Source organism: Heloderma suspectum, chromosome 6 (genome assembly GCF_057233095.1).
Source record: "Heloderma suspectum isolate Gila_16-S chromosome 6, 16-S_ref, whole genome shotgun sequence".
NCBI classification, from domain to species: Eukaryota; Metazoa; Chordata; class Lepidosauria; order Squamata; family Helodermatidae; genus Heloderma; species Heloderma suspectum.
The window spans coordinates 31,937,429-32,081,607 of record NC_139463.1 but is presented as its reverse complement, the minus strand read 5'-3'; the positions used below and the strand labels follow the sequence as shown (position 1 = coordinate 32,081,607).

The window sequence follows — 144,179 nt, the reverse complement described above, 5'->3', positions numbered from 1 at the left end:
GCAGTTTCGCCTTGTGGTGGTTCTGCTCAGTCTGGATGTCCCTTTCCAGAAGGTGATGCTGGGGATTTCTGGTGGACCCCATGGCATTTGTGTTTCAGAGTCCCACAAGATTCCATCTTATCCACCATGCTATTCAATATCTACATGAAATCACTGAATGAGATCATCCAAGAATTTGGAGTGTGTTGTCATCAGAATGCAGATGATACTCAACTTTATGGGCCTATTCACATGCGTGCAGGGGGAGGGTAGTTAGGGTAACTATGGAGGGAGGGGCTAGAGAAACAATGATGTGCATCACCGTCAGATGACTGGCAACCACACGACACTGCATGGTTCCGCTAACACTCCCCCCCTCATAGCTACCAACATCCTCTGCAGCATGAATGGGCTCCCGGAGGCCCTTCCAGCATCCCAAATGGCTGCATGACCATAGAGAAAGTCTGCAGCAGTGGTGGCCGCTCTAGCCAGCAGACTCTATGGTTGAGGCCTGGAAATCCTCCTGAGCCCATTTAAGCCACCTGGGAGCCCGCCAGATGACATGATTAGCCACCCTGGGGCCCTTAAACCTTTTGCAGCAGGTGGTTACCTGAGGTGGCTTAGTAACCACATGGAACATGGTTTTCTCTTCCCACATGACATGCTAAGCCACCGTGGTTAGCAAAAAGGAGCCTAACCACCATGGCTTAGTATGACATCTAAATTGGGGCTGTCTCTCATCGGTTGAGGCTGTGGATGTACTACTTTTTGCCTGCAGTAGTGAACTGGATGAGGAATAACAAACTGAAGCTCAGTCCAGAGGCACTGGTAGTAGGTGGTTCCTCTGTCTGGGTGAGTGGTGTTCAACCTGATCTGGAAAGAGAGAGAGACGCTGTAGTTTTGTTCAGGCTGCAGCCAAAAAGATAGGCCTCCCTCAGAGTGTTCAGGCTGCAGCCAAAAAGATAGGCCTCCCTCAGAGTGTTCAGGCTGCAGCCAAAAGATAGGCCTCCCTCAGAGTGTTTTTAAATGTTGCCATTGGTGGGAAAAGTACAAATGCATTGCAAGCAGATAAAGAGGATGTGCTGGGATGTTGTAAAGCTGGAATGTTGTAAGTAGATAAGAAAACTGTGCTGCAAGGTTTCGTTCCCTGTATGTACATGTTTAGCCCTCACCAGCATGTCAGTATCTGATTGGCTGACAGCTGTGGCACAGCAAGAAATTGCGAAGTATATAAGTTACTGCTTATCTGTACCAAGGTGTGGACCTCCTGTGTGTGTGCAATTCACCCATGCCAGCATGCTCTGCTCAAAATCTGCTTAATAAAGGCTTATAGTGTCAGAAGACCCCCAGCCTGCTGTGTTCCTTGGGAAGGTCTGAAAATGTTTTCCTCCTCAATTTGGCGTAGTCGGCAGGATGGCTGGGACCCCAGAGGCCTGACACGGGATGCTGTGGACGGGGCAGCGGAATTTCTGCAGCTGCATTCTGAAAAGTGAGAGATCCTTTTTCAAAGATCTCCCCTGAGCCATTCCTGAGCCCCGGCTTCAGACCACTGATAGTAAGAGTCATTTTGCCTCCTCTTAAAAATTAATCCTAGGAGGTGACACTGTTGCCTATTCTGCCTGTTCTATGAAACAACTGACTTGTCTGCCATGTGCTCTTCTGAGTCCAAACTTGCCCCGGCAGGTTCACTATTATCTAGAATGATAAATATTTATAGTTAGCCTAGAAAACTGTCTGCTAGTTTAAAGGTAAAGTGTTTAGTCTATCTCTGTCATGTCTGGAAGGGGTATACCTATGAAAAACCTGCTTTACAATGGCCTGATGAAGGCACTTTTGATCAAAGTAAATTGCAATATTTGCAAAGGATTTAGAGTCATCACACCTGATGCCTTCAATGTACATGTAGAAGAATGACGGACCTAAGACTTGCAAGTTTGAGACAAATGGAACTCGACCCTTCCCCATCCAAACAATTTCCCTTGGATGAGAGCTTTGATTTGGACAGAACTGTGCATTTAAAGGGAGCCTTGGAATCTTGGGGTTCCAAGGGGGCACAGGGTCAATGAGAATGCATTCATTTATTGGTATGTTGAGTCCCAGGGAGCGGAGTCTTAAGGACTCCGCAGAAAACCTGAAGACCAGGTCAAATTTTGAAACATCAGAGAAAAGCCACAGAAATTTAGAAAAAAATGGCAGTGATCACTTGTTAAAATCCTGATTGGGCTAGCATGAACCAACTCATGCGAGTTATTTTGCCCAAGTGTGCACTAGATTAAGGAACAAGCAAATTGGCCCAATCAAGAACCAGCTGATCTTAATACTTTAGACCAAGCGCACATCATACGCCTAAAAAAAAATCCTGAAATTTATCTGCAGAAAACTGATTAGGAAAAAAGAAATCATCAATTGTAAACAAAACAAAAGTGAGACTACAGCAGACGATATGGATCGTCTAAAGACATTTTTATTATTGGTATTTGTGTGATGATGTAGCTACTGAAGAACAATCTAGAGGGTTAATGTCTTCTCAAGCAGCAAGACTGAAACTTTTAGAATCTAAAAATTAAAGAACTAACTGTGTTTGGGGCTGCCACCACTCCTTTGCCTCCTTCTGTTCCTCCTCCTGCTGTTTCAGATCCTCCCGAAGGTACCTCAGTATGTTTTATGTACACACTATATTAGAAGCAAATTTGCAAGTTTCTGAAAAACTGAAATTTTTATACCCGAGACAACCCCAGTAAACAGTTTCCAGCTGAAGGAACCTTTGACATAGACAAAACTGTCCATCTCAGAGGAGCCTTAAGAAGCCATGGCAACAGAACATTTAACACCTAGTGGTCCGCAAGTTTAATTAGTAAAAGGAAGCCTCCCAAAGAAGAACATTCTAGCATTACTGCCACTTTTCTGCAGCCAAGTTGAGCATTAGAAAAATAAGCGTCCCCACTGGCCTGGCCAGCCGATGGAAACACTAAACATCTCAGAGCTGCTTCCCCCTCCTCTCCCTCCTTTTCAAAACTTCTAAGACAGCCAAGAGGTTTGTAACTTTTCTTTATATTGACCAGAGACCTTTTGTGTTAAATTAGTTGCACAACTTTGTTCCCTGAAGAGTATATTTAGATATTCCTGAGCCACTTTCCTGGTCTTCCGAAGCTGAATCTGCTTCCACTGCTCCAAAATATGCACTGTTCTGAAACAACTTGAGCTTCGTAATTATTCCGTTCACTCTCTTCTGTTATGAAAAAAAATAAAAATAGAATAATTCTTGTGCTCCTAGTGTGCTTACCTAAAAGCGTGGAAGAACTGACTAGTAATATATTACAGTACTTTCCTTGATTCTGCAGCCACTGCCCTCCATGTTCAAGCCTCTGAAAATATTGTTACATTCTCCTGTAACTGTTTGTGTACCTCACTCAGTGGCAGCTCTTCTACTTAAAGCAAAGACTCAGCACCTACCTCAATCACACCTCTTCAGGTATGAAATTTTGCTTCTCTCTAGCAGTCATATTACAGTGCAACGTTGATGCACTCTAAATCCTGCTTCTTTGCTGCCTGATCCTCCTCAAAGTACTCCTTATGATTGTTTACAAGTGTTTGAGCACCTAGCAAAGCCACGTCTAGACGTGTCAGATCAGCCACTGACTAATGTAGATTGTGTATATTTTGTAGATAGGTTTTGTCAAACAAATGCTGAAGAGATATGCTGTCTGTATTTCCCATACTGTAATAGAACAAAATGTTTTGCCTAACTGTACTTCTGCTCAAGTGGCAGAACCTTTTTGCCCTCGCTTTTTACCGTTCAGCAATAAACCAGTCTCCCACGGTAACTTTTGAAGATGTTGCACAACTCCAAAATCAGGCCCAAATGTTGAAAAAGAAAAGTGAAGACTGGCTTGTTGTTCTCAGTACACTGACCATTTGTAGTGCTCCTTGGATGGCCACCTGGTAGCACCCATGGTCCTTCTTCCCCATCTTGTAGTAGCAAATAAGAAGGGTAGAATCAACTGAGTCATTCCCCTAAAAGGGTGAAGGTGCTACAATGATTTAGATCAAGCAAATTGCATAAATGAAAATAATGTGTTTAATGTACTCAGTAACTTCGCTTTTGCTTTTACAGAAAATGTCTTTATATCTGTATTTGTGGCTATTGTTCTTGCCATGTGGGAGTGTGAGCTTTTTACTCCTCTTAGGGAGCAATGCTATCTAGATAGGCGGCCGCCTCTGAACTCGGAGGCAGCCGCCTATCCATAGCAGGGTAGGAGAAGCACAGAGGGGATCATTCCCTCTGTGCTTCTCCTGCCCTGCATTTGCGGCTAGACAGCCGATTGCGGTTCTATAGCTGCGGGAGGACAGAGCAGGGAAGGGGGCTGCTGTACAACACATAGGATGTGTCGTAAAGGCAGTTACGATCTCCCTGCACTGGAATGCCCACAGCCATGTCCCTTTCCAGCCACTCCACACTCCTCTTGCAAGCGCAGAGGATGGAGCTGTTCTGCCCTGCCTCCAAGGCAGCGCAGAATTGTGGGGAGGTTGGTTCTCTGGGAACCGACCTTGGAGTGCGGGGTCCAAGGTCAATTCCGGAAAACAGCATATCCTATGGCCATCTAGCCGCTGTCTAGCAGCCATAGGATTGCTCCCTTAGTCATCAAATGCCTGTCCTTTAGGTCAGCTAAAGAGATTGTCGTGTATGCTACCCGAAAGCTACAACAATACCAGCTTCTCCCATGTAAAAATCAAGATGCAATGACTGTGTGCGACTGGTAATAGAGAGTGAGTGTTAGCTGAAGATTGTCTGTATGGTCATGTATTAGCTAATGTGTTTGAACATGTATTGTAGCTTAAGCTCAGCCTTCTGTGTGTACCAGTAAATGTTATTTCACAAAGAAGAAAACGCATGCTAAACTGAATGGTTTGTTGAGGGATGCTGCATGTGCTAGAATGATGCTGTCGAGATAGGAATGAGATTTTTAAAGTAGTCTAAGCAAGTATAAACTTTTATTGAAAGTCACTGGTGAGATATATTTGTACAGTGAAGTAACAGTAGATTTGAAATCCTATGTGTTGTGCCTTATCCCATTGTTATATTGGTTGTTATTATTTTCTTGCCCTGTCTTTTTGTTTTGTATGTCGCCTAGCAAGGTTAATGATATATGATTTGTTTTAATTGTTTAATGAAAAACTGCATATAAAATCTGCAGATTTTTTTCAAAATCTTTGAAAAAAAAAATTCAAAGAGTGTATTAGATTTAGTTTCAGAAGAACGACAAGCAGTCAGGTGTGAATTTGCCCAGAATCATATGCAGTAATAATACAGTAATCAATAGCACAAGTATGCTGATATGCTAGAAAGTTGACAATTTTCATGATTTTAGAGTTTGTTCTCATAGCTGTTTTCACATAGAGTGAAAGCCATGTTTTTCCTGCTAACAGAAGGCAAAACAATGCACCGTAATCGCTCTTCACATTGCGTACCTTCTAACTGATAAAGAATGCTTCTTTCTGTACTGTGAGAACTTATTTGCTGCCAAAAGCGAAAGGCTTTGGTGAAGAGGGACCAGCAGTGTGTGTTCTTTCTGACAGTTTTCTAACTTAGTGAGACTTGCTCCGTAAAATCCTGAGTGAATTAGCCTGTTACCTGTTCTCCTCTGAGAGAAAGAAAGTGTGCCTCCTGCTCAGATAGCCAGCCCCGAAGTACGGCACCCTGTCACTCCCTGGAAACCGGAGTGACTGAACTGAAAATTAAGAGACCTGTAAGCTTTCTTTTAACATACAACTAGGTTTCATTCAGATAAAGAAATGTTGTTCTTTTAAATATATACAGAGTAGCCCAAAAGTAGGTATACAATATAGTTTATTTGCATTTTATTACATTGTTTATTACATTTACATTTGTTTAACACTGTTTAATCTCGTAAGTGCTCGAAATGTATTCCACCAACGTTGCAACATTCCTCGAACCTGTCCAGAACACTGTGACAAACAGTACGACACAAATTCTGGTCCGCATCAATGTCCATAAATGCTTCCGAGATGAACTCTTTTAATTCGTCCACTGTCCGGGGATTCCTCTCAAAAACCTTATTCTTTACTACGCCCCCCCCCCCCCGAGAAGTCCATTGGTGTTAAGTCGGGTGAACGTGGCGGCCATTCAATGCTGCCACGTCGTCCGATCCAATGCTGTGGGAAGGTGTTGTCAAGATAGTCCCTTACTGCAAAAGCATAATGAGGAGGTGCCCCATCTTGCTGGAAGAGCAGTTCGGTGAAGTTAGCCCTGGTTCTGAGTTGTGGCACTACCACATCGCGTAACATGTTTAGGTAATTGTTACTATTCACAGTTGTATCGAAGAAAACCGGTCCTACAACACCTTCACTGGACAGTGCACCCAACACTGTGATGCCTGGCTGGTTCAGCTGAGATGTGATAGTCAAATGAAGATTTTCATCGGCCCAATACACCCAGTTATGTCTCTTCACATGGCCTGACAACTTGAAAGAAGCCTCATCTGACCAGATGATCTTATCAAGAAGGTCTGGTGCGTTAGAGATTTGGTTATGCATCATCTCACAGAATTGCAACCAACGGTCTGGGTCATCCTCCAGAAGACCATGTAACAGTCTTGGATGGTACGGCTTCAATTTCAATTTATGCATTAAGCGTTGCAAGGATGTTCTAGGTATGGATAGCTGCTTAGACACACATTGTGTGGACTTTTTCGGACTGTTCACAAACGTCAGAGCAACTCTCATCTCATTTTCCTCTGTCATAGACATCCTAGGACATCCAGATTCCGGTGCATTAGCCACTGCACCTGTTGCTTCACATTTATCTCTAAGATGATAAATTGTCAGATGTGTTGGTGGAGGAGTGTCAGATGCTTCTTGCCATGCTGTGCGCACCTGCTCGGCATTTTCAGTCTTCCAGTACTGCTTTAGAATCCACTTTCTTTGTTCTTGACTCAAGTTCGCTGCCATCATTCACAATATCAGTAAAAAAACAAAACTAAAACACTAAACAACTGTATACCTACTTAAGGGCCTCACTCCCCTCACTCTCTACACTTAACTGATTTAACTGTCACTCCCTGTCACTCACTCTTCCCAACTGTCATTCTGACTCCACCCACACATCTTCTACTCACACATTCTCTCCCCCTCCTATCAACATTCTAAAGAACTGTATACCTACTTTTGGGCCACCTGGTATTAGTAGTTGTGTGTACAAAGCTCTGCAAATTCAACAGCATAAAAGGGAGTGGAGTCTTAAAGAACAAATTAGCCAAAATCTGTGCTAAAACTGGACTTAAATGGTCAGATGCTCTACCTCTGGCCCTGCTAAACATGTGTGCCACTTCACACCAACAGACTGGACTCAGTCCCCATGAGATCCTTATAAAAAGACCCATGAGACTCCCATCTTCAGCACCTATCAAAGAACATGTTAGTAACTTGCATTTAAGTGATGAGACTGTGTTGAACTATTCCCAAGCATTAATGAAGTGTGTGAAGACTTTACATTCACAGGTTTAAAAAGTGTTTCCAGATGTTCCTACGATACAGTGTCACAACCTGTGTCCTAGCGACTGAGTCTACATCAAAGTCCATCAGAACACCATCGTGAAGCTGCAAAGACAGCCTACTTAGATCCCTGCATCCCACTGCAAGAAAGTGTTGCCACCAGAAAACAATGCGTCCCAGAACCAGACAATGCTAGATGTGCCCTGACAAACTGTTTTAACTCCCTATGAGTGACTTGAAACTGCTCCTTTCCCTCATGTTTGCTGTACTCAAGTAGCTGAGGTCATTGTTCTCGTTTGTGCCTGCTACATAGCTGAACTCAAAACTGTCAATATCTATACTGACTCCTGTTATGCTTTTGACGTTGTTCGTAATTTTGTTTTACTATAGGAACAATGTGAGTTTTATGTTGTAGCTCTTCTGTATGCTTTTTTTGTTGCCTGCTTGCCTTGCTATTAAAAAAAATGCGAAGGTCATTCCAAAGCCTCCACCTTTGAAGCTAAAAGCAACTCACTTGCTGACCGCCAGGCTCCATGCTAAACTTGTTGCCCTATCTGTTCTACACCTGAAACATTTTTACATGCTTTAATTGCTGACCTGTCTTTTGATTTTTCTCAGTTAGCTGTTCTTCAAGATTTGGCTCCAAAACATGAAAAGAAGAAATAAATCTTTGCCAGTTGTATTTTGCACTTTGACTCCCTCTGGCATTCTTAAGATGGCCGCTTGGTAGCTCCCAGAGTGAATATAACAATTTAGAAACATTAGTATGCTCTAACATTTTTGGTCTCAGCAGCCCACGTTTGTACATGTTGCTCAGCCTGTCAAACATATAACACCAAAAAAGTTGTAAAGGTTGAACAAAGTTACATAGGCCTCTCAGAAAGACCCTTCCTGCATTTGTAAATTGACTTTGTTCAACCTTTACAACTTTTTTGGTGTTATATGTTTGACAGGTTGGCTATAAATACATGTTAGTAATTGTTTGTTTTCTGGTTAAATAGAAGTTCAAGAAATGTTGAAAGAATAGAGTGTTGAAAAATAAGAATTTCCAACTAAGTTCAGATACAAGTCTGAGATAAATCAAAATGCTTCCAGTAGCTTCAGTGGCCATGAGAGCCACCCCAAGAAGAGACCATAGACTAAGTCCTTATAAAATCTTTACAAGGAACCTAATAAGAACACTCATTGCACCACCCACTGTACTTGGTTTAAAATTAGCCCACAGTGAAATAGTCAAATATTGTTGGGTATTAATGTATGCTGTCAGTAATTTTCATTCACAGGTTAAGAACGCACACCTGTCTGAACCAGTGAGCAAACAACGTTACCTGTTTCAGGTCAGAGACTGAGTCTACATAAAGAAGCACCAAAGAAAATCCGCTTTAGAAGCATGGTGAGAAAGACCATACCATATGCTTGTGGTCTCCCACACTGCAGTCAACTAGCAAGAATTGACTCCTAGTTACACACTTCCCAATGTAAACACATCCCCCACCAAGGCCGGTGCCAGCTGATCCCAAGAGATGACCTCAAAAGACAGAGACGGCACTCTCAAATGGAGTGACGCAAGGCTGTCCATCCCAGAAGCAGATGAAATTGCTGACCCAACTGGAGATTTCGGAATCCAGATCTGCAGGGCAGGTACTGGCAACCCTACCCCTGAAGCAGACGAAAGCAAGACACAGATAGCTAATCCCAAGACCGTCAGATCTAGTAGAGACTCCAAAGACTTAAAAGATTTTATGCTTTTATGTGAACTAATAACACAGCTGAAGAAATTACACAGCTGAAGAAATTTGCAATCATGTGCTAATTGAACAAGCCAAAATAGGTCTAAACAATGTGTTCCCTCATCCTGCAATACCACAAGACCTTGTATGATATACCCCCAAAAAGAGGGAGACAGTTTTGCTTGTGTTTGTTCGTTTGTTTGTTTGTTTGTCATCATGTCCCAATATATGCTAAAAGAGGTTTGGACTTCACCTGTTTGGACTTCTCCTTGTTTGCACCCTAGCAGCTACTTTGTAATTCACTGTTACCATCGAAGGGCCATAATAATGCCCTGCCACTCCAAAGAGACCAGTAAGGCTCCACCCTGCTGGCAGAGGTAGCAAAGTCCAGCAGCAAGCCTAGCACCAGCTGGCAAAAGACAAAGAAAAGTCAAAGATGTGGACCAAGTGGACATGGTTGATTGTTATGGGTTGCATAACAACAAAATTTGTAAGCTACAAAATTGTAGCTTAAGCTCAACTTTGCATGTTTACCAGGCAGACAGATGCCTTTGAACAAGTGAATGCAAGTAAAACTGAATGTTTGTTTTAAAAAAAAAAAAGTGTATGTGCTAAAATGATTATGATGAAAACAAGATTTTTTAAATAATTAAAGGAAGTGTAAGCTTTTGTTGAAAGTCACCAGTGGGGAGCAAATAGACAAATGTATGTAGAATTACACATAGAAAGACCGAAAATGGAAAAGTGTGGAGAGCACCAGGTTGAAAAACGCTACAGTAGAGGCTTGTGGAGGAGTGTGAAAGTATATTAGCAGAAAAAGAATGTGACAGGTTAGCAAAAATTGAAATCAAGTGATTGTGATCCTTGTTTGGCAAGGATCAAAGGGGGGGATTGAGAAAGAGAAAAATGTAGTTTTGTTCAGGCTGCAGCCAAAAAGATAGGCCTCCCTCAGAGTGTTTTTAAATGTTGCCATTGGTGGGAAAAGAACAAATGCAATGTAAGCAGATAAAGAGGATGTGCTGGGATGTTGTAAAGCTGGAATGTTGTAAGTAGATAAGAAAACTGTGCTGCAAGGTTTTGTTCCCTGTATGTACATGTTTAGCCCCCACTAGTATGTCAGTATCTGATTGGTTGACAGTTGTGGCGCAGCAAGGGATTACAAAGTATTTAAGTTACTGCTTATCTGTACCAAGGTGTAGACCTCCTGTGTGTGCACAATTCACCCATGTTAGCGTGCTCTACTCAAAATCTGCTTAATAAAGGCTTATAGTGTCAGAAGACCCCCAGCCTGCTGTGTTCCTTGGGAAGGTTTGAAAACTTTTTCCTCCTCACAGAGCAGCTTTATCCCTTGAGGATATTCTTGGATCTCTAATAACTGTAGTGGATCCAAGTGACTTATTATGCTGTTCCTTTCTCATCTGCACTGGCTTCTGGTTTGTTTAAAGCAGGGCTGGGCAACCTGTGGCTCTCCAGATGTTTTGGCCTACAGCTCCCATCAGCATAGCCAATGGTGAAGGTTCATGGGAATTGTAGGCCAAAATATCTGGTGGGCCACGAGTTGCCCACTCCTGCCCTAAAATGATCAGTGGAAGCCCTTCTCTGAAGTCCAGAGAGTTGCCACAAGAGAGAGATCCTTTGTGGCTCCACATTCATGGAATGCTCCCCCAAGTGCGGCTCATCTGGGAACCATAAGAACATAAGAAGAGCCATGCTGGATCACACCAAGGGTCCATCTAGTCCAGCATTCTGTTCACACAGTGGCCAACCAGCTGTTGGATGGGAACCCACAAGCAGGGCATGAGCACAACAGCACCCTCTCACCCATGTTCCCCAGTGACCGGTGTGCATAGGTACTGGAGGTGAGGAGTACAAAGGGGAATCCCTTTCTTAACTCCTATTGGAGATAGCATGGGGATACCTCTCCTGCAGGGGGTGGGGCCTTGGGCAACAAGGTTGTTAACTGGGACCAGGTGTCATGAACATATTATGCTGTTCCTTTCTCACCTGCACTGGCTTCTGGTTTGTTTAAAGCAGGGCTGGGCAACCTGTGGCTCTCCAGATGTTTTGGCCTACAGCTCCCATCAGCATAGCCAATGGTGAGGGTTTATGGGAATTGTAGGCCAAAACATCTGGTGGGCCACGAGTTGCCCACTCTTGCCCTAAAATCATCAGTGGAAGCCCTTCTCTGAAGTCCAGACAGTTGCCACAAGAGAGAGATCCTTTGTGGCTCCTTATTCATGGAATGCTCCCCCAAGTGCAGCTCATCTGGGAACCATTAGAACATAAGGAGAGCCATGCAAGATCAGACCAAGGGTCCATCTAGTCCAGCATTCTGTTCACACAGTGGCCAACCAGCTGTCGGCTGGGAACTCACAAGCAGGGCATGGGCACAACAGCACCCTCCCACCCATGTTCCCCAGCGACTGGTGTACATAGATACTGGAGGTAGCACATAGCCATCAAGACTAGTAGCCATTGATAGCCTTCTCCTCCAGGAATTTGTCTAACCCCCTTTTAAAGCCATCCAAACTGGTGGCCATCGCTACATCCTGTGGTAGCAAATTCCATAGTTTAACTATGCGCTGTGTGAAGAAGTACTTCCTTTTATCTGTCCTGAATCTCTTACCAATCAGCTTCATAGGATGACCCCGGGTTGTAGTATTTTGAGAGAGGGAGAAAAATGTCTCCCTATCCACATTCTCCACACCGTGCATAATTTGTCCACCTCTATCATGTCTCCCCATACCCTCCTTCTTTCCACTCTAATGTCCTTTCAGTGTGAGGCCAAGAAATGTTCCCAGGCTTTTTTAACACCACAAGAGTATCATTTTATTATTAGTCTCTGTTGATGATGGTCATCGGTTGGTTTTCACCTTTAGTGCGTTGGTATAGCTCTTCCATGTGAAAAAGGGTGCAATCCTATGCATGTTTAGACAGAAAAAAGTCCTACAATTCCCAGCATGCCCCAGCCAGCATAGCTGGCTGAAGGTATGCTGGGAGTTGTTGGACTTTTTTCTGTCTAAACATGCATAGGAGTGTGTTTTAAATGATTTGTACTGGTGTTGACATTTGCTTTATCCTTTCATGCTGGATTTGGATGTTGTTATCAATTGTATTATTATTATTATTTGTTTTATTCTTGTTTTGGACTTGTACATCCCTTGGGAAATTATATTTTATAAAATGAATTAAAAAGTACAAAGGTCCCATACCCCAGGGCCCCCACAAATGACCATCTAGAGATCGGCAGGTGACGGGAGCAGGAAAAACAGGTCTGATATCAGCACTTGGAAGCACTGGCTCACCACAGCATCCTGTCTTTCTTCTTATTTTTAGAAACAATTTCTAGACATCGGGCAGCCAGCCAAGCATGTACATGATTACAGATGCTCATTTTATTGTTTTTACTCTAAAACATATGATCTTTTTCTACAGCAAAATAGTGCATATTGCCATGTAAACGTTTTTAGCACTGGGGCATCAGAAGCAAGCTCCATTTTGTTCCCATAGTAATTATATTGTTTTGATTTAAGTGAGTTTAAAATGCAAAACTGCACATATGTATTGTCCCTGCAGTGGGCACTGAACTCTTAGGTTAGGGGTGCCAAGATAGTGATAAATCAGACTCAAAGGTTTGCTTACCAGGAGTACTTTATTGGGTAACTTACAGCACACAGGCATACCCAATGGCTGGATCAGACAGCTTCTTGGAACCACGAGCCACTGGGTCCGATGGGTCTTATAGCAATGAGCCAGCACGACACTAGCAAGCACCCCTAGCGTTCATTCCCAGAAAGGGCTAGAAGTGTTTGGTTCTCAGGCACAGCCAGCTGTAAACAAACTTCGCTTCCCAGGCAGAGTGCTTGATCAGGCTTTCTACTCATTAGTAACGAATGCACTGAGAAGGCTGTTATCGGCCTTTTGACTCATCTGTACATGCTCAGAGGCTTACTAGCATGGGAACTGCACCAATAATGAACGTAAGCAAGCATCATGGATCTCTAGGCCCCTCGAACCCTATAAATGACTTGGCTATGCTCCTGGGTCCAATACAGCATGCACAGAGTTTTTCTTTTTAAAAAAAAAGTCAGGATCTGCAAGGTTTTGCTTCTGTTTTTGTCCTAACATATCAGAAATGTAGAAACAGTTGTAAAGCACGGAATGGTGGCGTGTGGGGAGAAGATAAATGTTAATGGTGTGCTTTACAACTACAGTAATACACATGAGCATCTAAAGGTCATGTGGCCATAGCTCAGTGGTAGGGCACATGTTTTGCATGCAGAACGTCCCCGGTTCAATCCTGGCATCTCCAGGTAGGGCTGGAAAAACTCCTGCCTGAAACCCCGGAGAGCCACTGCCAGTCAGTGTCGACAGTACTAGCCTAGATGGACGAATGGTCTGCCTCAATATAAGGCAGTTTCCTATGTCCTATTTATTAACATCAAAACCTACAAAAGCATGATGGGAGAGTTGTGTTCCTCAGCATCAGTAATATCACACCATGATGGATTAGGGACAAAATGTGGGTTCATTTTTTCCCTTTTTTCCTACCTTTTTCCCCACCACACCAGTAATTATCTATTTAAAGAACTAAAAGCAAACCTCAATCAACCGAAGCAATAGCATATGTGATTGGAGCATGATCCCATAAGGCACAGAAAGCCATTAAAATGTAATAATATGGTTATGGCTGATTGCTTGAGATTGCTTGCATAATTTTGTTTTAGGTATATGTTCTCTTGTGTGTGTTATCTATTCGTGTGTGTTTTACGTAAATGGCTTTTCATCTCTGTATACTGTATTTTTAATGTTTTTAATCTTTGTAAACCACCCAGAGAGCTTTGGCTATTGGGTGATATAGAAATGTAATAAATAAATAAATAAACAAACTGGATTTAAGGAAACCAGTATTTACAAGGCATATAATGTAAAAAAAAAAAAAAAAAGCAGGTGGGGGGGAGTTCAAAACAAGAGAATAATGCAAATTTCTTTCGCTATCTCGCCTGACATGTTGTCTGAGCAGGAGGAAAACATGGCTTTTACATGGTTGCAGAGAACAGCCCTTTGTTTAAACCTTCTCTAAAGATGAAATCAGGCCACTGTGTCTCTTCAGACACAGGACCAAGAAGTAGCAGGAAGCCAACCCATGATGGAACATGAGTCTACATATAGCAGTTATACTGTTATCATACCATTTTCGTAACTATTGGTGCCCATTGGTGTCGTGTGTACCAATAGTTATGAAAACGGTATGATAACGGTATAAATGCTATGTGTAGATTCAGCCTCTGTTGCAAAAGTTCTAAGAAAGCTTTTAGCAGACTGACAAGGGGCAGGGGGACAAACCCATTTTTTTATTTGGGCTAACCCCTGATTGTTAGCAAGGACCAGATTTATTATTTGCCAACCAGACAAGATCATTCAAAGGGGAAAATGAATTAAGCACTGTCCAATAAGCAGTGGTATAGAGGCAAATTTGGAAGTTCAGGCACGCATCATGACAGTCTACATAGCCATGCCCCCAAGGAGAGTCCAAAACTGCAGGCAGGAAGCTGTGTCGATCTGTATCTCTGTGCTTGTGCATGTGCGTACATGTGTGTGTGTGCGAATGTGTGTGTTGGTGCACTCATCCTTGGCTGTCATTTCACTTGTTGTTAGGCCTTGTGGCAGCATGTAGGATGTTTCACCCATGTTGGTCCCTACTCTCCAATATACATGGCTGACTGTAATGAAACAAAGAAATGTGGTTTTGCAGGCTGCATAGTTTTCTTTGCTCGAAGTACACAGAAAGTGGGTCTCAAAAGGTATTCACTCCCATTTTCCAGGAATTCCGAACATTCCTAATCTTGCAGACAAACATACAGTAAGAACACAAAGTCATTTCTGTTTGGACCTGCACCAAAAGGCTGTGGTTCTGCTTCACGTGGTCTCTCCCTCACCCACCCCCCTCACATAACCTGTAGCTGATCATATACACATAATGGGCAGTATCTAATGGTGTAATTCCTGAAACTTCTATAGCGCTAGCAGAGCTCTACTAAATTTTTCCGCAGCACAACCGGTGGCCCATTACACTTGCGCAACTGGTTGTGCAAGCAGTTGTGTAACCGATTGCACAGCAGGCTGTGAAAGTGGAATTTGCAGCCAGTCGCACAACCAGGTTGCACAACAGGTTGTGTAAGAGTTATGCGCAACCCGTCGCGCAACGGATTGCAGAACTGCGCTTACGCAAACATAACTTTAGTTGGATTCTCCTCTTGCGCCTAGTTCAGAACCTAGTTTCTGCTAGCACAACGTCGTTTTCACTAATGTAATGACACAAGGCATCTCTACACCAGCCTAAAATCCTGCATTTAAAATGGGGCTTTCTGCTTCCGTTTTAAATGCGGGATCATGACAACTCCCTTTTTCACCCGATTCCTTTCCCTCCTCCCCTTCCCCCCTCCTTCTCCCCGTATCTGAGCCTTCCATTATCTCTCATGGATCTCGCTCCTCTTCTTGCCGCTTTTACTCTTTTCACGGAGGAAACTGAAGCGGAACACAACGGGGTAATTTGATAGCTCATTATCTGCGATCTATTTAAAAACAGAACAAAGGGCATTTAGTGCAGGAGATGCCCTGGAGGGTCATGGCATCATGTAAAGAGCCTGCAAACTTCCATGACGGAGCAATCTCAATCACAGGAGAAAAGCTCCATGTGAAGAAGGCCACAGTTGGATACTGCCCGATGTATGCACTGCAAGCTGTAAAGAGAAACTGTCTCTAGGTCTTCAGCCTTGCCCAACCTTGGGCACTCCAGCTATGATGGACTACAACTCCCAATGTCCCCCATTTAGCATGGTTAGCTGGGGATGCTGGGAGTTGTAGTCCAACACATCTGGAAGGCGCCAGGTTGCGGGAAAACTGCACTAATACATTTTAGCAACCCAAAGAACTATGATTGTTGACAGCCGCTCATCTATTTCAACAGAGAGCTCAACTCTCTCCTACTAAAGTTGTTAGGATACCTTCAGTTTCACTGTGTCACTGCTTATTAGTTCAATCTGGCACTGAGACATGTATGTATTTTAATGACATATATGTATTCTCTCACATACTCACTAGGATAATTGCCTGAAAAACATTAATTACAACCTTGAAATAAGCATGCCTAATATTGGATTTGCATTTGGCATCCATTCATTGTTACTAAGGGAGCAATCCTACCGGGACAGGCAGCTGCCTCCGAAGTCAGAGGCGGCCGCCTATCCAATTCAAGACAGGAGAACTGTGGAGGGATATATTCTTTCCCCCTCTAAGTCCTTTTGAACTGTGCTACCTGCAGAATCTGGTAAAGAGCTTTGCATTTCTGTCTGTCTCAAGCAAAGATGCAACTCTTGCAAATGCTGGGGTGTTTTCCACAAGCAAGAGGGAAATGAAAGAAACCAGGAAACGATCCGTCATAGATTGGACTCAGTGCAAAAATATTGTTCTAAAAAACTAAGTTTCTGCTATGGAATAAAACCCTTCAGTCATCAATGAATCGTGAGCACTAGAAAAGGGAGAAAAATACCCACAGGTTCTGTCTTGTTGAGTTATGGCTGAAATCTTAGGCACACTTATAAGGAAGTAAATACCACCCAACACAAAAGGACAAGCTTCTGAGTAAACAAACATGGCATCAGGTTGCATAGCTGCAATCCTTTGCATATTAGGGGGCAAGTTGCACTGGCTTCAGTGAGACTTACTTCTGAGTAAACACGTATAAGACTGAGCTGTACAAAGGATGGGGGCTGCACAATAAACAGAAAAGAATGCAAAATGAAAGCTTTTACCTAGAAAGAATACACACACACACACACATACACACTCCCAGATCAGGTATGGCACAAATCTCCTTCTCTCTGTCTCTCTCTCTCTCTTGTAAAAAACTGGGGATTAGCACGTTGCTAGGACAACCAAACTAGACCTTTTGGGAAGCAACAGCCTTGCAATGATCCCCTCCTATCAGCTCTCAGCTGGCTGGAAAAGGCAGTTCTATCAGGTGCTGTTTCCTATTGAGAGCTTTCCTACATGAGGCATTTGTTGTGCACTGGTCATTCACGGTTGTTTATGGGTTCTTTAGACCACAACATGACCCTCCAGTTTCGCTTCTGTTTTTCAACAGCACTTTCAGCAAATTTTTTAGTTTTTATAGGGCTTTTCTATACAAAGCTGCTAATCCACTGTGTCTACATTTGTTGCAGAATTGAGAGTGGAGCACTACACAAACAGCATTTCCTTTCCTGCTTTTCCTCTACATAACCTCGAGGTGGCACTGTGGTATAGCAGAATAGTGCAAATACATCAGTGGAAAAAGTGTTTTCTTTTGTTTTCACAAATAATACTGCATTTTCCCTGCTCTGAGGCCAGCAGGCTAACTTATGGGGCACACAGCAAATGGGTCCCCAAAAACCTTGTGGGAAGAAGCATTTTGCAAGTAAAAAAACAATAAAAATGTGTGTTTCACACTGAAAAAAGTAGACAAGCACACTTCCACATCTCTGAAAAAGTATTATCTTACACACTAATCATATATAACTTTGCTTGAAAGTAAGCTCACTGTACCCAATGAGGCTTACTTTTAGGTAAACCTGCATAGGATTTCAACCTTACCGAGCAATTCTATGTATATCTACTCCTAGGTAAGCCCCACTGACTTCAATGAGACTCACTCCCAGGTGGGTGTGTACAGGATTGTATCCTCAGAATGTGAGTCTCAGGGCCAAACTTCAAATGACTAGGATTTCCCAAAGTGTGTAGATAGATATGCATGTGTGTTATAGAATTTAGTAGCCCTGCTTTGAAGGTTGCAAAAGAGTCATGGAATGAGGGCGGTGAGGAGTGGGGGAGAATTACTCCTTTCCTATAATACAATTTCCCTGACCAAACAAACACACATGCATACAGGCCTAGTTTGCACATACCGCTAACCCATGGTTTATTTAACCTATGGTTTGTTGTCTGACCCTGTGTTGTCTGGCAGACAATTGAACAAAGCATGGTTTGTTTTCTCAATCCTTGGGTTGTTTGTTTCCCTCCTCCTTTGTCTGCTCCCTTCCTGTATCCCAAATGCCCTTGTGGCGCTGTGTACTGGCTTGTAAAGTGGCTGGCATTTCTTTTCCATTCTTGCCTCCTGCCTCTCTAGCCTGGCAAAACAACCCATGAACAACCTGCAGTTCTGGGTTCACACATAACAACAATCCATGATTTATTAATCCCAGAATTCAAGATCCAACAACAAACCATGGGTTCCCTTTCTGGGTTGTTCATGGTAAACAAACGATGGTTTGTTAGCACATTTGCATTCACACATCACAATAACCCAGAATTCAGCACCCTATACCATGGGTTAGCATTATGTGTGAACCAGGTCACACTGTTCCTTCTACTTGTTTGGGGGGGGGGAGCAAACAGGTAACTACAGATCTCATTCCTTCTGGATGTTTGCTAAATCAACAACAAGGTAGAGGTTTAAGGAGCCCAAACTCAGACTGTCAGGAAACATGTGGCCAACATGATGAACATAATCATGGTAGGGTGCTGAGAACTAGAGCCAGTACAGCTTTGTGTATAGTTTATGTAGCACATCTTTCACAGTCTTGATTTCTATCTCATATGCTGTTTGGTTCCCACCACACTCAGTGTCATGTGCTACTATGCCATTCACAGAATCTCTCACAAAGAAATCCTTCAGAACAGACTGGCTGCACCAGTAGACCCTAGTTTTAACAGTCTTATGGGGCCCACTTTGATGTGACCATCTGTATTACTTCAGTTGGGATGCACACAACTAACATTTCTCAGCCCCACATGCACCAACTGCCACTTTACAACAGCTTCTACATTCCTGATACGTTAGAACAACAGCAAAACTGGTTGCCTGAAATAATAATAATAATAATAATAATAGCACTTTTGTATTTTACACTCACTTAAATCATAGCACCATTATGACTACAAGAATAAATGGAGTTTTGTTATGTAAGAAGTCTTGCTGGTAGTACCTTGGCCTGCAGACTGCCATCTCGCAGCAACCAGGAAGCGGGCCTTCTACATGGTAGCACCCAATTTATGGTATGATCTTCGTATTAGGGAAACACCAACTGTATCATCCTTTAGGCACCAATTGAAGACCCATTTCTTTACCCAGGGCATCTCTACATAACTGATATATTGCATACTCGTGACTGGCCACTCACAGACCTTTGCAGGTCCTTTGCATGATGTCATCAACCTCCAGGGCATGTCCCACGCTTTTCCCATTTATCCTGCTTTCAAAAAGATCACAGATAAGCTGGAATAAAAAATTCCTTGCGATATTGTTTCACTGAAAACATAGAAGGCCCTAAGGCTGCCAAGAAAGGGCGTTTTCAATTCCATGTCAAGTGTTCGTCGTCTGAAGGAGCCCATCCTAACTGAGCCACAGAAACAGGAGCAGAAAGCCCTGGTAAGGCTGCGAGACTTTTCCTAATGTGGAGAAGCCCTCAGGCCTTCTCTGAATAAATGTACTGCCCAGTTAGTTGGTAATTATGGTGTTGTTTTAATTTATTATAATTGATTTTAATGTTCTATTAATGTTTTAAATGAATGTTTTAGCAATTTTATATATTTACACTGTATTTGAATGTACAGTCAGGGCCAGAAATATTGGAACAAGGATAACTGTTTTGGCAGTTGGCCTCTGTACACCACCACACTGAAGTTGAAAGGAAACACACCCAGATGGGAGCGAAGTCAGGACTTCCAGCTGTAATTCAAGGGGTTTGACAAAAGTGGGGCACTAACCATTCAGGAAGGACAGCCAGTGGCATACACACACACCCATCGTTGGTGGCTCATAAGTAATGGAACGAATGGCTGACAAGCAGCTGCATGGCCAGTTGTAGCCTGTTCCCTGGGTACCCCATGACCAATCAAGCAGATAAAAGGCCTGGAAGTGGTTCTGAGTGTTACATTTGCATTTGGTAGCTGTTCACTGGAACTCTCAACGTGAGGTCCAAAGAGGTGTCCATGCGAGTGCAGGAGGCCATCATTAGGCTGAGGAAACAAAATAAACCCATCAGAGACATAGCAAAAACAGTGGGAGTGGCCAACACAACAGTTTGGAACATCCTAAAAAAGAAGGAATTAACTGGCAAGCTCAGCAACAGCAAAAGGCCTGGAAGACCACGGAAGACCACTAAAGTGGATGACCACAGAATTCTGCTCAGGGTGAAGAGGAACCCTTTCACAACATCTAGCCAGGTCAAGAACACTCTTGCGGAGGTAGGCGTGTCATTGTTAACATCTACAGTCAAGAGACGTTTATGAATGTAAATACAGGGCTTTACAACAAGGTGCAAACCACTGGTAACGCTCAAGAACAGAAAGGCCAGATTAGCCTTTGCCAGCAAACACCTAAAAAAGCCTGCCCAGTTCTGGAATAAGATTCTTCGGACTGATGAAACCAAGATGAACTTGTACCAGAATGATGGGAAGAGAAAAGTATGGAGAAGGAAAGGAACAGCTCATGATCCAAAGCATACCACATCATCTGTCAAACATGGTGGAGGCAGTGTTATGGTATGGACACGTATGGCTGCCAATGGAACCGGGTCACTGGTGTTAATTGATGACCTGAATGCTGACAAAAGCAGCAGGATGAATTCTGAAGTGTGTAGGGCTATACTTTCTCCTCAGATTCAGCCGAATGCTGCCAAACTGATAGGACGCCGCTTCATATTGCAGATGGATAATGACCCAAAACATACAGCAAAAGCTACCCAAGAGTTTCTCAAGGCAAAGAAGTGGGATGTTCTTCAATGGCCAAGTCAGTCACCTGATCTCCACCCAATAGAGCATGTTTTTCACTTACTGAAGACAAGACGGAAGGCAGAAAGACCCACAAAGAAGCAGCAGCTGAAGGCAGCTGCAGTAAAGGCCTGGCAAAGCATCTCGAGGGAGGAAACTCAGCATTTGGTCATGTCCATGGGTTCCAGACTTCAGGCAGTCATTGACTGCAAAGGATTTTCATCCAGGTGTTAGATAAAAAGTTCTTGCTTCTGGTTGAAAGAAAGGATGCCAGACAGGCAGCAGTGGATCCAACACTATTTTATTGAACGTTTTGCAAAACGGGTGCAGAGCAGTCAGCAGTCTGGACCCCGAGCTAAGCAAGCATAAGTCTTTTTATACCCCCTCCCCTTTACAATTTTTTGTTAGCCACATGTCAACTGACTGAGCCGTTAGCTGACTCCTTAGAGCACGACTGTGTCAACATGTTTATTTCTGATGATGCTTATGTGACTGTCTCACCAGACTTCCCCTTTTTAACAGATATACACTGCCACTGGACATGTGTCCGGTGGGCTCAATAATTATGACTAATAGCTCAAAGGTCTAGCAAAGAGCTGACAGCCAAAGAATAAGAGGACAGTCTTTTTCTAACACAGGTATTAACGGTGATCCTTAAGTTTGAAATGATGTTGGTTTGTTCCATTACTTATGAGCCACCAACGATGGGTGTGTGTGTATGCCACTGGCTGTACTTCCTGAATGGTTAGTGCCCCACTTTGTCGAACCCCTTGAATTACAGCTGGAAGTCCTGACTTCGCTCCCATCTGGGTGTGCTTCCTTTCAACTTCAATGTGGTGGTGTACAGAGGCCAACTGCCAAAACAGTTATCCTTGTTCCAATATTTCTGGCCCTGACTGTATATTATCATGTATCTTGTGAACTGCTTAGAGATAGTTTTAAATATGTTCAGTGGTATATAAATCTGTTAAATACATACATACATACATACATAATGTGCTGTGTGATCTTGAAGGGCAAACACAAGCCTGGACCACAAATTATGGACCACAGGCAATCAATTGGCAAAAGCCCATGAAAATGGATCATGCAGTTTGTAGAGCACATTCAGGTAAGGATTTAATGGCTCTGATGTGGGCTGTTTCGTGCATCCTATCCCCATGAGCCTCGTGACGTAGACACACAACCCATAATGTTCCCCATCTCTCAGCCCAGCAGCCACATTTGTGAAGGCCCTAAAATGGGACTGCAGCATCCCCTGTTGTGGAGAGATGTCTTCCCACCCCACGCCAAATTCTCATCATTTTTTTCCTAGTTGTGTTAGGCTAACATGATTCTGCTCCTTGAATTTTATCAAACAAGGAACACCCAAGAGGCTTTACACATTATGTAAGGTGACAGGGGACTTATGTTTCATCTTATGTGTTTGTTTTAAATCCTGTTTTTAACTCAAGGCAGCTAACAATACCTACTCCCAGGGATTTGAAAACATATGATAAGGTTTTTTAAAGGGTTGTGGGATTTTTATTGTTGATTGTTTAAAATTCTTTTTATATTTCTGTATGTTGCTGGATTTATGTTATGTTATTATGTTGTATTTTTATGGTTTTAATGTTTGTAAACCAGAAAAGAAGCTCTGGCTATTTGGGGCAATAGAGAAATGTAATGAATGAATGAATGAATATTTAAAGCCTGTTTAATTTTTATTAATGATTACCTATTGTATTATTGATCGTATTTTTTAAGATACACTGATTTAATTTATGTCTTAAAAATGTTACATGTATGTGTGTGTATATGTATGTATCTGTGTGTGTGTTTGTGTATATATATATATATATATATATATATATATATATAAAAGGTATTTTATGGTGGGCCGCGGTGGCTTAGTGGTTAAGACACTGAACTGCAGACTGGAAGGTCGGCAGGTCAGCAGTTCGAGACCCGAGTGCTGCGTGACGGAGTGAGCTCCCGTCTTCAGTCCCAGCTTCTGCCAACCTAGCCGTTTGAAAGCAAGAAATTGCCAGTAGATAAATAGGTACCGCCTCGGTGGGAAAGGTAATAGCATTCCGTGCACCTCGGTGTTCAGTCATGCTGGCCACATGACCACAGAAGTGTCTTCGGACAGTGCTGGCTCTTCGGCTTAGAAACGGGGATGAGCACCGCACCCTAGAGTCGGACACGAATGGTTGGGGACACCTTTTTAATGTATTTTATGTGTTAAGTTAATATGACCATAATGGTTAAAGAAAAATAATATGTATCTTTAAAGCCAGCCCAGCCTTAAAACAGTAGGGCCGGCCCTGATGCGCCTGCATTGGGTGGCCTATTAAGCAGCCCATTATGCTGACTGATGTGCCTGCATCAGGTCATGGAGCAGGAGGAGAGGAATTGCCCCAGAGGCTGCTGTCCCACTGTGAGATTTGCTGCAGCTAGAGAGTAGCTGGAGGGACTCCTTCGAGCAGTTACACACACACACACAAACACACACACCACTTCCCCAGTGAGAGTTCAGGCCCTGCAAGAGTTTGGCTGAGCTCTTTTGACAGTTCAGCCAGGCCCTGCCAAAGTTTGAATATACTCTCACGAAAACCCCGCATCCAGGAAGGAGTGCAGGTAGCAGGCAACGGCAGGAGCTGGCAGGCTGTGTTCTTGCCTCAAGTGGTGAGATACCTTGCGCCAGGGCTGATGAAAAGTGTTCTCCCTACTTCTTAGTGGAACTTTCACATTTCTCCTTCCCCATTGCAGTGAGATGCACATGCTTCCAGCATGCATAATCCGCTGCAGACTCAGGTGTGAAAATTTCACATTGGATTGTGTTGTGGACAACAGGAAGCATGAGACAGTTAGGTTTCCTGGCTCACCTCACATTACATAACACTGGAAGACAAATCTCAGAAAAGCAAGGTAAGAATTGGAAATCCTTTCTTTCTCTCAAAACCAGCCATTTAAATCATGCAAAATGGTATATTGAATTATAAAACATGCTCTTAAAGATGATCGGGTTCCACTAAAGGATCTATGCATGGGAATAGATTGTTGAAGGATACGTTTTCAAACATTTCCATTACGTTTTCATGCTTATGTTCTGTTAAAGTAGGCATGATGAGCTATGAATATGGGTATCGTTTTGATTCATGTTGGTTTGCTGCAATCCCTACAAAAGTGGCCTCTTTCCCTACAAACTATTTTGAAACAGCAGGCACTCCAAAAGATGTACGTGTGTGTGGCAGCCTGAGTTCATTCATACCTAGCACACATGACAGCTCTTAAAGACACTCCACCAAAGAGAGAAAGCTGCGGAAGCAAGAATGTATTCTTCACAAATCTGTTGCTTTACGTAGATCTCATTCCTTTTGGACATTTGCAGGATCAACAACAAAATGGAGGCTTACGAAGTACAGCCTCGGGGTATTAGGAAACGTGAACAACGTGATGAACAAAAGCATAGGGGGCTGGTGAGACATAGAGCATCAAGCACATTAAAATTAAAATGCATCTTAGACATGCACTGTTGGACAACTAGCCTCCACTGGCTACCGATACAGTGCCTGTGACCACCTCTCCTGGCCCATGCTTCATTCTGGGTTGGGTTGGGTTAGGCTCCACTGGGTTACTATCATGACGGCCAATGCTGCCTCCATCTGCATGGTTTAAGAAGCTACGAAACTACTCGATGCACATCTCACGGACCACTCATGTCACAACCCTGGTTTCCATCTCATCTGTCATTTGGTTCCTGCTGGGCTCGATGAACTCTCTCATTGTGATATTCCAACAGTCTCTCACAAAGACATCCTCTATGTCAGGGTGGAAACTGAGCCCAGAAAGCCTCAGAGCAGTTCGGATTCTGAGGAGGAACAGCTATCCGTGGGAGAGGGGCCAGCTCATCCCTCACAGGCTCAGCACCTGGCAGAGATTCCTCCTGCCAGCATTCCAGAGATAGATAGTGACCTGGGTAGTGAGGGAATGCGGGAGGGGGGCTTCTTAGACGCTCGACGCAGACACAAAGAGCGTCGAGTGATGGAGGGCGTGGAAAGGAGGTGTAGCGCCCATTTGGTGTGCAAGCAACAGCCACCTCCCATGGACCCAAGGGAAAGAGGGAGGATCTCTCCCTAGCCCATAAGTTCTGGGTCTTCAAGTGACTCTCTTTCAAACGGGGATCAACTGACTACTTGAAACTTAGGCTATCCTGCTGTTCCTTGCTTTAGTTGCTGGTGATTAGCATCTGAAAGAGTCATTAAGTTGTAAAAGGATTACAGCTTTGAAAAGAAATCCTTTCATCTGTGTCTTGAGTTGGCTATTGGAATCTACTGGGAGAAGCCGCCAGAGAGCTCCTGACATTCTAATGAAGAAATGGTATAGTCAGCTTTTGTACATGAAATGGGAGAGGGTGCCATCTTGTTCTTTTCTTCAGGTAGCAGAAGAACACTACCGGCCCTGTCCAACAGAGCAACCAAGGCCAATTTGGTTCCAAAACCAGGCCTGAACTCCGATTGGAACAGGTCTAAATAACTGGTTTCATCCAAGAATGCTTGCAGTTGCTCCACTGCAACCCTCTCAATCACCCTCCCTAAAAATGGGGTATTCATGACTGTGCAATACCTGTCACAGATCCTTGGGTTGAGGGTTGGCTTCTTCAGGAGCAGTTGCTCTATCACCTCCTTCAAGATGGCACCAGTCATTCAGGCAAAAATGCATGAACCACATCCTGGGCACACCCAATCATACCCCGCCAGCTAGCCTTAATTAGCCATGAAGGACAGGGATAGAGAGAGCACATGGATGGCCACATAATACTGCAAGCACTATGTCTATGTCACCAGGATGTATAAACTGAAATTCATCCCACAAGACATGGCTATGTGAGGAACCTCACTTGGATCTACCATAACATCTAGGCGGCTTTGGAACCAAATTACCTTCTTCTCAAAGAGCATGGAAAAAGCATCACAGCGGGCCTCCAAGGGCTCTGAAGGAGGTCCCTTGGGTGTCAGTAACCTCCAGACCATTCTAAAGAGCTCCAGTCATCAGCAAAATGCCCCACATTGTCATGGTCCTGCATTGTCTTATGAAGCATCTAGCCTTACTGCTAGAAGAGGGTGCCCTCTCAGTGTTTAATCCACCCATCCGGCTATTAATATAAGGAACAAACTGGCATTGAGCAACTCACAGAAGGGTTTCTTTAACAAAACAGTAGGGCTCAGGTGCTTTATAAGGCAATACAAGACCAGGACAACATGGGGCATCTTTGCTGGTCCAAGACACTCAACCTTCCCCATCTGGAGTTGGTCCTGAAAGACCAATGAAAAGTGTGGGTGCAAGGAGGGTAAGTTGTAAGCAAGCACAATTTCTAACATTGCACAACATCATCACTGATCATGGGTTACATGAGTTGAGGTTTCCAATTTCCTGGCTTCATGGTGCTTGAGCCAACATGAGTTAGCTTTAACTCTGGTCTTAAACCAGCAGGGATTTCTTTTAATCATTGACTACATATGAGTATGTGGTGACAGCCACGGTCTTAAATGGCTTTGAAGAGGTATTAGACAAATTCATGCAGAGGAGATCTGTCAGTGGTTTCCAGAGAGAGACAAGGAAAACAAATGCAGCTTGCTAGAGGATAGACTTCGGACCAAACGATGGAGGGAGCAATCCTATGGCTGCTAGTCAGCAGCTAGACGGCCACAGGATAGCTTGTTTTCTGGTAACGGACCTCAGAGCCCGCGCTCCGAGGTCAGTTCCTGGAGAACTGACCTTCCCCCGCTTCCGAAGGGCCCCAGTGTGAAACGTGCTCCCTATCTAGACCAAGGCCTGTGCTGGTTTCCTGATGAAAAACACACATATACGCAGGCTGGCTGCTGTTTGCCCCCGGGGGCAAATAAGAGCAAGTGCGGCCATTTGTCATCAAGAAAACAATGCAGGTGCCCAGTCAGGTGCTTTTTCTTCAAAACAGAAGTGGTCACCTTCAGCTCACATTTTTAAAAGTGTGAATAACATTATGTCTGCCTGCCACTGATTTTCTGGTGCCTTCCGTTCCATCATCCGCTCATTCACAGAATCAGATTTTTTCTAATTTCCCAAATCTGCACAAATTTGCATTTGCGCAAATTTGCAAATCCCCCCATGCACAAATCCCCCCCAACATGTAAATTACCCCAAAATGCACATTTTCATGCTTTTGCCTATGGGGGAAATGCACATTTTCAGCCAGTGGTGTGTTTTTTTTTTAATTTTATGTATTTTTATGACTAAATTTGTACAAATTTCTGGAAAGTTAAAAAAAAAAAAAATCCAGTCAGCATATCCGCAGAATCTCTGCAACTTGGAAAAAGCCAGTCTGCTGCAGAATCCACAGCTCAGTTTCATAGAAACCTGAAGTCACTTAGGGTGCAATCCTTTTGAGATAGATGGTCACCTCTGACTTCCTCTAATGTCAGAGGCAACTGCCTTTCCAAAGCAGGGCAGCTGAAGCACAGAGGAGAATACTCCCTCTGTGCACCGGCTGCCCTGCAGTTTTCCTTAGATGCCTGATTTCGGGCGTAGCGTGGCTTCGGGGAGGGGGCAGAAACAGGGCTGGAGACCGCACAGGAAGCTGTCCAAAACAGCTTCCGCAGTCTCCTCCCCTCCTCGCCTCTAGGAACTCCCCCTTTTCACCCTCTCTGTGCTCCGTGTTATGAGCACAGACAGGCACAGAGAGGCAGCAAACCGTGGTTCTCTCCGCCCCGGCTATGAGGGGGATGGGGAATGCGGTTTCCTGGCTCCAAGCTCGAAGCACTGTCTACAAGCTCGGAGCTGGGAAACTGAACAACCCTATCTCGCTCAGACGTGGTCGAGCAGACATAGGATTGCTCTCTTAATTCTGTTGTGGATTTCTCCAGCCTCCCTATGCCCCAGCCAGTCTAAATATGGATAGGATTGCAGCCTTGTGTAAAATACATCTGTACATCTAATATGTAGGCAGTGGGGGTTAATGCAGATTGTATCAGCTAGGTAGGGCCTAATAATTAACAGGATGAAAGCAGGCATGGGGGCCAGGAATGAAATCCTTTCCTTCCCTGCTGCGCTTTTGAGGAAAAGCCCTCCGCTCAAACTATCGTTTGCACTGGGAGGAAATCCCCCACTGGGAGGAAATTCCCCACTGAAGGACTGAATTTTCCTTCAAAGCAAATCCCAGCTTCAAAAAAGGGATTTTCCTCTGGATTGCAGGAGGATTCTATTTACTTAATATATATATATATATATATATATATATATATATATCCCTGTACGAGTTGCAAAGATGTGTGTAGTTTGGAACTAAATGGGTTAGCAAATAAAACTTCCCAACAGGCTATCTCCATACTCACTAGCCAGCCACCAGTTTCCAGCAAAGGCTTTTAAACTTCATAGACGTAATACGGGGGTCCCCAGTCATTTTAGCAGGCTGAGCCAAGGGAGAGGAGAGGGGGAAGCATGGCCATTTCACTAGGCCCGCTGAAATAATTATTTTTTCTCCTCTTCCCTCCCCATTCCTTTTTCTTTGTGTGCTGTGTCTTTTTAGACCGTAAACCTGCGGGCAGGGACTGCTTTATTTAACTGATTATATGTAAGCCACTCTGGGAGCCATTTTGGCTGAGGAGCAGCATAAAAATACTTCAGATAAATAAATATGTTTCTGTATGTTTCTGAGCCTAATTCAAGGTTCTGGTTTTAACCTATAAAGCCTTGCATGGCTTGGGGCCACAATACTTGACAGAGCACCTCTCCTGACATGAACCTACCTGTACGCTACGCTCAACATCTAAGGCCCTCCTCCGGCTGTCTACACCGAGGGAAGCTCGGAATACAGTGACAAGAGAGAGGGCCTTCAACGGTGGTGGTCCCCAAATTATGGAATGATCTCCACAACGAGGTCCACCTGGCACCAACATTGTTATTGTTTCAGTGCCAGGTTAAGACCTTTCTCTTCTCCCAGGCATTTGGCAGTATATGATAAGTTTTAATCGATCTTTGAATGTCTTATGGTTATGGTTGTTTGCTTTTGAGATTGCTTGTTCGAAGTTGTTTTAGATATATGTTCTTTTGTGTATCTTGTCTGTTCATGTATTTTTATGTAAATGGATTTTAATCTCTGTATATTGTATTTTTAAAGTTTTTAATATTTATTAACCGCCCAGAGAGCTTTGGCTATTGGGTGGTATAGAAATGTAATGAATGAATGAATGAATGAATGAATGACACTGTGCGGCTATTCTGTCTTTTCCTCCTTAACAATTTTGGTATTTTGTGGAAAGAAAATAGACGAAGGAAGTGATGGGAAAACGGGAGGGTTACATGCTGAAGAGGAAGTTACAAGATGAAAATTTTTGCAGCCCTTCCCACCACCACATCCACCACAAAATGTTGTGAATGAGGCAGGATGATTGCACGCTAAAAGCCCTGTCTAGTAGCACTCTGGGATTCAAGCAAAGGGGAATATATGGGCACTTATTCTGGCCTTTTAAATGCTTTTGTGAAGTCTGTGGTCTTGTAGTAGAATACTTCGTTTCTTAATATGTTTCAGCACCTATTTATAAATCAAGATTTTTTTTTTCCCCTGTGGTGCATGGGCATCCACAGGAATTTTCCCAGTGGGGAGCAAAGCTAAACAGTGGTATGTGAGTGTAATTCATAAGCATAGCATGTGCCACTACAGAACACCTGTACATTTTCCTTGTATGTGTGCTTTGCTGTTTAGATCACATTCCATGATATGTAGACGCCTACACAGAGAAGCAGAAAATCCTGGAATTTGACAGCACTAATGCAGAAAAATGTTTTATTCCACCTTCCCACAAGAGGCACTTTATTTAGAGTGAAGGATATATATATATATATAAAAATTAAGAGCAGGGGTGGGGTGAGGGGTGCAGATGCACAAACACAGTACAGCAGCCTTAAGAATGTGATGCTCAATATTTTCTGGCATCACTGCCCTTATCATACCACTGATACCTTCACATGACTTGCCATGAAAGGGAACGTCCTTCATCTTGGAAACATTGGTGAACACTCCAGAGTGTAGCACTGGACTGTGAATGGAATGCGTTTGGCAGGGGGAGGGGAGAGAAATGGGAACATCGGATCAGAGTTTAGACTTCTAGAGGAGCCTTGTCTGGGGCACAATCCTATTGGTTGCACCCTCACTGCTCAGAAACCTGTGAGAGGTTCTTATGCCCTGCCTGGCTGAAGCCAACAGGGCGGGAGGGGCAGAGGAGGGGATCTTCACCTCCACATCCTCTGTCTTTGGTGATTTTCACTAGACGGGTTTTTCAGCCTGTCTAGCAAGGGCATTTTGGAAGGGGAGGGAAGGAGGCTGGAGGAAGCTCAGGATATCTCATATCCTGGCCTATCCGATCTCCTCCCCTCCCTGCCCACCAGAATGCACCCTTTCTTCCTCCTCCGAGGTTGCTCTTTTGACCTTGGAGGGCAGCCTGAACCACCTTTTGACTGCCATTGACATCTCCAGCTATTCTCCTCATCCTCTTTCTCATCATTGCTACCACTTGCTTGGTTGCCCGGCAGAGAGTCAGTGAGCAAGTAGGCTATGGCAAGTAGGCCATGGCGAAAGAATCAACGTCGACTGTACAACAGGGGTGTGGAATCTCAGGCCCAGGGGCCAGATCCAGCCCTCCTTGGGTCCCAGTCCAGTTCTCTGGGGGTCCCCCAGAAGACCCCTCCCCTTAGCCCCACCCCCTTCCCCCCAACCAGCAATATCCTGTCTTTTGTGCAGTTTTTTCCCCATTCCAAAAGTTTCAGTGCCTCTCCTAAAGCTTAATTACCAGTGCTGTGCCAAAAATTTTGATTCTTCCATTTTGGGCATTTTGGGGGTGGGGAACAAAAACTCTGGCAAAAGAGGATGGGGAGGTGAGAATTCCAAATAGCTTTCTCCTTGGGGAGAAGGACAGGATTCCCGTTTACCTTGTTAAGTCTAGGTAATGGCTGGGGATCTTCTTCCTATTCTTTTTTTTAAAAAAACTTTAAAAAGTCTCTCCCCCCCCTCCCCCGCAGCTGCCCAGGACTCTTTATAGAGAGGCTTCTCCAGCCTGGCAACTCTTTCTGAACTTCCATGAGACTATGTGACCTGGTCCTCTCCTGTAAGCATTCAAGAAGTGCTCCTGGGCTGCAGAAGCTTCTTTGCAAAGCAAGAGCAAATTGGGTTTTTAGAGCTTTAGAAAAAGCTCTGTTCTTCCTTGCAGCAACACAGAGGAAGCAAGATAAGTGTTTTTCTAAAGCTCCAAAAGCTCCATTTGTTCTTGTTTGCAGCAGCCTGGGACTCTGCAAAGAGGCTTCTGAAGCCCAGGAGTTCTTTCTGAATGTCTATAAGAGGAGGCGAGGTTACGTGGTCTCATGGGATTTCAAAAAGTGCTGCCGGGCTGGAGAAGCCTGTCTGTAAAGGGTCTCGTGCTGTGGGTGTTTTTCAAGTAAAATAAGTTTAAAAACAAAAAGAAGATCCTTCAGCCACCTCCCAAATTTAAAAAGGTGTGTGGAAACCACATCCCCCTCCCCAAGGAGAAAGTTATTCGAAATGAAATAACTTTCCTTGTGAAAGAGACAGAAAAAACAATGCCTCTTTTGCAGGGAGAGAGAAAATCCCTGAAAATAGGGGCACTATCAATTACCAACAAAGAGAACTTTATGCTAAAAAATTCTGGTACTGTTAGTATCTTTGGCCCCACCCCTTTTGCCTTTGGCCCCACCCACCGCTGGAATGTGGCCCCCAAGAGCTTTCTCCAAAACAGAATTCAGCCTAGGGCTGAAAGAGGTTCCCCACCCCTGCTGTAAAAGAAGTAAATGTTGCTTGGCAGAAGCCTGTATGTTCATTAATACTTAGCAGATGTAACAGTTCTTAAAAGATACTCCACCAAAGGGATACAGAAGCAAGAACATATGCTCAAAAGAAAAGAAAAAAGCCTATTGCTTTATATAGATCTCATTTCTTCTGGACATTCACTAGATCAGCCCCCCCCCCCAAGCTGGTGCCCTGCAGATGGGTTGTGCTTCAACTCCCATCAGCCCTAGCCAGCATAGCCAATAATCAGGAATGCAGAGAGTTGTAGTCCAAAATATCTGGAGGGGACCAGCTTGGAGAAGGCTGCCCTAGATCAATAATGAAGTGAAGGATTAAGTATTGCGACCTCAGGGTTTTTATAAGCAAAAATTGGAACAATGTGATGATCACACACATGGAAGGGTTGATAAGATGTATAGCACCATCTGACTTTGAGCACATTTCATATAATTCTTTATCGATGCTGCTTTCCACTTCATCTATGATTTCAGTCTCTCCACTTCCACTTCCTCCTTCTCCTGGGTGAGAGTACAGATTGTACCTCGCTGTGCAAATTTCATGTACCACTTGTGTCACGAACCTGGTTTCCATCTCATCTGCACTTTCGTTCCTGCTGGGCTTGATGTACCCCTGCACTGTGGAATTCACACAGTCTCTCACAAAGACATCCTTCGGAACAGGATCGCTGAAACTCGGCTCATAAACATGGTTGCTAAAACGTCTGCAGTTTTCATGCCACCACCATACTTTATCGCACTTGCCAAAATAAATATGAGAATGCACATTAGGCATGAATGCACATTAGGCTGAAGTAGTCGTCATGATCATTCTCCACTGCATCACCTGCAGTAGCTGCTTCTGCCACTTCCATCATGTTGACATTGGGCGACCTGGACCTCCTTGGCTCATTGTCATAATCATCCAAGCTGTCTCCTTCTCTATCATTAGGGGATTGTTGGTAACTAGGATGCTGTGGGGGGTAGCCAAGGTTGGATTGGAGATAGCTAGAGCTTTGTGGATAGCCAGGTTGATCTTGGCTCCCTGTATTCCAGCCGCCACCACTGGGTTTGGGCTCCTTTTCAAAAAGGGAAATGCCAGACTAGGGATGTACGAATCCCTTACCTGACTCCGCGCAGGGGCATCCGCGGTGGGGGGGAGGTGCTCCGTCCCTTGCCCCGGAATGCTCGACGGGGGGGGAGGTGCTCCATCCCTCCCCCCGGAATACTGCCCGGCCGGCTCCACTCCGCGGCCAAGCCGCAGAGATGCCGGCTGGCTCCGGCTGCCCACAGCCGGATATCCAGCCACTGGGCAGCCCTGCAGGGACGCAAATGGCAGCTGTCATAGCCGCCATTTGTGTCCCTCTATTGAGCCATGATAGGCTACGTAAATATTTACGTTTACGGTAGCTGCTGCCTTTTGTGTACGCTGGGGTTTTTCCCCCCCTGCCATGATAGGCTACGTAAATACTTACGTAGCCTATCACGGCAGGGGGGAAAAAACCCAGCATATGCAAATGGCGGTAGCTGCCGCCATTTGCATATGCTGGGGTTCCCCCCCCCACACTGTGATAGGCTACATAAATACGTAGCCTATCACAGCCTCCGCAGGGACACAGATGGCGTCCCTGTGTTAGCCGTGATAGGCTACGTAAGTATTTACGTAGTCTATCACAGCTAGGAAGAGGAGGAAGCAAATGGTGGCCAGGACGGCCGCCATTCGCAAAGCAGCGCGACGGGAGCAGGTAAATGCTCCGTTTCGCGCACCTTTCATGGGGTGGGGGCGGCGGGGACTTCGTCCCACGCGCCTTTCATGGGTTGGGGGGGTGGGGGCTTCATTCTGCGACAGATTTCGGGGGGCCGAATGCACTGGCATTCGGCCTCACCAAGATCCGTTGCGGAATTCTCTGACATCCCTATGTCAGACTGGAGTAGGATAAATAGGACTGCTGCCCAGAAGGTCACCAAATACTTTCCCATGATGGTTATTCTGCTAAGCAAAATGGTATGGAAACCTGTTAAATAAAGAATAGTCTGAAGTTTATAGCACACAGAAAAAAGGTTCTTCTACACCAAGGATGGGGAATTGCTATCTGGAGTTTATCATACACAGGAGAAAGGTTCTTCTACACCAGGGATGGGGAATTGCTATCTGGAGTTTATCGCACACAGCAGAAAGTTTCTTCTACACCAGGGATGGGGAATTGCTCTCTGGAGTTTATACCACACAGGAGAAAGGTTCTTCTACACCAAGGATGGGCCAAACACCCATTGGGCCACCAGCCTTTCTTCTAAGGCCACCTTCCTCTGCTCAGCTGACCCAGTCCTCAGCTCCACACACACCCTCTTATTGTACCCAGCCACATGAGGGGTGGGGGCAATTCTTGTCAGGATTGCAGCACATGGGGAGAGGAGTGTTACTGACTATCTCCATCACAGTAGCTTTTGTGTAGCTTGTATATGTGTTGGGATCACACTAGCAGGTTGCCTGATGTTCCTTTTGTTCTGGGAAAGGCTGCATGGACAAGACATTGGTGGCAGCTAGGAGGAAGAGGATCCTCATGTTAGTATGCCAAGCTACCTGACTTGATGTGATTGAAGTTCATTCACACAGTGTGTCCTTTTGTTGTTGTTCAGTTGTTCAGTCGTGTCCGACTCTTCGTGACCCCATGGACCATAGCACGCCAGGCCTTCCTGTCCTGCGCTCTCTCCCGGAGTGTGCTCAAGTTCATATTCATTGCATCGGTGATGCTATCTAGCCATCTCATCCTCTGCCGTCCCCTTCTCCTTTTGCCTTCAGTCTTTCCCAGCATCAGGGTCTTTTCCAGAGAGTTTTCTCTTCACATTAGGTGGCCAAAATATTTGAGCTTCAGCTTCAGTATCTGTCCTTCCAATGAGCACTCAGGGTTGATTTCCTTTAGGATGGACCGATTTGACCTCCTTGCAGTCCAGGGGACTCGTAAGAGTTTTCTCCAGCACCACAGTTCGAAAGCATCAATTCTTCAGTGCTCAGCCTTCCTTATAGTCCAGCTCTCACAGCCATACATTACTACTGGGAAAACCATAGCTTTGATTATGCGGACCTTTGTCGGCAAGGTGATGTCTCTGCTTCTTACTATGCTGTCTAGGTTTGCCATAGCTTTCCTCCCAAGGAGCAAGCGTCTTTTAATTTCATGGCTACAAAGGATTGCCCTTGTGCAGTATGCAAAGGTTAGGAATTCAGGATACATGCAAATGCTTTCCTAACTACTGAGTGGCCACCTTAGTTAGGCAGCCTGCGTACCTCCTAATTAGAAGGTACCTCTGAATTGACCAGTCTATAGCCTTGGTGGGAAACATGGTCCAGTCCTTTAGTGTCCTCACCTCAAAAGAGATCAGCGAATTAAAGTACCACCTGGGCACACCTTGTGGCACTGTCTCTCAGAAGCATGGCATTTTTCATGCTTAGTCAGTCCCCAGAGTCAAGCCATGGATTCCTTTGTTGAAATACATCAACATTGTTAGGAAAAGAGCAGCTATGTTGAGGTCTCGTCACAAGAGGACTAGCCCCTTGGCCTAGACAAAGGCTAGCAAGAGCTGATGGCACTTGGCAAACAAATCCATTTTTTAAATTACATCAATAAAGCATTTGATATTTGAACCCTGGAAACATGTGAACACTCACACGTCAGGCTCAAGGAAATAGCCTCCTTTGCTCTCCCAGTTTGGAGTCTAGAACTGCCCTTGAGTTTAGGCACCCAGCCCTTCTTTTGATCATGGGACTCGGGGTGGACAGTCTCCCCATCACACTGCTCCAAGATCAGCCTGGGGTTCACTTGGCTCTTAGACCGTTCCTCATGGTCCTTCTTAGCAGTCTCCCTCTCCTAGTTTGGTGCCTAAGGGGGTGTCTCCACGAGCGATTTACTTGGAGTTTGCTACATTTGGAGGTTGTTCAGGGCACACGACATTATGGCCATCCCACAGCCATCCCAAGATTTTAGCCAGAAAAGCCATTTTTTCCAGATTACTTTAAGTCCGATTGTTTTCCTTAAGTCGAGTTCCCCGCGCTTTTGTTGTTGCGTGCCCCAACCCTCTGCATTTACTTTGGGTATGCTAGCCCTGCCCAGGGGTGTGTCTTTCACCGTGACACCGATCAAGGGGTGTTTCCCAGCACAAACCTATGTGTGTCTACTCAGAAGTAAGTGCCACTGTGGTCAATGAGGCTTATTCCCTAAATAAAGCCATGGTAAATCGTTCAAGCATTTAAAGTGTTAAAGGCTGACTGGAGTAACTCCTGTAAAGGCTTCTCAGTGAAATCTCTATGTCGATGCTGCGTTTCTTGATGTTTTGTTTATTGTTATTAGGAAGTTGTTGTTAATACGCAGCCTCGATCCTTCCCAGCATAGATCCTTTGACAACATGGGAGCTTCGGGGGAAGGAGAAAGGGGGGGGTAGAAAATGTTGGGAAGCAATAATGCAGTAGTAGCAGAGGGAAGCCTGGGTGGCAGGGGAGGGGGGGAAACAAGCCTCTCTCATTGGTTGAGCAGCCTCTGCCAGTCTGTGACATTCAGTTCCACTCCCCGCACCCCACCCAGAAGTATGTTCCTGTCAAACAAATTATAAAGGTTCAGTGCACTTGGCTTTTCTTGGTTTGTGTATCCCTGCCAGACCAAAGCCAATTCCGTGAAAAATCCAGGTAATCCTCCATTCACTTCTCCTTCCATTGTCGTGGAGATCCCCCCTAAGACACATTTCCGAAGCCAGAGTCCTTCTCTCTTTTTTTTTTGCTTGAAGCAATTCGATGCCTTGTATTCCCAGATTGATCCATTCCCTTGTATACCGACAGAGCTTCACACCCTAGGAAGCGCGGATTGTTGCATTTTGCCCACAGCCATTCAGCATGGCTGCCCGCCCATACTGGGAGCCAGTGGAGGCTGGTGGCTCCAATTTGGGTGGGGCTGTGAATCCATTCTGGGCTTTAGTCCGAACTCTAAAGGAGTGTTCCAAGGTGCTTAAGCCTATCCCCATAATCAGTTCAGCACTTTGGATAGCTCCTTTAGAGTTCAGGCCGGTTCTGACTAAAACCCAGAATGGATTCACAGACCCACCAAAATCGGAGCCGCCCACCTCCGCTGCTGGGAGCCTGCTTGCTTGTCATGGGGGGCGGGGGTGATGGGACCTCCGCTTGATGTGTAAAGCCACTTTTGTAGGGCTGTGGATCTGGATGGCCTGCCATCATGCACCTGTGGGGCAGCTGAGGCTGTGGGCTTTGGGTTCATTGGGGCTTTGAGTGGACAAAGCAGGAGCACTGTGCTGAGGGTCTCAAGCCAAGCACAATGGTGCACATACACACACACACACACTTAGCTAGCCTCCCTTCCTTGCCTCCTTCCCCAAGTTCCCTTGACTCTCTCATGTTTGTTATTTTCGTCAGATTAGTCAGGGTCCATGGAGAGACCTCACTCTTGGCCTCCCCATTCCATAGCAGAGAGCTTTGGCTATTGGGTGGTATAGAAATGAAATGAAATGAAATGAAATAAGAACGAAAGAAAGAAAGAAAGAAAGAAAGAAAGAAAGAAAGCAAGCAAGCAAGCAGGACACGGAATAATGGGCTCAAGTTACAGGAAGCCAGGTTCCGGCTGAACATCAGGAAAAACGACCTGACTGTTAGAGCAATACAACCATGGAACCAATTCCCTAGGGAGGCGGTGGGGTCTCCCAGACTGGAGGCATTCAAGATGAGGCTGGACAGCCATCTGTCGGGGATGCTCTGACTTGGATTCCTGCATTGAGCAGGGGGTTGGACTCGATGGTCTTGTAGGCCTATTCTATGATTCTGTGATTCTATGATTCTAAGTCTATTTTTGAAACTAAATTGTGTTTGTTCTAGGAGTATCCAAATAACAAGTTAGCTAGCCATTCGGTCCCTCCATCATCACTTTTGGCTTAAGAGTCCAACCAGCGTTGGATATATAAGCCTAGGGGCAGGCAACCTTTTGGGGCCATGGGCACATTTGGCAATTTGATAAACTTTCCTGGGTGCCAGCACAAAATGGTTGCCATGGGAGACTTGGCAAAGGCCAAGTAACCTGCCCCAAAGACTGAGTACAAGACAGAGGCAGAGTCTGAGCCCCAACATACTGAACAACTCCTTTGAATTCACAGTTTTCAGCACTAACAGAAACATATTTCACAGCAAGCCCAGCAGCCAGTAAGAAAATGTATATTTTTTATTAAAGAAGTGGGAGGGGAAGGGCACCTTGGTGGGGCCCAGAAAGGTGTCCAGGGATGCATTGGTGCCCCCGAGCACCATGTCACCTACCTTTGTATAAGCTTTTTGGTGGTTTCTAGATAAGATGGTGCACAGGGACAAGGTGGAGTCAGATGACATCAGGGGGCAGGAGCTTCATGGGACAGGGTGGAGCTTTGGGAGGGAGGGGGCACCCTGAGGGAGGGGGCACCCCTGACACCTTTGTTATGGGATCTGGGTTAGTATTAGACAGATTTACCCACAGAGACCTAGATGACCAGGAAATGCTTTATTTTGCCTCTTTATTTCGTGGAGTTTGGTAAGGACTCACAGACCCAGCTGGGTTCCCTTCCAATTAATTTCAGTGAACAGAACTGTTGTGCAAGGCACTGTTCCAAGTAACAACTGAAGAATTAACTCAAAGTATATATCAGAAGCCTGGGTAATTTATAAAAGCAGTATGAAGAAAGACGCATTTTCCAAGCTCCATTTCTTCCCATGTTGCTCAAACAACTGACTGCTCTTGCATACCGCTTTTTAGAACAGCAATGAAAACACCACTCATCTCTCCAGATCCAGATATTAGGTTTGATTAATCACAACAGATTAGAGAGATCTGGAGTTTTGTTTGGCCCCTTTGGCCTCTTGTTAGAGAGTTTAGGGCCAGAGGAATGCCTGTCATCAGTGCCAGCTCCAGGTTTCGAAAGGCCTTGGACCACACACTTTCAATGGGCTCCCTCCCTCAGGGAGTCTACCTTCGCACTGCCATTATCACCAGCTACTATTACTCCTCGGTCCTCTTTTTCATCACTTGATTCCACTGGCTTGCATGGCAGGCAGCAGAGAGCCACTGAGCAAGCAGGCCATGGCATCGACTGCTCCTCCTTCTCACCATCACCATTGTCTGGGCCAGAGCAAGAGGCAGGTGAGCAAGCAAGTTACACTCGGGAAGAGAAGGAGCAACCCCAGGGGCTCTTGTCAGTGGGCTCCTGCTTGGGTGTGGACCGTCTACATTTGATGCCAGCCCTGTCTGCCATGAGATCAAAATACTTCCTTCCCTGCATTGCCCAAAGATGCTCCAGAAAAAAGGAAATATTTTTGTTCCCCCATTTGGTACTAACCAGAACCACCTCCTCCAATATATCTCAATAAAGCCATCAAGTAAGAACATAACAGGAGCCCTGCTGGATCAGACCAAAGGTCAATCTAGTCTAGCCTTCTATTCACACCATGGCAGACTAGTTGTCAATGGGAAACCCACAAGCAGAACATGAGTGCAACAACACCCTCCTGCCCATGTTCCCCAGCAACTGGTGTACATAGGCTTACTGCCTCTGAAACTGGAGGTAGCATAGTGGGTTACTGCTTCTGATACTGGACACATGGTGGCCATGTGTTCTACTTTACAGAGGACAGTCATCTAGTTGAAGGGTTGTTAAGCGGCAGTCTTCCATTAGAAGGCATCCTCTATTTGAAGGGTGATCTGATGCAAGTCCAGTTTAAAGACAAAGAACTATAAGAAGAGAAAGCCGAAGCCTTGAAATTTCCCATCGACAGGAAGCTCTGGCATGGGCTGGTCCATGAAGTCACGAAGAGTCAGAAGCGACTGACCGAATAAACAACAACAAACCCCCACCACAGACTCGATCAAAATCATCCCCCGTGACTCTGTACTAAATATAATTTAAATAGTTATGGAATCACTGCAGCTCTATATCTGTATACATTAACCATTCCGAAGTATAGAAGAACATTTACTCTTGCCCATGGGGGACAAAGGGTTAAATCCACCATCTCACACACACACACACACATCACAGCCACAGTGAGGCTTGCCACCCATCCACCCCCACATGCCAGCTTTTTTATGAAAAGAAACATCTTGCACAATAGAGCTAAGCGTGTGACAAGCGTCGTGTCCAATTTGGCTCCAAAAGGCCCAAACGTCAGGGCCAGCCCTACCATAAGGCAGAGTGAGGCAACCACCTCAGGCAGCAGAGATTGTGGGGACAGCAGCGACAGCAGCTCCCAAGCTGTTCCTCCCCCACCCCACCCCGCACCCCACCCCACCCCGCACCCCCAGCCATTCCCCTCTGTTGGGGATCCCCTAAACTAGCCCTCAGATGCAGTGGAGGTAACTGTTCCATTGCTGGTCCTGAAGTAAAATTAAACTGCCAATCCAGTTAGCTCCTGTATGTGAGGTAGGGGGTGCATCTTGTCTTTTGCCTCAAGCAGCAAAATGTCCTGGGCCAGCCGTGCCAAACATGGAAATCAGCGGAGGCTGGTGGCTCTGATGTCAGTGGGGCAGTGAATCCTTTCAATCAGAACCAGTCAGAACTCTAAAGGAGCCATCTAAGGTGATTAACTGCCCCACTGACATCGGAGCCACCAGCCTCCACTGACTGCAACCTTATTAATTAATTAATTAATTAATTATTTGATTTATTAGCCGCCCTTTTCTGCCCCCTTTCCCTGCTCTCTAATGGTTAGCATATCATTCTGAGTGATCCAGAATCCTACCGGGGGCCCACAGACTTAACAAAAAAACATTTCAGCAGCCCCAGTCAATGGTCACACACTGCCCTTTGCTTCAGTCCTTGCTTTAAAACTAATGGCAAAAGATGTACCTCATTCAACATCTTTGAAACGTTGAAAGCAGAGCATCTGCCCGGAGCCTGTGGTCAGTCGGTGAGGCTTCTTGCGGTGTTCTGTTGTTGTTGTTTTTTTCATTTTTCCACAGTGTGGAAATGGCTCCTGGGAATGTTTTTCATCGACCTAACACATTTAGAATGGTGGCCGCAGAGCTCAGAGATGTCTGCGAGAGAAATGATTGGCCATGCTCTGCACTGAATGAGCCCCACCTACCACTATATATTTTGAGAGGCACAGATTTCGGAGCATAGAGAAACCTGCCCTTCGAAAGAAGTGAAGAGATACCTACCGGAAACCATCTACAGAGGGGTAAGTTACGCCTGAGTTTATTAAATCTTTGTAGTACTCATAGCCACTCCACTATATTACAAATCATGGATTTAACGTTGCCTTGAACGAACACATTATTTGGAAGAAAGCCCCATTGTAATGGACAGTCGTGTGTGCTGAAAATTTCTCCCACATTTTTTTCAACCATTCTCATTCAATTTGGTAGAAAAGAAATTGCTTTTGAAAAGAAATTCAAAAGAGAAAAAATTTTGGAGAAATTCTTATGGGTTGGGTTTGGGGTTCTTGTGCTTACTTTACTTGTGAGGAGGCTGCGGAGTGTGCATGAGTGTCCTGTCTTTCACTCTACTTTCATCTCTCTGGCAGCCTGGCACCTCTCAGTTAAAGACATCATGAGGAAGACATCATGAGGCAATTTCTCCCATGGGGCTTTTTCAGTTCAGGAAGTCCAGGTGGCCTGGGAGGCTGCAGAGCAATGGAAAGACATGTAATAGAGAGAGAAAACACACACAGCACCCTCGGCCACCTCACAGCGATTAGGTAAACTCAAAAATACCACTCAAAGAAATTCAAAATTCTGCCTCAGAAAAGTGGAAGCCTCAACATAGTTGATGCTGTTGCCGCTTGTAGAAAGCAGTGCAATAAACCAAAAACCCTTAGGAAAAAAGAAAGGAGCTGTGCTACAGCCCCTGCCAATAGTGAGCCCTATCTGTGAGAATTTCTTCTCCCCTAGGAGAAATTCAGTGAAATTGTCCCCCCAATTTCTCTGCCCACAAATAGGCTGGAGAATTTTGAGAGGCCATGAGTGCTTAGCTCTATTCCTTTCACGGCATATGCTTAGGTTCAGGGTGCCAGTTGTAAAGTCAGTGAATGACCCCGCAGGATCCGAATGACTGTGGAGGCAGTCAGATTTTTGAGAGCCCTTGGGCAAGACACCCTCAATGGGCCCCCTCCCTCGGTGAGTCTATCTTCTCGCCACTATTGCTACCCACTGCTATTGCTCCTCATCCTCGTGCTTACCATGCCTAGCCTACCCTTGCTGCCGGGTCTGCAGGGGGCAAATGGAACTGCCTTGGCTGTCGTTGCTGGGTAATCATATTTCATTCTGGAATGCAACAGATGGTAAACCGCCTGATGTTTCTTCTGTGTGGTCTCTACATCTTTTAAAAACCTTCACCCTGCAAGGTTTTTAAATGGCTGTAACTGGACATTTTAAAAAAATCATAAATATGATTTTAAGATTTTATTTTTAGAGAGATTTTATAAATCTCTCTAAATGTATCTTAAAATACCATTGCATCTTATGAGAGGGGAAAAGAGAAGGGAAACTCCAAATGTGAAAAACAAGACTTGCAGCTCAATCCTAGTGTTTGCTCAGAAGTAAGTTCCACTGCCTTCAATGGGGCTTACTCCCTAGTAAGTGTATTTAGGATTGCAGGCATAGCCCGGTGAAGAGCCACCTAAATCTTCTGTTCAGAAATGCTACATTTCCACAGGCAGGGATATTTCAGCATCGGAGGGAGGCACTAAAAAAACAGTAACAAGCAATTCCCTGTATGCATTCTGAGATATACACTTATGGTCTCTCCAGTTACCCAAGCAGCAAGGTGTTCCAGGTTCAGCACTATTGCCTTTAGGTGACAATTCTATGGTCTGTGGGAGAGAGTCCCATGGCAATATGGATCTTTCCCCTCCAAGGTTGGAGAGGGAAAATATGATCTTGGATTCCCTCCTCCCAGCCTCTTTGGAAAGTTCTACAGCACTCAGCTCCTTAATACTGGGGAGCATGCTCCCAGTACACCCCCTGAACAACCACCACAACCGGGGGGGGGGATGTTACACCAGCCCAAAACAGTTTGTTTTTTAATGGACAGATTTGTTCATACTTTCATCTTTGGCGGGAATGTCCTACGGTGCATGAGTGTTCAAACATGGTTGCTGATTAGTAAAGGGATTTCTTCACATTAGAGCACTGGTAGCTCCTAAAGCAATGCTTCTTCATCTTCTTGAACCTGATAATACTAGACTCCCTCATAAAGACCTTCTAAAGAGACTTATACAGCTGCACACTTGTGTACAGCATGTAACTGGAAGTCTCCAAAGCAACCAACTAAAGGGCAGTGAATTGATAGAATTTGGGAGACTATGACTATGTATAAACTTATTCAGCAAGTGCAGCACATAAGAAATCCTAACTTTAATAAAGATATTGTGGCATCATGGTTCCCATTTATTTCATATGTTGAAGATCTTCAAACTTTTGATCAAATTCCAACCAAGTAAAATTGCCTATATTTTTTCTAACTAATACACATAAACACAAAAAACAATGGCACACACTTGCACACTTTCCATGTATATGCTGTATAAATTGTATTTTTATTCTTTCATTAGGTATTGAGCCCCTACTGAGACTGTTTTACTGTAGATGTTCCATAAGCATATTCGTAACAGTGGCAGAATTATACTTAGTGGATTCATTTGTTTCTTTAGTGATCTTGATTTTAGTGATCTAGGTTTCTTCTTCTTCTTCTTCTTCTTGCCTTTATTTGTTAACTTTATTTCAAAATAAAATACAATTTCATGATTTAAAAAAATGGACAGAAGGGAGGAGAATGCCGCTCCTCCCTCAATTCCACCCTGCTAGCACTAGCCCAGTTGGGCTTTAGGTATGCCAGATACTCCGACCTCAAAGTATTCCGACTTGGGAGATAAGATTGCCCTGTTAGTTTCCTTTGGAGGAAAGAGCACTTGAGACTTTATGATACTTGAGTTATTTGCAAATATACATGCAGTAATAATTACAAGCAAAGAGGCACTCCTGCAAGGCAGCACATCCATTGCCCCACATCAGACCTCCGTTAATGGACTACTTCACTTTCATTAGGAGAACATTAAAAGAACTGTTCAATGATGGAACAGAGTAGCTCAGAAGATTGTGGGCTCACCTTCGCTGGAGGTAGTTAAGCAAAGGTTGGGCAGCTATCTGACAGGGATGCTCTGGTTCCATCCTGCATTGTAGATCCTGCATTGAGCAGAGGGTTGGACTAGCTAACCTTCGGGGTTCCTTCCAACCAGTGGAGGCTCGTGGCTCCAATATCAGTGGGGTGGTGAATCTGCTCTCAGTTTCAGTCAGAACCAGTCAGAACTCTAAAGGATCTATCCAAGGTGCAAAGCCAGGTGAGAACCAGTTAGAGTTCTGACTGGTTCTGACTGAAACCCAGAGTGGATTCACCACCCCCTGACATTGCAGCCGTCAGCCTCTACTGCTTTCAACACAATAATCTGATGATTCTATGATTCACAGCTCTCTTGCTCTCTCTGCATGTCTTTAAAAATGTGCACTCGCTCTTGTGCTCTCTTATGGTCAGCCGGCCAAGTATAACAATATAGTTGTATGGAGGACTATGCAAATATACATTACCTGCCTAAATATTTGCGTCTGTTCTAAGGAGAAGGATTGGTATGATCAAACCTCACCTGTCTCCTGATTACTTCTTATCCCTTCCTACGGAGGTTTGCTCTACAGTGTGAGGAACACTGAAGTACATAGCACATAGCTGAATTATGAGATTCTGTACAGCTACAATAAGGTGTAGTGATGGCCATCAACTTGGACAGCTTTAAAACAGGATCCAGCAAATTCATGGGGGATAAAGCTATCCATGGCTGCTAGTCATGATGACCACAGATTACCTTCTGTATTGGAGGCAGTATTTGTATACCAGTTGCTGGGGAATATGAGTGGGAGGGTGCTATCGTGCTCATGTTCTGCTTGTGGGCTTCCCATTGCGGCAGCTGGTTGGCCACTGTGGGAATGGAATGGAGGACTAGATAAGCTTTTGCTCTGATCTAGCATGACTTTTCTTACGTTCTTATGATTTAAACCAAAGATAGCAGAACATTCAAAACACATTTGAAAGGACAGTACTGGGCTGCTGATAGAAGGTTAAAACTAACGAGGGCTTTGCTAGTGTAAGTATGTCTGTGGTTTGGAAGCTGGATTTAATAGAGTTTTTTCTCTCCTCCCACCCTCCCAATGCTCCTTAATTCTGTAATTAATAAAACATTCACCAAATGTTTCCTCAGGATGAGGCTATAATGATCTGTTGGAGCAGTCTGGTTGCGGTGAAGCCACTGCCAGCCTGTTCTCTGTAGGGATGGGCGAACTCACCACGGCCCAGATCGCACACCACTCAGCAGACGCCCAGTGACTGGCCACCCCTCTTTGCTGTGCCGGTCCATGAGTGCCCAGCAAGCAGCAAGCAGCCATCCGCATCCTCACTGAGCTGCCATTTTGTGGGGAAATGGAGGCTCGTCCTTGTTTGTAAATGTCCATTTACGCAAATGGCGGCTGTAAAGTGGCCATTTACACAAGATTACAAGCATAAATGGGCTATTTATGGATGCCATCTGCACAAATGGATATTGAAGAACAAGGACGAGCTGCCATTTCTCTGCAAAATGGCTGCTCGATGAGGAAGTGGGCAGCCATGTGCTTGCCTGGCTCAGTGCGGCCCAAGCCGGGCAAGCAGAGGGATTCGCGGACCGGCATCTGGGGGGCCAAGCCGGAAATTTCTTCCTGGGCGTTCAGCCCCAGCTGGACACCCACAGCATCCCTAGTTCTCTGCAACATGCAGTTGTGAAAGGGGACACCCCTTCCAGATAAAGGAAAGGGGCAGATGTGTGCAGTGCCAGCTCCAGGGTTTGGAGGGCTGTTGGACAAGACACCCTCAATGGCCCCCCTCCCTCAGTGAGTCTACCTTCTCACCAACATCACCACCAGCTGCTATTGCTCCTCATCCTCTTTCTCATCACGGCTTCCATTTGCTTGTTTGATGGGCAGACAGCCAGTGAGCAAGGAGGCCATGGTATCTACTGCTCCTTCTCCTTACCACCACTGCTGTTTGGGCCAGAGTGAGAGGCAAGCAAACAAGCAAGTTACAAAGAAGAGAAGGAGCAACTTTAGGGGGCTCTTGTCGGTGGGCACCTGCTGGGGTTTGGGCCCTCAGCAGGTGCCCCACCATTCCCACCCTTGATGCCGCCCCTGGAAGCAGTGAATATATCTGCCTTGGCTTTCATTATGGGGTAGTCCTATTTCATCCATTCAGAACATCCCAGACAAATTTCCCTTAGCCATTGGCTCCCATGAAGAGACATTTTCTCTGCCCATCCTGAACTATTAGCTGGTAATAGCCAATAGCAGCTTTCCTCTTGGGGCAGACAGCCGTTTCCTGAGGCACTTGCCAAAGCATTCATGCCCAAGCAGGGGCCCACTGACAAAAGCTCCTTGGAGTTGCTCATCCTCTAAACCATTGCAGCCTGCTTGTTCACCTGCTTTGCGCTGCGGCTCAGTCAACGGTGGTGGTGAGAAGGAGCAGCCCTAGATGCCACAGCCTGCTTGCTCCCTGGCTCTCTTCCTATTAAGGAAGCAAGTGGTAGCAATAATGAGAGAGAAGATGAGGAGCAATACAGCAGCTGGTGCCAGTGGTAATGAGAAGGTAGATTCACTGAGGAAGGGGGACCGTTGAGGGTGTCTTGTCCAAGGGCTCTCAAAAACCTGGAGGTGGCTCTGCTTTGGAGGAATCAATGCGGTCAGAACATAGCCTCAGTCTGGAGCAGACTTCCCCAACCTGTTGCCCTCCAGATGTGTTGGGATGCAACTCCCAGCATGCTCCAACATCTGGAGGGCACCTGGTTGGGGAAGGCTGTTCTGGAGTCTTGAGAGAGGTAAAACTAAGCTTTGGAAAGTCTCTGCTAATTCAGAGAGAATTAGAGCCAAATGAGATGAGACATTGTGTGAACATGTATGGGGTTTTATTTGTTTGTTATGGAAATAGCATTCTGAGAGCATTTCTACACCAGGCTAAATTCCTGCAATGTTACCGGGGCTTTCTGCTTCCGTTTTAAATGCAGGATCACAACAGGCCCCCTTTACATGCATTTCCTCCCCCTCCACTTATCTGCGTGTTCTATATATTTCATTATACAGCCACTAGATGGCGCTGTGGTCTAGCTCCTCTTATTGCGCCACTTCCTCTTTTCATGAGGAAACTCAACGTGCTGTGATTCGATAGCTCATTATTTCTGATCTTTGAAAAAATGGGATAAAAGTCATTTAGCATGGGAGACTCCCTGGAGGTTGATGACATCATGTAAAGGACCCACAAACTTCCGTGAGTAACCAATCCCAATCACAGGATAAAAGCCCCATGCGGAGAAGCCCTTCAATGCCATGGCCAGATCTTCACCTCGTTTCATAGCAATATGATCCCATCATGGTGACGCTATATCCCTCTTGTGTATTTATACCTTGTAGTACACACAATATCTGTTGCAATATTTTGGATAATGTGGAATAAAAAGCAGGAAATAGCACTAGAAAAGCAGTATATGGAATGTGTAATATGCCCCAACAGTTATCAGTGCACTTCAATACCGATAAAAAGCACTAGTGTAGATCTAGCCCTGGAGACTGTAGGAGTGGGGAGGGAAGTTTACCTCTTTCTCTCCCTACCTTGGCCCTGACAAAAATCATCTCCTTGGTGTTCTCTGCATTTCAAGGGAAGCTCCCATTGGCCCACAGCTTCAAAGAGGTGATGTCTGTCAGGACCATGGCAGGAGGAGTAAGAGTGACACTCTCCTTCCCCACCTCCCATGGTCTCAAAGCTCTCCCGACTTCCCCAGGGCCACTATTTACATACTGTAACAAGGTGCAAAAGGGGGAGAGCACCCAAAATAGACCCTCCCAATGAAGCGAAATGTCTCAGGATGCCAGAACAAAGATTGTATTTGTAAAAAGCCCAACACATTTCCGCTATTTTTATTTTAGGCCCTTCTTCAAGAGGTTATAAAAACATCTGCAGAAATGTCTGCAGTCACCAGTCAATTGTAGTAGGAGACATCTATCATAGGAATTTCTGCAGACATTTTTAGAAAGCCCCGAAGAAGGCCTTCCAATAAAAATAGGCTGAAAGGTGTTGGGCTTTTTACAAATAAAATCTTTGTTCTGGCATCCTGGGACATTTCTCTCCATTTTGGGGTCTATTTACAAAACATGAAGTGTTGTGTTACCTAGGGAGGTGGTGGGCTCTCCCACACGGGAGGCATTCAAAAGGAAGCTGGACAGCCATCTGTCAGGGATGCTCTGACTTGGATTCCTGCACTGAGCAGGGGTTGGATTCGATGGTCTTATAGGCCCCTTCCAACCCGACTATTCTATGATTCTATGTGGCTTGTATCTACTTTGGATCTTAGAAAGCTTCTGCTGTCTGTTGGAGGATCAAATCTGAACTGAACATACCCGTTTTTCTCCTTTCAAAGACTTTCAAAGACTTCACCATGCAGAGAAACCTGCTGGCAGGCATCCTCTTTGTGGCCATGTGTGGCAACATTTGTCTCTGTTGGAGGCCAAGTGGGAGTAAGCGAAATAGGAAAAGCTCCACCAGTAGCAGCACCAAACAGCCAACCCCAACGCCAGCATCAACTATCCAAGGAAATCTATGTCATGGCGGCCAGATGATCGACAACATGGAAATAGAGTTGAATGACAGCAAGTTTTACAGGGCCAACTGGAAGGCTTTTCCAGATGGACTTTATTACCCCAACTGCTCCACACCTCGACAGCCTAACACGACCAAAGAAGCCCTCATTGGTGAATGTGTTCGTTTCACGATGACTTCAAGCAAGCTGAACCTACCTAAAAGGAAGGATTCAAGTGACCCAAAGGATAGAGTGATGTGGGTTGTGATTAACCATTTGTGTGCAAATGAATCATGTGGTCAGCCATGCCCACGACCCTCAGACACCGGAGGATGCCATTACATTGATGGATTATTGATTATTGGCCTAATTGGCTGTTCTGTTCTTTCAGGCCAAATAAAGTTATGGGGCTAAGTTCCTGATATGAAAACCTAGGGTAGTGTCCAAAGTTAGTCCTACTTAGAGTAGACCCATTGAAATGAATGGGACTTAAGATAGGCATGACTGACCTAAGTCCCATTCATTTCAATGGGTCTACTCTAAGTAGGACTAACATCGGATACAACCCCTCATAAGGAATAAGCAGGTAGCAACGGCTACTAATAGCCCTGTCCTCCCATGCTTGAATTTCTACTTGTCAAGCAAACTAATTAATCAGCAGTAGATAAGCATGCCCTATCTTTTCCCAGCCATCAGCTTTGCTGTTTACGCTCTGCACATTTGAGAGAAGCACGCAAATTGCTAAAACAACACAATGTTGAACCTGTGGTTTATTTGGCATCAGAAAGGTCAAGGTTCTCTGTAGTTGTCCCTTTGACCCATAGAATGAGTGATGTAGCAGGGCTGTAGTAGAACGAGAGCTCACTGGATCAAAGCGCTGGAACTTTTTTATTAGCAGGGATGATGATGTCATCCCTGGTCTCTCTGAGCTTAGCTGAAATCCTCACCATAGTTAAGGAAGAACAGATTTTCCCAGCAACAATATATTATAATGAGCTGTGTGTGTGTGTGTGTGTGTGTGTGTGTATACATACATACAGAGACATGATACACATATATAGATCAACACAGCTACCTGCACTTTTGGACTGTCTTGGGGGCATGGCAATAGGGATGGTCATAGTGTGGGCCTGCACTTCAGAATTGACACCACTCCATGTAAGGCCAAATTCGATGTAACGTTTGCCACTTAACAGCTGGCTTTTGAAATTTCCCTGCAATGGGTGAATACAACTTTTTAAAAGTTCTGCACAGGTGATAGATTTTCAGGGGCTTGCTTGGAGAAGCTACTGTAGACCCATTTTCCCTGCAGTGTAAACATTGATTTTGCCATGGACTCTTGGCAATAACAGAAAGGAGGTATCAACGGTGTGCAATGCGGTATGTGTGTGTGTTTGTTTCAGGGTCTCATGCAATGATCCTTGGTGTGAACAAAGAATACCCTCCCAGGTACACCAATGTCCCTATTTCCCCTCTGTGAAATGTCAAAATGCATGGAAACATTCCATGTCTAATCTGCTTAGGCATCATATTTCCATATCTAAGCATTCACATTTCCTAGAAGAATAAAAGATGAATTCTACACCTTTTTTTCATGATTTCTTACATTCTTCTTCATCATCATCCTGCCCTTCCTTGAAGGAGCTGAGGGCAGTATGCTTGATCCCACCCATTTTCTCCTCACAACAGCCCTGTGAAGCAGGTTAGGCTGAGAGATGATGACTAGTCCAAGTTCAGCCGGTGAGCTTTGGGGATGAGTGGGGGATATAACTCTGGCTCTCCCTAGTCCTACCCAGGGGTAGACAACCCAGTGCCCTACAAATATTTTGGACTACAACTCCCATAATTGCTATCCACTGGCCACACTGGCTGGTGTTGATGGGATTTGTAGTTCAAAACATCTGGAGGGCACCGGGTTGCCTACCCCTATCTATCCACTACACCATTCTGGCTCTTCTGTGGCATCAGGAACTATTAATAGATCTCAAGGTGATTTGCAGTAGATCATGGGGGGGAGGAGTCAGGAGGGAGGTACTAAATTAAGCTACTGAAACAAAGCCATGGTGGGGAAAACCAGGAATGGATTTTTATGTGAAAGGATTGTGAGCTCAGACCTGATACTAAAAACAATTTCCTCGCCTAGGGATATGCTCAGAGGCACCCTCTTCCTTAATTCGAAATGTCTGCTCCCACTCCATGCACCTGCCTTTGGTCAGTCCTGGGGGTTCTAGCAAAAAGAAGTTGAGCCCACAGGCCTATAGTCTTCCCATGGTTGCTATAGGACTTTGTGGGGAAAGTGGACTGAAGCACTGCAGGCTCCAGGTTTTTGAGGGCCCTTGGTCAAGGTAGCCTCAATGAGCCCCTCCCTCGGTGAGTCTTCCTTCTCACTGCCATTGTCACCAGCTGATCTTGCTCCTTCTCCTTTTTCTCATTGCTGCTACCATCCACAGGCAGAGAACCAGTGACCATGTAGGCAGCGGCATCTCCTGCTCCTCCTTCTCACCACCACCATTGTCTAGGCCAGAGTGAGAAGCAGGTGAAGAAGGAGGCTGCAGTGGAGGAGGAGCAACTCCAGGGGGCTCTTGTCACTGGGCCCCTGCTGGGGTGTGGGCCCCTGGCAAGCACCCAGCCATGCCTACCCTTGATGCCAGTCCTGGGCTGAAGGGTCTCCTGAGGGCTGCTAGCTTCTGATGATCTAAGAAGATAATGTGCTTGGGAGAAGAAGAAAAAGGCGCTGTAGCCACAGCTCTTCCTCCTCCCAGCTCTGTCTCCCCCCTCCCCTCCAACTCAGGCCTCAAGAGTACCCTTGTAAAGTAGAGAAGAGATCAGATCAAACATCAAATGTAATTGTGTTTGCTAAGCAGAAGTGCAATAGAAATGCACCTGGGAATACATAGTGTAGGCTGGCCAGGCAATTTGCCTAGCAACCATATTTTTTTCCATCGCATGAGATATGAGAGATACACTAGGCTGCCCCAAGACATTTAGCTGTCTGAGGCAAAGGCAAAAGTGCCCCCCCCAGCCACATACAGAGGCCAACTAGACGGGTGGTAAAATCTTTTTTTTTCACCCCACTGACGACAGGGTGGTGGCCTCTGTCATACCCAAGAGCTGTAGGGTGTTGCAGGGTGGGAGGGGCAGCACACACCACTCTCTTCTCCTATGCCTCACCAGCACTCCCTGCCCTTCAGCATCCACAGCCTGAGGGATTATCTGCCTAACGATAGGGCCGGCTCTGAAGGCAAGTCAACTGGGATGGGTGGCTAGTGCTTCACCAAATGCCCTTATGCTGCTCCAGGATTTGGGGGAGAGCGTGAGGGATGCTCAGGTCTTGCAGGCAGGCAGCTCATGGAAACCAAACCCTGTGAGGAGAGACTGAAAGAACTGGGCATGTTTAGCCTTGAGAAGGGAAGACTGAGGGGAGACATGATAGTGTTCTTCAAGTACTTGAAAGGTTGTCACAGAGAGGAAGGCCAGGATCTCTTCTCGATCATCCCAGAGTGCAGGACACGGAAGAATGGGCTCAAATTACAGGAAGCCAGATTCCAGCTGAACATCAGGAAAAACTTCCTGACTGTTAGAGCAATACGGCAATGGCACCCATTACCTAGGGAGGTGGTAGGCTGTCCCACACTGGAGGAATTCAAGATGAGGCTGGACAGCCATCTGTAGGGGATGCTCTGACTTGGATTCCTGCATTGAGCAAAGGGTTGGACTCGATGGTCTTATAGGCCCCTTCCAACCCTACTATTCTATGATTCTATGATTTCCTTGAAGCGACAGCTTACGGACTTGGGAAGCTATCCTTTTTGCTTCTTGGCTCAGCCGCACCCACCCTTCCATTCTCTCTAGGGTGGTCGGTTATGAATCGCCAAAAAAGAGGAAATGCACCACCACAAAAGGGGAGAGTGATTTGCATACAATTTGCACGTACTCATTTATATGTATAGATGCACATTTAGAAATTATTATTATTATTATTATTATTATTATTATTGAAATGAGTACATCTCTCTATAGTGCAGAAGACTGTGACCCAGTGATCTTTGTGCCTGCTGTCCAGTTGTCTAATTGCTGACTTGAAACAGTTCTGATGGTTCTTTATCTTTAAACCAGATTTAGACAGGCCAGTCCTTCCTTACGATAGAGGATGCCTTGAAATAGAGGATGGTCCTCCGGCAGCCCTTCAAACAGAGAACTGTCCATCAGAACATCAGAAGAGCCCTGCTGGATCAGACCAAGGGTCCATCTAGTCCAGCATTCTATTCACACAGAGGCCCATGGGAAACCCACAACCAGGACACGACTGCAACAGCATGTTTCCCAACAACTGGTGTATATACTGCTCCTGATACTGGAGGTGGCACATAGCCATCAGGACTAGTAGCCATTGATAGCCCAAAATTACCCAAGGTGTAATTTTGTACACCTCGATCATGTCTCCCCTTAGCCTCCTTTTTTCCAGGAATTTGTCTAACCCCCTTTAAAGCCATCCAAATCTGGCCATCACTACATCCTGTGGTAGCAAATGCCATAGCTTAAATATGTGCTGTGTGAAGAAGTGCTTCCTTTTGTCTATCCTGATTTTTCCACCAATCAGCCTCATGGGATGACCCCCCGTTCTAGTATTTTGAGAAAGAGAGAAAAATGTCTCCCTATCCATGTTCTCTGTACCATGTATAATTTTGTACACCTCGATCATGTCTCCCCTTAGCCTCCTTTTTTCCAAGCTAGACTTCCTTTTGCCCCTCCCTGGCTACTTTTTCTTTGAATTCTTTGAGACTGGGAATGTATTAATACACACAACAGAAACCTCATTATCTAAGGCCCATTTCTTCCAATCTGGTTACACATTTTCAAAGTGGCTTCTGTGTATAGCCACAGGGCTGATTCAGACAACACAGACACGTAACGGATTTGGCCACTGGGGTAGTGCCTCTGGCATGCACAAACTGTGGTTGCCACAAACCATGGTCTGCTTCCAAATCAGAACTGGAAATCTAATTCAAACCGTGGTTTCACACCCTGAGACTGGATCCGGATTTAGGTATGTGCAACTAGGCTGGGGGAAGCTGTGGTGCAGACGGGGGGGCGGCGGGGGGATGCCCCAAAATTGAGCAGAGGCACCTTTTGTGAGCCGAGCCTTCCATCAACAGAAGGCAGATCCTGGATCCAACTCCTGGTTTAGACAGGGTAGTTATGTGTCAGACTTTACACAGGACATTCCTCTATTTGAAGGGCTGCCCACTCCAAGTCCAATATAAAGATCAAGGAACATCAGAAGGAAGAGCTGGGCCTTGAAGCTGCCCATCAGCAGCACCTGGGCAGCAGACTGAGCAAGGCACACACGTCACTTGGTCACAGTCTTCCACACTCTGGTGAAATGGACTGTATTTCTATTTTAATCATAATCATAATGATGATGATGTTTAAATTTGCATTTATACCTATAAACTAGTATATGCAAAAGTTGTTGAAGTTGCTTTCCTCTTTTGTCCTCTTTTTTTGACAATTTGCAATTGGCCAGCCTAGGTTTAGAAACAAACCAAACGATAGCTTGTAGTAACCACAGTTTGACCAGTTTGGACATAGCAACAAATGATGGTTATTGCAAACCAGGAAGTGGTGAGAGGGGGAACTGGAGCACAAGAGGGCAGGAGGGAGCAAGGCAAACCATGATTCAGCCGTGAAAGAGAATAACGCAATTTAAATCTCCGCCAAAGACCCACACCCCTGTGCAAAAGGACAAATTGTTTCCAGATGTTTGTCTAATCACAGTTGCCTGGAACCTCGTAATATCAGTAATGGAAAGGCCCTTTCTCCATTTTCCATCCGCTACAGAATAGTCACATGACCCCAGAATGTACCAGCAGGAATTAATCTTCCACTTCTGATTAGTGTCTTCACCGCCCAGAACTTTCCTTCCCATTAACCTGAGCCACTTCTCTTCAGTCATCAGCAGAACAACATCCATTAACTATACCACAAACAAACAGGGGAAGAAAAAGAAAAGCTTTTTCTGGCACAGGGCCCAATGCACATGTGGCTGGCTCCTATTCATTCCATTTGGGATTGCTCAGAGATATCTGCCAGTGGACTGTGGTGTATTTGTTTGTTTCTTTGTTTAAATAATAGCCCAGTCCCAAAGATTTGAGGTGGGGAGGAATCAACCCTCAGTTTTTGTCAGGGTGGAAACTGAGCCCATAGAGCCCCAGAGCAGTTCTGATTCTGAGGAAGAATAGCATTCCCTGGGAGAGGAGCTCACCCATCTCTCGCAAGCACAGCAGCTGGCAGAGACTCCTCCTGCCAATATTCCTGGGAGAGAGAGTGACCCTGGCAGTGAGAGAGCGCTGGAGGGGGGCTTGCTGGATGCTCAGCGCAGACTCAGGGAGCGACGACAGATGGAGGGTGCCGAAAGGAGGCGCTCCGCTCATTTGGCGCTCAAACAACTGTCACATCCCAAGGACCCAAGGGAAAGAGGGAGGATCTCTCCATAGCCCATTAGTTCAGTGTCTTCCCATGGTTCCCCTTCAAATGGGGACCAACTGCCTTACCTGGAGCTTAGGCTACTCTGCTATCTATCCCCAGTGCAGTTCCTTGCTTAGTCGCTAGTGATTAGTATCTGAAAGAGTCATAAAGTAATAAAGGAATAAAGCCTTGGAAAGAATCCTTGTTGTCTATGTCCTGAGTTGGTTATTGGAGGGGACTGCAAGAGGCAGCTAGGGCGCTCCTGACAGTTTTAGACTTCAACTCTCAGAGTTAGACTTCAACTCTCAGCATTGGCCATGCTGCTAGGGTCTTCTGGGAGTGGAAGTTCCAAATATCTGCACTATGGTTTAACTATGGGCTGTTAACCACGAACAACCCAAAGTTCAAAACCCAACAACAAATCATGAGTTCTCTTCCTGGGTTGTTCATGGTTAACAACCCATAGTTAAACCATAGTGCAAGGTTCACATGTTAGAACAACCCATGATTTAACAACAACCCATACTCAACTCATACTCAGCCCATACTCTTACATGTGAACCAGATCAATATCTCTGTAAGAGATCTCTACAGATGAAAACAAAAACAACCCCCTCCCCTCCTCCCCAAAAGGGCTGTTCCTTTCCAAACACATCAATAATTTTTAGAAAAGTGTTTCCAATAGCAAAGCTGCTTCACAGCCAACTCCTTCATTAGAATATTACCTCTCTGATGTGTGTCCAAACTAAATGTGATGGGGCAGCCATCCATTTGTCACTTATTGTGGGGGGTCACTTATGCAGTGCCAAAAAGAGGAAATTCATCAATAAAAAGAAGACACAGATGTGCATGACATTGGCATATGCTCATTTATATGAATCCACGGCCATTTAGAAATAATTACTAGACTTTAAATAGAAACAAAGTACATCTCACCATAACAGGAAACCTGTGTGGCCATCTGCTGAATCTGCTGCCCAGGTGCTAACTGTTCATGGGTAACTTCTGGGCCCCTGCTCCCTTTTCTTATGGTTCTTTCTCTTTAAACTGGACTTGGGATGGACAGCCCTGCAAATAGAGCACATGTTCAAACAGAGGACTGTCCTCTCTAAAGCAGGATACATGGCTACCCTGGGCGGGGGTCTAATCTTCCCATGAAAAAGAATACCTGGGGGAGGCAGCAACACATATGTTGCCTCACTGCATTCTGCTGCTGATACTGGAAGTGAGCCAGGGTGGGGGGAAATTGCTTAATGGTGTGTGTGTGTGTGTGTGTGTGTGTGTGTGGCTTGCTTGCTTGATTTGTACCCTACCTTTCTACCAAGAACAATGGCACTCCAGGTGGCTTACATTCATAAATAAAACTTGATTAAAACAATAATAAAACAGATGCCTTAAAACACAATCAAAAACGTAATGGGAAAGGTTTCACTGCTGTCCGCCATGAACTCCTTTCCATACAAAGAACAGCCCTGTCAGCCCTTCCATATATGTGAATGGGGCATACTCATGGATAAAGGGCATTTCTACATGACGCTTTTATCCTGCACCTTTCTGGGGACTTCTGCTTCTGGATTCTTTGCAGGATTAAAGTCGACTCCTTTACACATGCTTTTTTTCCATGGATTTTTTTCTGTGACTTTCTATATGTTTTATTATACAGCCATTAGATGGCCATGTGGTATAGTGGAAATGCCCAATTACATGGAAAGTTTAATGGTGCCTGTCAGGATATACTAGACTTTCCCCATGAAGAAAACAACTACAATAATGGTTGCAAAGCACGGGAGAGGCCCTGGAAGATGAGGACATTGTATAAAGGACCTGCAAACTACCGTGAGTGAACGATCATGAGTTCATAATAAAAGCCTCGTGTAGGAATGCCCAGAGTTATGTGGCTACCCATCACATCTCATTTGGCCCTACATGAGGACATATGGATACATTTAATCACTGTGGTGCTGTCCTATTCCTGTTGTTCCATTTTTGGGAAACCTGACTTGTCAAAGACCCGATCCATAGTGGTGATCATAGCAAGGGCCTGATGCTAGGCTCTTGCTATGACAGAGGCGAAACAGGATATCAACAGGAGCTGCAACCTGAAACAATACACCTAAAAGCACACTGACCCACTACTACTTTCTCTGTGTGGGTCTCAAAGGCCAGGGGAAAGTGGGACTGCGTGGAAGCTAAGTGGTAAGCAAGCCAATCTGCAAGGCTGAAAAACAGCCTTCTCCAACTGGTGCCCTCCAGAAATCTTGGGCTGACTACAACTCCCAGAATCCCCAGCCAACATGAGATCCTTAACTGAGTTTCCAAATGACTGTAGGAATTCATTGGCCTAGGTTGTGATTCAGTACACTGCTCTGTGAGCCAGACAAATAATGCCATACAAATATATGTCCTTCCAAATAGCACTGGGATTGTGATACTGCACCCTCTCCTGGAGGGCTAAGAATAGAGTTACACGAACACACAGTGGTGTAGTGATCAGTTTCGAAGGGCAGGCGCTTATTGTGACAGTCCCCCATAGCCACGACTCTAAGCAGAGTCCATCTTCAAGCAGCTGGGTTGATCCATTTCAGCAAGCCAATTCTAGCAGCTTTCATCTCCAACAGGAGCAGCAGTGTAGTGGCAAATTCAGAAGTGCAGGGACCATTTGTAACAGCCACGCCACTTCTAAGATTATACAACCTTGTAAGATATACAGCCTTCGACTGGGATCCAAAAACAGTGCAGCTGAGAGTATGGCGGGGGTATTTCAATTGGATGTCTGAGAAAAAAAAGCAGGGGTGTTAATCTTTTTCACTCACTCACTCACTCACACACAAACATTTTAGGTTTTCAAAACATGATACTCTATGGAAGCTTCACCCTCTCACTCAGCCCTCATGGACAGATCCCTTCTCATTTAAACAGCCCCCTTGCACACTCCCTTAGTGCCCCAACATTACCCATTAGCCTTCCCTAAGCTCCTTCATTATATCTCCCCCCTCCCCCTCCAACAGAAATGTCCACACACCCAGCTGGATTGAACCACACACACACAGTGGTGTAGCAGTAAATTTGGAAATGCAGGAGCTTATTGTGACACTCTCCAAGGGCAGTCCAAAAATTTCAGGCAGCTGCATCGATCCACATCAACAAACCAGTTCTAGGAGTTTTCATCTCCACCAGCAGCATGGCTTTGGTAAAGCGAAGAGGTCTTCATTGCCCATTCCAGACCAAGTAATCCCAAAGACTTTGCATTCCAACATGGAACATATATTGTTGCTTGGAAAATTCATTCCCACACAGTGAGGATTGCAGCTAAGCTCAGAGGGAAAGGGGAATTCTGAGGGGCATGGCAGATGACACCAGAGTCCCTGCTCATGAAAAAGTGCCCTGCAAGCCCTGCCTCCATTACACCACTGAACAGGAGTGGATCTTTTGTAAAGCTAATGGGGCTTAATTGCCCATTCAAGACCAAGATACCCCAAAATAATTTGCATTACAACCGAGAACACCATATTGTTGTTGGGAAAGTTCATTTCCCTCAGCTACTGCGAGTTTGGAGAGGGGGGTGGCAGATGACAACAGAGCCCCTGCTAATGAAGAAGTGCCAGGGCTGCGTCCCTGCAAGCCCTGCCTCCACTACACCACTGAACAGGAGCAGTGTTGATTTATACACTCAAAATATCCCAGGTCTACATGCTGTCTTTCACAGCTCCCTAATCATTCACACCTGTTGTGATGGTCTCCTGATATGTAGGTATTATTTCATCTTACCAAAAGATAAGCTAAATTAGCAGGTGGACTGCAGCCAAAGAGACCCTCCCTGTCTTCCCAGGCCATACCATCCTAACTTCTTTGAAGAACAAGGAGTCAGGCCAAGAAGCTAGAAGGCCCTTAAAGAGGCCTAAGAGACCTGGTTTTTAAGGTCTCACAGGAATTTCAGGCATAAAAGAAGCTGTTGTAGCATGTCACACTATCTCCTCGATATACAAAGGTCTTCTGGGGAATTTCTTCTACAGACCATTTGGTTCTTGTTTGCCTTTTCTGAGTCCTTATTCCCCACACCCCAGTCTTTATCCCATCATCTGCCTGTGGCCCTTTGGAGCTCACTCTATATGCACCAAAGCAGACCCTCCAGTGATGGTCAGTCTTTGAGTTTGGCCAAGGCCTGGCAACATGGCATGCAGAGGGCTGCTGGAGAAAGTGAGGCCTCAGTTAAAGCCAGTGCCAGCTCCAGGTTTTGGAGGGCCCATGGACAAGATGCCCTCAGTGGAGCTCCCCTCAGTGAGCCTGCCTTCTCAGCACCATTGTCGTCAGCTGCTATTGCTCCTCATCCTCTTTCTCATCACGGCCACCACTTGCTTGCTTGACAGGCAGAAAGTCACTGAGCAAGTAGGCAGGGGTATCTGCTCCTCCTCCTCACCACAACCACCCCTGGCCAGGCCAGAGTGAGAGGCCAGTGAACAAGCAGGTTGCAATGACAAAGAGGAAGAACAACCCCAGGGGACTCTTGTCAGTGGACCCCTCCTGGGTTTTGGGCCCTTGGCAAGGGCCCAACCATGCCGACCTTTGATGCTGGCCCTGGTTAAAGCCCTTGAGATGCCTTTTTCTTCTGAATGGCCATATAAATGCATTGAAATAGGTCAGGGTGCTGCGCAATTGCCTATGGCAAATACGAGGAGCCCCGCCATCATAGAATCATATAATAGTAGGGTTGGAAGGGGCCTAAAAGACCATCGAGACCAACCCCTGGGTCACAGATGCACATAGAAAGATCCCACAGGAGCCTGGGATGCTACAAACACCACACACACACACACACCGCTGAATCCTTCCATCCTTCTGTCACAGTTTTCCAGACATAGCAGATCGCTCTCTGAGGTTAAGAGAATGGTGCCTCGCATCAAACTATTAACTGATCGCTCTCTGAGGTTAAGAGAATGGTGCCTCGCATCAAACTATTAACTGAGTTTGTGGCCATTTTGATAATGGCATGAGAGAGAGATTCAGCAGATTTTGGGGGCTGTTGAGCATAGTCTGATGACAACACAGAAAAGTGTCTGATAGAGGTTCCCGTTGATAGCGATAATCAGCACAAAACGAGCTGATCATTGCATTAATCTTTGGTCATGTGATCATTGCATGTGTTGGCTTACCAGTCAAGTCATGTATCTCAGAGATAAGTGAGCACCACATGAACATAGAATGGAAATGGAGATAAGCTGGCCAGAGGCTGTTTTGCCACCAGCTCCGGTAACTTCTGTTAAAAAAAAAAAAAAAAGCCTTTGGTATGGCTTGTTTGGGTGTCAAGTGAATGCAACAGGCTTGTGTGTTTTCAATGGCATTCTGCAGATTGATTTAACGTGTATTTGCTTGATAGGTGTGGCTGAAGCTGTGCGTTTATCTGTGCATAGTTGATTGCATATGTGTTTGTGCTGACTAGATGAGTTTCTATTGTATGTTTGTTTGCATGTTTGCTGTATGCTTGCAAATCGCCATTTGCATGCATTAAAGCAGAGGGGTTGAATCTCCACACTACAGGGTGTGGTGTGGAGATTGTGGATAGGGAGACATTTTTCTCCCTCTCTCAAAATACTAGAACCCAAAGGGTTGTCCCATGAAACTGATTGGTGGAGATTCAGGACCGATAAAAGGAAGTATTTCTTCACACAGCAGGTAGTTCAACTGTGGAATTCGCTACCACAGGATGTAGTGACAGCCAGGAATTTGGGTGGCTTTAAAAGGAGTTAGACAAATTCCTGGAGGAGAAGGCTATCAATGGCTACTAGGCCTAATGGCTATGTGTTACCTCCAGTACCAGAGGCAGTGAGCCTATGTACACACCAGTTGCTGGGAAGCATGGGTGGGAGGGTGCTGTTGTGCTTGTGTCCTGCTTGTGGGTTCCTGGTCAACAGCTGGTTGGCCACTGTGTGAATGGAATACTGGACTAGATGGACCCTAGGTCTGATCCAGCATGGCTCTTATGTTCTCTTTCAGCCCAAGGGCCAAATTCAGTTTCGGAGACTCACTTGAGGCCACATTCCAGTGATGGTTGAAGCCAAAGGCAAAGGAGGTGTGGCCAAAGGCAAAAGGGGTGGGCCCAAAAGTTCAGTGTATTGTAGCTTATAGCTCTTCCTGGAAATACATTTCTGTTTGTCCTTTCAAAGATGGCCCCTAAAAACTGCTGCATACGTATGGAACCAAGCACCCTTGGGCTAACGAAGGAGTACAGAGCCCCAGAGCCTCAGGCTCATGAACCAATTCCAGCCCACCTGGAGTTCCAATGCAGTCCTCTGGGGTTTCCCAGATGGCCACGCTCCCTTCCACTGGCCACACCCTTTTCCCTTCAAGCACCAATCATTTGGTGGTTTCTCAGCTTTTGTGTGCCCCCCCCCCATTCTAAAAGCTTGCAATGTCTTTCCTCTGGTGTAGGTACTGGGCTGTGAGAGCTTTCAGCTAAAAATATGCTGGTGTTTTTGATATTTTGGCCACGCTCCTTTGTCTTTGGCCCCAGCCTGTTTTGCCTGCAGCCTCACCCACCACTGGAATGTGCAATATGCCCCCCTCCCCTCAAGAGCTTACCCAAAATTGAATTTGGCCCTTGGGCTGAAAGAGGTTCACCCCCCCGCCACCCCAGTTTAATGCATTCAAATTGCCATTCGCAAACATACAGCCCAGTCCTATGTATAAATAAATCCAACTGAGGGCTTCTTCACACAAAGCTTTTATCCTACTGTTGAGATTGGTCATTCACAGACATTTGCAGGCCCTTTAGATGACGTCGTGAACCTCCAGGGCGTCTCCTGCACCTTTATTCCATTGTTAAAAAGATCAGTGATAATGAGCTATCAAATTACCCCACTTGTGTTCCCCTTGAGTTCCCTCTGTCTAAAAGGAAAAGCTGCAAGAAGAGGAGCTAGACCAATGAAACATATGACTCAGAGAAGGGGGAGACGGAGGGGGAAAGGGGAGACAGAGGGGGAAAGGGGAGACGGAGGGGGAAAGGGGAGGGGGAGATGGAAGCATGTGCAAAGAGAGTCCGTTGTGATCCTGCATTTAAAATGGAAGCAGAAAGCCCCTTTTTAAATGCGTAATTTTAGGCTGCTGTAGAGATGCTCCAAATTCAAACATGCATCAGATTTCAGCCTCCGAGAGTTTATCCGGTCCTTCGAAAGCAATTGATGGCCGTTCTCTGTCATTGGTTTCAGCATGCCCTAGTGAGAGAGGGTTTAGAGAGGCATGGTAAAAATGTGAATGGTTCGGAAAGCAAAGAATCAAGGAATGGGAATTGGGAAAGAAGTCACTAGAGCAGCCTTCCCCAAGCTGGTGTCCTCCAGGTGTTTTAGATGGCAACTCCCATCAGCCCCAGACAGCATGGCCAGGGACAATGGGAGTTGTAGTCCAAAAAATTCTGGAGAGCAGCAGGATGGGGAAGGCCGCAGTAGAGATTATATGCAAAATAAACCAAGAGGAGAGCAGAGGAAAATAGAGGTAGGAGCAGAGGATGCTAGGAAACCAAGAAAGGACTGTATGCCTCCTTGCCCCAACTGATTATGATCTCCATGAAGCTATTACTGAAAGCAGTGTTTACTCAAAGCTCACAGCTTATACGAAACACTAGCAAGTCTTTCCACGCTGCTGTCTTGTATCCAGAGACTCCAGGTATGCTATATTCTCTTTTTAATAGACTTCTCCCCACCCCCCACCCCCGTGTACTATACTTACTAGCATGCACCAAACTTGAACCTGGAACTGGAACATATTCTTATGTGTGCTCCCACTCACTCCAGAGTGGGGAGGAATTTCAGAAACAGCTGTACTGGATTGAGACTCCTTTGAGGAATGACAGAGCCCCAGAGACATACAGAGTCCTTATATTTGCTTTCTTTACAAATATAACACCATACAGTGTGTCTTGCTCGAAAATCTTCACATAAGGGTGCTAACTTTTGAATCCATCCTTCAGTTGTGCCTTCAATCTGCAGGAGTTAGCAGGTTATCATGTTTAGCTCTCGGTGGTCGGCGCTGAAAACCTTCCCTAGTGAATTCTTTAGAAAAGCACTCACTCTTTTCCCAAGTATTTGGCAGCACAATGAGTTTTAATCAGTCCTGGATGTGTCTCTAGTTATGACTGATTATTCAAAGTTGTTTTTAGCTATATGAAGTTCATGTATATTGTCTGTGTGCTTTTATGTAAATGGCTTTTAAACTCTGTATATTGTATTTGAATGTTTTAACTTCTGTAAACTACCCAGAGAGCTTTGGCTATGGGGCAGTATAGAAATGTTAATATTAATAATAATAATTATTATTTTCTTTTTAATTGAATTGAAAACTTTCTTGATTTCCATGCAGGATAAAAAGGAGAAGGAAAAAACCTGTAATGGATTGATATCAGACAAATGGATTCAAGGGACAAGACAGCCAGTGTGGTGTAATGGTGGACTGGGAGTTGGGAGATCTGGGCTCTAGTCCCCACATGGCCATGAAACACCCTGGGTGACTTTGGGCCAGTCACTAATTCTCAGCCTAACCTACCCCACAGGGTTGTTGTGAGGATAAAATGGGGAGGAGGACCATGGCTGAGTCTACACATAGCATTTATACCGTTATCATACCGTTTTCATAACTATTGGTACACATGACACCAATGGGCACCAGTAGTTATGAAAACGGTATGATAATAGTATAACTGCTATGTGTAGATTCAGCCCATGTTAGCTGCTTTGGGTTCTTTGCAAGAGGAAAAAGTAGGATATAGGAGAGAGAGAGAGAGAGAGAGAGAGAGAGAGCAGGACAGATGCAACATCTTTAGGAAGGGAAGCCAACAGGAAAGTCACAACCGAGTTCACTTCAAAACAAATTACAGGTATGATGCGTTAAGTACAGCTGACCGAAAAGAAGACATGTGGCTTGGCAAACAGACTAATGGAAGGGACTTTGTTTGCATGCAATATAAACGGGAACCATCTTTCTAGAAATCAGTCAGAGCTAGACAGCCCATTAGTGACATGCAGCTGCTGAGGAACTTTGTCCATAAGTGTCACTTCCAATTTTTTGATGCCACTAGATGATCATTAACAATTCCATATCCTTCGAGCTGCTAATCAACAGAAATTTGCCAGACCCTTATATATAGAACCATAGGGTTGGATCCAGACTTAGCCATGCTTAGAGTAGACTGGTTGAAATCAATAGGACAACTTAGGGCACAATCCTATGCATGTTTAGACAGAGAAAAGGCCTACAACTCCCAGCATTCCCCAGCCAGCCATGGCTGGGGAATGCTGGGAATTGTAGGCCTTTTCTCTGTCTAAACATGCATAGGATTGTGCCCTTAGTCATGCCTGACTTAAGAAGCACTGCAAGGCTGAGTCTAGCGGGATTTTAATTTCCTACAATGCTCTTGAATAAAGCTATGTCAGGGGGCATTATGGGAAATCAATATGGCAGCTAGGTCCACCTGCACAGTGAAGCTCAGAGTGCTAGGCCTGGTTTTGTTTTCTTTGTTAAATGGGGGTCTACCCGAAGTACCAACAGTGGGCCCACTCCAAAGATGCCAGGTGCAGATGCCAGCACTGATAATGGCTGCCACCGCACAAAAGCATCTTTGGCGGCCTCCATTTGGGGGCCTGTAATAGAGCTCTTCTACATGAGGCTGTCTACTTTTGGTTTCATTTAGGGATGTACAAATCCCTTACCTCGTTCAGGTGGCAGCGTCCGCTGGAGGGGGGGAGGCGCTCCGTCCCTCCCCCCAGAATCCTCCCCAGCCGGCTCCACTCCACGGCGACTTCACAGAGCCGCCGGCTGGGGCTGCCCACAGCTGGACTCCCGTCCGCTGCTGGGCTGCGCCGGCCACAAATGGCGGCCACCATAGTGGCCACCATTTGAGTCCTTGCAGAGGCTGTGATAGGCTACATATATATTTACGTAGCCTATCACGGCAAAAGGCAGGAATGCAAATGGCAGCTGCCATTTGTGTCCCTGCCTTTTGCCGTGATAGGCTACGTAGATACTTACGTAGCCTATCACGGCTTGGCAGGGACGCAAATGGCGGCTGGCGTAGCGGCCGCCATTTGCAGCCGCAGCCCAGCAATGGCCAGAAGATGACCTGGAGCTGCCGCCGGAGCCGCCCCACCACCGCCAGAGCTGCCACCGCAGCTGCCACCACCACCAGGTAGGCTCCGACCCGGGGAGATTCTGCGGGGTGACAGGGGGTATTGCCCTGTTCCGCCACGGACTCCGGGGGGCCAGATTCTAAAGAATCCAGCCTCACTGGAGTCCGTGGCAGAATTCTCCAACATCCCTAGTTTCATTGCAGAATTGAGATCTGAGCTCTACACAAAGAACTTTTCCTTTCTTGCTTTTCCAAAACATAACCTCTAGGTCGCGGTAGAAATACCACAATGACACAAATAATGTTCTTTCGCTTTCAGAAATAATGCTCCATTTTCCCCATTCTTAACACAAAACAAAACAGGAATGTGCCCTTAAAAAACAGAAGTGAAACTGGACAGTCACATCATCATCTAATGAACCTGTAAACAACCGTGAGTAAGGAATGACGAATACAAAATAAATCCCTGGTGTAGAAAACCTCACCGTTGAGTAGACACCACCAGCATGAGGCTAAGAATGAAGCAAATGGCTCCTTCTACTGGCCAAGTCATATCCCTGCCTAATTAGAAACAAGACCATCAGTTTTGCGGGATGATGATGGTGACGCTGTAACAATTTCTTCTACAGGGCTGTTTTTGGAATGATTCTCATCAGGGAATACGCGTGGAAAAACATTCTTTAGAGGAGAGAAAATCTGGCATTGCCTACACAAAGAAATGATTGCACGGATTAGTGCAGTGTACTGTACTGTGTAGTGTACGTGCACAGGAACTGTTCAGCCTCTTGAGGAAGAATATAAAAAGAGCACTGCTGGATCAGACCATCTAATAAAGCAACCTGGTTCCTACAGTAGCCAACTTGATGCTTCTGGGAAGACCACAAGAAGGGCATGGAGGAAATTGCCCTCTCTAACTGTGTAAAGCAACTGATACTAAGAGGCATGCTGCCTCTGAAACTTGGAGATATCGCCATCATGATTAGTGCTTCTGCCAAGTGAAGTGAAACACGGAGACTGGCCTTCTTGGTGGTGGCCCCCCAGTTGTGGAACACCATCCCCAAAGAACAGGGGTGGGGAACCTCAATCTCGGGGGCCAAAGCTGGCCCTCCTGGAGTCCCAATCCAGCCCTCCGGGGTTCTCCAGAAGGCCCTACCACCCCCTTTTCCCCCATCCCCTTTCATTTGGTGGTTTCCTGGGTTTTGAGCAGTTTTTTCCCCATTCTAAAATGTTGAAATGCCTCTCCTAAGGCCTAGTTACTGGCAGTAGGAGTTTTAAGTTACATTACACTGGTATTTTTGTCTGTGCCCTTTTTTCCTTTGGCCCTGCCCACCACTGGAGTGCGGCTCCTGAGAGGTTCTCCAAAATTGAATTCAGCCCCCCCTCACCCCCGCCTTAGAGAGGTCCAAATCCTAACTGGTATCACAGGGGTTGTTGTAATCATTAAACCTATGGAGACCAGGTAGAAAGATTCTTTGATGAAAGAAAGACCCAAGTGATAGCACAGATGCTAAAAAAGTGTTAAACCTGCAAATCAGAAAAAAAGATTCATTTGATTCCATTATTGCTTTGCAACAAAATAAAGAATCCACCAAGCTTACACAGCAAATTGAATTATATCCATACACAATGTTTAAAATGTCATTACCGGAAAAAAGTACACAAGCCTTCCCAGACTTACTCTTAATTGTGAGCAGAGATGGGAAGCAGCAAATGTCCTAAAGGCAAAAAGCAAAGTTATCTCAGTTCAAACAGAGCTTTTAAGGAAGTTGCCTCTAGAGCTCAGACTGCCTGAAGGTGCACGGCTTATTCTGTTAGGGCTGGATCCAGGATCTGCCTTCCACAAGAGGAAGGGGCCTTCTGCTAGAGAAAGGGATCCACTATGGGAAGGTCCCGCCACCTGATTTGTGGGGGTCACTCTCCCTCCCACCACAGCTCACCCCATTCAACAGGGTCTCCTGGCTCTCTGTGTAGCATTTTCAGGTGGCTGGAGAGGCGGTACAGGAAGGAGGGAGTGGAGAAGTTCACTTCACATAGCACAGTTGATCCAGCTTAAATCTGGATCCAACCCAAGGTCTTTAATTTATCTTAGGGCATGTCTGCATGGAACTTTAGTAAGGGCATCTTGGGTTTTGCATCCACTGAACCCCAGAGTCCCCATTTCCTAGGTATTTCAGCCCAACTGGCCTAAGACCAGAGCACCAAAAGGACCACTTGCTCCCATATTTATTTATTTTATTGTTAAAGCATTTTTACTCTGCTCTTCATCTGGAAAAGCTTCCCAGACATATGAGAGTATATGTGTGTGTGTGTGTGTGTGTGTGTGTGTGTGAGAGAGAGAGAGAGAATTCCTACCCTCAGCTTACAATTGAAAAGACATGACGCAAAAGGAAAAGGGATTGGGAGGGATGAGGAAAAAAGTAAACTCAAGCACTAGTTCTTATTTTAGCTACATATGTGGTTTTGCTCCCAACAAGCGTAATACCATCTCATCAGTGGGTGTAATGTAGCCAAATGTTGACCTTACAGGGTTGAGCCTTGGCCACCTGGGACCTTACTGGAATCTGCTGACATCTCCTCAGTCCTGTGTCTTGCCAGGAGAAGTTCATAGAGGCCCAGATGACACCAGCCCACCCCCCAACACACACTACAGGCACATCATCTTTTGCTCTTCCTCACAGGGCAGTTGGTTCAGAGGACCTCTGTGAGGGGACGGGCTCAGCCCAGCTGGTGATAAAGCTGCAGAGAGTCGGGTCAGTGAAGATGGCACTTTGCTACACAAACCTGTCCATTCATTAAAATCCTCTGCTGAGGTTACCACAGGTGTGGCCTTTTCTGTGGTGGCACCTCAACTGTGGAAAACTGTCTCCAAGCATATTCACAGCAGCCTCTATTTCTTAGGTACCAGCTGGGCCCAGGGCATAGTCTGAAGGCACATGAGGCAGCCACCTTGCTGAAGCTAAACAGATTTGGGTCTGGTCAGTGCTTGGAAAGGAGACTAACTGGGAACCACCTGTAGCCACCTTGAGTTCCATGATGGAAGAAAGGTGGGATATAAGTGTAAGAAATAAATAGAACAGTAGTCTGTTCCCCCAAGATAATGATAATAATAATAATAATAGGAAACTGTGCTACATTGAGTCAGACCCTTGGTCCACCTAGCCCAATATTTGCAACACTGACTGGCGGTAGCTCTCCAGAGTTTTAGGCACAATTCCTTCAGGGCCCTACCCTGCATGTAGAAGTGCGGACCTCCTGCATGTAAAGCATTGCTCTTCCACTGAGCTTCAGCCCCTCCAATACATAATAATAATAATAATAATAATAATAATAATAAACCTACTGTTCCTCCCCTCTCACTTGAGTAGCACCGTACTCTACCACTGAATTATAACCCCTCCAATACATCATCATCATCATCATCACCACCACCACCACCACCACAACCTACTGTTCCTCCCCTCTCACTTGAGTAGCACTGCTGCTGTTGTTGTTGTTGTTCAGTCGTTAAGTCGTGTCCAACTCTTCGTGACCCCATAGACCATAGCACGCCACACCTGTCCTGCGCTCTCTCCCGGAGCGTGCTCAGGTTCATATTCATTGCATTGGTGATGCTATCTAGCCATCTCATTCTCTGCCGTCCCCTTCTCCTTTTGCCTTCAGTCTTTCCCAGCATCACAGTCTTTTCCAGGGAGTTTTCTCTTCGCATTAGGTGGCCAAAATATTGGAGCTTCAGCTTCATTATCTGTCCTTCCAATGAGCACTCAGGGTTGATTTCCTTTAGGATTGACTGAGTTGACCTCCTTGCAGTCCAGGGGACTCGTAAGAGTCTTCTCCAGCACCACAGTTCGAAGGCATCAATTCTTTGGTGCTCAGCCTTCCTTAAAGTCCAGCTCTCATAGCCATACATTACTACTGGGAAAACCATAGCTTTGACTAAACGGACCTTTGTCGGCAAGGTGATGTCTCTGCTTCTTACTATGCTGTCTGAGTTTGCCATAGCTTTCCTCCCAAGGAGCAAGCGTCTTTTAATTTCATGGCTACAGCCACCGTCTGCAGTGATCTTGGAGCCCAAGAAAATAAAATCTGTCACTGCTTCCATTTCTTCCCCTTCAATATGCCAAGAAGTGATGGGGCAAGTTGCCATGATCTTAGTTTTTTTAATGTTGAGTTTCAAACCAGCTTTTGCACTCTCCTCTATCACCCTCAACAAGAGGCTATTTAGAGTAGCTTCACTTTCTGCCATTAGGGTGGTATTGTCTGCATATCTGAGGTTGTTGATAATTCTCCTGGCAATCTTAATTCCGACCTGTGATTCATCCAACCCGGCATTTCTCATGATGTACTCTGCATATAAGTTAAATAAGCAGGGCGACAATATGCAGCCTTGTCGTACTCCTTTCCCAATTTGGAACCAATCGGTTGTTCCATGTCTGGTTCTTACTGTTGCTTCTTGTCCCTCATACAGGTTTCTCAGGAGACAAGTAAGGTGGTCTGGTACTCCTATCTCTTTAAGAATTTGCCAGAGTTTGTTGTGATCCACACAATCAAAGGCTTTAGCGTAGTCAATGAAGCAGAAATAGACGTTTTTCTGGAATTCTCTTGCTTTCTCCATGATCCAGAGAATGTTGGCGATTTGATCTCTAGTTCCTCTGCCTCTTCAAAACCCAGCTTGTACTTCCGGTAGTTCTCGGTTCACATGCTGCTGAAGCCTAGCTTGTAGGATTTTGAGCATCACCTTGCTGGCATGTGAAATGAGCGCAATTGTACGGTAGTTTGAACACTCTCTGGCGTTGCCCTTTGGAATTGGAATGTAAAGTGACCTTTTCCAGTCTTGTGGCCGCTGTGGAGTGTTCCAAATTTGTTGGCATATTGAGTGCAGCACTTTAACAGCATCATCTTTTAGGATTTTAAATAGCTCAGCTGGAATACTGTCATCTCCACTAGCTTTGTTGTTAGTAATGCTTCCTAAGGCCCACTTGACTTCATTCTCTAGGATTCTCCGGCTCAACTTCAGTGACCGCACTATCATGGCTATCGGGGACATTAAGATCTTTCCTGTATAGTTCTTCTGTGTATTCTTTCCACCTCTTCTTAATCTCATCTGCTTCTGTTAGGTCCCTGCCTTCTTTGTCCTTTATCATGCCCGTCTTTGCACAAAACGTTCCCTTGAGATCTCCGATTTTTGTGAAAAGATCTCGTCTTTCTTATTCTATTGTTTTCCTCGATTTCTTTGCATTGTTCATTTAAGAAGGCCTTCTTGTCTCTCCTTGCTATTCTCTGGAACTCTGCATTCAGTTGGATATACCTTCCCCTTCCTCCCTTGCTTTTCGCTTCCCTTCTTTCCTCAGCTACTTGTAAAGCCTCATCAGACAGCCAGTTTGCTTTTTTTGCATTTCTTTATCTTTGGGATGGATTGAGTTGCTGCCTCCTGAACAATGTTACGGACCTCCGTCCATAGTTCCTCAGGCACTCTGTCTATCAGGTCTAATCCCTTAAATCTATTCCTCACCTCCACTGTATATTCAGTAGGGATATGATTTAGGTCATACCTGAATGGTTTAGTGGTTTTCCCTACGTTCTTCAATTTAAGCCGAAATTTTGCAAGAAGCAGCTCATGATCTGAACCACAGTCAGCTCCAGGTCTTGTTTTGACTGACTGTATAGAGCTTCTCCATCTTTGGCTGCAAAGTACATAATCACTTTGATTTCGATATCGACCATCTGGTGATGTCCATGTGTAGAGTCGCCTCTTGTGCTGTTGGAAAAGAGTGTTTGCTGTGATCAGCGTGTTCTCTTGGCAAAACTCTATTAGCCTTTGTCCTGCTTCATTTTGTACACCAAAGCCATGCTTGCCTGTTATCCCGGTTATTTCTTGACTTCCTGCTTTGGCATTCCAATCCCCTACGGTGAAAAGGACATCTTTTTTTGGTGTTAGTTCTAGAAGGTGTTGTAGGTCTTCATAGAACCGATCAACCTCAGCTTCTTCGGCATCAGTGGTTGGGGCAAAGACTTGAATTACTGTGATGTTGAATGGTTTGCCTTGGAGTCGTACTGAGATCATTCTATTGTTTTTGAGATTGTACCCCAGTACTGCTTTTCCCACCCTTTTGTTGACTATGAGTGCTACTCCTTTTCTTCTAAGGGATTCTTGCCCACAGTAGTAGATATGATGGTCACCTGAATTAAATTCGCCCATGCCTGTCCATTTTAGTTCGCTGATTCCCAAGATGTCGATGTTCAGTCTTGCCATCTCATGTTTGACCACCTCCAGCTTACCTTGATTCATTGATCTGACATTCCAGGTTCCTAAACAATATTGTTCTTTACAGCACTGGACTTTCTTTTCACCACCAGACACATCCACAGCTGAGTGTCCTTCCGGCTTTGGCCCAGCCGCTTCACTCTTTCTGGCGCTACTTGGAAATTCCCTCTGCTCTTCCCCAGTAGTATATTGGACACCTTCCGACCTGAGGGGCTCATCTTCCGGCGTCATCTCTTTTAGCCTTGTGATACGTTCCATGGGGTTTTCTTGGCAAGAATACTGGAGTGGGTTGCCATTTCCTTCTCCAGTGGACCACATTTTGCCAGAACTCTCCACCATGACCTGTCCGTCTTGGGTGGCCCTGCACGGCATAGCTTATGGCTTCACTGAGTTACGCAAGCCCCTTCGCCACAACAAGGCAGTGGTCCATGCAGGGGGAGTAGCACTGTACTCTGCCACTGAACTATAACCCCACCAATACATCATCATCATCATCACTAGAACAACCTACTGTTCCTCCCCTCCCATCTGAGTCGCACTGCAGTCTACCACTGAACTATAGCCCCTTCAATATTCATCATCATCATCTTAAAGAAATCTACTGCCCCCGCCCCCGTGACAATCTCGCGGGCAGCTCTGTCCCCGCCCACCCCTCTCCCCGCTGGAGGAAGCGAGATCCGCCCCCGCCCCCTCCAAGTGGGCGGAGCCAAGGGCGGCAGGAGCGCGTGGCGGCCGCTGCTGCTGCTCCTCCTGCGGCGGCACGAGCGGAGGATGCGGCGGGTCCTGCGGGCGGGGCTCGCGCTGCTGCTGGAAGTGGGGGTGCGCGCGCTGCTGCTGGGGCTCTTCTTGTGAGTGTAAAGCGGCGTGGGCGTCTGCGGGGGGGGGGGGCGTCGTCGTCATCATCCCTGCACGGGATCGTAATGCGTATAATACTCGGGCCCTGCATCCTTCCTCGGGTTCGGTTCTAATATGCGAATTAGCTGAAGAAGGGGAGCCCCCCTTTTTTGTGCGCGCGTGTGTGTGTGTGGGGGGGGTGCCCAGGCTGTACCGTAATGCATGTAGCGATCGGCTCTCCTTTCAAGGCCGGGCGCTACCGGGGCTCTGCATAGAAGATACGTGGCCTTCCGGCAAGTTGGGTGATGTCCTCAGCCATGCACAGGATAGGTGCCGGCCTCTGCTGTATTGCACGTAATAGACGGGCCCGAAGGCGCATCTCGCGCATTGACGGCTGCCTGTGCCGTATTGCGTGTAATATAGGGGCCGTGTTGTAAGAAATCTGTGGGGCGAAGGAGTGGAGGCTGGTGGCTCTGATGTCCGTGGGGCTGTGCATCCACTCTGGGTTTCGAGTCAGTCAGAACCAGTCAGAACGCTAACGGAGTTATCCAAGGTTCTGAACTTATTTTAGGGGTTGGGTTCAGCACCTTGGATAGCTCCTTGAGAGTTCTGGCTGAAACCCAGGCTGGATTCACAACCCCGCAGGCATCGCAGCCACCATCCTCCATTGGGTCAAGGACCTTCAAAGGTGGCTTCCTACATATACAGCCGCCTGGGCTGTAGTGCATGTAACAGATGGGCTGGGGGAACCATCTATTTTGACATATGTTAGAATCGATGCCTGCCTCCCCTATGCAGGTAATATGTGGACCCGTCCATATTGTATCTCATATATGGTCTAAAGGGGTCTAGGGATGGCCTCACACATTTCTGTGTAGCAGGGGGCCACTGTCAAGGGCTAATTCAGATATTTCAGCACCCACAGGAAAACCAGCTGGGGGGACAATGACATTTTTGCATGATATAGGCTTTACATGATCCGTTGGGCTGCCTTCTCACAGGTCTGCCTGCCAGTAAGGTCCGTCAGACTGGAGGGCACAGGAGACAGGGCCTTTTCAGTGGTTGCCCCATCACTCTAACTCCTCCCACAAAAAAAAAATTGCTGAGCCACCCCCATCCCATCGTTGTGTGTTTTACATGGGGTTTAAAGACCTGGTTGTTCACATCTGCATTTCTCTGATTAATCTAAAGTAGGTCCAGGCTTTTAAATTATTTTATTCTAATTGTTGCTGCTTTTTCATTATTGTATATTTGGGTTTTGATATCATTCCTATTTTTTGCTCTTGTTGTTTATTGTGTATTTTTATCTCTCTGGTTTGTTTTATGATGATTTATTTTAGTGTGTAAACACCTTAGAAGGTCCGTATGTCCCTTAAAATGAATATGAACTTGAGCACGCTCCGGGAGAGAGCGGAGGACAGGAAGGCCTGGCGTGCTATGGTCCATGGGGTCACGAAGAGTCGGACACGACTTAATGACTGAACAACAACAACAACAATAGCCCTTAAAGGCAGCATATTCATACTTAAAGAAATAATATACAAACATGTACTCTGTGGCTTCAGGCCTATTGTGTGGCAGGTATCCACACCAATATTGTATCTTCCTGGTGGTAGCTGATGCTGATGAGGTGGAGGTCCTTACAGGGCTGGCCCAAAACGTTTTGCTGTCTAAGGCATCCCTCATACAGAAACCCACAGGAATTACAGCTGAATCTTACTTCAGTGCTGTCAGCAAGAGTGCCGGCATCCTCTACCAAACCTGAGGCGTGCAGGACAGTCCATTTTGGGGGTGCGAGACAGGCCATGTGGCAAACACAGCTCTATCCGTCAAGACAGGAGAATGACCATGGTGAGGGGAGGGGTTTCAGGAGGAATGGCTGGTGGGGGGAGGGGGACAGCTGCCACTGCTATCCTCCAGCCTGAGGCAGTTGCTTCACTCTGCCCAATGGTGGGGCTGGCCCTGAGTCCTTAGTAAGACTGTCCTGAAGCACTTGCTGAGCTGCTTTTCTATACTCCGCTATAGCTCAAGGCCAGCTCCAAGTTTGAGCCCCCCCCCCCCGCAAGGTGACCTCTGTGAGGCATGACAGTGTTATGTTCTTCATCGGAAGAACATAAGAAGAGCTGTGCTAGATCAGACGAAGGGCCCATCTGGTCCAGCATTCTGTTCACACAGTGGCCAACCAGCTGCCCATGGGAAACCCACAAGCAGGACATGAGTGAAACAGCACCCTCCCACCCATGTTCCCCAGGAACTGGTGTACACAGGCAGACAGCCTTCCAATTTGGAGGTAGCAGATAGTCATCAGGACTAGTAGCATTGATAGCCTTCTCCTCCAGTAGTTCAATAAACAAGGGTCTGTCTCCTCTGAGAGAGACCATATTTTATGTAATATACAAGCCAAAGGGCATCTAAGATGCCCCCATACGTAGAAGAGATGTACTCCTGGGCTATTATTGCATGTTATGGGCCATATTGTATGTAATGCATTTAGGATACCCTAACACACATTAAGATTGTATTCCCCAACTTGGCACCCTCCTGATTTGTTGGACTACAACTCCCATCACCCCCAGCCAGCATGGCTATTTGCTGTGCTAGCCAGGGATGATGGGATTGCCAGGATGGTGACAGCTGACCTTATATGTATGAAAGACACCTCCCTGACGAACTGGTGTGTGTGCTGTGTGGGCCTAACTGTTAAACAGGCATTGTTGTCTTGGGTAAATTATTTCTGGCTTTAAGTCCTGGCCACTGTTGCCATACAATATATTTCTGATGTGCGTGGAAACTATTGAGCCTGTTAGGTTCCTGGATCCATCTGTATGACACGAACAATTCTAGGGCAGAGGTAGGCAACATTGTGCCCATGGGCACCAGTGCACCCCTGGGCAACTTTCTTAGTGCCCAGCAAGGTGCCCTCCCCTCCCACTTTTAAAAAACAATGTTCTTACTGGCAGCTGGGATCGTTGTTAAAAGGGTTTATGTTGATGCTGAAAACTGTGGGTTTAAAGGAGTTGTTTAATACGTTGAGGTCCCATGCCCAACCACTGGCTTGTACTCAAGTCTATTGGGCAGGTTCCTTGTCCTTTGCCATACCTCCCATGTCAGCCATTTTGTGATGGTCTCCATGACAGTTCTCAGATGTGCTCACGGCTCAAAACGTTTGCTTGCCACTTATCCAGGGCTATATCTTGCATACCTCTTTCCACATGGTGTCACTAGTAGAGCAGGTGTAATGCAGGAGTTGGTTGAGCTCCTTGACGCACCCATCAGAAGAGCATATGGGGTCAGCTGCCATCATTTACAGATGGGTCTTTGTGACCGATACGTCAGGGAGTGTCCCGTACCTGGGCCTTCCACAATGCAGTGTCTTTTTTGGCCCTCACACTGCTGGAAGCACCTGATTGGTGGAGCGTCCTCAGCCCCACAGATTACCATTGCCCATGCTGCCTGGGAGTGATGGGAATTGCAGTCCCAACACAACTGGAGGGCACCAGGTTGGGGAAGGCTGGACCAGACACTCCCATGTTTTGTCGATGCTGACGCTGCTTGTTTGGGTAGTTATCTCAGTGGCAGCTTTGCCAATTGAACAAGCGGAGTCCAGAGTCCAGGGCTTGAACGTGCAGAGATACGATTCCAGTAGCCTTGGTATAAAGAATTACAACATGCTCCCACAGCACGGGGCTTGCTTTGGGGAAATTCCCCCCCTCTACCAGCCTCATCTTCGTTCTCCAGCTAGGCTAGTGAGAATAAGAACCACAGTCCTGCTAATCTCATAAATGCCCCATTATCGTCTTAGGGTGAAATCCTGTCAGGATGGCCATCAGCCTCTGAACTTGGAGGCTGACAGGCATCCTATGCAGAGGTGATTTTTCCTTTCACACTCCTCCAGCTCTGCATTTTTGCTAGATAGGCTTTTCACCCATCTAGCTGGGGCTCTGCAGAGTGGGAGGGAAGGAGACTGGGCAAGCTAGAGGATTCTTCATAAACTGGCCTCCACATTCCCCTCCCCTCCCCACCCACAGAACCACCACCCCTCCCTTCCTTTCCGAGGCCGCCCTGCAACCTCGGAGAGGCAGTTGCCGTGGTTCTCTCCATACCAGCTGTGAGGAGGAGGGGGAAAGGAGCTCGGACTCCTGGGTCTGAGGTTGGCGCGCTGTCTCTGACCTTGGATCCAGGAATCCAAACTCTTCTATCCCCCCACCCCCTAATGCTGTCTAGGGCCCATAGGATTGCTCTCCCTGTTGTTTTAGTTATGCTTTGGGTGTGCAAACAGCTTTAGAGGTTTTATCTGATTCATGCCCATATAGCTGCTGTGATAGAGAGAGAAGTGACCATGTTATTTATTTATTTTTTTCCTTAAAAGAATTCGAAAGCTGCCCTTCAACCTTGCAGATACTGAGGTGGCGTACAAATATGTTTAAAATAGCAGACAATGCAACAATAAACACTAAAATCACATTATCCTGACAAAGACAGAGAAGGCAGCAAATACAGTATAGAACAAACAAAATCAACCAATTAAAATGCCTGGATAAGCCAAAAGGTTTTGAAACAACAGCATTGCTGTTGCCAGTTCTATCTCGAGGTACTTGGCAAAGAGCCTCCCTTGATGATTCAAATCACAAGCAGGATGGTATAAGGCAAGGGTAGGCAACTTCGAGAGGTCCAGAGGCCATTTTCATCCCCTGGACCACCACCACTACCACCATCACCCCTTATGTGGGCCACAGTCTGCCAAGCAATCTGAAAATGAATGTTTAAAAAATGTTTAGGAAAAAAGCGGAGCTTGTAGCACTACGAAGCATATACAGTCAGGGCCAGAAATATTGGAACAAGGATAATTGTTTTGGCAGTGGCCTCTGTACACCACCACATTGAAGTTGAAAGGAAACACACCCAGATGGGAGCCAAGTCAGGACTTTCAGCTGTAATTCAAGGGGTTTGACAAAAGTGGGGCACTAACCATTCAGGAAGTATAGCCAGTGGCATACACACACACCCATTGTTGGTGGCTCATAAGTAATGGAACGAATGGCTGACAAGCAGCTGCATGGCCCAGTGTGGCCTATTTACTGGGTACCCCATGACCAGTCAAGCAGATAAATGGCCTGGAGGTGGTTCTGAGTGTTACATTTGCATTTGGTAGCTGTTCACTGGAACTTCCAACGTGAGGTCCAAAGAGGTGTCCATGCAAGTGCAGGAGGCCATCATTAGGCTGAGGAAACAAAATAAACCCATCAGAGAAATAGCAAAAACAGTGGGAGTGGCCAACACAACAGTTTGGAACATCCTGAAAAAGAAGGAATTAACTGGCAAGCTCAGCAACAGCAAAAGGCCTGGAAGACCACAGAAGACAACTAAAGTGGATGACCGCAGAATTCTGCTCATGGTGAAGAGGATCCCTTTCACAACATCTAGCCAGGTCAAGAACGCTCTTGAGGAGGTAGGCATGTCATTGTCAACATCTACAGTCAAGAGACGGCTTTATGAAGGTAAATACAGAGGCTTCACAACAAGGTGCAAACCACTGGTAACGCTCAAGAACAGACAGGCCAGATTAGCCTTTGCCAGCAAACACCTAAAAAAGCCTGCCCAGTTCTGGAATAAGATTCTTTGGACTGATGAAACCAAGATGAACTTGTACCAGAATGATGGGAAGAGAAAAGTATGGCGAAGGAAAGGAACAGTTCATGATCCAAAGCATACCACATCATCTGTCATGGCGGAGGCAGTGTTATGGTATGGACACGTATGGCTGCCAATGGAACTGGGTCACTGGTGTTTATTGATGACCTGACTGCTGATAAAAGCAGCAGGATGAACTCTGAAGTGTGTAGGGCTATACTTTCTGCTCAGATTCAGCCGAATGCTGCCAAACTGATAGGACGCCGCTTCCTATTGCAGATGGAGAATGACCCAAAACATACAGCAAAAGCTACCCAAGAGTTTCTCAAGGCAAAGAAGTGGGATGTTCTTCAATGGCCGAGTCAGTCACCTGATCTCCACCCAATAGAGCATGCTTTTCACTTAGTAAAGACAAGACAGAAGGCAGAAAGACCCACAAAGAAGCAGCAGCTGAAGGCAGCTGCAGTAAAGGCCTGGCAAAGCATCTCGAGGGAAGAAACTCAGCATTTGGTCATGTCCGTGGGTTCCAGACTTCAGGCAGTCATTGACTGCAAAGGATTTTCATCCAGGTATTAAAGGTGATCCTTAAATCTGAAATGATGTTGGTTTGTTCCATTACTTATGAGCCACCAACGACAGGTGTGTGTGTATGCCACTGGCTGTACCTCCTGAATGGTTAGTGCCCCACTTTTGTCACACCCCTTGAATTACAACTGGAAGTCCTGACTTCGCTCCCATCTGGGTGTGTTTCCTTTCAATTTCAATGTGGTGGTGTACAGAGGCCAACTGCCAAAACAGTTATCCTTGTTCCAATATTTCTGGCCCTGACTGTAAATGTCACATTCAAGCTGCAATCCTATGCACATTTAGACAGAAAAAAAGTCCTACAATTCCCAGCATTCCCTAGCTAGTATGGCTGGCTGGGGCATGCTGGGAATTCTAGGAATTTTCTCTGTCTAAACATGCATAGGATTGCACTCTTAGCTTGTTTGCCAGCTAACTTTGACCTTTTTGGTGCCATCAGCAGTTTTACGGCTTGAGGCTGGGCTTTCATTGATGGAATGTACTGCTTGGTGTTGGGCATTTAGATACTGGCTAAGACTTGCTTATGCAAGTTTTGAATCAGGACATGACCTTTCTGGCACTCAGTAGTGCTACAGAATACTTTAAAAATATGTATTTATTTGTGGGGCACATGCAGCCAGTAGGCAGTATGTTGCCTTCCCCTTATATAAGGAGAGGTTCTTCCAAGCCCATGTTATGGCAGATGGGGACCACAGAAGATTCAAAGATCATCCATCATGATGGGCCAAAGAACATATTTTATCCCTTGCCTAATCCTCCTCCAACCCCTGTTCTGATGGTATTTTATTTATATAAATACAATTTCAAAACGATGTGTGGGTGTCTGTGTGACGGTCCTTTAGCATTAGTTCTGTCACAGCGATAATGATAGTAATTCATCTGCTGCTTTTCCACATAGATGTATCCAAAGCAGATCATAGCATGAGAAAATACATGTTGAAGCATCATTGCACTACAAAGTCTCTAGTTCCCAGTTCCTTTCAAAACATAACACAGCAATCCAAATGAACAGTTCATTTCACAATAGTATAACATTTTAAATTCATTATCAAAAAGGCAGTTTCAATCGTTAAAGCACAGTTTCAACTGGATTTTCTCTGTTTTATTTATTTATTTATTCATTCATTCATTTAATTTCATTTCTATACTGCCCAATAGCCGAAGCTCTCTGGGCGATTCACAAAAATTAAAACCAAACGGCACACAATAAAACAATATAAAATATATAGAACATTAAAATCACAATATAACAATACAACCACAATAAAACCTAGCAGCAGTGCAGGAATTTAAAATACAGATTTAAAACAGCAAAGCTAAAAGTCTAGAAAGCTAAAATGCTAAAACACCTGGGAAAATAAAAATGTCTTAACCTGGCGCCGAAAGGAATACAATGTAGGTGCCAGGCGAACCTCACTAGGGAGCTGATTCCACAGCCGGGGGTGCCACAGCAGAAAAAGCCCTCCTCCTAGTAGCCACCCGCCTCACTTCCTTTGGCAGGGGCTCATGGAGAAGGGCCGCTGAGGATGATCTTAAGGTCCAGGCAGGCACATATGGGAGGAGGCGATCCTTCAGGTAACCTGGCCCCAAGCCGTTAAAAGCTTTGAATGTTAATACCAGCACTTTGAATCGGGCCCGGAAATGGACTGGCAGCCAGTGCAGCTGAAAAAGTACTGGCGTAATATGAGCTCGCTGGCTAGTCCTGTTAACAATCTTGCTGCCCTATTTTGGACCAGCTGAAGTTTCCGAACCGTTTTCAAAGGCAGCCCCACGTATAATGCATTGCAGTAATCCAGAAGAGAAATTACCAGAGCATGGATAACTGTAGCTAGGCTATCTTTGTCCAGATAAGGGTGTAGTTGGTATACCAACCTAAGCTGATAAAAAGTGCTCCGTGCCACTGAGTTCACCTGTGCCTCAAGTGACAGTTCTGGGTCCAAGAGCACCCCCAAACTATGAACCTGATCCTTTAGGGGAGTGCAACCCCCTCCAGAACAGGTTGAATATCACCTAGCCGGGCAGACGAACCACCCACTAACAGTACCTCCGTCTTGTCTGGATTGAGTTTCAGTTTATTGGCCCTCATCCAGTCCATTACCATGCCCAGGCACTGATTCAGAACAGCCACTGTCTCACCTGGGTTTGATGAGAAAGAGAGGTAGAGCTGGGTGTCATCCTCATATTGATGGCACCTCAGCCCACACCTCCGGATAACCTCCCCCAGCAGTTTCACGTAGATGTTTAACAGCATGGGGGATAAAATAGAGCCCCGTGGAACCCCATGGCACAATTGCCATGGCACAGAGCAATAATCCCCCAGCACCACCTTCTGGAGTTGGCCATCCAAGTAGGAGCGGAACCGCTGCAGTGCAGTGCCTCCAACTCCCAACCCAGACAACCTATCCAGAAGGATACCATGGTCGATGGTATCGACTGTTGTTAAAATACAAAAGCTATAGTTGTGATAAAACCTTCCAGTGTAGTTGGGTGTTAATAAATAATATAATAAGCAGCCAGTTCCTCACAAATGCCAGGTGCAGGAAATAGCAGCTTACAGCTGTAGAGTGCTAGATGCAGAGGTATAAAAACAAACAAATCCTTAAGTATGGTCCAGGGAGCATGTGCATAGATTCTGGGACTAAAACATACATGAGTAGTTTTTGTTTATTCAGTGAATATCCATGATACTTGCCTAATCACATCTCATGTACCAGTCACAGTACAGGACTTGGGGGCGGGGAAGAGAATCACATTTTCACAGGTACAAAATATTTGCTTAGAAAACGTTAAAGTTTCTCAACAAAAGCACAGCCTCAAAGGAAACTTGAATGGGCTGTGTGTGTGTGTGCACGTGCAAATGCAATACACACATACACAAATCTGATGAGACAGACAGGCCCAGGGTAGCTCATGGGTTTTTGTATAATCAGAGACGTGAAACCAGGTCAAAATTCAACCCTTTTCAGGAGTAGAAAACATGGTTTCTCCAGATGTTGTTTGTGAAGGTTTGAGGCCTACAAAGGCAAGGAAAAGAAAAAGGCCTGGAGTTGTTGGTTGGGAGGGGGTATCCCTAAGAGGAGAAGTTTTATTTCCCCAGTTAAGTTTCAGTTTCACTTCCCCAGTTAAGTTTCATTTCCTCAGGTTTGAAACAGTACTTTCAGATTTGAGGGAGGAGGGTATATAAAGAGAGCGAGAGAGCAGTAAGAGCAGAGTCGGGAAGACCGGAGCCTGAAGAGGGAGCAGGAAGATGCAACTTGGAGAAGTCTAAGTACAGCTAGGGTTAAGGAAATTGTGTTCTGCAACTTTTACTTTCTCCTAAGGCCTTCTGTATCACTCAGCTGTATTGTGTTTAAACAACCTTTAATTGTGATTTGCTTGCTTTAATTTACCAGTAAACTGTTGTGGTTAAACCCAGTGTCTAGAATGTCAATCACCACATGTCTACAGGCTAAACCCCACATTACTGGGAAGGGGAAGTTTAAAAGAAGGAAGGTGGGATTCTTACGGAGGCAAGAGATCCTTAAGGAGTTGTTCAGGGGGTCCAAGTCAATGGTGGAACCCTGACAGACCCCAACTCCCATTAGCCCCAGCCAGAATGGCTAATGGCCAGGGATGATGGAAGTTGGAGTCCAACAACCTCTGGAGGGCATCAGGTTGCCCTCTGAAAGATACCAGCTCTCCCAACTGTAGAACCCCCTGCTCTGTATAAGCTCATTTGTGGCTCTCTTCTTACCTTTAGGAGGCAGGGCATACCTGGATGGTCTAAATGTGCAGGTCACAACCAGTGGGAAGCCAGCCACAGATGATGCACAGATGATGCTCATCTTTATCAGCCATTATGTAGATGTGGGGGGGGGGGAATGTCCATATATACAGGGGACATTATATACTGGATTGGTGAATCCAATGCCCTATGGGTGGACTCAAACAGTCCCTGAACCAGCTTTCCAGCAAGGGAGATGGCACAGCTCATGAGCAGAGCACATGATTTGTATGCAGAAGGTCCCAGGTTTGATCACCAGTGTCTCCAGGTAGGGCTGGAAAAACTGTCTGAAACCCTGAAGAGGCACTGCCAGTCTGTGTTGACGATACTGGACTAGGTGGACCAATGTCTGTCTAAGTATAAGGCCGCTTCCTACTTTCCATATGGTTGGAGCTAATGTAACAACACAACCTTGGTGTGTTAATGCTATAGTTATTTTAAATGGGTATTTCACTTATTTTATAAAAATGATTTTAACTGATAAGAACACAAGTAGAGCCCTGCTGGATCAGACCAAGGGTCCATCTAGTCCAGCATTCTGTTCACACAGGGGCCAACCAGATGCCCATGGGAAACCCACAAGCAGGACACAAGTGCAACAGCACCCTCCCACCCATGTTCTCTAGCAACTGGTGTACGTAGGCATACTGCCTCTGATACTGGAGGTAGCACCTAGCCATCAGGACTAGTAGCCATTGATAGCCTTCTCCTCCATGAATTTGTCTATTCCCGCGCCCCCTTTTAAAGCCATCCAAACTGGTGGCCATTACTACATCCTGCGATAGCAAATTCCATAGTTTAACTATGCACTGTGATATTGTAAAATGACATTGCAAACCGTTTTGAAAACATTTGCTGAAAAGCAGTCTGCAAATCTTGCAAGTCAAATGTACCTGTGAGCATACTGGGGGGAAGCCCCATCACCTAGTCACTAGACTGTGCTTTCTGTAGGTTCACTGAGCTTCTGCCTCCGTTCCAGCGAGTCATACAGCCTGAAGAAATGTGGCTTTATAAAAACCCCTACATAGAGTCTGACCATGTACCGGCCAAGCCCATGTTTGTAAGTATCCATTTGTTCCAGCCATCCATCTCAAGCATTTTAGGCTGTGTTTGTGTGCACATTTTTTCCAAGCAGATGTTGGTTCAAACCTGCTGCCAGTGTATGATATTAAGTTGTTATGGTCATATACATCTACTCCGGAGCCATTTTCCCTGCAGGTTTTCCCAATACAGATCTTTCCTGCCCAACCACCCACCCTGCTTCCCCACGCAAGCTACAATTTGTCCCACAGATATTATTTAAAAGACAGCTCTCATTGGAGAAATGGCATAGGAGATAACCGTTAACACCCCCTTCTCCAGTGCTGTGGTCCCAATCTGAATCATGGCTGCGTTTTACCCTTTAAGAAAAACGCAGAAGATCCAGTGACAAATCTGTTGCCATTTTGTCTAGTCTGGTGCTTTGCTAACAGCGTGGAGTGTTGCTTTCCCGAGGCGTCGAGGAACAAGGCAGCTGTAGCAAAGGTTTTTGAAAAAAGCCTACACTCTTTTAAGTCTGCCTCCCTTGGAAAATAATAAATGTAGAAACACATTGGGAATGTTCTTTTTAAATACGTTTTTTTAAATACGTTTCCCCATCCATGTAGCTGCGTTTAGGCATTGTTCATGACTTGCCGCTGAGTCTGATTCTGTCCCTGCCGTCTTGTTCCAGGTCATTTCCTTTTTGTCTCCCCTGGTCTTGATTCTCCTCGCCAAATTCTTCGTGAACGCCGACCAAGAAGATACACGAGAAGCATGCTTAGGTGAGCTCAGCATGACAGTAGAGACTCAACGCTGAAGCAGTAGCATTGAGCTGCAGCAGTTGCCAGGCTGGTGGCTCAGTTAGGAATGGATGGATGGATGGATCTTGGGGACCCTGAGCTTGAGAAGCGCTGCTCTAACCATTACACCACGCAAGCACTCAGAAACAGCACTCTGTCATGAAACCTTGTCAAGGCGCTTGTAACCGAAAATGCTGGAATTTGCTGATTGTGCCATTTATATTTGTAAATCTAAATTTTACAGTTTGTTAAATTGGCATTGCGCCTTTCCCCTAAATGGTGCGAGAAAATTGCGATAAAAGGCAAAGTAAAAAACAAGAACATGGCCGGTAAAACACACCAGTTAGATCAGTTACATACCCAGGCGGCTTTTCAGATCCTCAGAGGAGGCCTCGCTCGTCATTGTGAAACTAATGGAATGTCGCCATTATTTCTTTATTTCTTTATTACATTTATTAATAAATTTATTTTATTTATTTATTTATTTATATTTATTTTTTATTTTTTTATTTTTATTTTTTTTTATTATTTTTTTATTTTTTTCCTCTTTTGAGGAACCCAAGGTGGCGTACATAACCCTCCTACTCTCCATTTTAGCCTCACAACAAGAACCCTGTGAGGTAGGTTGGGCTGAGAGTCTGTGACTGGCCCAAAGTCACCCAGTGAGCAATATCCCGACGGCGGACCTTCTCAGTAGTGGCACCCTCCCTTTGGAAAAGCCTCCCTGTGCAGCTTGGGAGGCAGAAAATGTGGCATCTTTTAAACGCCTTCTGAAAACACATTTGTTCACCCAGACTTTCTCTGGGCTGTGATTAAATTAATCATGCCCCTCCATCTTACTGCTCCTGTATTGCTTTTATTGCAGTTGTTTTAATGTTGTGTTTTTAATATTGTATTCTAAATGTGATTTTAATATTTATATGTGAACTGCTTAGGTATCTTATTATATTTAGCGGTATGTAAGCATTACTAATCATCATTATCAAAAGCTAGATAAACCGATTACAACATATTTACAAGTCAGCTTATGGGCCAAAGGGCTGTCTAAATGAAAATGTCTTTGCCTGCAGACAGAAGGTTATCAGAGATTAGGCTTGCTGGGCCTCGCTTGGCAAGGAGTTCCCAAGTCTGGGAGCACCTGCTTGCTTTCACCTTGTAGTGTTTGGGCCCATAAGAGCAAAAACATTGGGATAGCTCACAAGCAATAGCCCTTTATTTTTAACTTTTGGAAAGTTACATTTTATGTTATTAATATGGAACACAATTCAGTCACTTCAAACATATTATCAGGCTCCCTTGCATTCATGTTCTGGTTGTTCTGCAGTGATTTCCTTCCATCTTAGGTAGGCCCCCTCACCACAAAGATATCTGTCTGCCTTGGGGCCTGACCAGGGTTGAATCAGTAATGATGCTGAAGATGATGTTGCTCTGTGTTCTTTTCTCCAGCTGCGAGCCTGGCTCTTACCCTAAATGGTGTCTTCACCAATGCTGTCAAGCTGGTTGTAGGCAGGTGAGACCCTCTCTTTGTGTCTATTTTAGTATTTCTGCAGAGAGCTTACATTTACATTTGGACTGCCTGTTGCAGAGGCCTGGTCTACCCATGCTGCAAAATGAGGTGCTAGAGTGGAGTGAATCACTTCAGACTGCAATGGATGTATGTGTGTGTGCTATTTTGTGTGCTCCCGCCATGTGGAAAGTTCACCTAACAGCAGAAAATTAGTGCATCAAGGAGGAGGGTTCTAGCCCAGCTTGTGCTAGTTTTCTACTTTCAGGGACATTTTTTCCCCACAGGGGAGCATTCAAAAATGTGACACACACACACCCGACATTTCCAGTGTGAAACAATACGTCTATTCGACCAACACCTTACCACCTCATTCTGTTGCATGAATAAACCAGGCCTAAAGCAATGTATTTTGTGGTAAACATGACTGATGATGCCATTAGTTGATGCCATCGACTTTCCACTGGCATCCTGTGCCATTCCGAGCAAACCACTGTGACCTTCTTGCTCCTTCCATTCTCTTCTGTTAGTCCCTTCTGGGTGCTCAGTAACCTGGAGATTTGTTTTACCTTCTCCAAGCAGCCCTCAATCAACCAAAGACAGGTGCTTGCAAGATTCCCCCAGGATGAGCTGTGGAAGGGCCAGCGCTTCTTAACCCTGCAGGGAGACAATGGATGTGAAGTGTGTGGACGTAGGCTTACAGTCAGAGATTCTGACCTCCCCCTGGTCCCCTTCAGTCCCTTCCTTTCCACAGCCTCTCTCGCATGGTGGCGCCTCATCCTTGCCTCTCATCCTCGCTCTAGGCCTCGCCCCGATTTCTTCTACCGCTGCTTTCCAGATGGACGGGAAACCCTTCAGCTGCTCTGCACAGGCGATGCGCAAGTTGTGACCGAAGGGCGCAAGAGCTTCCCTAGTGGACATTCCTCATGTGCGTACACAAATTCATCTTCGTGGCTTGCAGCCAGGGATGGGAAGCATTCGACGGAGAGGTGGGATAGATTGGGCAGGGGGCTTGTGGATAGATCCGGGGCGCGTTCAGTAGCCCCTCTCGGATCTCCTCAGGGTGTATCTGCAAAGGACACTGAGTGAACGAGCCAGAGAGAATCTGAACCCTTATTCAGCTCATCCTCCAGAACCAGGGCCATAAAATCATTAGGATGGAACATCCTAAGAGGCAGGGCCAACCATCCACCAACCATCCAGGGCCAACCATCCATCTGCAGGGCTAACTATCCACCTGGAACATCCTAAGAGGCAGGGCCAACCATCCACCAACCAACCAGGGCCAACCATCCATCTGCAGGGCCAACCATCCACCTGGAACATCCTAAGAGGAAGAGCCAACCATCCACCTTCCCTCCACAGATCAGTCTGTGCAGAGAGCAGGTGCACTGCAGAAAGGAGGAGCTGCAGGTGTCTTGGGCAAAAGAACCCTGCCACACACTGCAGCAAGGACCCAAAGGGCAACTTTAGTTCGGTTTTTAATTACATGTAAAAACCTAACTAATTCAATGTCAACCTTACATTGAATTAGATTAAATTTTACATTATTTATCCTGAATTTATAGTTTTTGAAATAAAGTTAACAAAATAAAGGCAACAAAAAGAACATCCATAATCATAGATCAAAATCCCTAAAGAAACAAAGGAATTCGCTAATTTAAATCTTAGTCTGTAACTGATATGCTTATGGAACATCTGCAGTAAAACAGCCTGAGTAGGAGCTCAGTACCTAATGAAAGTAAAAATACAAGTTATACAACATATAAAAGAAGTGTGTGCGAGTGAATGTCATTTGGTGTGCATGTGTGTATGAATCAGAAAAAAATATAGGCAACTGTACTTGGTTGGAATTTTATCAAAAGTTTGAAGAGGGTCAACATAGGAAATAATGTATGTATTACATTTAAAAACCTCCATCTTCCTTGATGGAGCTCAAGGCAGCCTACTTGGCTTTCCTAAGTGTTTCTCCTGAGCTACCTTAAGGAGGAGGCACAATGGCTGGGTTCACACAACACGACAAACCAGAATAAGGGTTGTCTATGGGTTGCCACTGAATCATGGGTTGTTGCGTTGTTTGAACCCAGCCGTGCTAACAAACCATGGTTTGTTAACCACAAATAACCCACAATTTGTTGTCGGGTTGTGAACTGTGGGTTTGTGGTTAACAAACCATAGCTTGTTAATACAGCTGGGTTTACACAACACAACCCACAATCAACCTGTACTCTGGCTTGTCATGTTGTGTGAACCCAGCCTATAGCTCAGTAGCCGAGCGCATGCTTTTCACTCAGAAGGTCCCAGGCTCAATCCAAAGCATCTCCAGTTTAAAAGGATCAGGTTGCAGGTGATGGAAAAGACTCTTTGCTAGAGACCATTGCCAGTCATAGTAGGCCAAGTGTGGATAACTTGTGACCCTTCAGATAGTTTGGTGTATAATTCCCATGATCCCTCACCATTGGCTATGCTGTCTAAGGCTGATGCAGGCCAAGACATCTGGAGGACCGCAAGTTGCCCAACCCCCGTAGTAGGCAATACTGGACGAGAGGGACAAAGTCTGACTTGGTATAAAGCAGCTTTTGTGTGATACTTTTTCTGGAGAGCTTTTCCTATGTTTTTGGTTTAGCTCTGCAGAATTGAGCTAGGAGTGCAAGAAACCCCTGTGCAGAGGAATCCTAAAGGATGTGTAAAAGGAGGGAACATACAGTTAGTTCAGCCTTCCCCAAACTAGTGCCCTCCATATGCTTTGGACCACAACATCCATCATTTCTGACCTTTGACCATACTGGCTGGGGCTGATGGGAGTTGAAGTCCAAAACATCTGGAGAGCACCAGGCTGGGGAAGGATGGCTTAGCTTTACAAATGAGGCTCTTCTAAGGCCCGGCTTGGGAAGGGCCATAGCTCAGTGGTAGAGCACCTGCAGACAGTCCCAGGTTCCATCCCTGGATCCTCCAAGTAGCACTGGAAAAACTCCTGCCTGAAACTGGAGAGTTCTTGCCAGTCAGTGTCGAAAATACTGGGCTACATGGCCTGTGGTCTGACTCCGTATAAGGCAGCTTCCTTTGTTCCTGGTTCAAATGTTACCAGATGCAGCATGATTACAGCTTCTTGTAATAGGTCATGCCTCTCCAGTAATACTTAAATAACCAAAGTGTGTAGTATATTAACATGCAAGCATCACATCTCCCTACAGCAGGACAGAGGAACCTGAGGACCTCCAGATGCTGATGAACTACTATTCCCGTCATCCCTCACCATTGGCCAGGCTGACTGGGGCTGATGGGGACTGGAGTCCAACAACATCTGGAAGACCACAGGTTCCCCAGCCTGCTTTCTAGAGTCTGGTGGCACTGCTGTGGAAACTTCCCATGTGATTTGCCGGTTCCCTGTGAGTCTCTTGTGGAACTGTGCCTGGAGCAAGGTAGGTTCCAGCTATGTTGTTGTTCAGTCGTTCAGTCGTGTCCGACTCTTCGTGACCCCATGGACCATAGCACGCCAGGCCTTCCTGTCCTGCGCTCTCTCCCGGAGCGTGCTCAAGTTCATATTCATTGCATCCGTGATGCTATCTAGCCATCTCATCCTCTGCCGTCCCCTTCTCCTTTTGCCTTCAGTCTTTCCCAGCATCAGGGTCTTTTCCAGGGAGTTTTCTCTTCGCATTAGGTGGCCAAAATACTGGAGCTTCAGCTTCAGTATCTGTCCTTCCAATGAGCACTCAGGGTTGATTTCCTTTAGGATGGACTGATTTGACCTCCTTGCAGTCCAGGGGACTCGTAGGAGTCTTCTCCAGCACCACAGTTCGAAAGCATCAATTCTTCGGCGCTCAGCCTTCCTTATAGTCCAGCTCTCACATCCATACATTACTACTGGGAAAACCATAGCTTTGATTAGACGGACCTTTGTCGGCAAGGTGATGTCTCTGCTTCTTACTATGCTGTCTAGGTTGGCCATAGCTTTCCTCCCAAGGAGCAAGCGTCTTTTAATTTCATGGCTACAGTCACCGTCTGCGGTGATCTTGGAGCCCAAGAAAGTAAAATCTGTCACTGCTGCCATTTCTTCCCCTTCCATATGCCAGGAAGTGATAGGGCCAGATGCCATGATCTTCGTTTTTTTAATGTTGAGTTTCAAACCAGCTTTTGCACTCTCCTCTTTCACCCTCAACAAGAGGCTCTTGAGATCCTCTTCGCTTTCTGCCATTAGGGTGGTATCGTCTGCATATCGGAGGTTGTTGATAATTCTCCCAGCAATCTTAATTCCGACCTCTGATTCATCCAACTCGGCATTTCTCATGATGTACTCTGCATATAAGTTAAATAAGCAGGGTGACAGTATGCAGCCTTGTCGTACTCCTTTCCCAATTTGGAACCAATCGGTTGTTCCATGTCTGGTTCTTACTGTTGCTTCTTGACCCTCGTACAGGTTTCTCAGGAGACAGGTAAGGTGGTCTGGTACTCCCATCACTTTAAGAATTTGCCACAGTTTGTTGTGATCCACACAATCAAAGGCTTTAGCATAGTCAATGAAGCAGAAATAGACGTTTTTCTGGAATTCTCTTGCTTTCTCCATGATGCAGCGAATGTTGGCGATTTGATCTCTAGTTCCTCTGCCTCTTCTAAACCCAGCTTGTACTTCCGGTAGTTCTCGGTTTGCATACTGCTGAAGCCTAGCTTGTAGGATTTTGAGCATCACCTTGCTGGCATGTGAAATGAGCGCAATGGTGCGGTAGTTTGAACACTCTTTGGCGTTGCCCTTCTTTGGAATTGGAATGTAAACTGACCTTTTCCAGTCTTGTGGCCACTGTTGAGTGTTCCAGATTTGTTGGCATATTGAATGCAGCACTTTAACAGCATCATCTTTTAGGATTTTAAATAGCTCGGCTGGAATACTGTCATCTCCGCTAGCTTTATTGTTACTAATGCTTCCTAAGGCCCACTTGACTTCACTCTCTAGGATGTCTGGCTCAAGTTCAGTGACCGCACTATCATGGCTATCAGGGACATTCAGATCTTTCCTGTATAGTTCTTCTGTGTATTCTTGCCACCTCTTCTTAATCTCATCTGCTTCTGTTAGGTCCCTGCCTTCTTTGTCCTTTATCATGCCCATCTTTGCACAAAACGTTCCCTTGAGATCTCCGATTTTCTTGAAGAGATCTCTAGTCTTTCCCATTCTGTTGTTTTCCTCGATTTCTTTGCATTGTTCACTTAAGAAGGCCTTCTTGTCTCTCCTTGCTATTCTCTGGAACTCTGCATTCAGTTGGGTATATCTTCCCCTTTCTCCCTTGCTTTTCGCTTCCCTTCTTTCCTCAGCTACTTGTAAAGCCTCATCAGACAGCCACTTTGCTTTCTTGCATTTCTTTTTCTTTGGGATGGATTTCGTTGCTGCCTCCTGAACAATGTTATGGACCTCCGTCCATAGTTCCTCAGGCACTCTGTCTATCAGGTCTAATCCCTGAAATCTATTCCTCACCTCCACTGTATATTCAGTAGGGATATGATTTAGGTCATACCTGAACGGTTTAGTGGTTTTCCCGACGTTCTTCAATTTAAGCCGAAATTTTGCAAGAAGCAGCTCATGATTTGAGCCACAGTCAGCTCCAGGTCTTGTTTTGACTGACTGTATGGAGCTTCTCCATCTTTGGCTGCAAAGGACATAATCAATCTGATTTCGATATTGACCATCTGGTGATGTCCATGTGTAGAGTCGCCTCTTGTGCTGTTGGAAAAGAGTGTTTGCTATGATCAGCGTGTTCTCTTGGCAAAACTCTATTAACTTTTGTCCTGCTTCATTTTGTACACCAAGGCCATGCCTGCCTGTTATCCCGGTGATTTCTTGACTTCCTACTTTAGCATTCCAATCCCCTATGATGAAGAGGACGTCTTTTTTTGGTGTTAGTTCTAGAAGGTGTTGTAGGTCTTCATAGAACTGATCAACCTCAGCTTCTTCGGCCTCAGTGGTTGGGGCATAGACTTGAATTACTGTGATGTTGAATGGTTTGCCTTGGATTCGTACTGAGATCATTCTATCATTTTTAAGATTGTACCCCAGTACTGCTTTTCCCACCCTTTTGTTGACTATGAGTGCTACTCCATTTCTTCTAAGGGATTCTTGCCCACAATAGTAGATATGATGGTCACCTGAATTAAATTCGCCCATGCCTGTCCATTTTAGTTCGCCGATTCCCAAGATGTCGATGTTCAGTCTTGCCATCTCATGTTTGACCACCTCCAGCTTACCTTGATTCATTGATCTGACATTCCAGGTTCCTAAACAATATTGTTCTTTACAGCATCGGACTTTCTTTTCACCACCAGACACATCCACAGCTGAGTGTCCTTTCGGGTTTGGCCCAGCCGCTTCACTCTTTCTGGCGCTACTTGGAAATACCCTCTGCTCTTCCCCAGTAGCATATTGGACACCTTCTGACCTGAGGGGCTCATCTTCCGGCGTCATATCTTTTAGCCTTGTGATACGTTCCATGGGGTTTTCTTGGCAAGAATACTGGAGTGGGTTGCCATTTCCTTCTCCAGTGGACCATATTTTGTCAGAACTCTCTGCCATGACCTGTCCGTCTTGGGTGGCCCTGCACGGCATAGCTTATGGCTTCACTGAGTTACGCAAGCCCCTTCGCCACAACAAGGCAGTGATCCATGAAGGGGAGGTTCCAGCTATGGGGAAGCACTAATCACAGCACTGCCTTTAAAACACACCCTTCCTGTTTTTCGGTGGTGTTGAAACACACGAGGGTGCAGATTGCACACCGCTGAAGTTAGTATGCACAGAACAAAGCTTTTTGCTCACCTACAGTCCATTCAAGCAACGATTCAAAACTAAGGCCACAATCCTATACCTACTTACCTGGGAGTAAGCACCATCGAACTCAGTGGGACTTGCACTATAATGTGCAATACTGTTAATACATATATTAAAGACTTGGGATTTCAGCCTCTCACGTAGAACTGTGGTGTACTTTATCAATTGTTCATTATGCTGTGTCTTACTCCTCTTTGGTCCCAAACTTGCTTTATTTAAATATGACAGTGACAGCATAATCCTATACATATCTATGCAGAAGGATGTCCCACTGAGTTCAGTGGGCTGTACTCCCAGGTAATAAAGAGGTATGGGATTCCAGCCTGGTTTTATTATTTTTGTTGTAGATTTGTTTCCTGCACATATTCGTATAGATTTTAGATTTTTGTTGTTGTTGCTGCTAACATCCATATTTATGCTCTATTACATTTCTGTTTTTCCTTTAAAAAATACTTAGGTGAAACAACGTTCTTTATAAATAATGGATATAAAACCTTTCTATTTCAGCTGGATTTTTGTTGATTGTATGGCAAGCCCTTTTAGCTTTTCATTTCTGCATGCTTCAATTGTCCATGGCTGCGTTTTCTCTGTAATGTGTGTGGGGTTTTGTGTTTTGAAATCTTGTTAATCAACTTTAAGCCTTTGAGAAAAACAGTCAAAAATGTTTCAAATGAATGACTGAATCAGCTTTCTGAGGAAACTTATGCTGCAATCTTATATACACTTATCTGGGAGTAAGTTCCATTGAATTCAGTGGGGCTTACTTCAGAGCAGATGTGTATAGGGTTGCATTGTTAGGATATTGTTTGTTTCTTGCATTTGTATCCCGTCCTTCCCTCCAAGGAGTCCAAGGCAGTGTTCATGATCTTCTTCCTCCTCTCCCTTTTATCCTCACAACAACCCTGTGAGGTAGGTTAGGCTGAGAGTCAGTGATTGGCCCAAAGTCACCCAGGGAGCTTCATGGCTGGGTGGGACTTGAACCTGGGTCACCTGAGTCCCTGTCCAGTACGCTAACCACTACACCACACTTGCTCTCATTTCCCATATTCCAGGCTCAGGCTTTTCTATAGCCTGCCTAGAGGTAAGGGCTACTTGTTCCTCAAGCTTACAAGGGCCTGTTGCTACGGACAGCGGTGGCGGCTTGCATCATTGGGTCTCACGATGATCCCTTCTGTCTTTCAGTTGCCTTTGCTGGCCTTGCCTTTGGCTCCTTTTACATAGCAGGAAAGCTCCACTGCTTTGCACCTGGCGGGCGTGGGCAGTCCTGGCGTCTCTGTGCCTTCTTAGCACCGCTCTTCGTTGCAATGCTCATCGCTTTGTCCCGCACCTGTGATTACAAGCATCATTGGCAAGGTGAGTGAAGCCTTGATGGGGAGGTGGGGCAGGTGCCACAAAAAAAATGCGCGTCGGGGAGGACTGGGCAACTTGTGGCCCTCCAGATGTTTTGGCCTACAGCTTCCAGCATACCTCATCATTGGCTATGCTGGCTAGGCTGATGGGACTTGTGGCCCTCCAGATGTTATGGCCTACAAGTTGCCCACTCTCTAGTAAGACAAGCCCATTTTTAAGCCAGGGTTGGTCAAATGTAGTGCTGTGCTGAAAATTTTGATTCTTCCATTTTTGACATTTCGTGGTGGGGTAGGGGCAAAATGAAAACTCTGGCAAAAGAAGCTGGAAGAGGTGAGAATTTTCTCCTTGGTGAGGGGGACATGGTTTCCGTATACATTTTTAAATGTAGGCAATTCTTGAGGGGCCTTCTTTCTCTTTTTTAATTTTTAATTTTTTAAAAAACATCCCCTGCACTTGCAGGAGCCCAGGAGTCTTCTCCAGCCTGGCAGTTCTTTCTGAGCTCCCAGGAGGCCATGTGACCTCACCATGTGACCTAGACATTCAGGAAGAACTCCTGGCTGGAGAAGAGTCCTGGCCGCCTGCAAAGTGCAGGGGTGTTTTATAAAAACTAAAAAATAGAAAGAAGACCCCTCCAGAATTGCCTACACTTAAAAAGGTATGTGAAACCCCAAACGAGACAATTCTCCAAAATTCTCCCCCTCCCTGCAAAAAAAGCAGAAAAAACAATGCCTCTTTTGCAGGGAGAGAAAAAAGTTCCCGAAAATAGGGGGCAGGATTTGGCATAGCACTAGTCAGTGTATAAGGCTGGGGGGCAGTGGAGGCTGGTGGCTCCGATTTCAGTGGGGATGTGACTCCATTCTCGGTTTCAGTCAGAACCAGCCAGACTCTAAAAGAGCTGTCCAACTCTAAAGGAGCTATCCAAGGTCCTGATCCCCACCCCAAGAGTAGGTTCAACACCTTGGACAGCTCCTTTAGAGTTCCAGTTGGTTCTGTCTGAAACCGAGAATGGATTCACAGCCCCACCGAAATCGGAGCCACCAACTTCCACAGCTTGGGGGTGGGTGGGGTGTACCCTCCCTGGCCAAGCTTCTTGGGGGCCAAACCATCCCTGGCTGCGATGTCATTGCCGGTTTCAAAGAACGGGGGAGTGTTTCTCAAGCAAATGGCCTTGGGTACGTGGGAGAACAATCCATTAAGGACAGAGGAGGACCTTAAAGCTTTCCTGCCCTCATTGGAGCTGGTCGGCAACTGATCTTGGCTTAGACTTCTGCCCTCTGTTGTGCATGCTTAGAGCACTCCTTGCAGATATGGTTACAGTGGCCAATAGAATCAGATGCTGTTTGTAGGGTGCTAATTGGCCAGCCTTGCTCTACCCCACAACATTGGGAGCTACCAGCTCAGGCAGTTTGTCCAGCTAGCCCAGTATTGTCTGCTCTGATTGGCAGGAGCTCTCCGGGGTCTAGGGCAGAGGCCTTTCATGGTGCCTGATACTTGATCCTTTTAACTGAAGACACCAGAGATTGAACCTGGGACCATCTGCAAGTGAAACATCCCTCCCTGCAATAGCAAACTAGAGTAGCGAGCACTGACAGAAAGATAGGGTCACTGAGAAACTAGAGGGAGGTGTCAGCATGCTTGAAGGAACCCTGAGGTTTGCAGAAGTGCAAATTATGTTTAAAAATAATAACCCCCAAATAGACCCCAATGAGGACTAAGCATGCTCAGTAGCCACAGAATACGGAGGGTCAGTTGGAAAAGAAAAATGAAGGGATGGATGGATGGAACGAAATACAGGGTGTTTCAAAATGATGGACCCATTTCAAAGCAGTCTATTTCACAATGGCAACATGTTACAATTACACCAAAAGTTATAAACGGTTTAATGAGTTATCGAGTTTTACTAACCATTTTATAAATGCTCTATGTGCCCTCCACCTGCTGTATGGACAATATCAAGACGATAGTTGAATTCGCCCCAAACGTCTCTCAAAGTGTCTTCTTCCACTGAAGTCACCGCTGCCGTGATTCTGTTTTTGAGGTCATCCAGATTAGTCACTAATAGTGGCACAAAAACACGTTCTTTGACGTATCCCCACAAGAAAAAGTCGCAGGGTGTAATGTCTGGAAATCTTGGGGGCCGTTGAAACGCACGCTGCACCACGATTGCGGATTCAGTTTTGCTGAACTGCAGAACGCAAAACGCCTTGTGTTGCGGGGTCGCCATATTGTGAATGACTGACTCTATGCCCCACCCTTCAAGTGGTAAGAGTTTCATTCATGGGCGGTTTGTGGTTGCAGACATACAGCGATTTCAAATCGGGTCCATCTTTTTGAAACACCCTGTATCTCAGAGGAGGGAATGTCTGGCTGGGACCCCAGACACGAGCACTGCTGTTAAGAGGGAAGAGACACTGTAACATGTTGTTGTGCAAGTAATGGAAGAAGGTGCCATAGATCAGTGGCATGATCTATCACTGAGCTATGGACTCTGCTTCCATTACTTACAGCTGGGAGTAATGCCCTGGTAGGAGTTTAGCTGTTTGGGGGCAGGGGTGGCAAGCTGGATCGTATTTCCAGTGTAATACAGGGACAGAGGGCCAGTAACTAGGAGTAGAAGTAACTCTTAAGAGAAACCTGGAGAGCTGCTCTCAGTCAAAGTAGACAACACCAGCTTACAAGAAAAGGTAGTTTGCCCTGGTATACTGCAGCTATGTTTGGGAAGATGTTCTCTTCCTTTAAAAAAGAAAGTTGGATTTTCTCCCAGAAGATGTACATTTCAAACTGGAAGTGTACAATTAGATACACAGGAATTTTTTTTTTTTAGAATGGCACCTTGGTGCACTGATTCAGTGCCACTGCAAGCCCACTGTGGTTAAAATGATCTTTGCACCCACTCATCTTGGATACTTGGATTCCTGCACTGAGCAGGGGGTTGGACTCGATGGTCTTATAGGCCCCTTCCAACCCTACTATTCTGTGATTCTACAATCTTCTGTTTCCCTCCAAGATGTGCTGGTTGGTTCAGGAATGGGCTTTGCATTTGCGTACCTGTGCTACAGACAGCATTACCCGCCTCTGACCGACCCCGAGTGCCATCAGCCGCTGCAGCGCAAGTCAAGATTCTCTGCCCCGGAGAAGCAAAAGTTGACACTCTCTGGCTTCAGCCTAGATGTATAAAGACCTAGAGGATCCTCCCCTCACCCCCCTGCATGCCCTGGGACATGGAAGAGAAGAGAGGGTGCAGCTGTCCATGTTGTCCTGTGCCTGGAAGGAAAAGGGGCACCCTCATTTAAAGTAGCAGCAGCCTGGTTGAGGCTCTAGGCAGCTGCCTCATCCCTCTTCCTCACGAGTCTTTGGGCAGGGAAGGGAGCACTGCATTTTGCTTGCGCGACACACAACAGGTTTGTCCGCCCTCCAGGCAACAGGATCTTAGAATTTGGGCCGATCCTCCATAGCCAGCCTGTTTACAGTCTGACACACGCCGACGTCAAAAAAAAGAGTTTCTCAGAGAATCACAAAGGACCCATTACGGCAAGCTAGCTCAGTCACTTTGCTGCCAAGGCAAGGCCACCGAACCTGCAGCTCACTTCCCCACAGTTCAACATAAAGCAGCCCCAGCTAGTGCACTACAAGCAAGCGCCCTACACAAAAAGGCGTCTGCAGAGCAACAGCTCCAGAAAACCGAGTTGCACAATAAAGGGGGTTGCCCTGCATTTTAACAACTTATAGTCAACATATGCCTCTAGAGTGTAGGGCAGGGGACCTGCTCTGTTTTCTGCAAATATAACTACCTCCTGTCTCATTCCCCCCCCCATCACCTGCTTCCCCCCCCCCACACACACACACAACTATTTTTTTTTTTAGATGTCTCAGTGCAGGAGTCCTGTAGCATCTTAAAGCTTATTGTGGAAGAAGCCTTTGTGGCCAGATCTTACTTAACCAGAAGTATGCAGTGTTACCCTCACAGTCTGTGTGTTTTTCTCATTCAGATAGATATGAGCGCCTGCAAATTTAAGCAGGGCTACTCAGAAGTCTGTCCCACTGCATTGAAGTAAGTGGGTTTAGGATTGCAGCCAGAGAAATTATAAACAGGGCAGGGGAATGTTTTAGACAATGGTCATAATCTCTGACCTTGCCAGCTGGGGCTTATGGGAGTTGTAGTCCAAACATCTGGAGGGCATCATGTTCCTACCTGTGCCATAGGGTAACGCTTCATGCATCTGGTGAAGACTGCTCTGTGAACGCTTCTGCCGTTAGCAAATCCATTTGCATTTTCATTGCCACAAGGCAGCAGACTTAACACAACTTACCCTTGTGGCATTCACAAGTCTGTGATCCCTTTTGGCTGCCTCCAAAGGCAGATTCTGTGTTGTGCGGACAAGGCTCTTCCTTGGATGAAATTAGCACTGTGCATATCCCATAGGAACATTGCACATGGATGTAGGCAGCCACCATGAGAACCGTAGGCTCCAATCTGAAGGTGGCAATTGAATCCTTAGGGCAATGAAGAAAAGCTTACGGGCATCATGTTGCACTCTCAGAAAACCAGAATGTTGACAGACAGTGGGCAACAGGGCTTCAGTCTACTCCTTGCTTTAGGCCATGGCTATCTGTCACCCTGCACTTACCTCCTTAGTTTTGCGCACTTTCCTTTCTTTTTCTTGATCCTTGCCCTGGAAAATCTAAACTCTGAAAACCTGAGTCTTGGCAGCATATGCTATATAGAATCTGGGTGATTTCGTTTGAATATCAAATGTGTACCTTTTTGGTGCAGAGCCAATCTTGCTCTTATTATGCTGATGCAGAAAATATGACTATCAAGAATCAAGTCCAGTCTTGTGATATGCTGTACTTTATGGCAACAAAGCCATGTTTATATCAATTAATATCTTATCTTCCTGGTCCTCAGGAGATTGCAAGGAATGGAATTCAAGGATCCATTATAGCAGGCTTTGCAAGTAAGTGCACACAAGTTGCTAGCCCTCCTACCCCCCCCAAATGAAATTCACTAGCCGTCCCAGCAACACATGCCTGTTTGCCATTTGTAGCATAAAAGGGTGGGGGAGGAAGGCCAGTTTCTATAAATATTCCTTACCTGTTGGTCAGTTTTTAAAAGAACTCTGTGCCTCATTTTAAACTCAAGTTTTGCCTCCCAGTCCCCATCAATCCACTAGCAGGTCTCTCGTCACGTGAGCACAAAGAAATGTCATACAGCTGCATGTGTACATTCACGGGCAATGGACTGGGGCGTGAACCCAACAGTAGCATTGGAAAAAGGGCTAGAACAGGGTATCTCGAGAATACTTGCTAAAGTCAGCCAGCCTGCCAGGGAAGGAAGCAAGCAAGCAAAAATGGGCAGATGATGTGGGCAGGAGCTCACAAGTGTTCCCTGCCTTGCTGCAGCTTCCAGTTAGCAAAGCCTTTTGGGTGGCTGCCATGCTAAAGCCTCTGCTGCTGGGTGGAATGAACCTCTGTCTCTGTCTCCTACAAGATCTCCCCGCTCCCAGGAACTTGTGCATCCTCCCTGGGCAGGTGGGCTGCTGCCCCCCACCCCATTTTGAAAACCATTGGCATAGAGGTCATTGTTATTATTCCCAGTAGGTAACCAGCTGCTTAAAAACCTATTTTGCATGTGCATGTACGGTCTTACTGGAACTCTCTCTGGTCCAGGGAGTTCAGAAGAGGTTGTACATAAAGCTGTTTCTGACCCCTGCTCTCTAGGTCCAAGAGCTTGCTCTGCTCTCCACAGGCTTTAAAGAGATCATCTCAGTCTGGCTCAGCCTTCATCCAAGCACTTGGCATATCATATTGAGAGATGACAGCTTCTTTAATTGGTTTGTGCCTGCGCTAGGATTCAGTTTTCGTTAACAATTGGGGAGTTTGCGCTCTTGGACAGTGTGTTGTTCCATAATTCTGACAGTTGAGAGTGGCAACTTGACCTCAGCCAAGTTCAACCGGGCTATTCTGTTTGAGATCTTAAACCTGGAGAGGCTTTTAAGCTAAGCAACTTCCTTTCAAGGAACTTCAGAGGGCAGATCAGGGCTGCATGGCAGGGATGCTGGCAGCATGACCAGCCCATTCCTCAGGGTAGCTTTTTAGTAGAGAACTCTTTATGTTAATCCTACCTTAGAAGGGGTGTAGGGAGATGGCTAGCAGAAGGCTTCCCTCTCCCCCTATAGAAGGCAATCCAGAAGTAGGATTTGCCTTGCTGCTCTTTCTTCATCATACCAAAGGCCAGCCTACAAATCTGTAATTCTCATTATCCTCAAAACAAGATGAGTCTTCACATGCAGCTGAATAGGAATAGCAAAAGGCCATTAATTGGCATTCACCTATGACAGGGTGGGCAGCTTTGGGTCCCAGGGGCCACATTCAGCCCCCCAGGCCCTCCTGCTGCTGCTGCACTGCTGGTGCCAAATTCAGCAGTGGCAGCAAAAAAAAAAAAAACGGTTTGCTGCTGAATTTCAGTGGCATGCTGCTATGGGGCGGGGTGTGTGTAAAAGGGTCAGATTAACTTGTTTTTATGCTAAATGTGGCCTTTTTTATCCTTCTGTAAAAGTTTGCTGCCGGGTTTTTTGCCACCACAAGTTTTAGTGGCACAGCAGGGGCCGCATGCAGTTCGCATGTTGCCCACCCAACCATCAGCTTCCCCAAGCATTTTATTCCAGTCTCGTACTGCCGCTGACTCAGACGTAGCAAGCATGTCCCCCTCTGACCTAGGTAAAAGCCAGTGTTTGGAGGAGTAAAGAACTTGAGAATGCTGTAGGTGCACACTTGACGTGGGGCACAGCTACAAGCGATGTTAAGCATGCTTTTTTGTCAGGGTCGGCAACGGTTGCAGTTTGAAGAGATGGTTGAAGTGATCGTGCCCAGAAATGTGGCATTATTCAGTTCAGTGGATCTGGTTGCTGTATGTTTTTCTGCCCCTGTGGATGAATACAGTTATAGGTGCTTTTGACATAAGGAAACATAACCTGCCAACTCTGTTCTGCGGTTTGAGAAAACAGTAGAGGGTGATACTTCTGGGCAAAATGGCTAACATGCATAATGAAGGTTAGTACATTAGCGTTCAGCTAGCGCTTTGGTACCGAAATACTGCATCCTGGGCCAATGAAGGAAAGAAAGGTAAAGCAGGAAGGGGAGGGGGGCATGGAGAAAGACGTAGATAGTTAAAAAAAAAGGAAAAAAGGAAAAAAAAGAGTAGGTCCCATACAGCAACTGAAAATGCTGAAGACAGAAAAGAAAAAAGAAAATGTGTCGCTCTCATGAAAGGAGCCATGGTATTTCAGAGAGGATACATTATATTAAAATAATGTAAGAAAGCATTGCTAGATCAGCCTTCTGCATCTGAACAGTCAGCTATGAAATATACTGGGTGTCCTTGGGCCAGTCAGTATAAGCCTAGCGTACATCACAGGGTTGCTGGGAGAATAAAATGGGGAGGGACCGTGCATATTACCCTGAGCTCCTTGGAGGAAGGGTAGAATAAAATGTATGTAAAATCTTATCTTTCACATGCCTGGCAATCAAAGGTACACTGCCATTTGGCCATAGAGATTCCACTCTGCTATTACAGTCACATAACCATCATTCCTGGTATTGGAAAACTTTACACCAGCTCATGTTTACCTGCTTTTAGGACTGGGCTACTCTAAACCCTTGTGTCTGGAAGGATCATTGCTGTGATAAGAATTACAATATCATTCTCACTGTCAATATTTTGTACATTTTTAGAGGCCAAATCACTAGAAGATGTTTTCACTGTCTTATGGTTTTGTTTTTAAAGTGTCCAATAAAAATGCCAGTACTTTAAAGAACAAGAGCTGTGTCACTTCTGTGGTCCTCACATTAATCCTAAATGTGGAAAGTCACATTGGGTAGTGCTGATCCTCATAGGCCTTATGAAGGGTCAATGACTTCAAATGCCAGCCTGACCTACCTTTCCCCCTCTCCTACTGCACTCTAAAATGGAAGTAATTGTGATCCACCTTCAGCATTACAGCTGAATGACGTGACTGTTAAGGTGCTATAAACTCATAAGTCATAAGAGTGGAGTTCACGGGAGAAATCTACATTTTTTAAGTCAATGGGTGTTGCAAGCTTTCCCTTGCAGGTAAAAGGAGCAGTTTGGCCTCTCGCATAAGGCAGGGAGACAACTTTACTAACCAAGGAGGGATAATCTTTATAAGGTTGCAGTCCTGCACACGGTTATATCAGAGTAAGCCCCCTGAACACTTTACGACTTACTTCTGAGTAAACCTGCATCAGAGTGCATTGTACAAGTGTTTATAGCTTGCAACTAACCCAATGTTAGCTGATGTCTGTTTCTCATAAAGCACTTGCCCATTGACTTAAAACTCGCCCTTTACACATCTCTGGAAGAACAGATGTGTTTCCTTGCCTGAAAGAAAACATTATGTTCAATATGCATACATTTCATTACAAGTGTGCCTCTTTTTGGCCCACAAGGTCACAGGATGCAGGTGTTCTTGTCATAGGAAATTGCAATCCTAATGTTCTAGGAAATGGCATAGGTTCCAGCATGAGAGTTCTTGTTTTGACTTTTTATACCACAGTGCAGTTATACTGTTTAAGAAAGCTTAAGTAGCCATGTAGCACAGCACAAGCCAGAACTTTTACTACATCTGTGAGTATCATGCTACCATTTGTGGAATACAGACAGTGGGTTGAATCCAGACATAGCCATGCTTATAGACCCACTGAAATCAATAGGACTTCATTCATTGCTAATTTACCCCATTGATTTCAATGGGTATACTCTTAAGTATGACAAAGGCTGGATCCAACCCACAGTATTGCAGCATGTTTATGCGACATGGGGATTATATGCACACTTTATATGGCAATTGGGGTTGCAAAGTGTGGATAGATGATGCACATCCTTAAACACCCATGTGCATGCAGCCTGGTCCATATTATATGGCTGTTGAAGGACTGCTTCTGTCATTCACACTTCAGTGTTTTCTATAACACACCACATGGCATACACACAAACTGCATGAAGTCTGGAGCCACGCTCAGGAAACAGTGTTGTGTGGAATACCCACTGGTTTAGGTAGAATAAGAAGAAAAACACAGAAAGGACAGTAAATGTAGAGTAGTACCTGCTTCTCATGGGAATTCCCACCCCACCCCCCCATAAGCATGCTGTGTTTTGTGCACTGGGAAAAAGAAAGGAGATGTGGCTATTGTAACTCAAGAACTGCTGGAAGTACTTGTGATTTCTGCTAAGATGTGCAGAAATTCAAGCACCTTGACAGAAGCCAGATACTTGGCTCCACAGTAAGATATAATCGCTAGAGATTACTCTCAGGTTACATAAGGAACAGATATTTCCTGCTTTTTCTCAACCTTGCTCTCTGTATTGGCAGAAAAGAAACATTCCATGCACTACTTGCAGGCTTCAAGATTCTCCTTGCAAAGGCCAACGATTACACGAAAGCCAAATATTTACTGAAAAAAGTTAAATAACTTTTTTTAAATAGACATATTATACAAAGTGCATAAACTTCAACTTCTGTTTCAGACTTGGCTGACCAAAGCTGGCTGCTGTTACAGAGGTTCTAATGCCGAATTTGGTCATGCCAAGTGTTGCTGCTCAGTCACAGCTATAGCATTAGTGGATGAGGCAATGAACAACGCAATAACAAATAGTGCAAACATATGGGGAGAATAATCAAATTGAACACTGGCAGAGAGTTTTGAAACATAGTTCTGAGAATATAGCACGATCACATCCCAATCATGAACATGCTGCTGTAGTAGAAGGGATTCCCTGAAAATAGGAGCAAACCCATGGAGTCCAAGCAAAACTTCATAGTACCCAATGGTCACACTGAGACACGGGCAAAGTGGATCACCACTACACTGTGACACAGTCATGCAGTCACATGACTGTATATCCAGTTTGCAGGGCCTAACATTCATCATGAAACTCCAGGCCTGTTTCATCAGCTTTGCTGTATCACAACAGAGTGGGGCGTGCTGAAGCAAATCACTACTGCTCTGCCGTGCATCCCATTGCACTGCAGATCCAGTTAGTCAGGCATCCACAATTCCACTTATCTGATCACCATGGGTGAGTTCCCCTTACTCTCTGGTGAGGACTCCTAGCAGTCTCAGACAGGCTCTCACTTGCACTGCAGTTTGTGGAACAAAGAGCAGGCATTTTTCCACTCTTTCTTTATCCAAGCCTCAGAGCAAATGGGGCAAGAATCCCTCCATACTTACTAGAGGTCTTGAGGAACTGGTGCTGCTACCCAGTGATTTAACACACAATCTATTGCACAGGTATTAGGGTAACAGGCCTATTTTTACCTTGCCAGCAGGCACAGGCCTTACAAGGTGGGTCTCATTGCTCTTAGCTGCTTGCTGGGATCTCATCACACACTGCCAAATATGCTACACCAAGCTGGTGCTGATATGCTATGCTAGCTCCACTCTTCCCCTTGATCCAGGCCTATTTTTTCCCAATGAGATCAGAATTAGCCCTAAGTGAGTGGATGTCAGTCACGGAGACTTCACATGGTGAGATGCCAACAAGAACCAAAGGATCTGAAAAGCACCACTTTCTCCTTTCAAAGCACTTGGAGCAGGGTATCCTATTCTTACTGAACCGAAGTGGAAGAAAGCAACTGAGCTAAGACAGAAGCCTTCCAACAGCTCAGTCTCTCTCCCTTGTTGCACAATTGCCTGCACATTGGACTACAATTGGAATAATTCTCAACACAGTAGGGACAACCAAGACATTCAATGGAGCCCAAGCCTCTCCAGTATGCTAAAGCTGTTTGGATAACAACTAAACTAAGAGGGTAAATAATACCATAATTAAAGGAATCACTTCTACACCCAGGAGTGTAAACAGAAACAAATGTACAGTGCCTGTCAGTTTCTTGCTGGGTGAGTAGCTATGTACAGCTATGTACTTTCCCTGCTGCGCAAACTTATTACAGGATAACACATGGTAATTGCTGGCACAGTAATGCCACCTGCAATAGGACAAGGATTGGTTTGAGCAGCCTTTTGCTTTGGTCTGTAGTTGCACCTGTTGGGCAAAGCAAGAACAATAAGGTGTGCAAAACAAAAATCCACTACCCAAAACAAAAATGTCTGATGCTGGATGTCCAGTGTGGTAACAGAACAAGGATTTCTATATGTCCAGGCCCCTCGCAGCTTTACTCAACCAAGTATGATATCCCCCTATTTCATATCGATATCCTGTATCAGGGCTTTCCAACTGAAGAGGAGGTGTGACATTCTAGCACCGATTCCTAGCCCTGTCTAGTGCATACCTAGACTTGACACAGGTGGTATTGCAACATGACACACACTGGCCTCTTAACCAAAGGATGCAGCCTGGACAGTCAGTGAACACCAGGTGCAGTCAGGAGTCAGGTAGCGAGAGCCTGTGCTTGTTGCATTTCCTGTGGAAAAAGACTGGGGTGATGGATCCTCCAGAACTCCAGGCAGTGGGGGCAAAGCATGCTGAGCACATCAGCAACAGATGAGAGAAGAGGAAGGTAGGCAGGATTCCCGATCAGTTTTCAATGTGGAGTACATCTAAGGAAGCAACAGGAAAAATCAGCGATATTAGGACAGTGTTTCCCAGGTGCCCACACTCCCTGTAGACAGCATAGCACACAACCGGAAGGATGGGAAGTAAGCCTGGAAAAGGAGGATACCTCTTCCTCCCCTGTCCCGTCAATGAAAAATAGACCAGACACTTAATGATGTTCTTTTTTTTAAGGAGAACAGAGCTGACAGCCTGTGCCAGTCCTACTGTGTTCCTAGCACACACTAGTTTTCATTCTGAGGCAGATTGTGTCCTTGATTATGTCAGTGGATCAGACCAAAGTAAACAAAATATAGTACACCTGTATTTGGAAGAACATTTGCTGGAATTAAGGAGTTTTATTACCTCTCTGTAATGTATTTAGGATTGTGGTGTTAATGTTGCTAATGCTCCTTCAAAGCCATTTGCTATTTTGGCTGTAGACATAGAAGAAAGCTGAAGGAGGGATTCATTCATTTTCATTCATTCATTATATTTCTATACTGCCCAATATCCAAAGTTCTCTGGATGGTTTACAGAGATTAAAATCCTTAAAGATGCATTACTGTACATAATGTAAAAACAGTTTACATACAAACATATAAACAGATGGCAAACACACACACATACACCCCTCCAAACAATTTTAATAATTAACAATAAGAAATCCCATGACCTGATTAAAAACCTTATCATATGCTGCCAAATGCCTGAGAGTAAATGAAGGTTTTAACCTGGTGCCAAAAAGATAACAATGTTGGTGCCAGATGGGCCTCAATGAGTAGTTCATTCCACAATCGGGGGGGCTGCCATTGAGAAGGCCACCTTCCTTGTTGCCACCTTCCAAGCCTCTCTCGGAGACACCTGGAGGAGAGCCTTACATTATGAGCATAGTGTACAGGTAGGTTCATGCTGGGAGAGGCACTCTGTCAGGTATTGCAGTCCCGAGCGACAGAAGGCTTTATAGATCAAAATCAGCACCATGAAGTGGGCTTGGAAACATACAGGCAGCCAGTGCAAGTGGGCCAGAATTGGTGTTATATGTTCAGGCCTTCTTGTCCCTGTTATCACTCTGGCTGCTGCATTTTGCACAAGTTGGAGCTTCTGAACCATCTTCAAAGGCAGCCTCAAGTACAGCACATTGCAGTAATCTAACCTGGAGGTTACCAGAACATAGATGACTGAATCCAGGCTATCCCTGTCCAGATAGGGGCGTAACTGGGCCACCAACTGAAGTTGGTAGAAGGCACTCCATGCCACTGGGGCCACCTGATCCTCAAGTGACAAAGATAGATCCAAGAGAACCCTCAAGCTCCGAACCTGCTCCTTCAGGGGAAGTTCAACCCTATCCAGAACAGGTTGAGCACCCTCCATCCGGTCAGAAGAACCACAGCATCTTGGTCTTGTCTAGTATGACAAAGGCATGTTGTTTTGTGGTGTACACATTCATTTATCCTCATATCATCTCTGGCCAAACCAGCTTTGCAAACAAGCACTACAATAACCTGCAAAACTAGTGAACAGCATTCATAGTCAGAACAGATCATGGGCAACAATGACTGTCATGCTATCTTCAGCTCTCCAAAAAGCACTTTTGTCCATCTCCAACCTCTGGCTTAACATCAGATCCTGACTGATCTTTCCATAAGGCACACATCAGTTAAACAACTTCAAAGCCCCAAACAAACACGACATGACAGATGGGATCTCCTGAATTTTTAAAACTTCACAGCAACCGGGAGGGGCCTCAGATTTTGATTGTGTTTGCCTCTCCCTCCCTAGGGGAGGGAGTTCGATTTGTGAAAATCTGGATTTTGTTGGATTTTATCATTTCTTATTGTGTATTTATGTGTTGAATGAATGAAAGAATAATTAAATAAAATGTCATAAAGGGAAATGGATCAAAAAGCCTCCTTTAAAGTTAAAAAAGGAGATCACGAGATCTGATCATTTATCTCCTGCATCAATTCTGTTCTGGGCCGGAGTGATTATGTTGAGTGCTATGCAAAGATTCATGCTATATCAATTTACATCTAGTAAACACATGGATATTCTTAATCTAGAAAGCTAGAACGGTCTGCAAACCAATCACCTACTTTGTGAGCTGCTCCAATTAGAGCATTATAGAAGGTACAAGTGAGCCTGCTGTACAGTGTATAAGTGAGCTGATTGTTCTTGAACCTTCAGTCATTTTTGGCACTTTTCCCAACTGAGTGGCCAATAGAAGAGCAAAACAAAACAGAAAAATGTTCAGTAAGTCAGAAAGGCAAGGGGACTTACATTTGGTAAATAGACCAGGGCAGCTGGTCAGTCTCACTTTACAGAAGAGGCTGGTCCATGCTGATGCCCTTTGTTTGATAAATCTCTTTCAGCAGCAACAGCACTGTGTCCTCTGACTCCCTAGGGTTTTAAAAATATATAGAATTAATTATAAGAATACTAGAGAACATATACAGCAAGCCTGTCAGAGTCAACATCAGCCTAGTCCTAAGTACTAAGTAAGAAGTCAAACCTACCTCCCCTCTTCCTGTCATCTCCCCATCCTACAGCTATTCACAGGGAGTGGAGCAGATGTTGCTGTAATCACCACTTTGAATTAAGCGCCCAGGATATTGGTAAAGGTGGTGGCTTAATTCTGCCCATTTCCTCTTTCCTTCCTCAAAGTTCACCCTCTCTCAGCCCAGCCCACATGAAACTGGTTGGAGAATTACGTACTTGCCCCTACTGGTGCACCCCACCTCTTGATTCTTCAAAGTGTTGGAAACACCCCATCCAGCTGGTAAGCCTTTTGAGGGCTGGATTCTGCTTGTTGGCCATTAGTTGACAATCCCTAATATATGCTATTGCTGAGAGCATTCAATAATGCAAATGAAAACAGTTTTTAGATTGCAGATTTCCACAGAGAGTTGAGAGGGGGGAGAGAATCTGGTTTATTCAGAGACAGATATGTGGGCCATTGGACAGACCACCGCAGTGGACATGCCTAGGAGTCCTAGATTCCATATCAGCTCAGCCATAAACTTCCTGGGTCTCCCCAATCAGCCTGTTCCCAATATAAAAAAACAAAAACAACAGTAACCTACCTTAAACAAGGACTGTAAAATGAAAATGCTTTGTACATGATTTAATAATTTCTCATAGTTATATTTTCGGATCCTGACTTTTAGTTCTGCTTGATTTCATTCAAAATCATTGATAAATTCATTGATTTTAATGTTATCCCAACATTAAAAACTGTTGGAAACTCAATGTCAGGCAACACAGGTCTTTCTGAAGCAATTCAGGTAGTGCTGGGTGTGGCACTGCAGATAAAGCTGTGGCTTCAATTGGGTTTAAGTCCCCGTAAGCCATGAAAAACTCATTGGGTGAAAACTCACCTTGGGTCAGTCTCTCCCTTTCTCTCTTGCGCAGACTAACATACCTCACAGGGTTGTTGTGGGAATAATAAGGGGAAGGGAAAACATATATACTGCCATGAGCTCCTTGGAGGAAGGAAGGATGGATGGAATAAAAATGCAGTGAACAAATACACCAAACACCAGAGCTTACCAGTAGCAGAGATGGCCTTGCAGTGCAAACAGATACTCATTAAAGCTTTCAATTGGCTTCTCTTGAAGCACATAGTCAATGCGGTGGCCCCCATTGAGCATGCCCACATTAACTGGAGTGGGCTCTTCTTTCACTGCTGTGGCTGGCTCCTCGGGTTTCTCCTCTGAATTAAAAAGAGAAAAAGAAACATTGATAAATACAGCTAAAATTGGTTACCAGCTTAGGTAAATCCAGACCTGTCTATCCAATGGTTAGGGGTTTTTCAAGCCATCTTCTCTGCCTGAGGAGATAGCGGATGCTGTGCTGTATCCTTCAGAAAGCGCTCTCTGAAGGCAGCACCACACTTCACTGAAAAGAAGGGGTGGCTCTGAGACAGAACAAACGAATCTGCAATTTCAGCCAAAGAGTTATAGCACCCCATGCTCAGCCCCAGAGATGATATAATGCACAATTCTCAGGGCACCTTGGCTTTCTTCACCCAGAGTAGTAATGGTTGCCTATATCTGGCAGCAAGGAAGCCTAAGTGCAATGTGACCCAAATCCCTGATATATCCAAATGGGCTGATGTGCATCAATATACTCAGGCTGCATGCATAGGCACAATCCTATGCATGTTCTGACAGGAAAAAGTCCTACAACTCCCAGCATTCCCCAGCTAGCCATGCTGGCTGATGAATGCTAGGAGTTGTGGGCGATTTTTCTGTCTAAACATGCATTGGATTGTGCTCTTACTCTGAAACTACTATTGGAAACTTTGCCAGACTGAAAGCTCCTGGCATGGACTGGTGCTGAGCAACAGGCATCATTCTCCCTACCTGCCACAGGAAGAATGGGCAAATCCTACAGGGACATATCCCACATCATGTTCTCCGACCCAAACGCTGTAATGAACTCTCTGCCTCTCACTAACCAGTTTGCTTCTCCGAACTAGCTTCAGCTTCCAATTCATGTTCAGCCTCTCCAGGGGCTCCTGCCTCTAAAGCTGGCAATGAAGTCCTGGTGAATGACTGCCAGGCCGTCCTCAAGGAGCCCAGCAAGTTATTTTTGAGGTCCATGCTCATCCGCGTGAGGCCTTCCTTCAGCTCTGAAAAGGGGAGGATCAAAGCAGCCTTGAAAACTAAATGCAGCAGTTTTAGTAGCCTATTCTGAAACCTAGGAAGCCAGCAATTCAGAATATGCTAACATCATCCCAGGTTACACATTTCTTACACATGAGCCAATGCATCCTTCTGGGTCCAGCACCAGTCCAAACCCAGCACCCCCTTCTTTTTTTCCCTCAGTCTCTTCAATCTTATTCCTGTTTCTCACATGTCCACCCCAAGCTTTCCCTTAGTTCTTCTCCAAATCTCTTGTTGCTCTGAATCAGTTCTGACATAACATTTTGTATCTATGGGATGGATGCCTTATGGAATAATCAACCCTGATGCATGTGTATGGAAACTTCCTTTCAAGCATCTCATTCACACCGCCTGTTGAGTGACCATGCCAGGGGGATGTAGACAACAGTTTGAGAAAGAGATTTCATGTATATGCATCCACTAGAGCCATTTAGGGGAGGCAAAACATGACATGAGAACTGGCTACCTGCCACTCCTCCTTAATCCCTCTCAGACAGTCACTTTCCACCTAGATAAATGTAGGCATTTCAGGGCAGAGTCCATGCCACCATAACTTGCATCCACTACTTTGAAACTATCAGGACTTGGCTGAGAAGATCACTTGCACCTCCAGCATTCCAATAGGTTTGCCAGAGGCCCTCTTTGGGAGATGAGTGCCTGGGCACCAGACAGATGAACAGCAGAGAGCATTACGTGATTTATAACCATGAAGGGCCAGGGCATTGATTTTGAAATGGAAGCTGGGACTCTCCAGATCCTTCTTAATATCAGGATAAATGTTATAATTGCCCAAGAGGAGCAGAAGATAATTTGCATGTGCATGTTCAGACACCAGCCAGAAATGAAGGGAGGTATTTTTGGTTTGTTTTTTGGAGAACACACTTTGATTCAAAGGATGATGAGTCTCTGTTTTACCTAAATGAGAAGGAAGAGTCTCTATTTTACCTAAATGCATCCTTTTCCTGCCTTTGTGGTGAGGGAGTAGCATGGGCTCAAATTCCACATCAGGGACAATCATGGGTTCAATCCTGTATGCCACTGGGTCAAACTGCCGAAGAAAGAAATCACACACAAGAAAGAAATCACACACATTGCATTATTATTAATTTATGACTTCCTAGCCTGCCCTTAGATCCCAGAGGGCTCCTAAGATGACTTATAAACAATTCTAAAGACAATATAAAATAGAAAGTATAAAACAATTATGAAAATATGAAAGCAAAACCAGCAGCAAACAAAAGAAGAAAGCTACAATAACCCATTCAAAAAATAATCATCTAGCTGCAGAGAAATATTAGCCCTAAATGGTCCAGGATCACATTCTCCAACATGAACCTGCCTGCCAACTGCACTGTCTGTGCTCTGTGCCCTGTTGCCTCCTGAGATGCATTTGGCTGGTACACAGGACAGACCTTTCTCAGTGGTGGCACCCAGATTGTGACACTCCCTCCCTGAAGCAGCTCATCTTGTCCCCTCTTTGCTGGCCTTTAGACAGATAGTGAAAATGTTTTTATTCCACCAGATCTTTGATTTCAACTGAATTTTACACCCGCTACTCTGGTTTTATCTGGCTCTGCTTTTGTGGTTTTATTTATTTATTACATTTCTATTCCGGCCAAGAGCTGAAGCTCTCTAGATGGTTCAGAAAATAAAACTTGAAACCACAGAACATAATATAACATAACTTAAAGTCCTTTAGAAGTTTTTACAAGTAACACAATAAAATCAAAGTAAAAACTAGCAGCAGTCCAAAAATCTAAAAAGCACTGAGTGTTACACAGTGGATTTTTTTAAAAAAACTGAAGGACTGAAAAGCCTGGGAGAATAAAAAAGGTCTTTACCTGGCATGGGAAATGCCACAGTGTAAGTGCTAGGCAGGTCTCTCTGGGAAAGGCATCCCACAACTGTGGTGCCACTATCGCAAAGATCCCTTTCCTAGTAGCCACCCACCTCACTTCATTTGGCACGGCACTTGAAGAAGAATGATCTTTTTATATGCTCCTTTTATAGTGTTATAGTGTTGTTTAATATTGAATTGCATTGGTTATTATAAAGTTGCCTTGGAAGCCTTTTAGGTTAAAAGATGGAATGTGTTTTCAATAGACAAATAAGCCTATAAAAATAGACACAATTGAGACAGCCAGACTTCCCTTGGAAGGGCTTTCCACAGTTGCATTGCCATAGTTGAAAACTCCCAGTCTCATATAACAGTCAGGGGACATGGAGCAAACCTCAGATACTGATCATACAGGTAGGCACATACAGGATGAAGTGGTCCTGCAGATTTCCTCATCTCATATTGTTTGGAGAAGGGCTGTGATGGACCACATACTTTGCATGCAAATGATCCCAGGTTCAGTCCCTGGCTTCTCCATGTAAGACTGGGAATGACCCTTGAGAGAGCCCCTGGACAGCTGCTGCCTATTAGTGTAGACCAATGGTCTGGCTCAGGATTAGCTGCCTATGTTTCCAAAGTTTAAGGCTTTAAAGAGTTGCACTGGGACTGGAAAGCAGCAGAGAAGCACACTTTGGCTTCTGCCATCAAGCACGAGATGGAAGGCCACTGGGAGTCTACACCCCCCACATCAAGCCAACAGGGAGAGCAACCTGGCCCATCTACCAGCCAGAGAAGGAGCAGCTGCATGGAGCTTGCTTCCCTCTCCCTACCAGAATGAACGCTTTGCCCCAGCTGACAGTTGCCCTGGGACCGCAGAAGTAAGGAGAAAGAATGCTTGGTCCCAGCCATCAGCCAGAGGAACACGAACCACCAATTGCGATTCAAGCAAGAACACCAGTAAGGGAAGATCAGTCTGGCCCAAAGTGCATTTAAATGCCTGCTTAAAACTCACCACCTTGTTCTGGTTTTGAAAAACTGATCTCCCTCCTCTTCCTTTTCCCTCCATTCCCCTTCCCTTGTGTGTCTTTTCGTTTTAGTTTGTAGAGACAGGCAGGGCCTGTCTCTCTCTTTTATTGATATGAGCCACTTTGGGAGAAAATAACAGTCTGAAAAGTGGAATAAAAATGTAATGAAATAATGAAAAGCAAAGCCAGCATTTTAATGGAGCCCAGAAACAAATCAGTAACCAATGCAAATAGAATAACATGAGAGTAATATGCTCCATGCAGGAGCTCCAGTTAAAAATCTGGCTGCTGCATGATTGAAGGTTCCAAGCATTCTTCAAAGGCAGCCCCAGATACAGCACATTACAGTCATCTAGTCTGAAACTCACATACTGCACATGTCCACACAAGAGGGAAGCAACCATACACCTGCAGGGAGCAATGACCAAAGCAGTGCTCCTTGCTAGCCAGCCTCACAGACACAGCCAGAGGTTGCTTACTAACAAGTGTCATGTTTCAACTGCACATCAACACACCAGACAAGAGGTCATTCTTGAGACCGACCACTAAACTACTGTGTCAAACACCAGTCTACTACAAAAGTTCCAGAATGGAACCAAGGGCCAGCAAAACTGCTTCAAACAGTGCTGTGGATGTTGAGGCTTGCATTTTGTTCCCTGAGCCTTAAGTTCTGTGATCAGGAAACTCAAATTCTAGGTTGGGAATAAAAATTTGAAAATCAGGCAAAACAGCCCAAGGTACTTTATGTTCAAGCTTTACATTATTTCCAGTGGGTGCACATTTTTTGTTTTTAATTGGTCACAGGTTTGATGCATATAGTTGTCAGTGAAGGCAAGCACAGTTGGCCCTGGAGTATTCCCTCCATTTATTGAAGTGTTTTTTTGTTTGTTTTCTAAGTACTAGCATATTTTCAGATTTCCCGCCCTTTAAATGAAAGTCTTCATAGATTCCATAGCAGTAGCTAGATTCCACAACCAAGATCACATTCTGCATTATGCAGTAGGGTCACACAGCCCATGCAGCTAAATATTTTGGGACAGATAAAGACCAAGTTTGTTGACATAGGTCCCAGTGATTGCAATGGGGTTTAACTTAGTCATGACTACTTTTACATTGATTTCAATGGAACCCAAATGTGACTAACTTGGTTGAGTTCTGACACTTTTGACCCTAGAGGGGGGAAAAATGTTTCTGGCATACGTACAGGATGAAAGACATTGAAGAAGCCTTGACAAGTAGGCAGTCTATAGTTTGGATCAATCTTGTTCACACCTCGTACTGTGAGGAACATCCCAATGGGGGACCCAAAGGCAAAGAAGATCTGTGGTTTGTAGATTAGCTGAGGGTAGTTTGCAGACACCTGAGAGAGTTTAAATACAAAAGACCATTTTGAGAAAAGCAATTTCTTGTGCTAAATTAACCAAAGAATATAAACTGAAATTAACACATGGCTATTGTGAAACAAAAGGATTCCCCCCTCCATATAGCATACAGCTGACCTTTGGAACTCATTGCTGCGGCATACTGTGATGATTAGCAATTCCAATTCTGAACAGGATCAGACTACATCATGTTGTCATTTTTTTAAGTAAAGAAAATATTTGTATCCCACCCTGCCTCCAAGGACCTCAAAGCAGCTTCATGGTCAATCTCTCCTCTAGACCTAAACTATTTAGGCTTCCAATATTAACTGACTCAGGAATCTCCAGATGGTTCTCTAGTTTACATATTATCTGGGATAGGCAAATATTTGTTAAACTGAACTATTGCATAATGATTTGGGATGTTTGAAAGCTCAGAAGTACAGAAGTTTGTAAAGCACCATCTATGAAAGTTCAAACCAAGATATCAAATGAGAAAAACTTGCAACTTGCGTTAATTCTATGGGATGGCAAAAACTTTACAAGAAGAGAAGTGCCCACTCCCTCCCCACAGTTATGGGACTGGACAAGGCAAATCCAAGATAGATTTGGCATGGACTCAGGGAACTAAGCTTTTAGTATCATAGAATCATAGAATAGTAGGGTTGGAAGGGGCCTATAAGACCATCGAGTCCAGCCCCCTGCTCAGTGCAAGAATCCAAGTATCCAAGATGCATGCTACAGGACAGTTAGTATCATGCTACAGGAAACTCTCAACAGGGACCAGAATGCTCCATGACCCTGCAGTATCAAACTTTGTCCAAAGAATCAAGAACTGGCCACTGGTAGACATAGTATACTAGGAAATGTATAGTTGTAAAACCGTCCAAACAGCTCAGCAGTAGCTCAAAGCCCAACAGACCATCTTTCCATCTATGATGTCATTAATGCAATATATTAGAGTCTAATATTAGAGCTGGCATATATTAGAGTCTGAAAGGCCTCTGGGTTGCAAGGGAGGTGGGGGTTACCTGCCCTGTCACAACATCCAAACGTCGGCAACTCATCTCTGCATGTGTGAGTTTTACAGGTGCCTCCTGTTTAACATCTCCGCCTTCCCCAGCAGCTGCTGGTAACTGCACTTGAGAATCCTGCAACAACAACAAAATCAGACAGCCCTTTCCTGCAGCCTTCCTTTGGAACTCACTGCTGGCACAACTGCCTGTCCCAGTAGGCCACTGTAAGTACGGGAGGATCACCTTGCAAAAGCTTCCAGAGTAGCACAATTACTACTATTTAGCATTTCTGCAGTGTGAACACTAGGTACTTGCTGATGTTGCCTTGGAGTTTACATTTATATATAAGTACACACAATATAAGACTTCATTAAGATCAAAATTTAATTAAACAGAAACTATTAATGAATGCCAAAGCTCTAACCTTCTACCTTGGTTCTACCAATTTGGATGCTATTACCTTTAGCATACGATTATTATTTTATCTGGAACAAAAGCTGGAGAGAGGGCTGATTCTGAATGCAAAACACACCAGATGGGGAAAGGGTTAAGCATGTCTTTCTTTGACCCCACCCCCACCCCAAATTGCAGCCTCTTGAGGCCCCTTTTCATTTGAGGGGAGGTGAACTAGGATTTTGCTACATGCATTTGTGTGTAACGGCTACTTTGCCTCCAATAAACATCAGAAAGCAGCACAGCCCATGGAGAAGCGTTGCCTCCAAAGAAGCATTCCAGTAGTGCTTCCAGTGCAGGAGTAAAACCAGAACTACTTAGCTCCCTCCCACAGATAAAGTTCTGTGCATTCCAGGCATTTTTCAAACTCCACTCCACTCCCCCCCCCCAAAAAAAAATAGAGGATGGGCACATACACACATATTTATTGTCCAACCCAACGTGTATAAAAAAAGCCCAATGAGTTTTACGCACAGTTCTTCATTAGGATTATAGTGAATATTTTACTTCCAGGTATACAAAGCAGAAGGAAAGACACGACTCTAGGAATGCTTATAAAATACAAGCCATGTCTTAACAATGGTGCCCCCCTTCTCTGCTCCTCCCATGTTTTAACAATGGTGGTCCCCTTCTCTGCTGTCCCCTTCTGCCATTACAATGAGGATGTAATCTGCATCCCACTGTTAACAGAGAAAACCCATATTCTAGTAAGAAAGATCTGTTCTGGGGGAGTCAGCATCAGCTCCCCAGGCACAAGGAAGAGCTATGTAGCACCTTAAAGACTAATCAATTTATTATGGCGTAAGCTTTCATGGAATAGAGTCCACTTCATGAGAAGTATCTGAAGAAGTCCATGAAACCTTATGCCGTAACAGATTTAATGTGTTACAAAATTCTGTTAGCTTTGCTGCAACTAATTCAGCTACTCCTTTGGAGGTAGTTTCCCAGACACAGGGGCATGTCCATACATTTCAGCTACTTGCCTGATAAGGTAGACTGGGTACTATTGTCAAGGTAGGGGAAGGAAAGCAAAAGGACAGGGGATAGATAGAGGACAGGGCACCCCATCTGGTTCGGGTCAAGAAAGATTGCCAATACCCACTAGATAATACAAAGAGATTCAAAGCATACCTGCATTATTGTGATCTCTGATCCCAAATATATGGATTTAAAATTCCTTGAATGATTCCACAAAGCATACCTGGTTGCTGGTTTTGTTCCTTAAATAGTGAAGGATTTTCATTCTGGGTCCCAAAGGAATTCCCATGTCTTTAAGTTCCTTCTCTGTGCACAAGGCCTGGACAACAAGAATCCCACACACAGAGACAGTTATGTATGAGTTGCAGTTCTACTATAAACAGTGACTCAGAGGGAAAGGGACTTTGGACGACTTCTGTTTCACTGCTCTCCTTTAACAAGGGGAGTGGGTTGGTTATACTTGGGTCACCGCTTTCAAGGCACAGCTTGACTTTATAAAAAACAGTGGCACTGGGAAATGCAGACTCAGGAAACTCTCTATGCAGAAATGATCTCACCACTTCCAGTCCATAAGGCCTATGCAGCCATTTAACAGTGTTGTTCTAATAATGCCAGCAAGGGAAACTTGCCTCCATTCTGGAATGAGCGAGTTCTAGCTGCTCAGCTACACTCCCTTGCCTCAGAGGATTTCAGTGGACTCTACTGCCTAGTATGTAGTGGCCAAAAGGTGACACAAGGAAATAGCAAGCATGAGGGAAATAAATGCTTCCTGAATAATCCTGGCACCATATGGACACAAAACTATTTCTGCCACTGATACTACACTTGAATGTGACTGTATTGCAAAATTCCTTCATAAGTAGCTATAAGAGCCTTGGGGCTATAAAGCAGGATATAAAGAATCTAAATAAATAAGTAAGAGAGAAATGAGTTGCTATTCCTTGCCCAAGGAACATAGAGGCATCCACCTCTCAACCTTAAAGGTGAACCACCCACACAAGTGCCAAGAGGGTCCAAGCAAAATCCCAAATGGAGAAAAATAGCTCCATCATGTCACCCTGCTCCCTATGATTGACCCAAAGTTTATTTTCATGAAGGAGCCCAAATGCCGAAGTAATAGACATACAGCAGCAAGGGAAGTGATACAAAAGTTCTAGGCAACAGCAGCTATTACAGCCAATTTACCAGTGCTTGTCTGTCCACTTCCTCCTTCTCAAATACAGAGCAATACTCCAAAAGCTCAAGTTCTGTCAAAATGTCCCTCACAGAGCTGATGTCTTCATAGCCAGTTGCTAGCATCTGCGACCCCTGCAAAAATAGTCACCACACTTATATAGTTTTTAGCTGAATGAGTCTGTTCGTGAGTTTATAAAATATTAAGGCATGATAATGCTAAGGATACATAGCTATTGGACTATGTAGCTAGAGTCACTGATTGTGCCACAGCATGTACTAAAACTGATGTATTAGTTGTTTTACGGGATATTGTATTTTAGTGGATAATTGTTTTAGCTGTGTTTTTTTAAAAAATCAATTCTGTTGTAAGTTGCCTTGAGTCCTTTTTTTTAGAAAGGTGTCTAAGAAATCTAAACAACAGCAACAACAACAAGAAAGCAAGCACCACTAAAATCAGTTTACTTTTATGGAATCTGTTTCAGATTAGAATCCCAGTGCTTTAGCTGTGCCCAGTAATTTCCTTTTTTCCCTGAAATCATATTAACGCTCCAGACACTGAAATGTGGAGCAGAATATGAGACAACGCAAAATGAAAAACCTAAATGTGAACAACAAGGAGGAAAAGAAGATTTCTTTTCTATCTTGTTTTAAGATCAGACATGTTTACTCGAATAAAGCAAATAAAAAACATGTACAAAAAACAGTTGAACTGATAGCTTCATTCACTTGAATCCCCAATGATTAGTTTATTTCCTTTCTACAACAGCTTCATTTACACAAAGCAAGTTTAAAATGACAGAAAATCTATACAGATATTTGTAACATATTACGGACGCAATCCTATGGCCACTAGCCCGCGCTCCGAGATCAGTTCCCAGAGAACCAACCCCCACCCCCTCCCACGCCGCCTCATAAGCAGCGTGGATCGGCCCTGCACTCGTAAGAGCAGTGCAGAGTGGCGAAAATGGGGCATTCCCGGGGGCGAAGCAGGGAAGTCAGAAATCCGGTACAACACATTCTATGTGTTGGCTGGCCACCGCTTCCCACACTCTGAGGTCCCACAGCTAGACAGCTGAAATTAGGTGTCTAGCCACAAGCGCAGGGCGGCGGGAACGAGGAGGAGATCCATTCCTCACCACTCCTCCCACCCTGCACTGGATAGGCGGTCGCCCCTGGGGTCAGAGGCAACCGTTAATCTTGATAGGATTGCTCCCTCCATTGCACATTTTAAATTTACTATGGAAACTGCCAAATGTGGTTCCCAGGAGCCATCTAGAATTAAAGGAAAAAGATAGTCACATGGCATGACAGTCAAACCTTTTAGCACCAGTAAACAATACTATCCATTTTGGATTGTATTGATACTGGTATGTTTTGTAAAATTAGTCTCAAGCTCAGCTAGCAGAAGGGTTACCCCATTTTTCCTTACTTCTGTTATTTACCTTACAGGGCACCTGTAAATTCAGATTAGTTCTAGAAACAGAATCAAGATAACTGCTGGGTTTTGTATTTTTAAAAGAAGAGCATCCATTGCTTCTGTACCAGCACGCTTCTAAGTAACCCAAGATCTTTTATATAGGTGTAACCTAATTAATCTGCAAAGGGCTCCATTATCATATTTAAACTGAAACAAACTGCAGATGGAGCTTAACACCATGACCTTATCACTGGAATGTGACAATGTCACTGGAAGCCCATTACCAAACTGCAGTTAGTTTTTAATACTCCATCACACAGTAATAATTTAGGACACAACTCAGCCAAGCTAAGCAGTTTAAACACCCACTGATTTCAGTGGGAAAGCTTTAAGCATGTTTTTAACTCTCCTACTGTGGAAGAGTTAAACAAATGCTTCTGGCTGCAATCCTACTACACCCACTTAGTGGGAGTAAGCCTCAGTGAAGCCAACAGGACTTACTCGTGTGAAGGACTGTGCTGTAAATCTCTCCCATGAGAATCAATGACATGTTTAAGTCATTACCTTTGCCTAGCACAGCCTTCCCCAACCTGATGCCTTCCAGATGTTTTGGATAACAATTCCCATCATTCCTGAATGTCATGCTGAAGGCCATGCTGGCTAAAGCTGATGGGAACTGAACTCCAAAACATCTGGAGGCCCCAGTTATGGAAAGCTGGCCTAGGCGGTGCCCATAATTCCCCCAACCCCTGCAATTTTCCTAGAAAACCCAGAGGGGAATGGTAATTACTAGTGCCCTATCCCAAACTAGGAGACAGCCAACCTTGGCACCAGAGTTTAGGGGTATCTTGCACTTCCCTTAGTGTTACTCAGCCTTTCAATAGGGACATACCCCAGAGCTTTGAAGAACTGCAGGTTTAGGTACATCAAGCCAAGAGACAGACCCACCAAAAATACAGGGAACCTAAAAGGGCCTATTTCAAACCCACAGAGCAGCTTAATGTGCAAATGCATACCTCATTTTTATCTTTCTCTCCATCAGGTGTGGACTGTTGATTTGTGAGAAGATCAAACAATATAAGTGATCCTAAGGAAAAAAACACGGTCAGCAGGATGTCAATGTCTGAAAAAACGTCATGAATATGACATCTGGGGCACTGCAAATACCTTGCTCACCCTGTCTTATGGCGGAGCTAAATGTCATGTGTAGTGCCATGATTCTTGTTAGACTCATTTTCTTCTTTTTTAAATAAAAAAATGCAACTGCTAAGGCTACAATTTAAGGAGTGAAACTGACAGGGGAAACTGTCATCTTAAGCCTCTCACCACTGAAAATCCACCCCTCAAACTGCTTTGACCTCCACAGAGAAAATATATGGTATCTAAATCTCTCTTCTTCCCCTTCAAACTGCAGCCTCAACAGCTGCATTTTTAAATTATTTTTTGCCAGACAGATATATACACCTCTTGAAGCATCACTCACCAATTTATAGGAATACAAAAACGAGAACTGGGGCTGGGACTGGGGAGGATTGCCACGCTTACTATAATAAAAGTACAGGTTAAAAATACACAAACCTTCATAAAAGGGAGAAAGGATAAAAAGGATAAACTCCAGGGTAGGAGGGAGGGCCTGGCAAGACCAGAAATGGCAACAACAGTTCTCCCAGCAGTACCAACCGCCTCATCCACCAAGAGTTCTGAAAGCTACAAGCTGCTGCTACCGTCTGCCCAATTAAGCCTATGGGATCCAAGGAAGGGTATAGATAAAACTGTAGGGGAAAGTTTAGAATTCAGGTATTTTGACTGTGGTCCTATTTTACTATGTAATACACTTTGAAACTTCTCTTGTTGGAACCAGCAGGTAGCAAGTCTCATAGGTGTGTTTAAATCTTCTGATACTTAAGTCACAATTGTCACAAAATGAATGCTTGGCTTGCGAATGGCTGCTTCAATGACAACTTCATAGAATCATAGAATAGTAGGGTTGGAAGGGGCCTATAAGACCATCAGGTCCAACCCCCTGCTCAATGCAGGAATCCAACTCAGAGCATCCCTGACAGATGGCTGTCCAGCCTCATCTTGAATGCCTCCAGTGTGGAAGAGCCCACTACCTCCTAGGTAATTGGTTCCATTGTCGTATTGCTCTGACAGTCAGGAAGTTTTTCCTGATGTTCAGCTGGAATCTGGCTTCCTGTAGCTTGAGCCCATTATTCCATGTCCTGTATTCTGGGATGATCGAGAAGAGATCCTGGCCTTCCTTTCTGTGACATCCTTTCAAGTACTTGAAGAGCGCTATCATATCTCCCCTCTCAGTCTTCTCTTCTCAAGGCTAAACATGACCAGTTCTTTCAGTCTCTCTTCACAGGGCTTTGTTTCCAGTCCCCTGATCAACCCTCTCCAGCTTTTATGGAGTGCCCAGAACTGGACACAGTACTCCAGATGAGGCCTAACCAGTGCTGAGTAGAGGGGAACTAGTACTTCTCGGGATTTGGAAGCTATGCTTCTATTAATGCAGCCCAAAATAGCATTTGCCTTTTTTGCAGCCACATCACATGGTTGGCTCATCTTCAGCTTGTGATCGACAACATTTCTAAGATCCTTCTCGCTTGTAGTGTGGTTGAGCCGAGTATCCCCCATCTTGTAACTGTGCATTTGCTTTCTTTTTCCTAGGTGCAGAACTTGGCATTTATCTCTGTTAAATGTCATTCTGTTGTTTTCTGCCCAGCGCTCCAGCCTATCAAAATCACTTTGAATTTTGTTTCTGTCTTCCAAGGTATTAGCTATCCCACCCAATTTTGTGTCATCTGCAAATTTGATCAGCATTCCATGCACCTCCTCCTCCAAGTCATTAATAAAAATGTTGAAGAGCACTGGGCCCAGGACTGAGCCTTGCAGTACCCCGCTCTTTACCTCTCCCCAGTTTGAGAAGGTCCCACTGAGAAGCACTCTTTGAGTCCGATTCTGTAGCCAACTCTGGATCCACCGGATCGCTGTTTCATCTAGCCCACTTTGAGCTGGTTTGCTTATCAGGATATCATGGGGCACTTTGTTGAAAGCTTTGCTGAAGTCGAGGTATATTATGTCCACAGCATTCCCACAGTCCACAAGGGAGGTTACCTAATCCAAAAATGAGATCAGATTCGGCTGGCAGGATTTGTTCTTGACAAATCCATGTTGGCTTCAAATAATCACTGCATTGTTTTCAAGGTGCTTAAAGATGGATTGCTTTATAATCTGCTCCAGAATTTTCCCAGGAATTGATGTCAGATTGACTGGTCTGTAGTTCCCAGGTTCCTTCTTTTTACCCTTTCTGAAGATAGCGACAACATTAGCCCTCCTCCAGTCATCTGGCACTTCACCTGTCCTCCATGATTTCTCAAAGAGAATAGACAGTGGTTCTGAAAGCTCATCTGCCAGTTCCTTTATTACTCTAGGATGCAGTTCATCTGATCCTGGAGATTTGAGCTCATTCAGAGTAATGAGGTGTTCTTGACCATATGCCTATCAATCTCAAGCTGCGATCCTGCCCCTTCAGCCTGTAGGAATTGACCACCTCTGCCTTTTCTTTGTCATCTGTTATCATTTTGCCATCCTTATTTAATAGTTGAACCACCATTTCTTTCCTCTCTCTTTTACTATGCATGTATCTGAAGAAAGCCTTTTTGTTGCTTTTAGCATCCCTTGCTATCCTCAGCTCATTCTCAGCTTTAGCCTTCCTGACACCATCCCTGCAATTCTGTGCTACCTGCCTGTACTCTTCCGTTGTTGCTTGTCCTTCCTTCCACTTCCTATATGTGTGCTTTTTTTGTTTTCAGATCATCTCTAAGCTTTTTGTGAAGCCACATTGGCTTCTGTTGTTGTCTTCCACCTTTTTTTTCTTGTTGGAATTGTTTGTAATTGTGCCTTTAGAAGTTTCTTTTTAAAAAACTCCCACCCATCTTGGACTCCTTTTCTTGTTAGAGTCGCTTGCCATGGGACCTTACTTATCATTGTTCTGAGTTTATTAAAATTTGCTTTCCTAAAATCCATTGTACGCGTTTGGCTACACTCGGCTTTTGCTTCCTTTAGAAAGAAGAACTCAGGTATAACATGGTCGCTTTCCCCCAGAGTTCCTGTAACTGCTACTTGATCCACTAAGTCATCACTGTTGGTTAGGATCAACTCAAGGATACCTGATCCCCTAGTTCCTTCCTCTACTTTTGGAGGAAGTTATCCACAGGACAAGTCAGGAATTTCTTGAAGGGGCCATGTTTTGCAGAATTTGTCTCCCAACAAATATCAGGGAAATTGAAGTCCCCCATTACTACTACATCATGCTTCCTTGAAACATTGGCTATTTGCTTTTCAAAAGTTTCATCCTCGCCTTCTCCTTGATTGGGTGGCTGGTAGCAGACTCTGACCACCAGGTTCATTTTATTCTTTGCTCCATTTATTTTAACCCAGATGCTCTCGATGGGGCTACCAAGCTCATCCTCCTGCATTTCTGAGCAGAGATATGTATTTTTAACATATAGTGCAACCCCACCTCCCTTTCTGTTCCTCCTGTTCTTTTTTAACAAGTTATAGCCTTCAATTGCTGTATTCCAGTCATGAGAGTCATCCCACCAAGTCTCAGTTACACCTATCAAGTCATAATTTCCCTCCTTTATTAAGAGTTCAAGTTTGTCCCATTCTCTGGGCATTAGTATATAGACATCGAAGACCATGTGCTTCATAGTCTGGCTTTCTTCCTACATGTTAGTGAAGACTATTATTGGGCGCTATCAGAGCTGTTCTTTCCATTGCAGTGAATGAGCCTTCATCCATTGTTACCTCCAACTTTACATCTCCCTTCCCTGTAGGATTCAGTTTAAAGCCCTCCTGATAAAGTTCTTCATGCTGTGACCAAACACATTCTTCCCAGCCTTTGTGAGGTGCAACCCATCCCTTGCCAACAGTCCATCTTTCAGGAAGTATAGCCCGTGGTCCCAAAATCCAAATCTCTCTCGTCGGCACCACCTTCGTAGCCAGTCATTCACCTGGAGTATTTTTCTTTCCCTTTCTATCCCCCTTCTAACTACTGGAAGGATGGATGAGAAAACTATCTGGACCCCAAAGTTCTTGAGTTTCCTTCCCAAAGTTTCAAAGTCTGACGTGATCTCTTCGTAGCTCCGCTTGGCGGTATCATTTGTTCCCACATGGATGAGAAGAAAGGGATACCTGTCAGTGGGCTCTATGAGTGCAGGCAACCCTTCAGTCATGTCTCTAATCCATCCTCCCGGGAGATAGCATACCTGGTGAGTCCACAGGTCTTTGCAACATACTTGGGTTTCAATCTCATGCAGCAAGGAGTCTCCCACTACTACTACTCTTCTCTTCTTGTTGTTGTAGGCCTTGGTTTCATTGCCTCTGCAATGAAATTATTGCTTACTTGAAGCGAAACCTTGGTCAAGGAAACCATACCGAAAAATTGGAAAGGCAGGTCACAAAAAGCCAAAGGACATCGTATCCCAAGACACAGAGATATTTATCTCTGTTCAATTTAGATGTTAAAAGAGGGACAGGGAGAGGGGAATATGACCATACACCTTTACATTGTTTAGGGACAGGTGCTCTGATTTGTATTGTCCCACAAAGATCAGAATAAATACAGATTCAAACCCCAAATAAAATGGCATATGCAATATGCATGTGAGCTCTGTATTGGTTTATATGCAAAAACATAAGATAAAGATTTATACCTAAGCTGTGACCTGCTATTGAGACTCCCCCGTTAAAGTCAGGATTTCTCTCCAAGAAGAGCAGGTAGATCCGGTTCATTTCTGAAGCAACTGTATCCACGATGGTCTGGCAGTAGGTGGAGCTATTATAGAAGAAAACATCCAAGATGGTGTCGTTGATGAAATGACGCAAGCGGTTGATGCTTGGCAAGGTGATTCTCTGCAAGTCTCTGAGGAGAAAGCAGAGAAGGGCATTTAGAGGGAAGACTGTTTTAACAGCTTCTTTGTGAGCTCTTATTTTCTTTAAAGATTTCAAACTTTTAACTTGTGCCATTGAAACTTTATTCTGCTACAGAGGCTTAATCTCAGAAGTGAGCCAAAAATAAAATTTCCCTATAAAAAGGTATAGGTGCAAATGCTGCCATATTCCATGACTAGATCCTGTGTCTGTTTACTCATAAGTATGTTCCATTGAACTCAATAGATTTCAAGTAAACATAGAAAGGACTGGGCTACAAGTGAACTGATATAATTTAATTAAATGATTACCATGCAGATCTCACTCTATCCACAACACATTTCCTTGTCAATGAAAGTAGGATGCCTAGGATCATTGAAAGACCATCCCTTCCACTACTAGATTTTACAGCAATATTTCCCAGCATAGGACATCTAGTGTGAGAGCACAGGAAGCATGGGGGAGTGAAAGGTGTCCTATTCCAAACAGATCAACTTACACAACTCCTAACTACAGTATGTCAGGTACAGATGCCTCAAGCAGGAAAGCCAAGCTACACATCACAGCGGAGGGACCTATGGGAAATATCTGTTTTTTACCAGCAGCTGGTTTGGCAGCTGTGGCCCTATCTAGAGAAATCTGACATAACTATAGTGACACAGGTCTTGACTACATCCAGGTTGAATTAATATAACACACTTTATGTAGGGCTGCCCTTGATGATGATTCAGAAACTGCAACTGGTACAGAATGCGGCAGCTAGAATGCTTGTGGGAGCTCGAAATCCCGATCATATTACTCCTATTCTGTATCATTTACACCTGCTGCCTGTTAGTTTCCAGGACCAATTCAAGGTGGTGGTTTTGGTCTTTAGAGCCCTAAATGGTTTGGCACCACATTCTCTGGACTGCCTACACCTGCATGAGCCTGCCCAAGCAGTAAGGTCAGTCTCAGAGGCCCTACTCTCTGGCCCACCAGCAAGAGCCATTAGGCTAGCAGGTACTAGGGAGAGGCCTTTCTGAGGCCTCACACCTTTAGAAATCTCTTCCAAGGAATATATGTATGGCCTCATCATTGCTATCTTAAAAAAAACACACCTGAAGACACATTTATTCCAGTCTACGTTTAGTGCTTAAAAATCATTAGCTGTTGCTGCTGCGTGTCTTTAATTGTAATTTTACATTCATGTTTTTGTAATATTGTAAGCTGCCTTGCAAGGGAAGTGTGTCCTAAAAGGCGGGTTAAAAACCATTTTTATGATCATGATGTAACATATAGACGTGACAGGCAGAGAGATATATTACAAGACATGGTTATACCCTGGCTGGGAGAACAGAGCATATTATAAAGCTGCAATGTTCCATTTCTATCTTCCAGATAAAACAGGGTTTCACCATAGCTCTAAATCTCTAGGGGGATTATGGTGGGGGAAGAAGAGAAGAGAAATACTTGACAAAAAAGTGCCAAAGAAGAGGGTTTGTTGGTGCCTTCAAGCAAAAGGTTAAGGACCACTCCTTTGTACAGGTACAAATATTCATTTATTACAGGAGACTTATAATTTGGCACTTGCCTGTGGGAAACAAACAAAAGTGCCTCCATATAGACAATACAGAGCACAGATCCAACAGCCACAGTGATCAGCTGTACTTCTCCAGTTTGGAAATACAACAGCAAACTGTGCCTTTATTCTCCACATCTCTGAGATAGCAGTGATACATCAAGTGTTTAGAATGAAGGCAGCCAAAACACACAACAGTGTAACACTGGCATACCTTCTTGACAATCAGAAATGCAATGTGGTGGGAAAGCAGCTGTTTTCATGCCTTCCTGCCTGACAGAGGAGGGAAGTGTGGGGTAGGGAAAGGGTGGAAGAAGAACAGACAAAGCAGGATCCAGGACAATAGGATATGTGAAACTGGGCATAAGTCAAATGAAGTGGGGGGATGACTATTTCCTGATTTCTTATTTGCAAGGCTAAGTTAAAACAAAGTAGCAATGGCAGACACATTAAAAATAAATAAATTCAGGTATGTTACATCACATGAAAGTACACCAAGTGTTTAGAACACACATTTCCCATTCAGTTTCCATTCTTTCTCATCAGTACCAGTCATGACAGACTCTTAACATTTTATGAAATACTTTGGTGAACTCTAAGCTGTCAACCTATAATCATGACTGGTAGACTTGCTGGGAACTTTGTGGGACTCACTTACACATCCACTCCGGTATGTAAAGTACTGTGCCAGTTCACTGGAAGGAATTCTACCCGGCCAATCTGTTGCTGCTCCTGAGCTTTCTTGAAGTGTGCTGGCAGCATGTTCAAGGAAACACTGCGGAAGTCATTGACTGCAAGAGAATTTCAATTCTGGATCAAGGCATGGAGCAACCACCACACATTGAGGGTCAAACTAGATGCAATGTCAGAAGATCCACAATCTGATTTCCAATTCTTTTTCCAAAGCAGAAGCAGCTGGGGGGCTGGGGGAGAATCAGATTAGATCAGGGATGCAGTGCTGGGGAGAGGGGGTAGTAACCACAGTAGGGGCTATTTGGTGGGGGGACGGGACATACAGGCACCATAATTATATCGTACTTGTACATCCTCCTATCAGTGAACAAAATAATAGCTAGGAGGGGGATTCAGATTGGGAAAACAGAACAAGGGGTTAATTCCTCCCTCAACCCTCATCTAATTTGGGGGCTTTTATTTTTGGGGGAGGACACAGGAGTTCCAATCACAGACTTCCAGACAACTCATCTACTATGGCCTGAAGAGCTTATTAAGAATGCATTATTTAACTCAAGGCACAATTCATACATGCAACAGCAGACTGTTGTAATCTGGAGCAACCAGCTTCATTTGGACACATCTCACTTGGGAGTCTCAGTGATCTCCAGATGAAGGCACAACACTTTAGGATCATTAGCCAATCTATCCTGGGGATAAATTGCTTCTCAGACTCAAACAGAGTGATCGGTTAGTCCCGGTCATAAGAACAGCACACCCATTCAGTCTTGCACCCATGAGATCTGCCATCTGCTGTTTTAGTTTCCATTGCTATTGTTTTATTGCATACATTTTATTGTTTTTGCTGTATTATTCTTATTTTTCCTGTAAAGTTGCCCTGGGAATGTCTCTTTGAAAGATGGAGTATAGATAACTAAAATAAGTAAATAAATGAATATAAACACACATAAGTACAAAAAGGTTGCCCAATTCCACACATAACACAGCATTTGATTGTACAGAAGGGTTTTCATTATAACCTTCTGCTGTCATGTAATTTTCCAGAATGTGTATTAAAGTGGTTCAACAATATCAAATTAATTTCTGACTATATAACAGGTACACATTGCTCAGGTCTGGGATGCAGAACCAGCATACTTTCTTCTGTGCACTTACCACACTGGACAATACTTCGGAACCGAATATCACAGGCTGGTCCAATTCCATGAACAACAAAAACCAAATGATCTATTTGTAAAGGTTCCCCTGAAATAAAGAAATTACATGATACATCTAGTTGAAACACTGTTTCCAAATGGGTGTGATATTCCTTAATAGTACATCAACTTTTTTTCAAAGAAAAGTTATGGATGCCATACTACATCTTGATCAAATATTTGATTATGCCTTACTCACTGTAATGTGAGTGAGTTTCAAATAAACAAGCCAAGAAAGAAATGTTTAGTTACCATTAGGGATTTCTATAGAAATATTTTCCACTCCTCTCTTCACAGTTCTTGGCCGGCCTTGTTCAGTGGGGCTTGCCCCCCAGTCATCACTGGTTGCTACTGGATGGTAATGTACCATCAGCTTGAAAGAACCGCCAAAAGAAAGCACATTAGAACAAAAAAGTGGGCAAATCTGACAACAAAGTGCAGAAAAGCAATTTCAAAGGCCTCTATCACCATGAAATTAGCCTAAAGAAAATCTGAATGCCCCCCACACACACACAGATGCAACCCCCACTCTGTCAAAATGTACTGTGTTGAATGCTATATTTTATTTTCAGCTCATATTTATATATCATAGTTTTTCGAGGGAGGTCCCCTAAGGCAGTTCACAGGTAATAAAAACAATTACATTTTTTCAAAATAAAACCACAAAACAATTAAATGGATTGAGAACAAGCAACAGCTAGGGAAAAATATTTCCAGTACATTTCTGTTAATTCTCAAAAGCCTGGCAGGTTTTTTTAAAAAACCTTTTACATGTCTCCAAAAAGAGAGCAAAGAGGAATGTAAATGTAAAATGCTCTTGAGGGAGAGTTTTTTACAATTCTTGAGCCACAGTCAAAAAGGCCCTGCTCCTGGTAGAAACCAGTATCAGTTCTTGGGAAGAAAGCACCTGGAGCAGAGCCTCAGCACCTGATCCTAAGGACTTGGGAGTTCAAATGGGAAAAAGTGCTCCCTGTACTACCCATGAACCTTCTAGGAACCTCTATATATCAACAAACATTAAAAATGGAATACACTTTCCTGGCGATAAAAAGCATATATGCACATACAAAATGTGTCAAAATTCTAAAATGCACTGATAACTGTTAGGAAATAAAGGAAATGAGAGTCTGTTTCCCCATGTTGGTCCATGGGCTCTTCCATCAACATCCCTGACATCCACAAAACAGGAACATTAGAACACAGTCTACAATGTAAAACCCAGTTGGGCACAGGCCAGATCACATAGACCAGATTTTATTTGGAGTAAACCGACCACACAAAATGGCCCTATGTATGTTGGATTTTACGGATGTAGGCCAAATGTTACCTACACATGGACATGCAAGAACACTGGAGATGGGATACATGTGCCAGGGAGCAGCAATACTCACTCCCCTCCACATGTATGGGCTGCACTAGAGAGAAGAATTGTTCAATCTAACCCATTCTCTTTTCAAAGTTTCTGAGTTCCTGAAGTAAACTCAGAGTTCTGAAATGAAAAACAGTGCTTGCAGTACTTGTGAGAAGAGTAAACAGTAAACTTTTTAGGGAAGGAAAGCCATCAATTTCACTGTACCTTTGGGTTATGCAATATGATTATTTCTCTGGTTGGGGATTCCAGTTTCTTTTTCCACTCATCTAAGGTCACACAGATCATATAGGTGTCCTGAGAAGGAAAAAAATCCTTTAAAAAGTCAAACATATTTTCTATTTTTTAGTTGTTGAAGCCAAATCCTATGTACGTTTACTCAGAAATAAGGCCCTCTCAGTTCAGCCTTATCTGGATTACTATCTTCAGTCTGTTTTATATTGTGTACAGTTCTAGTCACCATATCTCAAGAAGGACATCATAGAGCTGGAAAAGGTGCAAGCAATGGTTACAATGATCAGGTTTGGACACAATGCAGCTCTTCCTGGGTTATCGAACCCATAATGAGCCATAGTGCTCACAGGTACCAATTTGCATATCCAACCTCCACTTGGGGACTGTTGTGCTTTGCAAACCCAGTGAGCATGAGTTATATGAGTTTTAAACAATACTCACATAACCTATGCTCACAGGTTCACATGACACAACAACCTTCGGGCAGGGGATGCATATTCGAAATGGCAGCCACAAGCACCCAACACACACCGCAGCATAACCCTGGGCTGTCGTGCTGTGCAAACAGCCTAACTGTCTGAGGCTTTTTAGCTTAGAAAAAAAAGTAAGAAAAGGGGGAGGAGATGATAGAGGTGCATAAAATTATGCATGATATGACGAAAGTGGATAGGGACAAGTTTTTCTCCCTCTCATCTAATACTAGAAGCCAAGGTGGGAGATTCAGGACCAATATAAGGAAGTAATTCTTCACACAACACATAGTTAAACTGCACAATTTGCTATCACAAGATGTAGTAATGGCCACCAACTTGATTAGACATATTCATGGAGGACAAAGCTATCAATTGCTACTAGTCATGATGACTGCATTATTACCTCCAGTATCAGAGGCAGTATGTCTCTCAGGACCAGATCCTGGGGAACAAGAGTGAGAGAGGACTATTGTCCTCCTTTCCCACTTGTGGGCTTCCTATAAGCACCTGGCTGGCTACTGTGGGAACACAATTCTGGACTAGATAGGTCTTTTGCCTGATCCAGCACAGTCTGTCTTATTTTATGTTCTTATTTTGACTGAGTGTTGATCACAGTGTATTTAAAACTCAATGACAAAAATCAATTCTAGAACTAGCGCCAAACACCAATCCAATAAAGACCCTCCTAATACTCTTCCCCAACAACCTAATCCAGGCTACTAGGAGCGAGACCAAAATATGGAGGCCTTTCATTGTCTCTGGGAGATTTAAAGGCAGCAATGAGGGAACAGTCACAAATAATGCTTCTCTGTGCTCTTGCCACATGAATCTGAGGGCAAAACCAGATCTGCCAATGGGAATCAGGTTTTTTTTTTAATATTTCAAATTAATAGCAGTGGGGGAGAGGAGATCCAATTAGAACCACAGAGTGGGGGGAGGGGTATTCTTTCACCCCTACACAATGCCTTCCTAATTTGAATTCCACACACAGCTCAAAAGCTGCTATTTGTCTTGCATTACCCATATGACATACAAAATTTTTTCTATTTGCCACAGGGCAAATAGCAGCTTTGGGTGGGGAGTGGAATTTAAATCACAAAAATGGCATGAGGGATGGAGGGGTTACTACCTCCCACTTTCCCCAGCACTGCTGTCCCATTCAGATTTAGTGTGCACACAGGCACACAAACATGGGGCTGCAATTAAACTTCTAAAAAATAGTGGAAGATCTGATTACGTGATGTCACATCTAGTTGTGCCCCTGACACATACATGGTATAAGACAAGGAGGCATTCCTCATTAATCATAAAAGTTCTGGGCAGAGGGCAGGAGATGTTCTCTTAAATCTTTTGGGAAACTTAGGGTTTACCCCAAATCTCTGGAGTTAAATTGTACTTTTTCTTCTTCTTTAAATTAGAGGAGATAAACATAACGTACCCACATCATATACTCATACTTTGTTTAAATACTAGCATGTGGATCTCTACTTCAAGTGGATCATTAGTTCAACAATAAGCAACTTTGCATTTTTAACTTCATATTATGGGCTCTAGTTCTTTAACGGAGAAATCAGTTCTGTGTACGAGGTTATATTCACTTCCAAAGGTAGGTAGAAATATTTATAGTGAGGCAACATCCTAGGCCATATAGCACTGCATCAGCCATCTTTATGTTTCCATTCAGTTCATGCATAAAACTTCCTTCTATCAGCAACCAGGCCCCCTTCCAGAGAGTAAACAGCTTGTGGGCTTGCTGACTGGTTATTATGAATATGACTATTCAACATGGGTTTGTCTTAAAAGCAATGCATGCTCAAAGTCTGGAATTTGGCAAAAGCATGTTACAATGTTTCTTCATGCCCAGGTTGTCTATGTTTGTGATATCTGCAGATCTTGTGCCAGGTAGGAGCTCACACTGCTTGCCTCCACTTACTCTCTACTTCTATATTTGTACACTAGCAAACAGACCCAGCTTCCCATGGATTGGAAAAGCTCTTAGTTTGATACAGAGAAGCCTTCAAGCAAACTTACACAGTTGTCAGATGGGGAGAATTGTGCCTGCCCTATCTGAGTGAATCCACAGCCACTGGCACCCCTAGGTATGGCCCCTGCCATAGTGTACCCCTACACCCAGAAGAAGGGATCGTTCCATCCCATTCCCCTGAGAGGGGGGCTGCCCCACAACAGAGGAGAGGGGGCAGTCATATAACTCTGATTCTGGGGCCCCAGCTATATGTCACCGCTTTGACCCCCCACCCCTCACAACTGCGCAGCAATGTGGCTTCGAATCAGCAAGCTCTGGGATACACTTGGAATGTACTGCACGCTTCCCTAACAGATTCACCATGCCTTTTTTTTTGCTATTATACTAAAATGCACAGCTGTGCAGTTGTGTGAGTGTGAGGCATGAGACTTCAGTGGCTGTTTTGTAACTGAGGGGCTCTGCTGTCTTTCCGTCCTTTTTTAGGTAAAAAGTGGTGTTTTGTGCTCCTACATTTCCGCACCATCAGTTTGTCAGTTCCCCAGCCTGAGACTCTCGCAATGGTTCTCACTCACATCGCTCCAAAATGGTGGCCAGAACGATGTTGGTCCTCCTCCAAGACACCCCCCCCCCCGCCCTTGGGTACTGAGTCCAAAAGCAACCGTTGTGAAGATACGAAGCTGCAAAAATGTGCAAAAGTGTGATTAAATAGATGAAAATTCCCCTTGGTGCCTCTGTAACTGTGCAGTTGCAAAGGAATGGGGGAGTAAAGGGGCATCACAGAGTGACACAGGCACTATGTACACCTACAACATGCCCACTGCAAAATGCGAAGTGGGTTTGAGGAAGGGACAGATGGCTCACAAGCGCAGGGAAACCCATAGCAAATGAAAAAGATCGCAGCAAAAAGACTCCTTGGAACTCCACATTTTCTGGCCGAAAACCACGGATGGCTGAGAAGTCGCAACTGCATCATCTTTCACGAGGGACCTTGACTTGCACCCACCCTGGAGTAAAAGCCGGGTGTAGATGGGGCCTTGGACTACTCCCCACTAGGGATGTCAGAGAATTCCACCATGGATCTCGGGGATCTCGGGGAAATCGGGATCCCCTGAAATCGGTGGCGGAACAGTCTGCCCCCCCCCCCCCGGGACGAGACTTACCTGGGGCGGATCTTCCTGGTGGCGGCAGCGGCGGCCGGTCTTCCGACCAGCTGCCACCACCATTTCCAGTTAAAAAAAACAAAAAAACAAAAAAACGTGATAGGCTACGTAAAGATTTACGTAGCCTATCACGGCTAGATTTAAAAAAAACACCGTGATAGGCTATGTAAATGTTTACATAGCCTATCACAGCTGACTTTAAAAGAACACAAAAAAACGCGCGTATGCAAATGGCGGCGGCCATGGCCGCCGCCATTTACATTCCTTATTTTGGCACGTCTTAGTCTACGTAAACATTTACGTAGGCTAAGACGGTGAAAATAAGGGGAACGCAAATAGCGTAGACGCTACGCTATTTGCGTTCCCCTTATTTTCGCCATCTTAGTCTACGTAAATGTCTACGTAGACTAAGACGTGCCAAAATAAAGAACGTACACGCGTTTTTGTTGTTGTTTTTTTAAATCAGCCGTGATAGGCTACGTAAACATTTATGTAGCCTATCACGGCTGACTGCAGGGACGCAAACGGCGGCGGCTACAGCCGCCGCCATTTGCGTCCCTGTTAGCCAGCAGCCGGATGTCTGGCTGCTGGTGGAGCCGGCCGGCGGCTCCGCAGAATCCCTGCGGAGCGGCGCCAGCCAGCCAGGATTCTGGGGGGGAGGAACGGAGCGCCTCCCCCCACGGCCAGGATTCCGGGGGGAGGGACAGAACGCCTCCCCCCCAGCATCAACATAATCCTCGGAAAGGTAAGTCACTTTCGTACATCCCTACTCCCCACAGGTGTCAAATGATATTGACTGAAAAACTATATGTTCATTAGGGAAGTCTGCCATCTAGAGATTGAGCATGGTAGAGCAGACTTCAAACATATGGACACATTTTAATTAATTAATTAATGCATTTTAAACAACCAAATAACATGGACGTGCACAGCTTTAGGGTCCCCTTGGTATGCATGCCAAGTTTCAGGTGTCTAGGTTTCACAGTCTTGGTGCTATGGCACTGATAGACAGAAAGACAGATATACATCCTCTTTTAATATTATACATTAATCAAATATTTTTTTAAAAATCCTTAGGCCTTCAGTACTTGTTCGTCCAAAGGGAGTCAAAACTGAAGTAGCACCGGCACCAGACTTTATCCCTCCTCAGGGATGTGGGGAGTACAGAACACTAGGTAACATACAGATTAAGTGAGAAAGCTAGCAGTGGCTTGGAATGAAATTGGGGTGTAATAGGAAAAACTAATGTAAAAACACTACCATAGAGGGTCTGTGTGTATGAATGCCCACTTCTGAGAGGAGGATGTATTTGCATAATCTAAGCCTGACAACAGCAAGAAAAATAGAAATTTAGTACACAAGGAGAAAGGACACACACAGCACAGCAGGAAAATGTAACATAAGGCAACCCTGAGGCAGCCTGCCAGATTGCTCTTATTTTAAGGTATCTTAAATATCTAACAAATCATTCAGATGTCCTTTGTTTTGAAGGGCTGCTCCTTAGTCCCGACCATCATAGCCAAAAGACTAGGACGCAGGTTAGTTTCTAAAAAGCAAAAAAGGCAGACAAAGAGCTGCAAGATATCTTGAAAAAAAGCAAGGAGGTTTTTTTTAATGAAATGTGTAGATAATGGAAAGCCCAGCTACTATATAAAGAAAGTGAGGTAGGGTAACTAGTAACTGCAGAAGACGATCTCACTGCTGGAATGCAATGTAGAGGATTGTCCAGGAGGCAGTTCAGATATAAAGCAAGTAAAAATTCAAATTGAAAAGTGCCGCTCTAATGCCCATCTTCAGTGTTCACATCAGATCAAGCTGAATTGATATGGGCTAAACCAGACATGATGTGGGGAACCCATTAATAGGATCTCATTTTTACCACCAGCCATGGAAGGGGCTCTGATTCAGATCAAGGTTGCAGTGATAGAATGGAGGTTACCCTTTTCCTCAGTTTAACTGACCCCAGGCTGCTATTAACCCCACAGGGCAAAACATACAGGTACCAATATACATGAAGCATAATTGTGTCATGGGGAAAATTTGATTTTCTTTTTTATCTAATCAATTAAAGTGTAGCTGGGGAGGGGAGTTTAAATGGGGAAGACACCACAGTGAGAAAGGTTTATTAACAACACACACACACACACACACACACACAGTATGCCTGATGTCTTTAGTCAATGTTACCTCCAACTCTTCACTGAAGCTTTCAGGGTATGGAATATATCTGTTGTCTTTCTCTCCCTTGTAAAACCAAGTGCAGCGTCTCACTTCAGATTCAGTTTCCTCCCAGTAAACAGCATACCGTAGCCTCTTCTTCAAATGTACATCATATCGTCCCCCTTCAGTTGGAACAACTAGTTCCTCGCAGTGCTTGCCTGCAGAGTACAAGGACTGTGATGAAGCAAGAATTAAACTGAAGACATTAAAAAGGGGATACCCCACAACCACACATTATCAATGGGGCTTTCTGAAAAGGAAAAAAGAACCTGAAAATCAGGCCTGGAAAAATTGTCTTTTTTTTTTTTAAACATCTTGCACACAACATGTTATCTAAGGCAACTTTATTTTTTAAAGCAAGCACACATCTTTGTGTTTGAAAAAATAGCTATGAAGAAATAGCTATGAAGATGTATGAGATCATGTTTACAAAAAAACACCAGAATTGGTGGGCAAACTGTATGTATCCTGCTTATCTACTTGTCCCTCCTCTGTGGCCTCCTGAAACTGAATTCAGTTTCTCCAGTCATAACACCACACAGTACTTCCTGCGATCAGAACTCTCAATGAAGTACAATTTATTCAGTCACTCCTACAATTCTCTGCTTTTGAGACAGAGGCTCCCTCTGATTACTTGGTATTCACAATTATACTGTGAGTCAGAGGCACTTAGAGACCATAAAATTAAATGTATGGAATTCATGCCACAACCTGTGGTGTTGGCTACTGGCTTAGATGGCTTTAGTAGGGAAATAAACAAATTCATGGAGGAAAGGTCTATCAATGGCTGTCACGATGGCTATATGGAGTCTCCATATTCAGAAGTCGCATGCCTCCGAATACCAGTTTCCAGGTGGGGGGGGGGGGGTATTGCCCTTATGCCCTGCTTGTGGGCTTCTTAAAAGCATCTGGTTGGGGACTGAAGGAAACAAGATGATGGATAAGAGACCTTTGGTTTGATCCAACTGCTGTTCGTAGGCGCATTACAGATTTCCATTTTTAAAGGTGGTAGTGACAAAGGGCTTCCGGACTCAGAACATTCATATGTCATACCCAGTTTCATTTGTTTTAAGAAAAGCTCTCACTATTTAGTGTACAAATGAACCATACAGACAGCCCACAAGAGGTTTATAGCAGGGATGGGGAACCTGTGGCAGTCCAGAAGTTGCTACACTCCAACTCCCATCATCCCTGACTATTGGTCATGCTGGGTGGGACTGATGGAAGCTAGAATGTAACATCACCTGGCAGGCAACAGTTCCCTTTCCCTGGCTTAGAGAAATTATTTTCAAAGGAAGATGGCTTAGAATGAAATAAAGTCAGTTTATAGCAGACTTCTGAACTCCTCTAATGCAACGTGGGAGACTGTGAAAGATTACTAACCTAGAATCTATGGTCCAGTGAAGACTCCCTCACCCCCCCCCCCAACATCAAATGTCAACTTACTGGATTGATGGGCAATTTCCAACTTCTCTGAGTCTTGTCTACTGAAGGGAATCCATCTCTCTCTGGAATCTGCTTCCTTGCAGTAAAACCAATGGGGGGAAACTGGCTCATATTTATTTGCTTCATTTGTTTCCACTGCTTCATAGTAGCTGAATGAATGAGAGTTAAGTGATGGAGAAGCCTCCGTTGGTTGCTGTTCTGCTGTCGACATCGCACTGTTTAGAACAACATGAGACAGAACTGAAAACAAAATACAATTTTAAGTATCAACAGCTTATTTGCTAGCACTGAATTTTAAAAGTTGCATAGGAATACAAACCAGCCCTTCCTAAAAAGCACAATTTCTGAGGAAATAAGCTAGAAAGATAAGCAATTTAATGTTTTGCTACAAGTAAGCCAACAGCAAAGATGACTTACTTTTTAAATCAAGCCTCTCAAACCAAATCAAATATATAAACATAGATATGTACTGCAACCTCAGCACACTTATAAAGGAGTAAGTCAACGGGACTTGATTAAACTTACTTAGCATTAGACAATAAGAGTGGAATGAGCAAAACAGCAACAGTTTTTGCGCAGCTGGTAGTCGCTCCCTAAATCTGACAAGGATCCCTCAAATGCCTTGGCAGAAAAGTAACTAAAAGCGCATATCCTGTTGGTTGCGCCCTTGATTATCACAAGTCCCCAAACTCGGAGGCTTCTGATCATTCAATGCTGGCAGGAGAAGCAACAGAGGCAGTCTTTGCCTCTGCATACTCTTGCCCTGAATATTTTGCTAGATGAGCTTTTTAGGAGCTTTTTAGCCCATCTACCAACAGTGCTTCAGAAGGGGAGGGAACAAGACTGGCAGAGGCTCAAGACAGCTTGTACCCTGGCCGCTCTGGTCTTCTCCCCTCCCCACCCACCAGAATGCTCCCTTTTCCACCTCTCTGGGGTCAATTTTAAGGGCCCATGTTCAGTATCACATCCCTAAAAGTACCATATTACCCCCCTTTAACAGGTTTATTTTACTAACATTCCTAAATGCATTATTCTAAAATTCATGAAAAGACATGTCTCACTATCCCTTTGAATTAACTTGGATGTCTAAGAGTGCAATCCTATACATGTTTAGACAGAAAAACAAGCCCTACAATTCCCAGCATTCCCCAGCCAGCCATGCTGGGAATGGTAGGACTTTTTTCTGTCTAAACATGCATAGGATTGCATCCTAACTGCTTTCAAAACTAGAAATAGTAGAGTTTTATACTCTTTGTTGTTCAGTCATTAAGTTGTGTCCGACTCTTAGTGACCCCATGGACCATAGCACGCCAGGCCTTCCTGTCCTCCGCCCTTTCCCAGAGTGTGCTCAAATTCATATTCCTTGCATCGGTGATGCTATCTAGCCACCTCATCCTCTGCCATCCCCTTCTCTTCTTGCCTTCAATCTTTCCCAGCATCAGGGTCTTTTCCAGTGACTTTTCTCTTCGCATTAGGTGGCCAGAATATTTCAGCTTCAGCTTCAGTATCTGTCCTTCCAATGAGCAGTCAGGGTTGATTTCCTTTAGGATTGACTAATTTGACCTCCTTGCAGTCCAGGGGACTCGTAAGAGTCTTCTCTAGCACCACAGTTCAAAGGCATCAATTCTTCAGTGCTCAGCCTTCCTTATAGTCCAGCTCTCACAGCCATACATTGCTACTGGGAAAACCATAGCTTTGATTATACGAATCTTTGTCGGCAAGGTGATGTCTCTGCTTCTTACTATGCTATCTAGGTTTGCCATAGCTTTCCTCCCAAGGAGCAAGCGTCTTTTAATTTCATGGCTACAGTCACCGTCTGCGGTGATCTTGGAACCCAAGAAAATAAAATCTGTCACTGCTTCCATTTCTTCCCCTTCGATATGCCAGGAAGTGATGGGGCCAGATGCCATGATCTTCGTTTTTTTAATGTTGAGTTTCATACCAGCTTTTGCACTCTCCACTTTCACCCTCAACAAGAGGCTCTTTAGATCCTCTTTGCTTTCTGCCATTAGGGTGGTATTGTCTGCGTATCTGAGGTTGTTGATAATTCTCCCGGCAATCTTAATTCCGACCTGTGATTCATCCAATCCGGCGTTTCTCATGATGTACTCTGCGTATAAATTAAATAAGCAGGGCAACAATATACATCCTTGTCGTACTCCTTTCCCAATTTTGAACCAAACGGTTGTTCCATGTCCGGTTCTTACTGTTGCTTCTTGTCCCTCATACAGGTTTCTCAGGAGACAGGTAAGGTGGTCAGGTACTCCCATCTCTTTAAGAATTTGCCACAGTTTGTTGTGATCCACACAATCAAAGGCTTTAGCATAGTCAATGAAGCAGAAATAGACGTTTTTCTGGAATTCTCTCGCTTTTTCCATGATCCAGCGAATGTTAGCGATTTGATCTCTAGTTCCTCTGCCTCTTCAAAACCCAGCTTGTACTTCCGGTAGTTCTCGGTTCACATACTGCTGAAGCCTAGCTTGTAGGATTTTGAGCATCACCTTGCTGGCATGTGAAATGAGCGCAATTGTATGGTAGTTTGAACACTCTTTGGTATTGCCCTTCTTTGGAACTGGAATGTAAACTGACCTTTTCCTGTCTTGTGGCCACAGTTGAGTGTTCCAAATGTGTTGGCATATTGAGTGCAGCACTTTAACAGCATCATCTTTTAGGATTTTAAATAGCTCAGCTGGAATGCTGTCATCTCCGCTAGCTTTGTTTTTAGTAATGGTTCCTAAGGCCCACTTGACTTCACTCTCGAGGATGTCTGGCTCAAGTTCAGTGACCGCACTATCATGGCTATCAGGGACATTAAGATCTTTCCTGTATAGTTCTTCTGTGTATTCTTTCCACCTCTTCTTAATCTCATCTGCTTCTGTTAGGTCCTTTAATCATATCATAAAGGCCTTCTCTGTCCTTTAACATGCCCATCTTTGCACACAACGTTCCCTTGAGATCTCCGATTTTCTTGAAAAGATCTCTAGTCTTTCCCATTCTAGACCCAGGGAATAGTCTGAAGGCACTTGAGACAGCCACCTTGTTGAAGCTAAGCAGGTCTGAGTCTTGTCAGTGCTTGGAGGGGAGACCACCTGGGAACCACATGTAGCCACCTTGAGTTCCATGATGGAAGAAAGGTGGGATATAAATGTAATAATAAATAAATAAAATAAATTCTATTGTTTTCCTTGATTTCTTTGCATTGTTCATTTAAGAAGGCCTTCTTGTCTCTCCTTGCTATTCTCTGGAACTCTGCATTCAGTTGGATATATCTTCCCCTTTCTCCCTTGCTTTTCGCTTCCCTTCTTTCCTTAGCTACTTGTAAAGCCTCATCAGACAGCCACTTTGCTTTCTTGCATTTCTTTTTCCTTGGGATGGATTGAGTTGCTGCCTCCTGAACAATGTTACGGACCTCCATCCATAGCTCCTCAGGCACTCTGTCTATCAGGTCTAATCCCTGAAATCTATTTGTCACCTTCATAAGGGATATGATTTAGGTCTTACCTGAATGGTTTAGTGGTTTTCCCAACGTTCTTCAATTTAAGCCGAAATTTTGCAACAAGAAGCTCATGATCTGAGCCACAGTCAGCTCCAGGTCTTGTTTTTACTGACTGTATGAAGCTTCTCCATCTTTGGCTGCAAAGGACATAATCAATCTGATTTCGATATTGACCATCTGGTGATGTCCATGTGTAGAGTCGCCTCTTGTGCTGTTGGAAAAGAGTGTTTGCTATGATCAGCGTGTTCTCTTGGCAAAACTCTATTAGCCTTTGTCCTGCTTCATTTTGTACACCGAGGCCATGCTTGCCTATTATCCTGGTTATTTCTTGACTTCCTGCTTTAGCATTCCAATCCCCTATGATGAAGAGGACATCTTTTTTTGGTGGTAGTTCTAGAAGGTGTTGTAGGTCTTCACAGAACCGATCAACCTCAGCTTCTTCAGCCTCAGTGGTTGGGGCATAGACTTGAGTTACTGTGATGTTGAATGGTTTGCCTTGGATTCATACTGAGATCATTCTGTCGTTTTTGAGATTGTACCCCAGTACTGCTTTTCCCACCCTTTTGTTGACTATGAGTGCTACTCCATTTCTTCTAAGGGATTCTTGCCCACAGTAGTAGATATGATGGTCACCTGAATTAAATTCGCCCATGCTTGTCCATTTTAGTTCGCTGATTCCCAAGATGTCCATGTTCAGTCTTGCCATCTCATGTTTGACCACCTCCAGCTTACCTTGATTCATTGATCTTACATTCCAGGTTCCTAAGCAATATTGTACTTTACAGCATTGGACTTTCTTTTCACCACCAGACACATCCACAGCTGAGTGTCCTTTCGGCTTTGGCCGAATACTCTTATCCTCTTACACCCCTTTATCTGGAAATGGCAAGAGGAATTATAACAGCATCATTAACAGATGAGTAGGAATCCCCATCTTACTGACATAAAAATTCACCCCAAATAGTAATCTAAAAGAGATGTGTACAGCCACAGAAGCCCAACTATTCAATTTGTATTCCATTACAGGGTCATCTTGCTAATTTCATTCTATTTTTATTCTTTTAAAGAGGCCATGTTGCCTTATTAACACATAACATTTCAGTGTTGGTTTTATGGTACTTCATATCTACAGCCACAGCCATCATACCAGTTAATCTTGGATGTTTGGACTTCTTGCTGCTGCAGATTACAGCTGGCTTCATGTATTCAGTTTTATGCCAATTTCACTTCTGCACAGTGAAGCATGCTAAGCTGTCACAACACGACTATTTGTTCAAATACTTGTCCAACAGAGTGTTCTTCCTTATCCGCATGTACATTCAAGCCGCTAGATAATACAGTAAATGAAGATATGCAGAACCACAACTGGATTGTTGATTTCAGCATCAAAGATGAGCAGCACACTAAGCAAAAACATGGGGAAAACCTAGTCCTTGCAAATTTCCTGGGAAGAGATGATTTAGACATCCAGCCACGGTCCCACATTGGCAATCAAACTGGACTTACTTCACAGTCGGCAACCCAATGAAAAATTGGTCCGAGCGTAGGAACCACCATATCCTAGGTCCCTTTAAGAACAGGGTTTCATCACCATCACCCAGCTGACAAATACAAATGCCTCCTACCTGATCATTTATCCGATCATTTGTGCATATACTTCAATTACTGTTCATACTTTCGTAATAGTCACTGTGCCCCAAAGCAGCGACAGCAAATGTAATGACGGATCCGAGAAACAACCATCCTCACGTTGGTACACAGCTACCCACAGCCATTGCTGACACTACCAATGCCACGTTCAAAGCACTGCTGACCCCCTTGTCCAGCAACCCCCCTAGCACTGTGTCTTCATTAGTTTAAAGCCACCGTTTTCTTCAGCATCTTGTCCATCACCTCCTGGGCATTGACCAACTAATCCCTGGAGTAGCATCTACCTGGTGCTCAACCCTTAAGAACATCTTAGAGGATCTGTGTGCCGCCTTCCAGTCTCTTGCTACCGAAAACAATCACAATCCATTCTACCCAGTGCTCCTCCGCAACACCCCAGACGTATCCCACTATCTACCCTGTTGTCCAGGTTGTGTGCGTAAAGCTGCGTGCAAGGATAGGGGTGCTACACACACAGATCTTCCCCTCGTACTTCACTTAGCCAACTCTGACCGCCTCACCCCTAGTCACCCCTCATAAACATGCTCCCCCACACCTTCTGCAGTCAGTCCCCAATCCCCATCTTTTCAGCCCACACAGGAATTACTGCCCCCCACCCATCCTTCCCCCAACACCCAATGAACGCCTGGAGGCCAGGAGCGGGATCCCCTTCTCGACACGCGTTCACTGAACGTATGAAAGGGGCTTATCGTTCCACAAGCCACGGGGGTGGGGGCATGTTCCTTCTCCTTTGTACGCTGCTTCCTGTCATCCCACAACTCTTGCCGCCGCCCCCATTAGACACCCCCACATTTTTCCCCTGGGCTTTCTCGCCGCAGGATCAGCCTCCAAGCACGCCACCGCCCACTCCCTCGGTTGTGCCAAGCCCGCGCTGCCCTTCGTAGGATCGCCTCAGCGACAGCCCGCTGGGCCGCCCTCCCCGTTCCTCTCCCCTCACACTGACCCCGGGCGGCCAGGCCGCGACGCCTCCTCGGAGCCGGCGGCGCCTGCCTCGCTCGCTTCCTTCCCCGGCCAGCGCGGCTGCTGACAACAGCGGCACTGGCGGCGGCGGTTGTGTTCGGCGAGGCGGGGCTGGCCGGGACGCAAGCCGGGCCGGGGCGCCTCTCAGCCCGCCTCCCAGCGGGCGGGGCCGGGCCTGGCTCGGCTCGCCCTCAGCCAGCCACGAGCGGGGAGGCAGGGCCGGGAGAGGCCTCCCTTCCCTCCCAAGGGGAGGCGGGCGGCGGCGGGCAGAGGGCGCCCAACGGGGAAGCGCCGCAGGAGGGAGCGCGGAAGCCCTGCCGACGGCGCCGGCTTCGCGGCCGCGAGGGCCGGTGCGCGTTAGGGCCGAGGAGACCCGGCGTCAGACCTCCGCTCAGCCATGAAGCAGGCGTGGGGTGGCCTTGGGCGGCCGGCCGGCCGGCCGCTTTCCCTCAGCCTACGCGGCCCCACGGGGGTGTTGTGAGGGTGGCAGGACGAGGAGGGGAATTACGTACGCAGTCCTTGGCTCTTTGGAAGAAGGGCGGGATAGACCCGTGTAACATGATGGCGATAACAATATTAATCATAAACACTGTCGTAAGATTGAGGATTGACGTGGCAGAGCCCGAAGCCCATTCTACCTCACAGCGTT

The 144,179-nt window shown here is 45.0% G+C and overlaps 2 protein-coding genes across 5 annotated transcripts; one reads left to right on the top strand and one right to left on the bottom strand.

The window, feature by feature from the left end:
- Window positions 1-62,568: 62,568 nt before the first annotated feature.
- PLPP5 (phospholipid phosphatase 5) lies at window positions 62,569-101,443 on the top strand. 3 transcript variants are annotated; one of them, XM_084803925.1, is made up of 8 exons: window positions 72,039-72,184; window positions 83,101-83,209; window positions 83,861-83,951; window positions 85,416-85,479; window positions 86,277-86,401; window positions 93,464-93,634; window positions 98,541-98,589; window positions 99,353-101,443. In XM_084803925.1, the coding sequence occupies exons 1-8, from the start codon at window positions 72,108-72,110 to the stop codon at window positions 99,441-99,443; spliced, it is 777 nt and encodes a 258-aa protein (XP_084660051.1). In that variant the 5' UTR covers window positions 72,039-72,107; the 3' UTR covers window positions 99,444-101,443. The 3 variants fall into 3 exon arrangements, with proteins under 3 accessions (XP_084660052.1, XP_084660051.1, XP_084660050.1); XM_084803924.1 differs by having other exon boundaries at window positions 96,639-98,589; window positions 99,353-100,800; XM_084803926.1 differs by lacking the exons at window positions 72,039-72,184; window positions 99,353-101,443 and adding an exon at window positions 62,569-62,619 and having other exon boundaries at window positions 96,639-98,589.
- Window positions 101,444-102,997: 1,554 nt separating this feature from the next.
- Window positions 102,998-143,737, bottom strand: DDHD2 (DDHD domain containing 2). Of its 2 annotated transcripts, none has more exons than XM_084803922.1 (18): window positions 143,514-143,737; window positions 137,407-137,621; window positions 135,928-136,118; window positions 130,097-130,186; window positions 128,773-128,893; window positions 128,480-128,569; window positions 127,290-127,422; window positions 124,857-125,065; window positions 120,150-120,220; window positions 117,726-117,848; window positions 116,764-116,859; window positions 115,125-115,244; window positions 113,937-114,092; window positions 110,816-110,918; window positions 109,663-109,836; window positions 108,753-108,915; window positions 107,484-107,603; window positions 102,998-105,211 (listed from the first exon to the last, which is right to left on the bottom strand). In XM_084803922.1, exons 2-17 carry the CDS (start codon window positions 137,615-137,617, stop codon window positions 107,522-107,524), a joined length of 2,133 nt encoding a protein of 710 aa, XP_084660048.1. In that variant the 5' UTR covers window positions 137,618-137,621; window positions 143,514-143,737; the 3' UTR covers window positions 102,998-105,211; window positions 107,484-107,521. The 2 variants fall into 2 exon arrangements, with proteins under 2 accessions (XP_084660048.1, XP_084660049.1); XM_084803923.1 differs by having other exon boundaries at window positions 137,407-137,646; window positions 143,514-143,662.
- Between the last annotated feature and the right edge of the window lie 442 nt (window positions 143,738-144,179).

What these genes read in the sequence shown, in the direction of transcription:
- PLPP5 (XM_084803924.1), top strand. Translation starts at nt 72,108, where the DNA reads ATGCGGCGGGTCCTGCGGGCGGGGCTCGCGCTGCTGCTGGAAGTGGGG. An exon ending in CCCTAGTGGACATTCCTCAT is followed by an intron (nt 86,402 to 93,463) that starts GTGCGTACACAA and finishes TCTGTCTTTCAG; the next exon opens with TTGCCTTTGCTGGCCTTGCC. An exon ending in TTACAAGCATCATTGGCAAG is followed by an intron (nt 93,635 to 96,638) that starts GTGAGTGAAGCC and finishes TTTCCCTCCAAG; the next exon opens with ATGTGCTGGTTGGTTCAGGA.
- DDHD2 (XM_084803922.1), bottom strand. Translation starts at nt 137,617, where the DNA reads ATGTCGACAGCAGAACAGCAACCAACGGAGGCTTCTCCATCACTTAAC. An exon ending in AAGTGGACAGACAAGCACTG is followed by an intron (nt 116,860 to 117,725) that starts GTAAATTGGCTG and finishes CTTGTTGTCCAG; the next exon opens with GCCTTGTGCACAGAGAAGGA. An exon ending in TCTTCAATGTCTTTCATCCT is followed by an intron (nt 110,919 to 113,936) that starts GTACGTATGCCA and finishes TTTCTTCGGCAG; the next exon opens with TTTGACCCAGTGGCATACAG.